Here is a 144,179-nt window from a genome sequence, read left to right as displayed (position 1 = left end):
ATCAGTGTTGAATCGTCACTGTGAACGTCCAAGGGTTACAGTGAACCTGCAGTGGTTCATCAGAAACTATTACTGAACTCATAGGATCGGTTCCAAACGCAGACCGCTTGAAGTATTACTCACTTGGACAAAAGTCGGCATCGTGACTGTTGTATTCAATTCCGATACAATATCAGTGTTGCATCGTCACTGTGAACGTCCAAGGGTTACAGTGAACCTGCAGTGGTTCATCAGAAACTATTACTGAACTCATAGGATCGGTTCCAAACACAGACCGCTTGAAGTATTACTCACTTGGACAGAAATCGGCATCGTGCCTGTTGTATTCAATTCCGATACAATATCAGTGTTGCATCGTCAATGTGAAGGTCCAAGGGTTACAGTGAACCTGCAGTGGTTCATCAGAAACTATTACTGAACTCATAGGATCGGTTCCAAACACAGACCGCTTGAAGTATTACTCACTTGGACAGAAGTCGGCATCGTGCCTGTTGTATTCAATTCTGATACAATATCAGTGTCGCATCGTCACTGTGAACGTCCAAGAGTTACAGTGAACCTGCAGTGGTTCATCGGAAACTATTACTAAACTCATAGGATCGGTTCCAAACACAGACCGCTTGAAGTATTACTCACGTGGACAGAAGTCGGCATCGTGCCTGTTGTATTCAATTCCGATACAATATCAGTGTTGCATCGTCACTGTGAACGTCCAAGGGTTACAGTGAACCTGCAGTGGTTCATCGGAAACTATTACTGAACTCATAAGATCGGTTCCAAACACAGACCGCTTGAAGTATTACTCACTTGGACAGAAGTCGGCATCGTGCCTGTTGTATTCAATTCTGATACAATATCAGTGTTGCATCGTCACTGTGAACGCCCAAGGGTTACAGTGAACCTGCAGTGGTTCATCGGAAACTATTACTGAACTCATAGGATCGGTTCCAAACACAGACCGCTTGAAGTATTACTCACGTGGACACAAGTCGGCATCGTGACTGTTGTATTCAATTCCGATACAATATCAGTGTTGCATCGTCACTGTGAACGTCCAAGGGTTACAGTGAACCTGCAGTGGTTCATAGGAAACTATTACTGAACTCATAGGATCGGTTCCAAACACAGACCGCTTGAAGTATTACTCACTTGGACAGAAGTCGGCATCGTGCCAGTTGTATTCAATTCTGATACAATATCAGTGTTGCATCGTCACTGTGAACGTCCAAGGGTTACAGTGAACCTGCAGTGGTTCATCGGAAACTATTACTGAACTCATAGGATCGGTTCCAAACACAGACCGCTTGAAGTATTACTCACTTGGACAGAAGTCGGCATCGTGCCTGTTGTATTTAATTCTGATACAATATCAGTATTGCATCGTCACTGTGAACGTCCAAGAGTTACAGTGAACATGCAGTGGTTCATCGGAAACTATTACTGAACTCATAGGATCGGTTCAAAACACAGGCCGCTTGAAGTATTACTCACTTGGACAGAAGTCGGCATCGTGCCAGTTGTATTCAATTCTGATACAATATCAGTGTTGCATCGTCACTGTGAACGTCCAAGGGTTACAGTGAATCTGCAGTGGTTCAGCGGAAACTATTACTGAACTCATAGGATCGGTTCCAAACACAGACCGCTTGAAGTATTACTCACTTGGACAGAAGTCGGCATCGTGCCTGTTGTATTCAATTCCGATACAATATCAGTGTTGCATCGTCACTGTGAACGTCCAAGGGTTACAGTGAACCTGCAGTGGTTCATCGGAAACTATTACTGAACTCATAGGATCAGTTCCAAACACAGACCGCTTGAAGTATTACTCACTTGGACAGAAGTCGGCATCGTGCCTGTTGTATTCAATTCCGATACAATTTCAGTGTTGCATCGTCACTGTGAACGTCCAAGGGTTACAGTGAACCTTCAGTGGTTCATCGGAAACTATTACTGAACTCATAGGATCGGTTCCAAACACAGACCATTTGAAGTATTACTCACTTGGACAGATAGTCGGCATCGTGCCTGTTGTATTCAATTCTGATACAATATCAGTGTTGCATCGTCACTGTGAACGCCCAAGGGTTACAGTGAACCTGCAGTGGTTCATCGGAAACTATTACTGAACTCATAGGATCGGTTCAAAACACAGACCGCTTGAAGTATTACTCACTTGGACAGAAGTCGGCATCGTGCCAGTTGTTTTCAATTCTGATACAATATCAGTGTTGCATCGTCACTGTGAACGTCCAAGGGTTACAGTGAACCTGCAGTGGTTCATCGGAAACTATTACTGAACTCATAGGATCGGTTCCAAACACAGACCGCTTGAAGTATTACTCACTTGGACAGAAGTCGGCATCGTGCCTGTTGTATTCAATTCTGATACAATATCAGTGTTGCATCGTCACTGTGAACGTCCAAGTGTTACAGTGAACATGCAGTGGTTCATCGGAAACTATTACTGAACTCATAGGATCGGTTCAAAACACAGGCCGCTTGAAGTATTACTCCTTTGGACAGAAGTCGGCATCGTGCCAGTTGTATTCAATTCTGGTACAATATCAGTGTTGCATCGTCACTGTGAACGTCCAAGGGTTACAGTGAATCTGCAGTGGTTCAGCGGAAACTATTACTGAACTCATAGGATCGGTTCCAAACACAGACCGCTTGAAGTATTACTCACTTGGACAGAAGTCGGCATCGTGCCTGTTGTATTCAATTCTGATACAATATCAGTATTGCATCGTCACTGTGAACGTCCAAGAGTTACAGTGAACCTGCAGTGGTTCATCGGAAACTATTACTGAACTCATAGGATCGGTTCAAAACATAGGCCGCTTGAAGTATTACTGACTTGGACAGAAGTCGGCATCGTGCCAGTTGTATTCAATTTTGATACAGTATCAGTGTTGCATCGTCACTGTGAACGTCCAACGGTTACAGTGCATCTGCAGTGGTTCAGCGGAAACTATTACTGAACTCATAGGGTCGGTTCCAAACACAGACCGCTTGAGGTATTACTCACTTGGACAGAAGTCGGCATCGTGCCTGTTGTATTCAATTCCGATACAATATCAGTGTTGCATCGTCACTGTGAACGTCCAAGGGTTACAGTGAACCTGCAGTGGTTCATAGGAAACTATTACTGAACTCATAGGATCGGTTCCAAACACAGACCGCTTGAAGTATTACTCACTTGGACAGAAGTCGGCATCGTGCCTGTTGTATTCAATTCCGATACAATATCAGTGTTGCATCGTCACTGTGAACGTCCAAGAGTTACAGTGAACCTGCAGTGGTTCATTGGAAACTATTACTAAACTCATAGGATCGGTTCCAAACACAGACCGCTTGAAGTATTACTCACGTGGACACAAGTCGGCATCGTGCCAATTGTATTCAATTCCGATACAATATCAGTGATGCATCGTCACTGTGAACGTCCAAGGGTTACAGTGAACCTGCAGTGGTTCATCGGAAACTATTACTGAACTCATAGGATCAGTTCCAAACACAGACCGCTTGAAGTATTACTCACTTGGACAGAAGTCGGCATCGTGCCTGTTGTATTCAATTCCGAAACAATTTCAGTGTTGCATCGTCACTGTGAACGTCCAAGGGTTACAGTGAACCTGCAGTGGTTCATCGGAAACTATTACTGAACTCATAGGATCGGTTCCAAACACAGACCATTTGAAGTATTACTCACTTGGACAGATAGTCGGCATCGTGCCTGTTGTATTCAATTCTGATACAATATCAGTGTTGCATCGTCACTGTGAACGTCTAAGGGTTACAGTGAACCTGCAGTGGTTCATCGGAAACTATTACTGAACTCATAGGATCGGTTCCAAACACAGACCGCTTGAAGTATTACTCACGTGGACACAAGTCGGCATCGTGCCTGTTGTATTCAATTCCGATACAATATCAGTGTTGCATCGTCACTGTGAACGTCCAAGGGTTACAGTGAACCTGCAGTGGTTCATAGGAAACTATTACTGAACTCATAGGATCGGTTCAAAACGCAGACCGCTTGAAGTATTACTCACTTGGACAGAAGTCGGCATCGTGCCAGTTGTATTCAATTCTGATACAATATCAGTGTTGCATCGTCACTGTGAACGTCCAAGGGTTACAGTGAACCTGCAGTGGTTCATCGGAAACTATTACTGAACTCATAGGATCGGTTCCAAACACAGACCGCTTGAAGTATTACTCACTTGGACAGAAGTCGGCATCGTGCCTGTTGTATTCAATTCTGATACAATATCAGTGTTGCATCGTCACTGTGAACGTCCAAGTGTTACAGTGAACATGCAGTGGTTCATCGGAAACTATTACTGAACTCATAGGATCGCTTCAAAACACAGACCGCTTGAAATATTACTCACTTGGACAGAAGTCGGCATCGTGCCAGTTGTATTCAATTCTGATACAATATCAGTGTTGCATCGTCACTGTGAACGTCCAAGGGTTACAGTGAATCTGCAGTGGTTCAGCGGAAACTATTACTGAACTCATAGGATAGGTTCCAAACACAGACCGCTTGAAGTATTACTCACTTGGACAGAAGTCGGCATCGTGCCTGTTGTATTCAATTCCGATACAATATCAGTGTTGCATCGTCACTGTGAACGTCCAAGGGTTACAGTGAACCTGCAGTGGTTCATCGGAAACTATTACTGAACTCATAGGATCAGTTCCAAACACAGACCGCTTGAAGTATTACTCACTTGGACAGAAATCGGCATCGTGCCTGTTGTATTCAATTCCGATACTATTTCAGTGTTGCATCGTCACTGTGAACGTCCAAGGGTTACAGTGAACCTGCAGTGGTTCATCGGAAACTATTACTGAACTCATAGGATCGGTTCCAAACGCAGACCGCTTGAAGTATTACTCACTTGGACAAAAGTCGGCATCGTGACTGTTGTATTCAATTCCGATACAATATCAGTGTTGCATCGTCACTGTGAACGTCCAAGGGTTACAGTGAACCTGCAGTGGTTCATCAGAAACTATTACTGAACTCATAGGATCGGTTCCAAACACAGACCGCTTGAAGTATTACTCACTTGGACAGAAGTCGGCATCGTGCCTGTTGTATTCAATTCCGATACAATATCAGTGTTGCATCGTCAATGTGAAGGTCCAAGGGTTACAGTGAACCTGCAGTGGTTCATCAGAAACTATTACTGAACTCATAGGATCGGTTCCAAACACAGACCGCTTGAAATATTACTCACTTGGACAGAAGTCGGCATCGTGCCTGTTGTATTCAATTCTGATACAATATCAGTGTTGCATCGTCACTGTGAACGTCCAAGAGTTACAGTGAACCTGCAGTGGTTCATCGGAAACTATTACTAAACTCATAGGATCGGTTCCAAACACAGACCGCTTGAAGTATTACTCACGTGGACAGAAGTCGGCATCGTGCCTGTTGTATTCAATTCCGATACAATATCAGTGTTGCATCGTCACTGTGAACGTCCAAGGGTTACAGTGAACCTGCAGTGGTTCATCGGAAACTATTACTGAACTCATAGGATCGGTTCAAAACACAGACCGCTTGAAGTATTACTCACTTGGACAGAAGTCGGCATCGTGCCAGTTGTATTCAATTCTGATACAATATCAGTGTTACATCGTCACTGTGAACGTCCAAGGGTTACAGTGAACCTGCAGTGGTTCATCGGAAACTATTACTGAACTCATAGGATCGGTTCAAAACACAGACCGCTTGAAGTGTTACTCACTTGGACAGAAGTCGGCATCGTGCCTGTTGTATTCAATTCTGATACAATATCAGTGTTGCATCGTCACTGTGAACGCCCAAGGGTTACAGTGAACCTGCAGTGGTTCATCGGAAACTATTACTGAACTCATAGGATCGGTTCCAAACACAGACCGCTCGAAGTATTACTCACGTGGACACAAGTCGGCATCGTGCCTGTTGTATTCAATTCCGATACAATATCAGTGTTGCATCGTCACTGTGAACGCCCAAGGGTTACAGTGAACCTGCAGTGGTTCATAGGAAACTATTACTGAACTCACAGGATCGGTTCAAAACACAGACCGCTTGAAGTATTACTCACTTGGACAGAAGTCGGCATCGTGCCAGTTGTATTCAATTCTGATACAATATCAGTGTTGCATCGTCACTGTGAACGTCCAAGGGTTACAGTGAACCTGCAGTGGTTCATCGGAAACTATTACTGAACTCATAGGATCGGTTCCAAACACAGACCGCTTGAAGTATTACTCACTTGGACAGAAGTCGGCATCGTGCCTGTTGTATTCAATTCTGATACAATATCAGTGTTGCATCGTCACTGTGAACGTCCAAGAGTTACAGTGAACCTGCAGTGGTACATCAGAAACTATTACTGAACTCATAGGATCGGTTCAAAACATAGGCCGCTTGAAGTATTACTCACTTGGACAGAAGTCGGCATCGTGCCAGTTGTATTCAATTTTGATACAGTAGCAGTGTTGCATCGTCACTGTGAACGTCCAACGGTTACAGTGAATCTGCAGTGGTTCAGCGGAAACTGTTACTGAACTCATAGGGTCGGTTCCAAACACAGACCGCTTGAGGTATTACTCACTTGGACAGAAGTCGGCATCGTGCCTGTTGTATTCAATTCCGATACAATATCAGTGTTGCATCGTCACTGTGAACGTCCAAGGGTTACAGTGAACCTGCAGTGGTTCATAGGAAACTATTACTGAACTCATAGGATCGGTTCCAAACACAGACCGCTTGAAGTATTACTCACTTGGACAGAAGTCGGCATCGTGCCTGTTGTATTCAATTCCGATACAATATCAGTGTTGCATCGTCACTGTGAACGTCGAAGGCTTACAGTGAACCTGCAGTGGTTCATCGGAAACTATTACTGAACTCATAGGATCGGTTCCAAACAGAGACCGCTTGAAGTATTACTCACTTGGACAGAAGTCGGCATCGTGCCTGTTGTATTTAATTCTGATACAATATCAGTGTTGAATCGTCACTGTGAACGTCCAAGGGTTACAGTGAACCTGCAGTGGTTCATCAGAAACTATTACTGAACTCATAGGATCGGTTCCAAACACAGACCGCTTGAAGTATTACTCACTTGGACAGAAATCGGCATCGTGCCTGTTGTATTCAATTCCGATACAATATCAGTGTTGCATCGTCAATGTGAAGGTCCAAGGGTTACAGTGAACCTGCAGTGGTTCATCAGAAACTATTACTGAACTCATAGGATCGGTTCCAAACACAGACCGCTTGAAGTATTACTCACTTGGACAGAAGTCGGCATCGTGCCTGTTGTATTCAATTCTGATACAATATCAGTGTCGCATCGTCACTGTGAACGTCCAAGAGTTACAGTGAACCTGCAGTGGTTCATCGGAAACTATTACTAAACTCATAGGATCGGTTCCAAACACAGACCGCTTGAAGTATTACTCACGTGGACAGAAGTCGGCATCGTGCCTGTTGTATTCAATTCCGATACAATATCAGTGTTGCATCGTCACTGTGAACGTCCAAGGGTTACAGTGAACCTGCAGTGGTTCATCGGAAACTATTACTGAACTCATAAGATCGGTTCCAAACACAGACCGCTTGAAGTAATACTCACTTGGACAGAAGTCGGCATCGTGCCAGTTGTATTCAATTCTGATACAATATCAGTGTTGCATCGTCACTGTGAACGTCCAAGGGTTACAGTGAACCTGCAGTGGTTCATCGGAAACTATTACTGAACTCATAGGATCGGTTCCAAACGCAGACCGCTTGAAGTATTACTCACTTGGACAAAAGTCGGCATCGTGACTGTTGTATTCAATTCCGATACAATATCAGTGTTGCATCGTCACTGTGAACGTCCAAGGGTTACAGTGAACCTGCAGTGGTTCATCAGAAACTATTACTGAACTCATAGGATCGGTTCCAAACACAGACCGCTTGAAGTATTACTCACTTGGACAGAAGTCGGCATCGTGCCTGTTGTATTCAATTCCGATACAATATCAGTGTTGCATCGTCAATGTGAAGGTCCAAGGGTTACAGTGAACCTGCAGTGGTTCATCAGAAACTATTACTGAACTCATAGGATCGGTTCCAAACACAGACCGCTTGAAGTATTACTCACTTGGACAGAAGTCGGCATCGTGCCTGTTGTATTCAATTCTGATACAATATCAGTGTTGCATCGTCACTGTGAACGTCCAAGAGTTACAGTGAACCTGCAGTGGTTCATCGGAAACTATTACTAAACTCATAGGATCGGTTCCAAACACAGACCGCTTGAAGTATTACTCACGTGGACAGAAGTCGGCATCGTGCCTGTTGTATTCAATTCCGATACAATATCAGTGTTGCATCGTCACTGTGAACGTCCAAGGGTTACAGTGAACCTGCAGTGGTTCATCGGAAACTATTACTGAACTCATAGGATCGGTTCAAAACACAGACCGCTTGAAGTATTACTCACTTGGACAGAAGTCGGCATCGTGCCAGTTGTATTCAATTCTGATACAATATCAGTGTTACATCGTCACTGTGAACGTCCAAGGGTTACAGTGAACCTGCAGTGGTTCATCGGAAACTATTACTGAACTCATAGGATCGGTTCAAAACACAGACCGCTTGAAGTGTTACTCACTTGGACAGAAGTCGGCATCGTGCCTGTTGTATTCAATTCTGATACAATATCAGTGTTGCATCGTCACTGTGAACGCCCAAGGGTTACAGTGAACCTGCAGTGGTTCATCGGAAACTATTACTGAACTCATAGGATCGGTTCCAAACACAGACCGCTCGAAGTATTACTCACGTGGACACAAGTCGGCATCGTGCCTGTTGTATTCAATTCCGATACAATATCAGTGTTGCATCGTCACTGTGAACGCCCAAGGGTTACAGTGAACCTGCAGTGGTTCATAGGAAACTATTACTGAACTCACAGGATCGGTTCAAAACACAGACCGCTTGAAGTATTACTCACTTGGACAGAAGTCGGCATCGTGCCAGTTGTATTCAATTCTGATACAATATCAGTGTTGCATCGTCACTGTGAACGTCCAAGGGTTACAGTGAACCTGCAGTGGTTCATCGGAAACTATTACTGAACTCATAGGATCGGTTCCAAACACAGACCGCTTGAAGTATTACTCACTTGGACAGAAGTCGGCATCGTGCCTGTTGTATTCAATTCTGATACAATATCAGTGTTGCATCGTCACTGTGAACGTCCAAGAGTTACAGTGAACCTGCAGTGGTTCATCAGAAACTATTACTGAACTCATAGGATCGGTTCAAAACATAGGCCGCTTGAAGTATTACTCACTTGGACAGAAGTCGGCATCGTGCCAGTTGTATTCAATTTTGATACAGTAGCAGTGTTGCATCGTCACTGTGAACGTCCAACGGTTACAGTGAATCTGCAGTGGTTCAGCGGAAACTGTTACTGAACTCATAGGGTCGGTTCCAAACACAGACGGCTTGAGGTATTACTCACTTGGACAGAAGTCGGCATCGTGCCTGTTGTATTCAATTCCGATACAATATCAGTGTTGCATCGTCACTGTGAACGTCCAAGGGTTACAGTGAACCTGCAGTGGTTCATAGGAAACTATTACTGAACTCATAGGATCGGTTCCAAACACAGACCGCTTGAAGTATTACTCACTTGGACAGAAGTCGGCATCGTGCCTGTTGTATTCAATTCCGATACAATATCAGTGTTGCATCGTCACTGTGAACGTCGAAGGCTTACAGTGAACCTGCAGTGGTTCATCGGAAACTATTACTGAACTCATAGGATCGGTTCCAAACAGAGACCGCTTGAAGTATTACTCACTTGGACAGAAGTCGGCATCGTGCCTGTTGTATTTAATTCTGATACAATATCAGTGTTGAATCGTCACTGTGAACGTCCAAGGGTTACAGTGAACCTGCAGTGGTTCATCAGAAACTATTACTGAACTCATAGGATCGGTTCCAAACACAGACCGCTTGAAGTATTACTCACTTGGACAGAAATCGGCATCGTGCCTGTTGTATTCAATTCCGATACAATATCAGTGTTGCATCGTCAATGTGAAGGTCCAAGGGTTACAGTGAACCTGCAGTGGTTCATCAGAAACTATTACTGAACTCATAGGATCGGTTCCAAACACAGACCGCTTGAAGTATTACTCACTTGGACAGAAGTCGGCATCGTGCCTGTTGTATTCAATTCTGATACAATATCAGTGTCGCATCGTCACTGTGAACGTCCAAGAGTTACAGTGAACCTGCAGTGGTTCATCGGAAACTATTACTAAACTCATAGGATCGGTTCCAAACACAGACCGCTTGAAGTATTACTCACGTGGACAGAAGTCGGCATCGTGCCTGTTGTATTCAATTCCGATACAATATCAGTGTTGCATCGTCACTGTGAACGTCCAAGGGTTACAGTGAACCTGCAGTGGTTCATCGGAAACTATTACTGAACTCATAAGATCGGTTCCAAACACAGACCGCTTGAAGGAATACTCACTTGGACAGAAGTCGGCATCGTGCCAGTTGTATTCAATTCTGATACAATATCAGTGTTGCATCGTCACTGTGAACGTCCAAGGGTTACAGTGAACCTGCAGTGGTTCATCGGAAACTATTACTGAACTCATAGGATCGGTTCCAAACAGAGACCGCTTGAAGTATTACTCACTTGGACAGAAGTCGGCATCGTGCCTGTTGTATTTAATTCTGATACAATATCAGTGTTGAATCGTCACTGTGAACGTCCAAGGGTTACAGTGAACCTGCAGTGGTTCATCAGAAACTATTACTGAACTCATAGGATCGGTTCCAAACACAGACCGCTTGAAGTATTACTCACTTGGACAGAAATCGGCATCGTGCCTGTTGTATTCAATTCCGATACAATATCAGTGTTGCATCGTCAATGTGAAGGTCCAAGGGTTACAGTGAACCTGCAGTGGTTCATCAGAAACTATTACTGAACTCATAGGATCGGTTCCAAACACAGACCGCTTGAAGTATTACTCACTTGGACAGAAGTCGGCATCGTGCCTGTTGTATTCAATTCTGATACAATATCAGTGTCGCATCGTCACTGTGAACGTCCAAGAGTTACAGTGAACCTGCAGTGGTTCATCGGAAACTATTACTAAACTCATAGGATCGGTTCCAAACACAGACCGCTTGAAGTATTACTCACGTGGACAGAAGTCGGCATCGTGCCTGTTGTATTCAATTCCGATACAATATCAGTGTTGCATCGTCACTGTGAACGTCCAAGGGTTACAGTGAACCTGCAGTGGTTCATCGGAAACTATTACTGAACTCATAAGATCGGTTCCAAACACAGACCGCTTGAAGTAATACTCACTTGGACAGAAGTCGGCATCGTGCCAGTTGTATTCAATTCTGATACAATATCAGTGTTGCATCGTCACTGTGAACGTCCAAGGGTTACAGTGAACCTGCAGTGGTTCATCGGAAACTATTACTGAACTCATAGGATCGGTTCCAAACACAGACCGCTTGAAGTATTACTCACTTGGACAGAAGTCGGCATCGTGCCTGTTGTATTTAATTCTGATACAATATCAGTGTTGCATCGTCACTGTGAACGTCCAAGAGTTACAGTGAACCTGCAGTGGTTCATCGGAAACTATTACTGAACTCATAGGATCGGTTCAAAACACAGGCCGCTTGAAGTATTACTCACTTGGACAGAAGTCGGCATCGTGCCAGTTGTATTCAATTCTGATACAATATCAGTGTTGCATCGTCACTGTGAACGTCCAAGGGTTACAGTGAATCTGCAGTGGTTCATCGGAAACTATTACTGAACTCATAGGATCGGTTCCAAACACAGACCGCTTGAAGTATTACTCACTTGGACAGAAGTCGGCATCGTGCCTGTTGTATTCAATTCCGATACAATATCAGTGTTGCATCGTCACTGTGAACGTCCAAGGGTTACAGTGAACCTGCAGTGGTTCATCGGAAACTATTACTGAACTCATAGGATCAGTTCCAAACACAGACCGCTTGAAGTATTACTCACTTGGACAGAAGTCGGCATCGTGCCTGTTGTATTCAATTCCGATACAATTTCAGTGTTGCATCGTCACTGTGAACGTCCAAGGGTTACAGTGAACCTTCAGTGGTTCATCGGAAACTATTACTGAACTCATAGGATCGGTTCCAAACACAGACCATTTGAAGTATTACTCACTTGGACAGATAGTCGGCATCGTGCCTGTTGTATTCAATTCTGATACAATATCAGTGTTGCATCGTCACTGTGAACGCCCAAGGGTTACAGTGAACCTGCAGTGGTTCATCGGAAACTATTACCGAACTCAAAGGATCGGTTCCAAACACAGACCGCTTGAAGTATTACTCACGTGGACACAAGTCGGCATCGTGCCTGTTGTATTCAATTCCTATACAATATCAGTGTTGCATCGTCACTGTGAACGTCCAAGGGTTACAGTGAACCTGCAGTGGTTCATAGGAAACTATTACTGAACTCATAGGATCGGTTCAAAACACAGACCGCTTGAAGCATTACTCACTTGGACAGAAGTCGGCATCGTGCCAGTTGTTTTCAATTCTGATACAATATCAGTGTTGCATCGTCACTGTGAACGTCCAAGGGTTACAGTGAACCTGCAGTGGTTCATCGGAAACTATTACTGAACTCATAGGATCGGTTCCAAACACAGACCGCTTGAAGTATTACTCACTTGGACAGAAGTCGGCATCGTCCCTGTTGTATTCAATTCTGATACAATATCAGTGTTGCATCGTCACTGTGAACGTCCAAGTGTTACAGTGAACATGCAGTGGTTCATCGGAAACTATTACTGAACTCATAGGATCGGTTCAAAACACAGGCCGCTTGAAGTATTACTCACTTGGACAGAAGTCGGCATCGTGCCAGTTGTATTCAATTCTGGTACAATATCAGTGTTGCATCGTCACTGTGAACGTCCAAGGGTTACAGTGAATCTGCAGTGGTTCAGCGGAAACTATTACTGAACTCATAGGATCGGTTCCAAACACAGACCGCTTGAAGTATTACTCACTTTGACAGAAGTCGGCATCGTGCCTGTTGTATTCAATTCTGATACAATATCAGTGTTGCATCGTCACTGTGAACGTCCAAGAGTTACAGTGAACCTGTAGTGGTTCATCGGAAACTATTACTGAACTCATAGGATCGGTTCAAAACATAGGCCGCTTGAAGTATTACTCACTTGGACAGAAGTCGGCATCGTGCCAGTTGTATTCAATTTTGATACAGTATCAGTGTTGCATCGTCACTGTGAACGTCCAACGGTTACAGTGCATCTGCAGTGGTTCAGCGGAAACTATTACTGAACTCATAGGGTCGGTTCCAAACACAGACCGCTTGAGGTATTACTCACTTGGACAGAAGTCGGCATCGTGCCTGTTGTATTCAATTCCGATACAATATCAGTGTTGCATCGTCACTGTGAACGTCCAAGAGTTACAGTGAACCTGCAGTGGTTCATTGGAAACTATTACTAAACTCATAGGATCGGTTCCAAACACAGACCGCTTGAAGTATTACTCACGTGGACAAAGTCGGCATCGTGCCAGTTGTATTCAATTCCGATACAATATCAGTGTTGCATCGTCACTGTGAACGTCCAAGGGTTACAGTGAACCTGCAGTGGTTCATCGGAAACTATTACTGAACTCATAGGATCGGTTCAAAACACAGACCGCTTGAAGTATTACTCACTTGGACAGAAGTCGGCATCGTGCCTGTTGTATTCAATTCCGATACAATTTCAGTGTTGCATCGTCACTGTGAACGTCCAAGGGTTACAGTGAACCTGCAGTGGTTCATCAGAAACTTTTACTGAACTCATAGGATCGGTTCCAAACACAGACCGCTTGAAGTATTACTCACTTGGACAGAAGTCGGCATCGTGCCTGTTGTATTCAATTCTGATACAATATCAGTGTTGCATCGTCACTGTGAACGTCCAAGAGTTACAGTGAACCTGCAGTGGTTCATTGGAAACTATTACTAAACTCATAGGATCGGTTCCAAACACAGACCGCTTGAAGTATTACTCACTTGGACAGAAGTCGGCATCGTGCCTGTTGTATTTAATTCTGATACAATATCAGTGTTGCATCGTCACTGTGAACGTCCAAGAGTTACAGTGAACCTGCAGTGGTTCATCGGAAACTATTACTGAACTCATAGGATCGGTTCAAAACACAGGCCGCTTGAAGTATTACTCACTTGGACAGAAGTCGGCATCGTGCCAGTTGTATTCAATTCTGATACAATATCAGTGTTGCATCGTCACTGTGAACGTCCAAGGGTTACAGTGAACCTGCAGTGGTTCATCGGAAACTATTACTGAACTCATAGGATCGGTTCCAAACACAGACCGCTTTAAGTATTACTCACTTGGACAGAAGTCGGCATCGTGCCTGTTGTATTCAATTCCGATACAATATCAGTGTTGCATCGTCACTGTGAACGTCCAAGGGTTACAGTGAACCTGCAGTGGTTCATCGGAAACTATTACTGAACTCATAGGATCAGTTCCAAACACAGACCGCTTGAAGTATTACTCACTTGGACAGAAGTCGGCATCGTGCCTGTTGTATTCAATTCCGATACAATTTCAGTGTTGCATCGTCACTGTGAACGTCCAAGGGTTACAGTGAACCTTCAGTGGTTCATCGGAAACTATTACTGAACTCATAGGATCGGTTCCAAACACAGACCATTTGAAGTATTACTCACTTGGACAGATAGTCGGCATCGTGCCTGTTGTATTCAATTCTGATACAATATCAGTGTTGCATCGTCACTGTGAACGCCCAAGGGTTACAGTGAACCTGCAGTGGTTCATCGGAAACTATTACCGAACTCAAAGGATCGGTTCCAAACACAGACCGCTTGAAGTATTACTCACGTGGACACAAGTCGGCATCGTGCCTGTTGTATTCAATTCCTATACAATATCAGTGTTGCATCGTCACTGTGAACGTCCAAGGGTTACAGTGAACCTGCAGTGGTTCATAGGAAACTATTACTGAACTCATAGGATCGGTTCAAAACACAGACCGCTTGAAGTATTACTCACTTGGATAGATAGTCGGCATCGTGCCTGTTGTATTCAATTCTGATACAATATCAGTGTTGCATCGTCACTGTGAACGTCTAAGGGTTACAGTGAACCTGCAGTGGTTCATCGGAAACTATTACTGAACTCATAGGATCGGTTCCAAACACAGACCGCTTGAAGTATTACTCACGTGGACACAAGTCGGCATCGTGCCTGTTGTATTCAATTCCGATACAATATCAGTGTTGCATCGTCACTGTGAACGTCCAAGGGTTACAGTGAACCTGCAGTGGATCATCGGAAACTATTACTGAACTCATAGGATCGGTTCCAAACACAGACCGCTTGAAGTATTACTCACTTGGACAGAAGTCGGCATCGTGCCTGTTGTATTCAATTCTGATACAATATCAGTGTTGCATCGTCACTGTGAACGTCCAAGGGTTACAGTGAACCTGCAGTGGTTCTTCGGAAGCTATTACTGAACTCATAGGATCGGTTCCAAACACAGACCGCTTGAAGTATTACTCACTTGGACAGAAGTCGGCATCGTGCCAGTTGTATTTAATTCTGATACAATATCAGCGTTGAATCGTCACTGTGAACGTCCAAGGGTTACAGTGATCCTGCAGTGGTTCATCGGAAAGTATTACTGAACTCATAGGATCGGTTCCAAACGCAGACCGCTTTGAGTATTACTCACTTGGACAAAAGTCGGCATCGTGCCTGTTGTATTCAATTCCGATACAATATCAGTGTTGCATCGTCACTGTGAACGTCCAAGGGTTACAGTGAACCTGCAGTGGATCATCGGAAACTATTACTGAACTCATAGGATCGGTTCCAAACACAGACCGCTTGAAATATTACTCACTTGGACAGAAGTCGGCATCGTGCCTGTTGTATTCAATTCTGATACAATATCAGTGTTGCATCGTCACTGTGAACGTCCAAGGGTTACAGTGAACCTGCAGTGGTTCATCGGAAACTATTACTGAACTCATAGGATCGGTTCCAAACACAGACCGCTTGAAGTATTACTCACTTGGACAGAAGTCGGCATCGTGTCAGTTGTATTTAACTCCGATACAATATCAGTGTTGCATCGTCACTGTGAACGTCCAAGGGTTACAGTGAACCTGCAGTGGTTCATCGGAAACTATTACTGAACTCATAGGATCGGTTCAAAGCACAGACCGCTTGAAGTATTACTCACTTGGACAGAAGTCGGCATCGTGCCAGTTGTATTCAATTCTGATACAATATCAGTGTTGCATCGTCACTGTGAACGTCCAAGGGTTACAGTGAACCTGCAGTGGTTCATCGGAAACTATTACTGAACTCATAGGATCGGTTCCAAACACAGACCTCTTGAAGTATTACACACTTGGACAGAAGTCGGCATCGTGCCAGTTGTATTCAATTCTGATACAATATCAGTGTTGCATCGTCACTGTGAACGTCCAAGGCCTACGGTGAGTCTGCAGTGGTTCATCGGAAACTATTACTGAACTCATAGGATCGGTTCCAAACACAGACCGCTTGAAGTATTACTCACGTGGACAGAAGTCGGCATCGTGCCTGTTGTATTCAATTCCGATACAATTTCAGTGTTGCATCGTCACTGTGAACGTCCAAGGGTTACAGTGAACCTGCAGTGGTTCATCGGAAACTATTACTGAACTCATAGGATCGGTTCCAAACACAGACCATTTGAAGTATTACTCACTTGGACAGAAGTCGACATCGTGCCTGTTGTATTCAATTCCGATACAATATCAGTGTTGCATCGTCACTGTGAACGTCCAAGGGTTACAGTGAACCTGCAGTGGATCATCGGAAACTATTACTGAACTCATAGGATCGGTTCCAAACACAGACCGCTTGAGGTATTACTCACTTGGACAGAAGTCGGCATGGTGCCTGTTGTATTTAATTCTGATACAATATCAGTGTTGCATCGTCACTGTGAACGTCCAAGGGTTACAGTGATCCTGCAGTGGTTCATCGGAAAGTATTACTGAACTCATAGGATCGGTTCCAAACGCAGACCGCTTTAAGTATTACTCACTTGGACAAAAGTCGGCATCGTGCCTGTTGTATTCAATTCCGATACAATATCAGTGTTGCATCGTCACTGTGAACGTCCAAGGGTTACAGTGAACCTGCAGTGGTTCATCGGAAACTATAACTGAACTCATAGGATCTGTTCCAAACACAGACCGCTTGAAGTATTACTCACTTGGACAGAAGTCGGCATCGTGCCAGTTGTATTCAATTCCGATACAATATCAGTGTTGCATCGTCAATGTAAAGGTCCAACGGTTACAGTGAACCTGCAGTGGTTCATCAAAAACTATTACTGAACTCATAGGATCTGGTCCAAACACAGACCGCTTGAAGTATTACTCACTTGGACAGAAGTCGGCATCGTGCCTGTTGTATTCAATTCCGATACAATATCAATGTTGCATCGTCACTGTGAACGTCCAAGGGTTACAGTGAACCTGCAGTGGTTCATCGGAAACTATTACTGTACTCATAGGATCGGTTCCAAACACAGACCGCTTGAAGTATTACTCACTTGGACAGAAGTCGGCATCGTGCCTGTTGTATTCAATTCCGATACAATATCAGTGTTGCATCGTCACTGTGAACGTCCAAGGGTTACTGTGGACCTGCAGTGGTTCATTGGAAACTATTACTGAACTCATAGGATCGGTTCCAAACACAGACCGCTTGAAGTATTACTCACTTGGACAGAAGTCGGCATCGTGCCTGTTGTATTTAATTCTGATACAATATCAGTGTTGCATCGTCACTGTGAACGTCCAAGAGTTACAGTGAACCTGCAGTGGTTCATCGGAAACTATTACTGAACTCATAGGATCGGTTCAAAACACAGGCCGCTTGAAGTATTACTCACTTGGACAGAAGTCGGCATCGTGCCAGTTGTATTCAATTCTGATACAATATCAGTGTTGCATCGTCACTGTGAACGTCCAAGGGTTACAGTGAATCTGCAGTGGTTCATCGGAAACTATTACTGAACTCATAGGATCGGTTCCAAACACAGACCGCTTGAAGTATTACTCACTTGGACAGAAGTCGGCATCGTGCCTGTTGTATTCAATTCCGATACAATATCAGTGTTGCATCGTCACTGTGAACGTCCAAGGGTTACAGTGAACCTGCAGTGGTTCATCGGAAACTATTACTGAACTCATAGGATCAGTTCCAAACACAGACCGCTTGAAGTATTACTCACTTGGACAGAAGTCGGCATCGTGCCTGTTGTATTCAATTCCGATACAATTTCAGTGTTGCATCGTCACTGTGAACGTCCAAGGGTTACAGTGAACCTTCAGTGGTTCATCGGAAACTATTACTGAACTCATAGGATCGGTTCCAAACACAGACCATTTGAAGTATTACTCACTTGGACAGATAGTCGGCATCGTGCCTGTTGTATTCAATTCTGATACAATATCAGTGTTGCATCGTCACTGTGAACGCCCAAGGGTTACAGTGAACCTGCAGTGGTTCATCGGAAACTATTACCGAACTCAAAGGATCGGTTCCAAACACAGACCGCTTGAAGTATTACTCACGTGGACACAAGTCGGCATCGTGCCTGTTGTATTCAATTCCTATACAATATCAGTGTTGCATCGTCACTGTGAACGTCCAAGGGTTACAGTGAACCTGCAGTGGTTCATAGGAAACTATTACTGAACTCATAGGATCGGTTCAAAACACAGACCGCTTGAAGTATTACTCACTTGGATAGATAGTCGGCATCGTGCCTTTTGTATTCAATTCTGATACAATATCAGTGTTGCATCGTCACTGTGAACGTCTAAGGGTTACAGTGAACCTGCAGTGGTTCATCGGAAACTATTACTGAACTCATAGGATCGGTTCCAAACACAGACCGCTTGAAGTATTACTCACGTGGACACAAGTCGGCATCGTGCCTGTTGTATTCAATTCCGATACAATATCAGTGTTGCATCGTCACTGTGAACGTCCAAGGGTTACAGTGAACCTGCAGTGGATCATCGGAAACTATTACTGAACTCATAGGATCGGTTCCAAACACAGACCGCTTGAAGTATTACTCACTTGGACAGAAGTCGGCATCGTGCCTGTTGTATTCAATTCTGATACAATATCAGTGTTGCATCGTCACTGTGAACGTCCAAGGGTTACAGTGAACCTGCAGTGGTTCTTCGGAAGCTATTACTGAACTCATAGGATCGGTTCCAAACACAGACCGCTTGAAGTATTACTCACTTGGACAGAAGTCGGCATCGTGCCAGTTGTATTTAATTCTGATACAATATCAGCGTTGAATCGTCACTGTGAACGTCCAAGGGTTACAGTGATCCTGCAGTGGTTCATCGGAAAGTATTACTGAACTCATAGGATCGGTTCCAAACGCAGACCGCTTTGAGTATTACTCACTTGGACAAAAGTCGGCATCGTGCCTGTTGTATTCAATTCCGATACAATATCAGTGTTGCATCGTCACTGTGAACGTCCAAGGGTTACAGTGAACCTGCAGTGGATCATCGGAAACTATTACTGAACTCATAGGATCGGTTCCAAACACAGACCGCTTGAAATATTACTCACTTGGACAGAAGTCGGCATCGTGCCTGTTGTATTCAATTCTGATACAATATCAGTGTTGCATCGTCACTGTGAACGTCCAAGGGTTACAGTGAACCTGCAGTGGTTCATCGGAAACTATTACTGAACTCATAGGATCGGTTCCAAACACAGACCGCTTGAAGTATTACTCACTTGGACAGAAGTCGGCATCGTGTCAGTTGTATTTAACTCCGATACAATATCAGTGTTGCATCGTCACTGTGAACGTCCAAGGGTTACAGTGAACCTGCAGTGGTTCATCGGAAACTATTACTGAACTCATAGGATCGGTTCAAAGCACAGACCGCTTGAAGTATTACTCACTTGGACAGAAGTCGGCATCGTGCCAGTTGTATTCAATTCTGATACAATATCAGTGTTGCATCGTCACTGTGAACGTCCAAGGGTTACAGTGAACCTGCAGTGGTTCATCGGAAACTATTACTGAACTCATAGGATCGGTTCCAAACACAGACCTCTTGAAGTATTACACACTTGGACAGAAGTCGGCATCGTGCCAGTTGTATTCAATTCTGATACAATATCAGTGTTGCATCGTCACTGTGAACGTCCAAGGCCTACGGTGAGTCTGCAGTGGTTCATCGGAAACTATTACTGAACTCATAGGATCGGTTCCAAACACAGACCGCTTGAAGTATTACTCACGTGGACAGAAGTCGGCATCGTGCCTGTTGTATTCAATTCCGATACAATTTCAGTGTTGCATCGTCACTGTGAACGTCCAAGGGTTACAGTGAACCTGCAGTGGTTCATCGGAAACTATTACTGAACTCATAGGATCGGTTCCAAACACAGACCATTTGAAGTATTACTCACTTGGACAGAAGTCGACATCGTGCCTGTTGTATTCAATTCCGATACAATATCAGTGTTGCATCGTCACTGTGAACGTCCAAGGGTTACAGTGAACCTGCAGTGGATCATCGGAAACTATTACTGAACTCATAGGATCGGTTCCAAACACAGACCGCTTGAGGTATTACTCACTTGGACAGAAGTCGGCATGGTGCCTGTTGTATTTAATTCTGATACAATATCAGTGTTGCATCGTCACTGTGAACGTCCAAGGGTTACAGTGATCCTGCAGTGGTTCATCGGAAAGTATTACTGAACTCATAGGATCGGTTCCAAACGCAGACCGCTTTAAGTATTACTCACTTGGACAAAAGTCGGCATCGTGCCTGTTGTATTCAATTCCGATACAATATCAGTGTTGCATCGTCACTGTGAACGTCCAAGGGTTACAGTGAACCTGCAGTGGTTCATCGGAAACTATAACTGAACTCATAGGATCTGTTCCAAACACAGACCGCTTGAAGTATTACTCACTTGGACAGAAGTCGGCATCGTGCCAGTTGTATTCAATTCCGATACAATATCAGTGTTGCATCGTCAATGTAAAGGTCCAACGGTTACAGTGAACCTGCAGTGGTTCATCAAAAACTATTACTGAACTCATAGGATCTGGTCCAAACACAGACCGCTTGAAGTATTACTCACTTGGACAGAAGTCGGCATCGTGCCTGTTGTATTCAATTCCGATACAATATCAATGTTGCATCGTCACTGTGAACGTCCAAGGGTTACAGTGAACCTGCAGTGGTTCATCGGAAACTATTACTGTACTCATAGGATCGGTTCCAAACACAGACCGCTTGAAGTATTACTCACTTGGACAGAAGTCGGCATCGTGCCTGTTGTATTCAATTCCGATACAATATCAGTGTTGCATCGTCACTGTGAACGTCCAAGGGTTACTGTGGACCTGCAGTGGTTCATTGGAAACTATTACTGAACTCATAGGATCGGTTCCAAACACAGACGGGTGAAGTATTACTCACTTGGACAGAAGTCAGCATCATGCCTGTTGTATTCAATTCCGATACAATATCAGTGTTGCATCGTCACTGTGAACGTCCAAGGGTTACAGTGAACCTGCAGTGGTTCATCGGAAACTATTACTGAACTCATAGGATCGGTTCCAAACACAGACCATTTGAAGTATTACTCACTTGAACAGAAGTCGGCATCGTGCCTGTTGTATTCAATTCCGATACAATATCAGTGTTGCATCGTCACTGTGAACGTCCCAGGGTTACAGTGAACCTGCAGTGGTTCATAGGAAACTATTACTGAACTCATAGTATCGGTTCAAAACACAGACCGCTTGAAGTATTACTCACGTGGACAGAAGTCGGCATCGTGCCTGTTGTATTCAATTCCGATACAATTTCAGTGTTGCATCGTCACTGTGAACGTCCAAGGGTTACAGTGAACCTGCAGTGGTTCATCGGAAACTATTACTGAACTCATAGGATCGGTTCCAAACACAGACCATTTGAAGTATTACTCACTTGGACAGAAGTCGACATCGTGCCTGTTGTATTCAATTCCGATACAATATCAGTGTAGCATCGTCACTGTGAACGTCCAAGGGTTACAGTGAACCTGCAGTGGATCATCGGAAACTATTACTGAACTCATAGGATCGGTTCCAAACACAGACCGCTTGAAGTATTACTCACTTGGACAGAAGTCGGCATCGTGCCTGTTGTATTCAATTCTGATACAATATCAGTGTTGCATCGTCACTGTGAACGTCCAAGGGTTACAGTGAACCTGCAGTGGTTCATCGAAACCTATTACTGAACTTATAGGATCGGTTCCAAACACAGACCGCTTGAAGTATTACTCACTTGGACAGAAATCGGCATCGTGCCAGTTGTATTTAACTCCGATACAATATCAGTGTTGAATCGTGAGTGTGAACGTCCAAGGGTTACAGTGAATCTGCAGTGGTTCATCGGAAACTATTACTGAACTCATAGGATCGGTTCAAAACACAGACCGCTTGAAGTATTACTCACTTGGACAGAAGTCGGCATCGTGCCAGTTGTATTCAATTCTGATACAATATCAGTGTTGCATCGTCATTGTGAATCTCCAAGGGTTACAGTGATCCTGCAGTGGTTCATCGGAAAGTATTACTGAACTCATAGGATCGGTTCCAAACGCAGACCGCTTTAAGTATTACTCACTGGGACAAAAGTCGGCATCGTGCCTGTTGTATTCAATTCCGATACAATATCAGTGTTGCATCGTCACTGTGAACGTCCAAGGGTTACAGTGAACCTGCAGTGGTTCATCGGAAACTATAACTGACCTCATAGGATCTGTTCCAAACACAGACCGCTTGAAGTATTACTCACTTGGACAGAAGTCAGCATCGTGCCAGTTGTATTCAATTCCGATACAATATCAGTGTTGCATCGTCAATGTAAAGGTCCAACGGTTACAGTGAACCTGCAGTGGTTCATCAAAACTATTACTGAACTCATAGGATCTGTTCCAAACACAGACAGCTTGAAGTATTACTCACTTGGACAGAAGTCGGCATCGTGCCTTTTGTATTCAATTCCGATACAATATCAATGTTGCATCGTCACTGTGAACGTCCAAGGGTTACAGTGAACCTGCAGTGGTTCATCGGAAACTATTACTGAACTCATAGGATCGGTTCCAAACACAGACCGCTTGAAGTATAACTCACGTGGACAGAATTCGGCATCGTGCCTGTTGTATTCAATTCTGATACAATATCAGTATTGCATCGTCACTGTGAACGTCCAAGAGTTACAGTGAACCTGCAGTGGTTCATTGGAAACTATTACTAAACTCATAGGATTGGTTCCAAACACAGACTGCTTGAAGTATTACTCACTTGGACAGAAGTCGGCATCGTGCCTGTTGTATTCAATTCCGATACAATATCAATGTTGCATCGTCACTGTGAACGTCCAAGGGTTACAGTGAACCTGCAGTGGTTCATCAGAAACTATTACTGAACTCATAGGATCAGTTCCAAACACAGACCGCTTGAAGTATTACTCACTTGGACAGAAGTCGGCATCGTGCCTGTTGTATTCAATTCCGATACAATATCAATGTTGGATCGTCACTGTGAACGTCTAAGGGTTACAGTGAACCTGCAGTGGTTCATCGGAAACTATTACTGAACTCATAGGGTCGGTTCCAAACACAGACCGTTTGAAGTATTACTCACTTGGACAGAAGTCGGCATCGTGCCTGTTGTATTCAATTCCGATACAATATCAGTGTTGCATCGTCACTGTGAACGTCCAAGGGTTACAGTGAACCTGCAGTGGTTCATCGGAAACTATTACTGAACTCATAGGATCGTTTCAAAACACAGACCGCTTGAAGTATTACTCACTTGGACAGAAGTCGGCTTCGTGCCAGTTGTATTCAATTCTGATACAATATCAGTGTTGCATCGTCACTGTGAACGTCCAAGGGTTACAGTGAACCTGCAGTGGTTCATCGGAAACTATTACTGAACTCATAGGATCGGTTCCAAACACAGACCGCTTGAAGTATTACTCACTTGGGCAGAAATCGGCATCGTGCCTGTTGTATTCAATTCCGATACAATATCAGTGTTGCATCGTCACTGTGAACGTCCAAGGGTTACAGTGAACCTGCAGTGGTTCATCGGAAACTATTACTGATCTCATAGGATCGGTTCCAAACACAGACCGCTCGAAGTATTACTCACTTGGACAGAAGTCGGCATCGTGCCTGTTGTATTCAATTCCTATACAATATCAATGTTGCATCGTCACTGTGAACGTCTAAGGGTTACAGTGAACCTGCAGTGGTTCATCGGAAACTATTACTGAACTCATAGGGTCGGTTCCAAACACAGACCGTTTGAAGTATTACTCACTTGGACAGAAGTCGGCATCGTGCCTGTTGTATTCAATTCCGATACAATATCAGTGTTGCATCGTCACTGTGAACGTCCAAGGGTTACAGTGAACCTGCAGTGGTTCATCGGAAACTATTACTGAACTCATGGGATCGGTTCCAAACACAGACCGCTTGAAGTATTACTCACTTGGACAGAAGTCGGCATCTTGCCTGTTGTATTCAATTCCGATACAATATCAGTGTTGCATCGTCACTGTGAACGTCCAAGGGTTACACTGAACATGCAGTGGTTCATCGGAAACTATTACTGAACTAATAGGATCGGTTCCAAACACAGACCATTTGAAGTATTACTCACTTGAACAGAATTCGGCATCGTGCCTGTTGTATTCAATTCCGATACAATATCAGTGTTGCATCGTCACTGTGAACGTCCAAGGGTTACAGTGAACCTGCAGTGGATCATCAGAAACTATTACTGAACTCATAGGATCGGTTCCAAACACAGACCGCTTGAAGTATTACTCACTTGGACAGAAGTCGGCATCGTGCCTGTTGTATTCAATTCTGATACAATATCAGTGTTGCATCGTCACTGTGAACGTCCAAGGGTTACAGTGAACCTGCAGCGGTTCATCGGAAACTATTACTGAACTCATAGGATCGGTTCCAAACACAGACCGCTTGAAGTATTACTCACTTGGACAGAAGTCGGCATCGTGTCAGTTGTATTTAACTCCGATACAATATCAGTGTTGAATCGTCACTGTGAACGTCCAAGGGTTACAGTGAACCTGCAGTGGTTCATCGGAAACAATTACTGAACTCATAGGATCGGTTCCAAACGCAGACCACTTTAAGTATTACTCACTTGGACAGAAGTCGGCATCGTGCCAGTTGTATTCAATTCCGATACAATATCAGTGTTGCATCGTCACTGTGAACGTCCAAGGGTTACAGTGAACCTTCAGTGGTTCATCAGAAACTATTACTGAACTCATAGGATCTGTTCCAAACACAGACCGCTTGAAGTATTACTCACTTGGACAGAAGTCGGCATCGTGCCTGTTGTATTCAATTCCGATACAATATCAATGTTGCATCGTCACTGTGAACGTCCAAGGCTTACAGTGAACCTGCAGTGGTTCATCGGAAACTATTACTGAACTCATAGGATCGGTTCCAAACACAGACCGCTTGAAGTATAACTCACGTGGACAGAAGTCTGCATCGTGCCTGTTGTATTCAATTCCAATACAATATCAGTGTTGCATCGTCACTGTGAACTTCCAAGGGTTACAGGAACCTGCAGTGGTTCATCGGAAACTATTACTGAACTCATAGGATCGGTTCCAAACACAGACCGCTTGAAGTATTACTCACTTGGACAGAAGTCTGCATCGTGCCTGTTGTATTCAATTCCGATACAATATCAGTGTTGCATCGTCACTGTGAGCGTCCAAGGGTTACAGTGAACCTGCAGTGGTTCATCGGAAACTATTACTGAACTCATAGGATCGGTTCCAAACACAGACCATTTGAAGTATTACTCACTTGAACAGAATTCGGCATCGTGCCTGTTGTATTCAATTCCGATACAATATCAGTGTTGCATCGTCACTGTGAACGTCCAAGGGTTACAGTGAACCTGCAGTGGATCATCAGAAACTATTACTGAACTCATAGGATCGGTTCCAAACACAGACCGCTTGAAGTATTACTCACTTGGACAGAAGTCGGCATCGTGCCTGTTGTATTCAATTCTGATACAATATCAGTGTTGCATCGTCACTGTGAACGTCCAACGGTTACAGTGAACCTGCAGTGGTTCATCGGAAACTATTACTGAAATCATAGGATCGGTTCCAAACACAGACCGCTTGAAGTATTACTCACTTGGACAGAAGTCGTCATCGTGTCAGTTGTATTTAACTCCGATACAATATCAGTGTTGAATCGTCACTGTGAACGTCCAAGGGTTACAGTGAACCTGCAGTGGTTCATCGGAAACTATTACTGAACTCATAGGATCGGTTCCAAACGCAGACCACTTTAAGTATTACTCACTTGGACAGAAGTCGGCATCGTGCCAGTTGTATTCAATTCCGGTACAATATCAGTGTTGCATCGTCAATGTAAGGGTCCAAGGGTTACAGTGAACCTTCAGTGGTTCATCAGAAACTATTACTGAACTCATAGGATCTGTTCCAAACACAGACCGCTTGAAGTATTACTCACTTGGACAGAAGTCGGCATCGTGCCTGTTGTATTCAATTCCGATACAATATCAATGTTGCATCGTCACTGTGAACGTCCAAGGGTTACAGTGAACCTGCAGTGGTTCATCGGAAACTATTACTGAACTCATAGGATCGGTTCAAAACACAGACCGCTTGAAGTATAACTCACGTGGACAGAAGTCGGCATCGTGCCTGTTGTATTCAATTCTGATACAATATCAGTATTGCATCGTCACTGTGAACGTCCAAGAGTTACAGTGAACCTGCAGTGGTTCATTGGAAACTATTACTAAACTCATAGGATCGGTTCCAAACACTGACTGCTTGAAGTATTACTCACTTGGACAGAAGTCGGCATCGTGCCTGTTGTATTCAATTCCGATACAATATCAATGTTGCATCGTCACTGTGAACGTCCAAGGGTTACAGTGAACCTGCAGTGGTTCATCGGAAACTATTACTGAACTCATAGGATCGGTTCCAAACACAGACCGCTTGAAGTATTACTCACTTGGACAGAAGTCGGCATCGTGCCTGTTGTATTCAATTCCGATACAATATCAATGTTGCATCGTCACTGTGAACGTCTAAGGGTTACAGTGAACCTGCAGTGGTTCATCGGAAACTATTACTGAACTCATAGGGTCGGTTCCAAACACAGACCGTTTGAAGTATTACTCACTTGGACAGAAGTCGGCATCGTGCCTGTTGTATTCAATTCCGATACAATATCAGTGTTGCATCGTCACTGTGAACGTCCAAGGGTTACAGTGAACCTGCAGTGGTTCATCGGAAACTATTACTGAACTCATAGGATCGGTTCAAAACACAGACCGCTTGAAGTACTACTCACTTGGACAGAAGTCGGCATCTTGCCTGTTGTATTCAATTCCGATACAATATCAGTGTCGCATCGTCACTGTGAACGTCCAAGGGTTACAGTGAACCTGCAGTGGTTCATCGGAAACTATGACTGAACTCATAGGATCGGTTCCAAACACAGACCGCTTGAAGTATTACTCACTTGGACAGAAGTCGGCTTCGTGCCAGTTGTATTCAATTCTGATACAATATCAGTGTTGCATCGACACTGTGAACGTCCAAGGGTTACAGTGAACCTGTAGTGGTTCATCGGAAACTATTACTGAACTCATAGGATCGGTTCCAAACACAGACCGCTTGAAGTATTACTCACTTGGACAGAAATCGGCATCGTGCCTGTTGTATTCAATTCCGATACAATATCAGTGATGCATCCTCACTGTGAACGTCCAAGGGTTACAGTGAACCTGCAGTGGTTCATCGGAAACTATTACTGAACTCATAGGATCGGTTCCAAACACAGACTGCTTGAAGTATTACTCACTTGGACAGAAGTCGGCATCGTGCCTGTTGTATTCAATTCCGATACAATATCAATGTTGCATCGTCACTGTGAACGTCTAAGGGTTACAGTGAACCTGCAGTGGTTCATCGGAAACTATTACTGAACTCATAGGATCGGTTCCAAACACAGACCGCTTGAAGTATTACTCACTTGGACAGAAGTCGGCATCGTGCCTGTTGTATTCAATTCCGATACAATATCAGTGTTGCATCGTCACTGTGAACGTCCAAGGGTTACAGTGAACCTGCAGTGGTTCATCGGAAACTATTACTGAACTCATAGGATCGGTTCCAAACACAGACCGCTTTCAGTATTACTCACTTGGACAGAAGTCGGCATCGTGTCAGTTGTATTTAACTCCGATACAATATCAGTGTTGAATCGTCACTGTGAACGTCCAAGGGTTACAGTGAACCTGCAGTGGTTCATCTGAAACTATTACTGAACTCATAGGATCGTTTCAAAACACAGACCGCTTGAAGTATTACTCACTTGGACAGAAGTCGGCATCGTGCCAGTTGTATTCAATTCTGATACAATATCAGTGTTGCATCGTCACTGTGAACGTCCAAGGGTTACAGTGAACCTGCAGTGGTTCATCGGAAACTATTACTGAACTCATAGAATCCGTTCCAAACACAGACCGCTTGAAGTATTACTCACTTGGACAGAAATCGGCATCGTGCCTGTTGTATTCAACTGCGATACAATATCAGTGTTGCATCGTCACTGTGAACGTCCAAGGGTTACAGTGAACCTGCAGTGGTTCATCGGAAACTATTACTGAACTCATAGGATCGGTTCCAAACACAGACCATTTGAAGTATTACTCACTTGAACAGAAGTCTGCATCGTGCCTGTTGTATTCAATTCCGATACAATATCAGTGTTGCATCGTCACTGTGAACGTCCAAGGGTTACAGTGAACCTGCAGTGGATCATCAGAAACTATTACTGAACTCATAGGACCGGCACCAAACACAGACCGCTTGAAGTATTACTCACTTGGACAGAAGTCGGCATCGTGCCTGTTGTATTCAATTCTGATACAATATCAGTGTTGCATCGTCACTGTGAACGTCCAAGGGTTACAGTGAACCTGCAGTGGTTCATCGGAAACTATTACTGAACTCATAGGATCGGTTCCAAACACAGACCGCTTGAAGTATTACTCACTTGGACAGAAGTCGTCATCGTGTCAGTTGTATTTAACTCCGATACAATATCAGTGTTGAATCGTCACTGTGAACGTCCAAGGGTTACAGTGAACCTGCAGTGGTTCATCGGAAACTATTACTGAACTCATAGGATCGGTTCCAAACGCAGACCGCTTTAAGTATTACTCACTTGGACAGAAGTCGGCATTGTGCCAGTTGTATTCAATTCCGATACAATATCAGTGTTGCATCGTCAATGTGAAGGTCCAAGGGTTACAGTGAACCTGCAGTGGTTCATCAGAAACTATTACTGAACTCAAAGTATCTGTTCCAAACACAGACCGCTTGAAGTATTACTCACTTGGACAGAAGTCGGCATCGTGCCTGTTGTATTCAATTCCGATACAATATCAGTGTTGCATCATCACTGTGAACGTCCAAGGGTTACAGTGAACCGGCAGTGGTTCATCGGAAACTATTACTGAACTCATAGGATCGGTTCAAAGCACAGACCGCTTGAAGTATTACTCACTTGGACATAAGTCGGCATCGTGACTGTTGTATTCAATTCCAATACAATATCAGTGTTGCATCGTCACTGTGAACGTCCAAGGGTTACAGTGAACCTGCAGTGGTTCATCGGAAACTATTACTGAACTCATAGGATCGGTTCCAAACACAGACCGCTTGAAGTATTACTCACTTGGACAGAAGTCGGCATCGTGCCTGTTGTATTCAATTCCGATACAATATCAGTGTTGCATCGTCACTGTGAACGTCCAAGGGTTACAGTGAACCTGCAGTGGTTCATCGGAAACTATTACTGAACTCATAGGATCGGTTCCAAACACAGACCATTTGAAGTATTACTCTCTTGAACAGAAGTCGGCATCGTGCCTGTTGTATTCAATTCCGATACAATATCAGTGTTGCATCGTCACTGTGAACGTCCAAGGGTTACAGTGAACCTGCAGTGGATCATCGGAAACTATTACTGAACTCATAGGATCGGTTCCAAACACAGACCGCTTGAAGTATTACTCACTTGGACAGAAGTCGGCATCGTGCCTGTTGTATTCAAATCTGATACAATATCAGTGTTGCATCGTCACTGTGAACGTCCAAGGGTTACAGTGAACCTGCAGTGGTTCATCGGAAACTATTACTGAACTCATAGGATCGGTTCCAAACACAGACCGCTTGAAGTATTATTCACTTGGACAGAAGTCGGCATCGTGTCAGTTGTATTTAACTCCGATACAATATCAGTGTTGAATCGTCACTGTGAACGTCCAAGGGTTACAGTGAACCTGCAGTGGTTCATCGGAAACTATTACTGAACTCATAGGATCGTTTCAAAACACAGACCGCTTGAAGTATTACTCACTTGGACAGAAGTCGGCATCGTGCCACTTGTATTCAATTCTGATACAATATCAGTGTTGCATCGTCACTGTGAACGTCCAAGGGTTACAGTGAACCTGCAGTGGTTCATCGGAAACTATTACTGAACTCATAGGATCGGTTCCAAACACAGACCGCTTGAAGTATTACTCACTTGGACAGAAATCGGCATCGTGCCTGTTGTATTCAATTCCGATACAATATCAGTGTTGCATCGTCACTGTGAGCGTCCAAGGGTTACAGTGAACCGGCAGTGGTTCATCGGAAACTATTACTGAACTCATAGGATCATTTCCAAACACAGACCGCTTGAAGTATTACTCACTAGGACAGAAGTCGGCATCGTGCCTGTTGTATTCAATTCCAATACAATGTCAGTGTTGCATCGTCACTGTGAACGTCCAAGGGTTACAGTGAACCTGCAGTGGTTCATCGGAAACTATTACTGAACTCATAGGATCGGTTCCAAACACAGACAGCTTGAAGTATTACTCACTTGGACAGAAGTCTGCATCGTGCCTGTTGTATTCAAATCCGATACAATATCAGTGTTGCATCGTCACTGTGAACGTCCAAGGGTTACAGTGAACCTGCAGTGGTTCATCGGAAACTATTACTGAACTCATAGGATCGGTTCCAAATACAGACCATTTGAAGTATTTCTCACTTGAACAGAAGTCGGCATCGTGCCTGTTGTATTCAATTCCGATACAATATCAGTGTTGCATCGTCACTGTGAACGTCCAAGGGTTACAGTGAACCTGCAGTGGATCATCAGAAACTATTACTGACCTCATAGGATCGGTTCCAAACACAGACCGCTAGAAGTATTACTCACTTGGACAGAAGTCGGCATCGTGCCTGTTGTATTCAATTCTGATACAATATCAGTGTTGCATCGTCACTGTGAACGTCCAAGGGTTACAGTGAACCTGCAGTGGTTCATCGGAAACTATTACTGAACTCATAGGATCGGTTCAAAACACAGACCGCTTGAAGTATAACTCACGTGGACAGAAGTCGGCATCGTGCCTGTTGTATTCAATTCTGATACAATATCAGTATTGCATCGTCACTGTGAACGTCCAAGAGTTACAGTGAACCTGCAGTGGTTCATTGGAAACTATTACTAAACTCATAGGATCGGTTCCAAACACTGACTGCTTGAAGTATTACTCACTTGGACAGAAGTCGGCATCGTGCCTGTTGTATTCAATTCCGATACAATATCAATGTTGCATCGTCACTGTGAACGTCCAAGGGTTACAGTGAACCTGCAGTGGTTCATCGGAAACTATTACTGAACTCATAGGATCGGTTCCAAACACAGACCGCTTGAAGTATTACTCACTTGGACAGAAGTCGGCATCGTGCCTGTTGTATTCAATTCCGATACAATATCAATGTTGCATCGTCACTGTGAACGTCTAAGGGTTACAGTGAACCTGCAGTGGTTCATCGGAAACTATTACTGAACTCATAGGGTCGGTTCCAAACACAGACCGTTTGAAGTATTACTCACTTGGACAGAAGTCGGCATCGTGCCTGTTGTATTCAATTCCGATACAATATCAGTGTTGCATCGTCACTGTGAACGTCCAAGGGTTACAGTGAACCTGCAGTGATTCATCGGAAACTATTACTGAACTCATAGGATCGGTTCAAAACACAGACCGCTTGAAGTACTACTCACTTGGACAGAAGTCGGCATCTTGCCTGTTGTATTCAATTCCGATACAATATCAGTGTCGCATCGTCACTGTGAACGTCCAAGGGTTACAGTGAACCTGCAGTGGTTCATCGGAAACTATGACTGAACTCATAGGATCGGTTCCAAACACAGACCGCTTGAAGTATTACTCACTTGGACAGAAGTCGGCTTCGTGCCAGTTGTATTCAATTCTGATACAATATCAGTGTTGCATCGACACTGTGAACGTCCAAGGGTTACAGTGAACCTGCAGTGGTTCATCGGAAACTATTACTGAACTCATAGGATCGGTTCCAAACACAGACCGCTTGAAGTATTACTCACTTGGACAGAAATCGGCATCGTGCCTGTTGTATTCAATTCCGATACAATATCAGTGATGCATCGTCACTGTGAACGTCCAAGGGTTACAGTGAACCTGCAGTGGTTCATCGGAAACTATTACTGAACTCATAGGATCGGTTCCAAACACAGACCGCTTGAAGTATTACTCACTTGGACAGAAGTCGGCATCGTGCCTGTTGTATTCAATTCCGATACAATATCAATGTTGCATCGTCACTGTGAACGTCTAAGGGTTACAGTGAACCTGCAGTGGTTCATCGGAAACTATTACTGAACTCATAGGATCGGTTCCAAACACAGACCGCTTGAAGTATTACTCACTTGGACAGAAGTCGGCATCGTGCCTGTTGTATTCAATTCCGATACAATATCAGTGTTGCATCGTCACTGTGAACGTCCAAGGGTTACAGTGAACCTGCAGTGGTTCATCGGAAACTATTACTGAACTCATAGGATCGGTTCCAAACACAGACCGCTTGAAGTATTACTCACTTGGACAGAAGTCGGCATCGTGTCAGTTGTATTTAACTCCGATACAATATCAGTGTTGAATCGTCACTGTGAACGTCCAAGGGTTACAGTGAACCTGCAGTGGTTCATCTGAAACTATTACTGAACTCATAGGATCGTTTCAAAACACAGACCGCTTGAAGTATTACTCACTTGGACAGAAATCGGCATCGTGCCAGTTGTATTCAATTCTGATACAATATCAGTGTTGCATCGTCACTGTGAACGTCCAAGGGTTACAGTGAACCTGCAGTGGTTCATCGGAAACTATTACTGAACTCATAGAATCCGTTCCAAACACAGACCGCTTGAAGTATTACTCACTTGGACAGAAATCGGCATCGTGCCTGTTGTATTCAATTGCGATACAATATCAGTGTTGCATCGTCACTGTGAACGTCCAAGGGTTACAGTGAACCTGCAGTGGTTCATCGGAAACTATTACTGAACTCATAGGATCGGTTCCAAACACAGACCATTTGAAGTATTACTCACTTGAACAGAAGTCTGCATCGTGCCTGTTGTATTCAATTCCGATACAATATCAGTGTTGCATCGTCACTGTGAACGTCCAAGGGTTACAGTGAACCTGCAGTGGATCATCAGAAACTATTACTGAACTCATAGGACCGGCTCCAAACACAGACCGCTTGAAGTATTACTCACTTGGACAGAAGTCGGCATCGTGCCTGTTGTATTCAATTCTGATACAATATCAGTGTTGCATCGTCACTGTGAACGTCCAAGGGTTACAGTGAACCTGCAGTGTTTCATCGGAAACTATTACTGAACTCATAGGATCGGTTCCAAACACAGACCGCTTGAAGTATTACTCACTTGGACAGAAGTCGTCATCGTGTCAGTTGTATTTAACTCCGATACAATATCAGTGTTGAATCGTCACTGTGAACGTCCAAGGGTTACAGTGAACCTGCAGTGGTTCATCGGAAACTATTACTGAACTCATAGGATCGGTTCCAAACGCAGACCGCTTTAAGTATTACTCACTTGGACAGAAGTCGGCATTGTGCCAGTTGTATTCAATTCCGATACAATATCAGAATTGCATCGTCAATGTAAAGGTCCAAGGGTTACAGTGAACCTGCAGTGGTTCATCAGAAACTATTACTGAACTCAAAGGATCTGTTCCAAACACAGACCGCTTGAAGTATTACTCACTTGGACAGAAGTCGGCATCGTGCCTGTTGTATTCAATTCCGATACAATATCAGTGTTGCATCATCACTGTGAACGTCCAAGGGTTACAGTGAACCGGCAGTGGTTCATCGGAAACTATTACTGAACTCATAGGATCGGTTCAAAGCACAGACCGCTTGAAGTATTACTCACTTGGACATAAGTCGGCATCGTGACTGTTGTATTCAATTCCAATACAATATCAGTGTTGCATCGTCACTGTGAACGTCCAAGGGTTACAGTGAACCTGCAGTGGTTCATCGGAAACTATTACTGAACTCATAGGATCGGTTCCAAACACAGACCGCTTGAAGTATTACTCACTTGGACAGAAGTCGGCATCGTGCCTGTTGTATTCAATTCCGATACAATATCAGTGTTGCATCGTCACTGTGAACGTCCAAGGGTTACAGTGAACCTGCAGTGGTTCATCGGAAACTATTACTGAACTCATAGGATCGGTTCCAAACACAGACCATTTGAAGTATTACTCTCTTGAACAGAAGTCGGCATCGTGCCTGTTGTATTCAATTCCGATACAATATCAGTGTTGCATCGTCACTGTGAACGTCCAAGGGTTACAGTGAACCTGCAGTGGATCATCGGAAACTATTACTGAACTCATAGGATCGGTTCCAAACACAGACCGCTTGAAGTATTACTCACTTGGACAGAAGTCGGCATCGTGCCTGTTGTATTCAAATCTGATACAATATCAGTGTTGCATCGTCACTGTGAACGTCCAAGGGTTACAGTGAACCTGCAGTGGTTCATCGGAAACTATTACTGAACTCATAGGATCGGTTCCAAACACAGACCGCTTGAAGTATTATTCACTTGGACAGAAGTCGGCATCGTGTCAGTTGTATTTAACTCCGATACAATATCAGTGTTGAATCGTCACTGTGAACGTCCAAGGGTTACAGTGAACCTGCAGTGGTTCATCGGAAACTATTACTGAACTCATAGGATCGTTTCAAAACACAGACCGCTTGAAGTATTACTCACTTGGACAGAAGTCGGCATCGTGCCACTTGTATTCAATTCTGATACAATATCAGTGTTGCATCGTCACTGTGAACGTCCAAGGGTTACAGTGAACCTGCAGTGGTTCATCGGAAACTATTACTGAACTCATAGGATCGGTTCCAAACACAGACCGCTTGAAGTATTACTCACTTGGACAGAAATCGGCATCGTGCCTGTTGTATTCAATTCCGATACAATATCAGTGTTGCATCGTCACTGTGAGCGTCCAAGGGTTACAGTGAACCGGCAGTGGTTCATCGGAAACTATTACTGAACTCATAGGATCATTTCCAAACACAGACCGCTTGAAGTATTACTCACTAGGACAGAAGTCGGCATCGTGCCTGTTGTATTCAATTCCAATACAATGTCAGTGTTGCATCGTCACTGTGAACGTCCAAGGGTTACAGTGAACCTGCAGTGGTTCATCGGAAACTATTACTGAACTCATAGGATCGGTTCCAAACACAGACAGCTTGAAGTATTACTCACTTGGACAGAAGTCTGCATCGTGCCTGTTGTATTCAAATCCGATACAATATCAGTGTTGCATCGTCACTGTGAACGTCCAAGGGTTACAGTGAACCTGCAGTGGTTCATCGGAAACTATTACTGAACTCATAGGATCGGTTCCAAACACAGACCATTTGAAGTATTTCTCACTTGAACAGAAGTCGGCATCGTGCCTGTTGTATTCAATTCCGATACAATATCAGTGTTGCATCGTCACTGTGAACGTCCAAGGGTTACAGTGAACCTGCAGTGGATCATCAGAAACTATTACTGACCTCATAGGATCGGTTCCAAACACAGACCGCTAGAAGTATTACTCACTTGGACAGAAGTCGGCATCGTGCCTGTTGTATTCAATTCTGATACAATATCAGTGTTGCATCGTCACTGTGAACGTCCAAGGGTTACAGTGAACCTGCAGTGGTTCATCGGAAACTATTACTGAACTCATAGGATCGGTTCCAAACACAGACCGCTTGAAGTATTACTCACTTGGACAGAAGTCGTCAACGTGTCAGTTGTATTTAACTCCGATACAATATCAGTGTTGAATCGTCACTGTGAACGTCCAAGGGTTACAGTGAACCTGCAGTGGTTCATCGGAAACTATTACTGAACTCATAGGATCGGTTCCAAACGGAGACCGCTTTAAGTATTACTCACTTGGACAGAAGTCGGCATCGTGCCAGTTGTATTCAATTCCGATACAATATCAGTGTTGCATCGTCAATGTAAGGGTCCAAGGGTTACAGTGAACCTTCAGTGGTTGATCATTAACTATTACTGAACTCATAGGATCTGTTCCAAACACAGACCGCTTGAAGTATTACTCACTTGGACAGAAGTCGGCATCGTGCCTGTTGTATTCAATTCCGATACAATATCAATGTTGCATCGTCACTGTGAACGTCCAAGGGTTATAGTGAACCTGCAGTGGTTCATCGGAAACTATTACTGAACTCATAGGATCGGTTCCATACACAGACCGCTTGAAGTATAACTCAGGTGGACAGAAGTCGGCATCGTGCCTGTTGTATTCAATTCTGATACAATATCAGTATTGCATCGTCACTGTGAACGTCCAAGAGTTACAGGGAACCTGCAGTGGTTCATTGGAAACTATTACTAAACTCATAGGATCGGTTCCAAACACAGACTGCTTGAAGTATTACTCACTTGGACAGAAGTCGGCATCGTGCCTGTTGTATTCAATTCCGATACAATATCAATGTTGCATCGTCACTGTGAACGTCCAAGGGTTACAGTGAACCTGCAGTGGTTCATCGGAAACTATTACTGAACTCATAGGATCAGTTCCAAACACAGACCGCTTGAAGTATTACTCACTTTGACAGAAGTCGGCATCGTGCCTGTTGTATTCAATTCCGATACAATATCAATGTTGCATCGTCACTGTGAACCTCTAAGGGTTACAGTGAACCTGCAGTGGTTCATCGGTAACTATTACTGAACTCATAGGGTCGGTTCCAAACACAGACCGTTTGAAGTATTACTCACTTGGACAGAAGTCGGCATCGTGCCTGTTGTATTCAATTCCGATACAATATCAGTGTTGCATCGTCACTGTGAACGTCCAAGGGTTACAGTGAACCTGCAGTGGTTCATCGGAAACTATTACTGAACTCATAGGATCGGTTCCAAACACAGACCGCTTGAAGTATTACTCACTTGGACAGAAGTCGGCATCTTGCCTGTTGTATTCAATTCCGATACAATATCAGTGTCGCATCGTCACTGTGAACGTCCTAGGGTTACAGTGAACCTGCAGTGGTTCATCGGAAACTATTACTGATCTCATAGGATCGGTTCCAAACACAGACCGCTTGAAGTATTACTCACTTGGACAGAAGTCGGCATCGTGTCAGTTGTATTTAACTCCGATACAATATCAGTGTTGAATCGTCACTGTGAACGTCCAAGGGTTACAGTGAACCTGCAGTGGTTCATCGGAAACTATTACTGAACTCATAGGATCGTTTCAAAACACAGACCGCTTGAAGTATTACTCACTTGCACAGAAGTCGGTTTCGTGCCAGTTGTATTCAATTCTGATACAATATCAGTGTTGCATCGTCACTGTGAACGTCCAAGGGTTACAGTGGACCTGCAGTGGTTCATCGGAAACTATTACTGAACTCATAGGATCGGTTCCAAACACAGACCGCTTGAAGTATTACTCACTTGGACAGATGTCGGCATCGTGCCTGTTGTATTCAATTCCGATACAATATCAATGTTGCATCGTCACTGTGAACGTCTAAGGGTTACAGTGAACCTGCAGTGGTTCATCGGAAACTATTACTGAACTCATAGGGTCGGTTCCAAACACAGACCGTTTGAAGTATTACTCACTTGGACAGAAGTCGGCATCGTGCCTGTTGTATTCAATTCCGATACAATATCAGTGTTGCATCGTCACTGTGAACGTCCAAGGGTTACAGTGAACCGGCAGTGGTTCATCGGAAACTATTACTGAACTCATAGGATCGGTTCCAAACACAGACCGCTTGAAGTATTACTCACTTTGACAGAAGTCGGCATCGTGCCTGTTGTATTCAATTCCGATACAATATCAATGTTGCATCGTCACTGTGAACCTCTAAGGGTTACAGTGAACCTGCAGTGGTTCATCGGTAACTATTACTGAACTCATAGGGTCGGTTCCAAACACAGACCGTTTGAAGTATTACTCACTTGGACAGAAGTCGGCATCGTGCCTGTTGTATTCAATTCCGATACAATATCAGTGTTGCATCGTCACTGTGAACGTCCAAGGGTTACAGTGAACCTGCAGTGGTTCATCGGAAACTATTACTGAACTCATAGGATCGGTTCCAAACACAGACCGCTTGAAGTATTACTCACTTGGACAGAAGTCGGCATCTTGCCTGTTGTATTCAATTCCGATACAATATCAGTGTCGCATCGTCACTGTGAACGTCCTAGGGTTACAGTGAACCTGCAGTGGTTCATCGGAAACTATTACTGATCTCATAGGATCGGTTCCAAACACAGACCGCTTGAAGTATTACTCACTTGGACAGAAGTCGGCATCGTGTCAGTTGTATTTAACTCCGATACAATATCAGTGTTGAATCGTCACTGTGAACGTCCAAGGGTTACAGTGAACCTGCAGTGGTTCATCGGAAACTATTACTGAACTCATAGGATCGTTTCAAAACACAGACCGCTTGAAGTATTACTCACTTGGACAGAAGTCGGTTTCGTGCCAGTTGTATTCAATTCTGATACAATATCAGTGTTGCATCGTCACTGTGAACGTCCAAGGGTTACAGTGAACCTGCAGTGGTTCATCGGAAACTATTACTGAACTCATAGGATCGGTTCCAAACACAGACCGCTTGAAGTATTACTCACTTGGACAGATGTCGGCATCGTGCCTGTTGTATTCAATTCCGATACAATATCAATGTTGCATCGTCACTGTGAACGTCCAAGGGTTACAGTGAACCTGCAGTGGTTCATCGGAAACTATTACTGAACTCATAGGGTCGGTTCCAAACACAGACCGTTTGAAGTATTACTCACTTGGACAGAAGTCGGCATCGTGCCTGTTGTATTCAATTCCGATACAATATCAGTGTTGCATCGTCACTGTGAACGTCCAAGGGTTACAGTGAACCTGCAGTGGTTCATCGGAAACTATTACTGAACTCATAGGATCGGTTCCAAACACAGACCGCTTGAAGTATTACTCACTTGGACAGAAGTCGGCATCGTGTCAGTTGTATTTAACTCCGATACAATATCAGTGTTGAATCGTCAAAGTGAACGTCCAAGGGTTACAGTGAACCTGCAGTGGTTCATCTGAAACTATTACGGAACTCATAGGATCGTTTCAAAACACAGACCGCTTGAAGTATTACTCACTTGGACAGAAGTCGGCATCGTGCCAGTTGTATTCAATTCTGATACAATATCAGTATTGCATCGTCACTGTGAACGTCCAAGGGTTACAGTGAACCTGCAGTGGTTCATGGGAAACTATTACTGAACTCATAGGATCCGTTCCAAACACAGACCGCTTGAAGTACTACTCACTTGGACAGAAATCGGCATCGTGCCTGTTGTATTCAATTGCGATACAATATCAGTGTTGCATCGTCACTGTGAACGTCCAAGGGTTACAGTGAACCTGCAGTGGTTCATCGGAAACTATTACTGAACTCATAGGATCGGTTCCAAACACAGACCATTTGAAGTATTACTCACTTGAACAGAAGTCGGCATCGTGCCTGTTGTATTCAATTCCGATACAATATCAGTGTTGCATCGTCACTGTGAACGTCCAAGGGTTACAGTGAACCTGCAGTGGATCATCAGAAACTATTACTGAACTCATAGGATCGGTTCCAAACACAGACCGCTTGAAGTATTACTCACTTGGACAGAAGTCGGCATCGTGCCTGTTGTATTCAATTCTGATACAATATCAGTGTTGCATCGTCACTGTAAACGTCCAAGGGTTACAGTGAACCTGCAGTGGTTCATCGGAAACTATTACTGAACTCATAGGATCGGTTCCAAACACAGACCGCTTGAAGTATTACTCACTTGGACAGAAGTCGTCATCGTGTCAGTTGTATTTAACTCCGATACAATATCAGTGTTGAATCGTCACTGTGAACGTCCAAGGGTTACAGTGAACCTGCAGTGGTTCATCGGAAACTATTACTGAACTCATAGGATCGGTTCCAAACGCAGACCGCTTTAAGTATTACTCACTTGGACAGAAGTCGGCATCGTGCCAGTTGTATTCAATTCCGATACAATATCAGTGTTGCATCGTCAATGTAAAGGTCCAAGGGTTACAGTGAACCTGCAGTGGTTCATCAGAAACTATTACTGAACTCATAGGATCTGTTCCAAACACAGACCGCTTGAAGTATTACTCACATGGACAGAAGTCGGCATCGTGCCTGTTGTATTCAATTCCGATACAATATCAATGTTGCATCGTCACTGTGAACGTCCAAGGGTTACAGTGAACCTGCAGTGGTTCATCGGAAACTATTACTGAACTCATAGGATCGGTTCCAAACACAGACCGCTTGAAGTATAACTCACGTGGACAGAAGTCGGCATCGTGCCTGTTGTATTCGATTCTGATACAATATCAGTATTGCATCGTCACTGTGAACGTCCAAGAGTTACAGTGAACCTGCAGTGGTTCATTGGAAACTATTACTGAACTCATAGGATCGGTTCCAACACAGACTGCTTGAAGTATTACTCACTTGGACAGAAGTCGGCATCGTGCCTGTTGTATTCAATTCCGATACAATATCAATGTTGCATCGTCACTGTGAACGTCCAAGGGTTACAGTGAACCTGCAGTGGTTCATCGGAAACTATTACTGAACTCATAGGATCGGTTCCAAAGACAGACCGCTTGAAGTATTACTCACCTGGACAGAAGTCGGCATCGTGCCAGTTGTATTCAATTCTGATACAATATCAGTGTTGTATCGTCACTGTGAACGTCCAAGGGTTACAGTGAACCTGCAGTGGTTCATCGGAAACTATTACTGAACTCATAGGATCGGTTCCAAACACAGACCGCTTGAAGTATTACTCACTTGGACAGAAATCGGCATCGTGCCTGTTGTATTTAATTGCGATACAATATCAGTGTTGCATCGTCACTGTGAACGTCCAAGGGTTACAGTGAACCTGCAGTGGTTCATCGGAAACTATTACTGAACTCATAGGATCGGTTCCAAACACAGACCGCTTGAAGTATAACACACTTGGACAGAAGTCGGCATCGTGCCTGTTGTATTCAATTCCGATACAATATCAGTGTTGCATCGTCACTGTGAACGTCCAAGGGTTACAGTGAACCTGCAGTGGTTCATCGGAAACTATTACTGAACTCATAGGATCGGTTCCAAACACAGACCATTTGAAGTATTACTCACTTGGACAGAAGTCGGCATCGTGCCTGTTGTATTCAATTCCGATACAATATCAGTGTTGCATCGTCACTGTGAACGTCCAAGGGTTACAGTGTACCTGCAGTGGATCATCGGAAACTATTACTGAACTCATAGGATCGGTTCCAAACACAGACCGCTTGAAGTATTACTCACTTGGACAGAAGTCGGCATCGTGCCTGTTGTATTCAGTTCTGATACAATATCAGTGTTGCATCGGCACTGTGAAAGTCCAAGGGTTACAGTGAACCTGCAGTGGTTCATCGGAAACTATTACTGAACTCATAGGATCGGTTCCAAACACAGACCGCTTGAAATATTACTCACTTGGACAGAAGTCGGAATCGTGCCAGTTGTATTCATTTCCGATACAATATCAGTGTTCAAACGTCACTGTGAACGTCAAAGGGTTACAGTGAACCTGCAGTGGTTCATCGGAAACTATTACTGAACTCATAGGATCGGTTCCAAACACAGACCGCTTGAAGTATTACTCACTTGGACAGAAGTCGGCATCGTGTCTGTTGTATTCAATTCCGATACAATATCAGTGTTGCATCGTCACTGAGAACGTCGAAGGGTTACAGTGAACCTGCAGTGGTTCATCGGAAACTATTACTGAACTCATAGGATCGGTTCCAAACATAGACCGCTAGAAGTATTACTCACTTGGACAGAAGTCGGCATCGGGCCTGTTGTATTCAATTCCGATACAATATCAGTGTTGCATCGTCACTGTGAACGTCCAAGGGTTACAGTGAACCTGCAGTGGTTCATCGGCAATTGTTACTGAACTCATAGGATCGGTTCCAAACACAGACCGCTTGAAGTATTACTCACTTGGACAGAAGTCGGCATCGTGCCTGTTGTATTCAATTCCGATACAATATCAGTGTTGCATCGTCAATGTGAAGGTCCAAGGGTCACAGTGAACCTGCAGTGGTTCATCAGAAACTATTACTGAACTCATAGGATCGGTTCCAAACACAGACCGCTTGAAGTATTACTAACTTGGACAGAAGTCGGCATCGTGCCTGTTGTATTCAATTCTGATACAATATCATTGTTGCATCGTCACTGTGAACGTCCAAGGGTTACAGTGAACCTCCAGTGGTTCATCGGAAACTATTACTGAACTCATAGGATCGGTTCAAAACACAGACCGCTTGAAGTATTACTCACTTGGACAGAAGTCGGCATCGTGCCAGTTGTATTCAATTCTGATACAATATCTGTGTTGCATCGTCACTGTGAACGTCCAAGGGTTACAGTGAACCTGCAGTGGTTCATCGGAAACTATTACTGAACTCATAGGATCGGTTCCAAACACAGACCGCTTGAAGTATTACTCACTTGGACAGAAGTCGGCATCGTGCCTGTTGTATTCAATTCCGATACAATATCTGTGTTGCATCGTCACTGTGAACGCCCAAGGGTTACAGTGAACCTGCAGTGGTTCATCGGAACCTATTACTGAACTCATAGGATCGGTTCCAAACACAGACCATTTGAAGTAATACTCACTTGGACAGAAGTCGGCATCGTGCCTGTTGTATTCAATTCCGATACAATATCAGTGTTGCATCGTCAATGTAAAGGTCCAAGGGTTACAGTGAACCTGCAGTGGTTCATCAGAAACTATTACTGAACTCATAGGATCGGTTGCAAACACAGACCGCTTGAAGTATTACTCACTTGGACAGAAGTCGGCATCGTGCCTGTTGTATTCAATTCTGATACAATATCAGTGTTGCATCGTCACTGTGAACGTCCAAGGGTTACAGTGAACCTGCAGTGGTTCATCAGAAACTATTACTGAACTCATGGGATCGGTTCCAAACACAGACCGCTTGAAGTATTACTCACTTGGACAGAAGTCGGCATCGTGCCAGTTGTATTGAATTCCGATACAATATCAGTGTTGCATCGTCAATGTAAAGGTCCAAGGGTTACAGTGAACCTGCAGTGGTTAATCAGAAACTATTACTGAACTCATAGTGTCGGTTCCAAACACAGACCGCTTGAAGTATTACTCACTTGGACAGAAGTCGGCATCGTGCAAGTTGTATGCAATTCCGATACAATATCAATGTTGCATCGTCACTGTGAACGTCCAAGGGTTACAGTGAACCTGCAGTGGTTCATCGGAAACTATTACTGAACTCATAGGATCGGTTCCAAACACAGACCGCTTGAAGTATTACTCACTTGTACAGAAGTCGGCATCGTGCCTGTTGTATTCAATTCTGATACAATATCAGTGTTGCATCGTCACTGTGAACGTCCAAGGGTTACAGTGAACCTGCAGTGGTTCATCGGAAACTATTACTGAACTCATAGGATCGGTTCCAAACACAGACCGCTTGAAGTATAACTCACGTGGACAGAAGTCGGCATCGTGCCTGTTGTATTCAATTCTCATACAATATCAGTATTGCATCGTCACTGTGAACGTCCAAGAGTTACAGTGAACCTGCAGTGGTTCATTGGAAACTATTACTGAACTCATAGGATCGGTTCCAACACAGACTGCTTGAAGTATTACTCACTTGGACAGAAGTCGGCATCGTGCCTGTTGTATTCAATTCCGATACAATATCAATGTTGCATCGTCACTGTGAACGTCCAAGGGTTACAGTGAACCTGCAGTGGTTCATCGGAAACTATTACTGAACTCATAGGATCGGTTCCAAAGACAGACCGCTTGAAGTATTACTCACCTGGACAGAAGTCGGCATCGTGCCAGTTGTATTCAATTCTGATACAATATCAGTGTTGTATCGTCACTGTGAACGTCCAAGGGTTACAGTGAACCTGCAGTGGTTCATCGGAAACTATTACTGAACTCATAGGATCGGTTCCAAACACAGACCGCTTGAAGTATTACTCACTTGGACAGAAATCGGCATCGTGCCTGTTGTATTTAATTGCGATACAATATCAGTGTTGCATCGTCACTGTGAACGTCCAAGGGTTACAGTGAACCTGCAGTGGTTCATCGGAAACTATTACTGAACTCATAGGATCGGTTCCAAACACAGACCACTTGAAATATTACTCACTTTGACAGAAGTCGGCATCGTGCCAGTTGTATTCAATTCCGATACAATATCAGTGTTCAAACGTCACTGTGAACGTCAAAGGGTTACAGTGAACCTGCAGTGGTTCATCGGAAACTATTACTGAACTCATAGGATCGGTTCCAAACACAGACCGCTTGAAGTATTACTCACTTGGACAGAAGTCGGCATCGTGTCTGTTGTATTCAATTCCGATACAATATCAGTGTTGCATCGTCACTGAGAACGTCGAAGGGTTACAGTGAACCTGCAGTGGTTCATCGGAAACTATTACTGAACTCATAGGATCGTTTCCAAACATAGACCGCTAGAAGTATTACTCACTTGGACAGAAGTCGGCATCGGACCTGTTGTATTCAATTCCGATACAATATCAGTGTTGCATCGTCACTGTGAACGTCCAAGGGTTACAGTGAACCTGCAGTGGTTCATCGGCAATTGTTACTGAACTCATAGGATCGGTTCCAAACACAGACCGCTTGAAGTATTACTCACTTGGACAGAAGTCGGCATCGTGCCTGTTGTATTCAATTCCGATACAATATCAGTGTTGCATCGTCACTGTGAACGTCCAAGGGTTACAGTGAACCTGCAGTGGTTCATCAGAAACTATTACTGAACTCATAGGATCGGTTCCAAACACAGACCCCTTGAAGTATTACTAACTTGGACAGAAGTCGGCATCGTGCCTGTTGTATTCAATTCTGATACAATATCATTGTTGCATCGTCACTGTGAACGTCCAAGGGTTACAGTGAACCTCCAGTGGTTCATCGGAAACTATTACTGAACTCATAGGATCGGTTCAAAACACAGACCGCTTGAAGTATTACTCACTTGGACAGAAGTCGGCATCGTGCCAGTTGTATTCAATTCTGATACAATATCTGTGTTGCATCGTCACTGTGAACGTCCAAGGGTTACAGTGAACCTGCAGTGGTTCATCGGAAACTATTACTGAACTCATAGGATCGGTTCCAAACACAGACCGCTTGAAGTATTACTCACTTGGACAGAAGTCGGCATCGTGCCTGTTGTATTCAATTCCGATACAATATCTGTGTTGCATCGTCACTGTGAACGCCCAAGGGTTACAGTGAACCTGCAGTGGTTCATCGGAACCTATTACTGAACTCATAGGATCGGTTCCAAACACAGACCATTTGAAGTATTACTCACTTGGACAGAAGTCGGCATCGTGCCTGTTGTATTCAATTCCGATACAATATCAGTGTTGCATCGTCAATGTAAAGGTCCAAGGGTTACAGTGAACCTGCAGTGGTTCATCAGAAACTATTACTGAACTCATAGGATCGGTTGCAAACACAGACCGCTTGAAGTATTACTCACTTGGACAGAAGTCAGCATCGTGCCTGTTGTATTCAATTCTGATACAATATCAGTGTTGCATCGTCACTGTGAACGTCCAAGGGTTACAGTGAACCTGCAGTGGTTCATCAGAAACTATTACTGAACTCATGGGATCGGTTCAAAACACAGACCGCTTGAAGTATTACTCACTTGGACAGAAGTCGGCATCGTGCCAGTTGTATTGAATTCCGATACAATATCAGTGTTGCATCGTCAATGTAAAGGTCCAATGGTTACAGTGAACCTGCAGTGGTTAATCAGAAACTATTACTAAACTCATAGTGTCGGTTCCAAACACAGACCGCTTGAAGTATTACTCACTTGGACAGAAGTCGGCATCGTGCAAGTTGTATGCAATTCCGATACAATATCAGTGTTGCATCGTCAATGTAAAGGTCCAAGGGTTACAGTGAACCTGCAGTGGTTCATCGGAAACTATTACTGAACTCATAGGATCGGTTCCAAACACAGACCGCTTGAAGTATTACTCACTTGGACAGAAGTCGGTTTCGTGCCAGTTGTATTCAATTCTGATACAATATCAGTGTTGCATCGTCACTGTGAACGTCCAAGGGTTACAGTGAACCTGCAGTGGTTCATCGGAAACTATTACTGAACTCATAGGATCGGTTCCAAACACAGACCGCTTGAAGTATTACTCACTTGGACAGATGTCGGCATCGTGCCTGTTGTATTCAATTCCGATACAATATCAATGTTGCATCGTCACTGTGAACGTCTAAGGGTTACAGTGAACCTGCAGTGGTTCATCGGAAACTATTACTGAACTCATAGGGTCGGTTCCAAACACAGACCGTTTGAAGTATTACTCACTTGGACAGAAGTCGGCATCGTGCCTGTTGTATTCAATTCCGATACAATATCAGTGTTGCATCGTCACTGTGAACGTCCAAGGGTTACAGTGAACCGGCAGTGGTTCATCGGAAACTATTACTGAACTCATAGGATCGGTTCCAAACACAGACCGCTTGAAGTATTACTCACTTTGACAGAAGTCGGCATCGTGCCTGTTGTATTCAATTCCGATACAATATCAGTGTTGCATCGTCACTGTGAACGTCCAAGGGTTACAGTGAACCTGCAGTGGTTCATCGGAAACTATTACTGAACTCATAGGATCGGTTCAAAACACAGACCGCTTGAAGTATTACTCACTTGGACAGAAGTCGGCATCGTGTCAGTTGTATTTAACTCTGATACAATATCAGTGTTGAATCGTCACTGTGAACGTCCAAGGGTTACAGTGAACCTGCAGTGGTTCATCGGAAACTATTACTGAACTCATAGGATCGTTTCAAAACACAGACCGCTTGAAGTATTACTCACTTGGACAGAAGTCGGTATCGTGCCAGTTGTATTCAATTCTGATACAATATCAGTGTTGCATCGTCACTGTGAACGTCCAAGGGTTACAGTGTACCTGCAGTGGATCATCGGAAACTATTACTGAACTCATAGGATCGGTTCCAAACACGGACCGCTTGAAGTATTACTCACTTGGACAGAAGTCGGCATCGTTCCTGTTGTATTCTATCTGATACAATATCAGTGTTGCATCGTCACTGTGAACGTCCAAAGGTCACAGTGAACCTGCAGTGGTTCATCGGAAACTATTACTGAACTCATAGGATCGGTTCCAAACACAGACCGCTTGAAGTATTACTCACTTTGACAGAAGTCGGCATCGTGCCAGTTGTATTCAATTCCGATACAATATCAGTGTTGAAACGTCACTGTGAACGTCAAAGGGTTACAGTGAACCTGCAGTGGTTCATCGGAAACTATTACTTTACTCATAGGATCGGTTCCAAACACAGACCGCTTGAAGTATTACTCACTTGGACAGAAGTCGGCATCGTGCCTGTTGTATTCAATTCCGATACAATATCAGTGTTGCATCGTCACTGAGAACGTCCAAGGGTTACAGTGAACCTGCAGTGGTTCATCGGAAACTATTACTGAACTCATAGGATCGGTTCCAAACATAGACCGCTAGAAGTATTACTCACTTGGACAGAAGTCGGCATCGGGCCTGTTGTATTCAATTCCGATACAATATCAGTGTTGCATCGTCACTGTGAACGTCCAAGGGTTACAGTGAACCTGCAGTGGTTCATCGGAAACTATTACTGAACTCATAGGATCGGTTCCAAACACAGACCATTTGAAGTATTACTCACTTGAACAGAAGTCGGCATCGTGCCTGTTGTATTCAATTCCGATACAATATCAGTGTTGCATCGTCACTGTGAACGTCCAAGGGTTACAGTGAACCTGCAGTGGTTCATTGGAAACTATTACTGAACTCATAGGATCGTTTCAAAACACAGACCGCTTGAAGTATTACTCACTTGGACAGAAGTCGGCATCGTGCCAGTTGTATTCAATTCTGATACAATATCAGTGTTGGATCGTCACTGTGAACGTCCAAGGGTTACAGTGAACCAGCAGTGGTTCATCGGAAACTATTACTGAACTCATGGGATCGGTTCCAAAGACAGACCGCTTGAAGTATTACTCACTTGGACAGAAGTCGGCATCGTGCCAGTTGTATTTAATTCTGATACAATATCAGTGTTGTATCGTCACTGTGAACGTCCAAGGGTTACAGTGAACCTGCAGTGGTTCATCGGAAACTATTACTGAACTCATAGGATCGGTTCCAAACACAGACCGCTTGAAGTATTACTCACTTGGACAGAAATCGGCATCGTGCCTGTTGTATTTAATTGCGATACAATATCAGTGTTGCATCGTCACTGTGAACGTCCAAGGGTTACAGTGTACCTGCAGTGGTTCATCGGAAACTATTACTGAACTCATAGGATCGGTTCCAAACACAGACCGCTTGAAGTATTACTCACTTGGACAGAAGTCGGCATCGTGTCAGTTGTATTTAACTCCGATACAATATCAGTGTTGAATCGTCACTGTGAACCTCCAAGGGTTACAGTGAACCTGCAGTGGTTCATCGGAAACTATTACTGAACTCATAGGGTCGTTTCAAAACACAGACCGCTTGAAGTAATACTCACTTGGACAGAAGTCGGCATCGTGCCAGTTGTATTCAATTCTGATACAATATCAGTGTTGCATCGTCACTGTGAACGTCCAAGGGTTACAGTGTACCTGCAGTGGATCATCGGAAACTATTACTGAACTCATAGGATCGGTTCCAAACACGGACCGCTTGAAGTATTACTCACTTGGACAGAAGTCGGCATCGTTCCTGTTGTATTCAATTCTGATACAATATCAGTGTTGCATCGTCACTGTGAACGTCCAAGGGTTACAGTGAACCTGCAGTGGTTCATCGGAAACCATTACTGAACTCATAGGATCGGTTCCAAACACAGACCGCTTGAAGTATTACTCACTTGGACAGAAGTCGTCATCGTGTCAGTTGTATTTAACTCCGATACAATATCAGTGTTGAATCGTCACTGTGAACGTCCAAGGGTTACAGTGAACCTGCAGTGGTTCATTGGAAACTATTACTGAACTCATAGGATCGTTTCAAAACACAGACCGCTTGAAGTATTACTCACTTGGACAGAAGTCGGCATCGTGCCAGTTGTATTCAATTCTGATACAATATCAGTGTTGCATCGTCACTGTGAACGTCCAAGGGTTACAGTGAATCTGCAGTGGTTCATCGGAAACTATTACCGAACTCATAGGATCGGTTCCAAACACAGACCGCTTGAAGTATTACTCACTTGGACAGAAATCGGCATCGTGCCTGTTGTATTCAATTCTGATACAATATCAGTGTTGCATCGTCACTGTGAAGGTCCAAGGGTTACAGTGAACCTGCAGTGGTTCATCGGAAACTATTACTGAACTCATAGGATCGGTTCCAAACACAGACCGCTTGAAGTATTACTCACTTGGACAGAAGTCGGCATCGTGCCTGTTGTATTCAATTCCGATACAATATCAGTGTTGCATCGTCGCTGTGAACGTCCAAGGGTTACAGTGAACCTGCAGTGGTTCATTGGAAACTATTACTGAACTCATAGGATCGGTTCCAAACACAGACCATTTGAAGTATTACTCACTTGGACAGAAGTCGGCATCGTGCCTGTTGTATTCAATTCCGATACAATATCAGTGTTGCATCGTCACTGTGAACGTCCAAGGGTTACAGTGTACCTGCAGTGGATCATCGGAAACTATTACTGAACTCATAGGATCGGTTCCAAACACAGACCGCTTGAAGTATTACTCACTTGGACAGAAGTCGGCATCATGCCTGTTGTATTCAATTCTGATACAATATCAGTGTTGCATCGTCACTGTGAACGTCCAAGGTTTACAGTGAACCTGCAGTGGTTCATCGGAAACTATTACTGAACTCATAGGATCGGTTCCAAACACAGACCGCTTGAAGTATTACTCACTTGGACAGAAGTCGGCATCGTGCCTGTTGTATTCAATTCCGATACAATATCTGTGTTGCATCGTCACTGTGAACGCCCAAGGGTTACAGTGAACCTGCAGTGGTTCATCGGAACCTATTACTGAACTCATAGGATCTGTTCCAAACACAGACCATTTGAAGTATTACTCACTTGGACAGAAGTCGGCATCGTGCCTGTTGTATTCAATTCCGATACAATATCAGTGTTGCATCGTCAATGTGAAGGTCCAAGGGTTACAGTGAACCTGCAGTGGTTCATCAGTAACTATTACTGAACTCATAGGATCGGTTCCAAACACAGACCGCTTGAAGTATTACTCACTTGGACAGAAGTCGGCATCGTGCCTGTTGTATTCAATTCTGATACAATATCTGTGTTGCATCGTCACTGTGAACGTCCAAGGGTTACAGTGAACCTGCAGTGGTTCATCAGAAACTATTACTGAACTCATGGGATCGGTTCCAAACACAGACCGCTTGAAGTATTACTCACTTGGACAGAAGTCGGCATCGTGCCAGTTGTATTCAATTCCGATACAATATCAGTGTTGCATCGTCAATGTAAAGGTCCAAGGGTTACAGTGAACCTGCAGTGGTTAATCAGAAACTATTACTAAACTCATAGTGTCGGTTCCAAACACAGACCGCTTGAAGTATTACTCACTTGGACAGAAGTCGGCATCGTGCCAGTTGTTTGCAATTCCGATACAATATCAGTGTTGCATCGTCAATGTAAAGGTCCAAGGGTTACAGTGAACCTGCAGTGGTTCATCGGAAACTATTACTGAACTCATAGGATCGTTTCAAAACACAGACCGCATGAAGTATTACTCACTTGGACAGAAGTCGGCATCGTGCCAGTTGTATTCAATTCTGATACAATATCTGTGTTGCATCGTCACTGAGAACGTCCAAGGGTTACAGTGTACCTGCAGTGGTTCATCGGAAACTATTACTGAACTCATAGGATCGTTTCACAACACAGACCGCTTGAAGTATTACTCACTTGGACAGAAGTCGGCATCGTGCCAGTTGTATTCAATTCTGATACAATATCAGTGTTGCATCGTCACTGTGAACGTCCAAGGGTTACAGTGTACCTGCAGTGGATCATCGGAAACTATTACTGAACTCATAGGATCGGTTCCAAACACGGACCGCTTGAAGTATTACTCACTTGGACAGAAGTCGGCATCGTTCCTGTTGTATTCAATTCTGATACAATATCAGTGTTGCATCGTCACTGTGAACGTCCAAGGGTTACAGTGAACCTGCAGTGGTTCATCGGAAACTATTACTGAACTCATAGGATCGGTTCCAAACACAGACCGCTTGAAGTATTACTCACTTTGACAGAAGTCGGCATCGTGCCAGTTGTATTCAATTCCGATACAATATCAGTGTTGAAACGTCACTGTGAACGTCAAAGGGTTACAGTGAACCTGCAGTGGTTCATCGGAAACTATTACTGAACTCATAGGATCGGTTCCAAACACAGACCGCTTGAAGTATTACTCACTTGGACAGAAGTCGGCATCATGCCTGTTGTATTCAATTCCGATACAATATCAGTGTTGCATCGTCACTGTAAACGTCCAAGGGTTACAGTGAACCTGCAGTGGATCATCAGAAACTATTACTGAACTCATAGGATCGGTTCCAAACACAGACCGCTTGAAGTATTACTCACTTGGACAGAAGTCGGCATCGTGCCTGTTGTATTCAATTCTGATACAATATCAGTGTTGCATCGTCACTGTGAACGTCCAAGGGTTACAGTGAACCTGCAGTGGTTCATCGGAAACTATTACTGAACTCATAGGATCGGTTCCAAACACAGACCGCTTGAAGTATTACTCACTTTGACAGAAGTCGGCATCGTGTCAGTTGTATTTAACTCCGATACAATATCAGTGTTGAATCGTCACTGTGAACGTCCAAGGGTTACAGTGAACCTGCAGTGGTTCATCGGAAACTATTAGTGAACTCATAGGATCTTTTCAAAACACAGACCGCTTGAAGTATTACTCACTTGGACAGAAGTCGGCATCGTGCCTGTTGTATTCAATTCTGATACAATATCAGTGTTGCATCGTCACTGTGAACGTCCAAGGGTTACAGTGAACCTGCAGTGGTTCATCGGAAACTATTACTGAACTCATAGGATCGGTTCCAAACACAGACCGCTTGAAGTATTACTCACTTGGACAGAAATCGGCATCGTGCCTGTTGTATTCAATTGCGATACAATATCAGTGTTGCATCGTCACTGTGAACGTCCAAGGGTTACAGTGAACCTGCAGTGGTTCATCGGAAACTATTACTGAACTCATAGGATCGGTTCCAAACACAGACCTCTTGAAGTATTACTCACTTGGACAGAAGTCGGCATCGTGCCTGTTGTATTCAATTCCGATACAATATCAGTGTTGCATCGTCACTGTGAACGTCCAAGGGTTACAGTGAAACTGCAGTGGTTCATCGGAAACTATTACTGAACTCATAGGATCGGTTCCAAACACAGACCATTTGAAGTATTACTCACTTGGACAGAAGTCGGCATCGTGCCTGTTGTATTCAATTCCGATACAATATCAGTGTTGCATCGTCACTGTGAACGTCCAAGGGTTACAGTGTACCTGCAGTGGATCATCGGAAACTATTACTGAACTCATAGGATCGGTTCCAAACACAGACCGCTTGAAGTATTACTCACTTGGACAGAAGTCGGCATCGTGCCTGTTGTATTCAATTCTGATACATTATCAGTGTTGCATCGTCACTGTGAACGTCCAAGGGTTACAGTGAACCTGCAGTGGTTCATCGGAAACTATTACTGAACTCATAGGATCGGTTCCAAACACAGACCGCTTGAAATATTACTCACTTTGACAGAAGTCGGCATCGTGCCAGTTGTATTCAATTCCGATACAATATCAGTGTTGAAACGTCACTGTGAACGTCAAAGGGTTACAGTGAACCTGCAGTGGTTCATCGGAAACTATTACTGAACTCATAGGATCGGTTCCAAACATAGACCGCTAGAAGTATTACTCACTTGGACAGAAGTAGGCATCGGGCCTGTTGTATTCAATTCCGATACAATATCAGTGTTGCATCGTCAATGTGAAGGTCCAAGGGTTACAGTGAACCTGCAGTGGTTCATCAGAAACTATTACTGAACTCATAGGATCGGTTCCAAACACAGACCGCTTGAAGTATTACTAACTTGGACAGAAGTCGGCATCGTGCCTGTTGTATTCAATTCTGATACAATATCAGTGTTGCATCGTCACTGTGAACGTCCAAGGGTTACAGTGAATCTGCAGTGGTTCATCGGAAACTATTACTGAACTCATAGGATCGGTTCCAAACACAGACCGCTTGAAGTATTACTCACTTGGACAGAAATCGGCATCGTGCCTGTTGTATTCAATTCTGATACAATATCAGTGTTGCATCGTCACTGTGAACGTCCAAGGGTTACAGTGAACCTGCAGTGGTTCATCGGAAACTATTACTGAACTCAGAGGATCGGTTCCAAACACAGACCGCTTGAAGTATTACTCACTTGGACAGAAGTCGGCATCGTGCCTGTTGTATTCAATTCCGATACAATATCAGTGTTGCATCGTCGCTGTGAACGTCCAAGGGTTACAGTGAACCTGCAGTGGTTCATCGGAAACTATTACTGAACTCATAGGATCGGGTCCAAACACAGACCATTTGAAGTATTACTCACTTGGACAGAAGTCGGCATCGTGCCTGTTGTATTCAATTCCGATACAATATCAGTGTTGCATCGTCACTGTGAACGTCCAAGGGTTACAGTGTACCTGCAGTGGATCATCGGAAACTATTACTGAACTCATAGGATCGGTTCCAAACACAGACCGCTTGAAGTATTACTCACTTGGACAGAAGTCGGCATCATGCCTGTTGTATTCAATTCTGATACAATATCAGTGTTGCATCGTCACTGTGAACGTCCAAGGGTTACAGTGAACCTGCAGTGGTTCATCGGAAACTATTACTGAACTCATAGGATCGGTTCCAAACACAGACCGCTTGAAGTATTACTCACTTGGACAGAAGTCGGCATCGTGCCTGTTGTATTCAATTCCGACACAATATCTGTGTTGCATCGTCACTGTGAACGCCCAAGGGTTACAGTGAACCTGCAGTGGTTCATCGGAACCTATTACTGAACTCATAGGATCTGTTCCAAACACAGACCATTTGAAGTATTACTCACTTGGACAGAAGTCGGCATCGTGCCTGTTGTATTCAATTCCGATACAATATCAGTGTTGCATCGTCAATGTGAAGGTCCAAGGGTTACAGTGAACCTGCAGTGGTTCATCAGTAACTATTACTGAACTCATAGGATCGGTTCCAAACACAGACCGCTTGAAGTATTACTCACTTGGACAGAAGTCGGCATCGTGCCTGTTGTATTCAATTCTGATACAATATCAGTGTTGCATCGTCACTGTGAACGTCCAAGGGTTACAGTGAACCTGCAGTGGTTCATCAGAAACTATTACTGAACTCATGGGATCGGTTCCAAACACAGACCGCTTGAAGTATTACTCACTTGGACAGAAGTCGGCATCGTGCCAGTTGTATTCAATTCCGATACAATATCAGTGTTGCATCGTCAATGTAAAGGTCCAAGGGTTACAGTGAACCTGCAGTGGTTAATCAGAAACGATTACTAAACTCATAGTGTCGGTTCCAAACACAGACCGCTTGAAGTATTACTCACTTGGACAGAAGTCGGCATCGTGCCAGTTGTATTCAATTCCGATACAATATCAGTGTTGCATCGTCAATGTAAAGGTCCAAGGGTTACAGTGAACCTGCAGTGGTTCATCGGAAACTATTACTGAACTCATAGGATCGTTTCAAAACACAGACCGCATGAAGTATTACTCACTTGGACAGAAGTCGGCATCGTGCCAGTTGTATTCAATTCTGATACAATATCAGTGTTGCATCGTCACTGAGAACGTCCAAGGGTTACAGTGTACCTGCAGTGGTTCATCGGAAACTATTACTGAACTCATAGGATCGTTTCAAAACACAGACCGCTTGAAGTATTACTCACTTGGACAGAAGTCGGCATCGTGCCAGTTGTATTCAATTCTGATACAATATCAGTGTTGCATCGTCACTGTGAACGTCCAAGGGTTACAGTGTACCTGCAGTGGATCATCGGAAACTATTACTGAACTCATAGGATCGGTTCCAAACACGGACCGCTTGAAGTATTACTCACTTGGACAGAAGTCGGCATCGTTCCTGTTGTATTCAATTCTGATACAATATCAGTGTTGCATCGTCACTGTGAACGTCCAAGGGTTACAGTGAACCTGCAGTGGTTCATCGGAAACTATTACTGAACTCATAGGATCGGTTCCAAACACAGACCGCTTGAAGTATTACTCACTTGGACAGAAGTCGGCATCGTGCCAGTTGTATTCAATTCCAATACAATATCAGTGTTGAAACGTCACTGTGAACGTCAAAGGGTTACAGTGAACCTGCAGTGGTTCATCGGAAACTATTACTGAACTCATAGGATCGGTTCCAAACACAGACCGCTTGAAGTATTACTCACTTGGACAGAAGTCGGCATCGTGCCTGTTGTATTCAATTCCGATACAATATCAGTGTTGCATCGTCACTGAGAACGTCCAAGGGTTACAGTGAACCTGCAGTGGTTCATCGGAAACTATTACTGAACTCATAGGATCGGTTCCAAACACAGACCGCTTGAAGTATTACTCACTTGGACAGAAGTCGGCATCGTGCCTGTTGTATTCAATTCCGATACAATATCTGTGTTGCATCGTCACTGTGAACGCCCAAGGGTTACAGTGAACCTGCAGTGGTTCATCGGAACCTATTACTGAACTCATAGGATCTGTTCCAAACACAGACCATTTGAAGTATTACTCACTTGGACAGAAGTCGGCATCGTGCCTGTTGTATTCAATTCCGATACAATATCAGTGTTGCATCGTCAATGTGAAGGCCCAAGGGTTACAGTGAACCTGCAGTGGTTCATCAGTAACTATTACTGAACTCATAGGATCGGTTCCAAACACAGACCGCTTGAAGTATTACTCACTTGGACAGAAGTCGGCATCGTGCCTGTTGTATTCAATTCTGATACAATATCAGTGTTGCATCGTCACTGTGAACGTCCAAGGGTTACAGTGAACCTGCAGTGGTTCATCAGAAACTATTACTGAACTCATGGGATCGGTTCCAAACACAGACCGCTTGAAGTATTACTCACTTGGACAGAAGTCGGCATCGTGCCAGTTGTATTCAATTCCGATACAATATCAGTGTTGCATCGTCAATGTAAAGGTCCAAGGGTTACAGTGAACCTGCAGTGGTTAATCAGAAACTATTACTAAACTCATAGTGTCGGTTCCAAACACAGACCGCTTGAAGTATTACTCACTTGGACAGAAGTCGGCATCGTGTCAGTTGTATGCAATTCCGATACAATATCAGTGTTGCATCGTCAATGTAAAGGTCCAAGGGTTACAGTGAACCTGCAGTGGTTCATCGGAAACTATTACTGAACTCATAGGATCGTTTCAAAACACAGACCGCATGAAGTATTACTCACTTGGACAGAAGTCGGCATCGTGCCAGTTGTATTCAATTCTGATACAATATCAGTGTTGCATCGTCACTGAGAACGTCCAAGGGTTACAGTGTACCTGCAGTGGTTCATCGGAAACTATTACTGAACTCATAGGATCGTTTCAAAACACAGACCGCTTGAAGTATTACTCACTTGGACAGAAGTCGGCATCGTGCCAGTTGTATTCAATTCTGATACAATATCAGTGTTGCATCGTCACTGTGAACGTCCAAGGGTTACAGTGTACCTGCAGTGGATCATCGGAAACTATTACTGAACTCATAGGATCGGTTCCAAACACAGACCGCTTGAAGTATTACTCACTTGGACAGAAGTCGGCATCATGCCTGTTGTATTCAATTCCGATACAATATCAGTGTTGCATCGTCACTGTGAACGTCCAAGGGTTACAGTGTACCTGCAATGGATCATCAGAAACTATTACTGAACTCATAGGATCGGTTCCAAACACAGACCGCTTGAAGTATTACTCACTTGGACAGAAGTCGGCATCGTGCCTGTTGTATTCAATTCTGATACAATATCAGTGTTGCATCGTCACTGTGAACGTCCAAGGGTTACAGTGAACCTGCAGTGGTTCATCGGAAACTATTACTGAACTCATAGGATCGGTTCCAAACACAGACCGCTTGAAGTATTACTCACTTTGACAGAAGTCGGCATCGTGTCAGTTGTATTTAACTCCGATACAATATCAGTGTTGAATCGTCACTGTGAACGTCCAAGGGTTACAGTGAACCTGCAGTGGTTCATCGGAAACTATTACTTAACTCATAGGATCTTTTCAAAACACAGACCGCTTGAAGTATTACTCACTTGGACAGAAGTCGGCATCGTGCCAGTTGTATTCAATTCTGATACAATATCAGTGTTGCATCGTCACTGTGAACGTCCAAGGGTTACAGTGAACCTGCAGTGGTTCATCGGAAACTATTACTGAACTCATAGGATCGGTTCCAAACACAGACCGCTTGAAGTATTACTCACTTGGACAGAAATCGGCATCGTGCCTGTTGTATTCAATTGCGATACAATATCAGTGTTGCATCGTCACTGTGAACGTCCAAGGGTTACAGTGAACCTGCAGTGGTTCATCGGAAACTATTACTGAACTCATAGGATCGGTTCCAAACACAGACCTCTTGAAGTATTACTCACTTGGACAGAAGTCGGCATCGTGCCTGTTGTATTCAATTCCGTTACAATATCAGTGTTGCATCGTCACTGTGAACGTCCAAGGGTTACAGTGAAACTGCAGTGGTTCATCGGAAACTATTACTGAACTCATAGGATCGGTTCCAAACACAGACCATTTGAAGTATTACTCACTTGGACAGAAGTCGGCATCGTGCCTGTTGTATTCAATTCTGATACAATATCAGTGTTGCATCGTCACTGTGAACGTCCAAGGGTTACAGTGTACCTGCAGTGGATCATCGGAAACTATTACTGAACTCATAGGATCGGTTCCAAACACAGACCGCTTGAAGTATTACTCACTTGGACAGAAGTCGGCATCGTGCCTGTTGTATTCAATTCTGATACAATATCAGTGTTGCATCGTCACTGTGAACGTCCAAGGGTTACAGTGAACCTGCAGTGGATCATCGGAAACTATTACTGAACTCATAGGATCGGTTCCAAACACAGACCGCTTGAAGTATTACTAACTTGGACAGAAGTCGGCATCGTGCCTGTTGTATTCAATTCTGATACAATATCAGTGTTGCATCGTCACTGTGAACGTCCAAGGGTTACAGTGTACCTGCAGTGGATCATCGGAAACTATTACTGAACTCATAGGATCGGTTCCAAACACAGACCGCTTGAAGTATTACTCACTTGGACAGAAGTCGGCATCATGCCTGTTGTATTCAATTCTGATACAATATCAGTGTTGCATCGTCACTGCGAACGTCCAAGGGTTACAGTGAACCTGCAGTGGTTCATCGGAAACTATTACTGAACTCATAGGATCGGTTCCAAACACAGACCGCTTGAAGTATTACTCACTTGGACAGAAGTCGGCATCGTGCCTGTTGTATTCAATTCCGATACAATATCTGTGTTGCATCGTCACTGTGAACGCCCAAGGGTTACAGTGAACCTGCAGTGGTTCATCGGAACCTATTACTGAACTCATAGGATCTGTTCCAAACACAGACCATTTGAAGTATTACTCACTTGGACAGAAGTCGGCATCGTGCCTGTTGTATTCAATTCCGATACAATATCAGTGTTGCATCGTCAATGTGAAGGTCCAAGGGTTACAGTGAACCTGCAGTGGTTCATCAGTAACTATTACTGAACTCATAGGATCGGTTCCAAACACAGACCGCTTGAAGTATTACTCACTTGGACAGAAGTCGGCATCGTGCATGTTGTATTCAATTCTGATACAATATCAGTGTTGCATCGTCACTGTGAACGTCCAAGGGTTACAGTGAACCTGCAGTGGTTCATCAGAAACTATTACTGAACTCATGGGATCGGTTCCAAACACAGACCGCTTGAAGTATTACTCACTTGGACAGAAGTCGGCATCGTGCCAGTTGTATTCAATTCCGATACAATATCAGTGTTGCATCGTGAATGTAAAGGTCCAAGGGTTACAGTGAACCTGCAGTGGTTAATCAGAAACTATTACTGAACTCATAGGATCGGTTCCAAACACAGACCGCTTGAAGTATTACTCACTTTGACAGAAGTCGGCATCGTGTCAGTTGTATTTAACTCCGATACTATATCAGTGTTGAATCGTCACTGTGAACGTCCAAGGGTTACAGTGAACCTGCAGTGGTTCATCGGAAACTATTACTGAACTCATAGGATCTTTTCAAAACACAGACCGCTTGAAGTATTACTCACTTGGACAGAAGTCGGCATCGTGCCTGTTGTATTCAATTCCGATACAATATCAGTGTTGCATCGTCAATGTGAAGGTCCAAGGGTTACAGTGAACCTGCAGTGGTTCATCAGTAACTATTACTGAACTCATAGGATCGGTTCCAAACACAGACCGCTTGAAGTATTACTCACTTGGACAGAAGTCGGCATCGTGCATGTTGTATTCAATTCTGATACAATATCAGTGTTGCATCGTCACTGTGAACGTCCAAGGGTTACAGTGAACCTGCAGTGGTTCATCAGAAACTATTACTGAACTCATGGGATCGGTTCCAAACACAGACCGCTTGAAGTATTACTCACTTGGACAGAAGTCGGCATCGTGCCAGTTGTATTCAATTCCGATACAATATCAGTGTTGCATCGTGAATGTAAAGGTCCAAGGGTTACAGTGAACCTGCAGTGGTTCATCGGAAACTATTACAGAACTCATAGGATCGGTTCCAAACACAGACCGCTTGAAGTATTACTCACTTTGACAGAAGTCGGCATCGTGTCAGTTGTATTTAACTCCGATACAATATCAGTGTTGAATCGTCACTGTGAACGTCCAAGGGTTACAGTGAACCTGCAGTGGTTCATCGGAAACTATTACTGAACTCATAGGATCTTTTCAAAACACAGACCGCTTGAAGTATTACTCACTTGGACAGAAGTCGGCATCGTGCCAGTTGTATTCAATTCTGATACAATATCAGTGTTGCATCGTCACTGTGAACGTCCAAGGGTTACAGTGAACCTGCAGTGGTTCATCGGAAACTATTACTGAACTCATAGGATCGGTTCCAAACACAGACCGCTTGAAGTATTACTCACTTGGACAGAAATCGGCATCGTGCCTGTTGTATTCAATTGCGATACAATATCAGTGTTGCATCGTCACTGTGAACGTCCAAGGGTTACAGTGAACCTGCAGTGGTTCATCGGAAACTATTACTGAACTCATAGGATCGGTTCCAAACACAGACCTCTTGAAGTATTACTCACTTGGACAGAAGTCGGCATCGTGCCTGTTGTATTCAATTCCGTTACAATATCAGTGTTGCATCGTCACTGTGAACGTCCAAGGGTTACAGTGAAACTGCAGTGGTTCATCGGAAACTATTACTGAACTCATAGGATCGGTTCCAAACACAGACCATTTGAAGTATTACTCACTTGGACAGAAGTCGGCATCGTGCCTGTTGTATTCAATTCTGATACAATATCAGTGTTGCATCGTCACTGTGAACGTCCAAGGGTTACAGTGTACCTGCAGTGGATCATCGGAAACTATTACTGAACTCATAGGATCGGTTCCAAACACAGACCGCTTGAAGTATTACTCACTTGGACAGAAGTCGGCATCGTGCCTGTTGTATTCAATTCTGATACAATAACAGTGTTGCATCGTCACTGTGAACGTCCAAGGGTTACAGTGAACCTGCAGTGGATCATCGGAAACTATTACTGAACTCATAGGATCGGTTCCAAACACAGACCGCTTGAAGTATTACTAACTTGGACAGAAGTCGGCATCGTGCCTGTTGTATTCAATTCTGATACAATATCAGTGTTGCATCGTCACTGTGAACGTCCAAGGGTTACAGTGTACCTGCAGTGGATCATCGGAAACTATTACTGAACTCATAGGATCGGTTCCAAACACAGACCGCTTGAAGTATTACTCACTTGGACAGAAGTCGGCATCATGCCTGTTGTATTCAATTCTGATACAATATCAGTGTTGCATCGTCACTGTGAACGTCCAAGGGTTACAGTGAACCTGCAGTGGTTCATCGGAAACTATTACTGAACTCATAGGATCGGTTCCAAACACAGACCGCTTGAAGTATTACTCACTTGGACAGAAGTCGGCATCGTGCCTGTTGTATTCAATTCCGATACAATATCTGTGTTGCATCGTCACTGTGAACGCCCAAGGGTTACAGTGAACCTGCAGTGGTTCATCGGAACCTATTACTGAACTCATAGGATCTGTTCCAAACACAGACCATTTGAAGTATTACTCACTTGGACAGAAGTCGGCATCGTGCCTGTTGTATTCAATTCCGATACAATATCAGTGTTGCATCGTCAATGTGAAGGTCCAAGGGTTACAGTGAACCTGCAGTGGTTCATCAGTAACTATTACTGAACTCATAGGATCGGTTCCAAACACAGACCGCTTGAAGTATTACTCACTTGGACAGAAGTCGGCATCGTGCATGTTGTATTCAATTCTGATACAATATCAGTGTTGCATCGTCACTGTGAACGTCCAAGGGTTACAGTGAACCTGCAGTGGTTCATCAGAAACTATTACTGAACTCATGGGATCGGTTCCAAACACAGACCGCTTGAAGTATTACTCACTTGGACAGAAGTCGGCATCGTGCCAGTTGTATTCAATTCCGATACAATATCAGTGTTGCATCGTGAATGTAAAGGTCCAAGGGTTACAGTGAACCTGCAGTGGTTAATCAGAAACTATTACTAAACTCATAGTGTCGGTTCCAAACACAGACCGCTTGAAGTATTACTCACTTGGACAGAAGTCGGCATCGTGCCAGTTGTATTCAATTCCGATACAATATCAGTGTTGCATCGTCAATGTAAAGGTCCGAGGGTTACAGTGAACCTGCAGTGGTTCATCGGAAACTATTACTGAACTCATAGGATCGTTTCAAAACACAGACCGCATGAAGTATTACTCACTTGGACAGAAGTCGGCATCGTGCCAGTTGTATTCAATTCTGATACAATATCAGTGTTGCATCGTCACTGAGAACGTCCAAGGGTTACAGTGTACCTGCAGTGGTTCATCGGAAACTATTACTGAACTCATAGGATCGTTTCAAAACACAGACCGCTTGAAGTATTACTCACTTGGACAGAAGTCGGCATCGTGCCAGTTGTATTCAATTCTGATACAATATCAGTGTTGCATCGTCACTGTGAACGTCCAAGGGTTACAGTGTACCTGCAGTGGATCATCGGAAACTATTACTGAACTCATAGGATCGGTTCCAAACACGGACCGCTTGAAGTATTACTCACTTGGACAGAAGTCGGCATCGTTCCTGTTGTATTCAATTCTGATACAATATCAGTGTTGCATCGTCACTGTGAACGTCCAAGGGTTACAGTGAACCTGCAGTGGTTCATCGGAAACTATTACTGAACTCATAGGATCGGTTCCAAACACAGACCGCTTGAAGTATTACTCACTTGGACAGAAGTCGGAATCGTGCCAGTTGTATTCAATTCCGATACAATATCAGTGTTGAAACGTCACTGTGAACGTCAAAGGGTTACAGTGAACCTGCAGTGGTTCATCGGAAACTATTACTGAACTCATAGGATCGGTTCCAAACACAGACCGCTTGAAGTATTACTCACTTGGACAGAAGTCGGCATCGTGCCTGTTGTATTCAATTCCGATACAATATCAGTGTTGCATCGTCACTGAGAACGTCCAAGGGTTACAGTGAACCTGCAGTGGTTCATCGGAAACTATTACTGAACTCATAGGATCGGTTCCAAACATAGACCACTAGAAGTATAACTCACTTGGACAGAAGTCGGCATCGTGCCTGTTGTATTCAATTCCGATACAATATCAGTGTTGCATCGTCACTGTGAGCGTCCAAGGGTTACAGTGAACCTGCAGTGGTTCATCGGAAACTATTACTGAACTCATAGGATCGGTTCCAAACACAGACCATTTGAAGTATTACTCACTTGAACAGAAGTCGGCATCGTGCCTGTTGTATTCAATTCCGATACAATATCAGTGTTGCATCGTCACTGTGAACGTCCAAGGGTTACAGTGAACCTGCAGTGGATCATCAGAAACTATTACTGAACTCATAGGATCGGTTCCAAACACAGACCGCTTGAAGTATTACTCACTTGGACAGAAGTCGGCATCGTGCCTGTTGTATTCAATTCTGATACAATATCAGTGTTGCATCGTCACTGTGAACGTCCAAGGGTTACAGTGAACCTGCAGTGGTTCATCGGAAACTATTACTGAACTCATAGGATCGGTTCCAAACACAGACCGCTTGAAGTATTACTCACTTGGACAGAAGTCGGCATCGTGTCAGTTGTATTTAACTCCGATACAATATCAGTGTTGAATCGTCACTGTGAACGTCCAAGGGTTACAGTGAACCTGCAGTGGTTCATCGGAAACTATTACTGAACTCATAGGATCTTTTCAAAACACAGACCACTTGAAGTATTACTCACTTGGACAGAAGTCGGCATCGTGCCTGTTGTATTCAATTCTGATACAATATCAGTGTTGCATCGTCACTGTGAACGTCCAAGGGTTACAGTGAACCTGCAGTGGTTCATCGGAAGCTATTACTGAACTCATAGGATCGGTTCCAAACACAGACCTCTTGAAGTATTACTCACTTGGACAGAAGTCGGCATCGTGCCTGTTGTACTCAATTCCGATACAATATCAGTGTTGCATCGTCACTGTGAACGTCCAAGGGTTACAGTGAACCTGCAGTGGTTCATCGGAAACTATTACTGAACTCATAGGATCGGTTCCAAACACAGACCATTTGAAGTATTACTCACTTGGACAGAAGTCGGCATCGTGCCTGTTGTATTCAATTCCGATACAATATCAGTGTTGCATCGTCACTGTGAACGTCCAAGGGTTACAGTGTACCTGCAGTGGATCATCGGAAACTATTACTGAACTCATAGGATCGGTTCCAAACACAGACCGCTTGAAGTATTACTCACTTGGACAGAAGTCGGTATCGTGCCTGTTGTATTCAATTCTGATACAATATCAGTGTTGCATCGTCACTGTGAACGTCCAAGGGTTACAGTGAACCTGCAGTGGTTCATCGGAAACTATTACTGAACTCATAGGATCGGTTCCAAACACAGACCGCTTGAAATATTACTCACTTTGACAGAAGTCGGCATCGTGCCAGTTGTATTCAATTCCGATACAATATCAGTGTTGAAACGTCACTGTGAACGTCAAAGGGTTACAGTGAACCTGCAGTGGTTCATCGGAAACTATTACTGAACTCATAGGATCGGCTCCAAACATAGACCGCTAGAAGTATTACTCACTTGGACAGAAGTAGGCATCGGGCCTGTTGTATTCAATTCCGATACAATATCAGTGTTGCATCGTCAATGTGAAGGTCCAAGGGTTACAGTGAACCTGCAGTGGTTCATCAGAAACTATTACTGAACTCATAGGATCGGTTCCAAACACAGACCTCTTGAAGTATTACTAACTTGGACAGAAGTCGGCATCGTGCCTGTTGTATTCAATTCTGATACAATATCAGTGTTGCATCGTCACTGTGAACGTCCAAGAGTTACAGTGAACCTGCAGTGGTTCATCGGAAACTATTACTAAACTCATGGGATCAGTTCCAAACACAGACCGCTGAAGTATTACTCACGTAGACAGAAGTCGGCATCGTGCCTGTTGTATTCAATTCCGATACAATATCAGTGTTGCATCGTCACTGTGAACGTCCAAGGGTTACAGTGAACCTGCAGTGGTTCATCGGAAACTATTACTGAACTCATAGGATCGGTTCCAAACACAGACCGCTTGAAGTATTACTCACTTGGACAGAAGTCGGCATCGTGCCAGTTGTATTCAATTCTGATACAATATCAGTGTTGCATCGTCACTGTGAACGTTCAAGGGTTACAGTGAACCTGCAGTGGTTCATCGGAAACTATTACTGAACTCATAGGATCGGTTCCAAACACAGACCGCTTGAAGTATTACTCACTTGGACAGAAGTCGGTATCGTGACCGTTGTATTCAATTCCGATACAATATCTGTGTTGCATCGTCACTGTGAACGCCCAAGGGTTACAGTGAACCTGCAGTGGTTCATCGGAACCTATTACTGAACTCATAGGATCGGTTCCAAACACAGACCATTTGAAGTATTACTCACTTGGACAGAAGTCGGCATCGTGCCTGTTGTATTCAATTCCGATACAATATCAGTGTTGCATCGTCAATGTGAAGGTCCAAGGGTTACAGTGAACCTGCAGTGGTTCATCAGTAACTATTACTGAACTCCTAGGATCGGTTCCAAACACAGACCGCTTGAAGTATTACTCACTTGGACAGAAGTCGGCATCGTGCCTGTTGTATTCAATTCTGATACAATATCAGTGTTGCATCGTCACTGTGAACGTCCAAGGGTTACAGTGAACCTGCAGTGGTTCATCAGAAACTATTACTGAACTCATGGGATCGGTTCCAAACACAGACCGCTTGAAGTATTACTCACTTGGACAGAAGTCGGCATCGTGCCAGTTGTATTGAATTCCGATACAATATCAGTGTTGCATCGTCACTGTGAACGTCCAAGGGTTACAGTGAACCTGCAGTGGTTCATCAGAAACTATTACTGAACTCATAGAATCGTTTCAAAGCACAGACCGCTTGAAGTATTACTCACTTGGACAGAAGTCGGCATCGTGCCAGTTGTATTCAATTCTGTTACAATATCAGTGTTGCATCGTCACTGTGAACGTCCAAGGGTTACAGTGTACCTGCAGTGGTTCATCGGAAACTATTACTGAACTCATGGGATCGGTTCCAAACACAGACCATTTGAAGTATTACTCACTTGGACAGAAGTCGGCATCGTGCTAGTTGTATGCAATTCCGATACAATATCAGTGTTGCATCGTCAATGTAAAGGTCCAAGGGTTACAGTGAACCTGCAGTGGTTCATCGGAAACTATTACTGAACTCATAGGATCGTTTCAAAACACAGACCGCATGAAGTATTACTCACTTGGACAGAAGTCGGCATCGTGCCAGTTGTATTCAATTCTGATACAATATCAGTGTTGCATCGTCACTGAGAACGTCCAAGGGTTACAGTGTACCTGCAGTGGTTCATCGGAAACTATTACTGAACTCATAGGATCGTTTCAAAACACAGACCGCTTGAAGTATTACTCACTTGGACAGAAGTCGGCATCGTCCCAGTTGTATTCAATTCTGATACAATATCAGTGTTGCATCGTCACTGTGAACGTCCAAGGGTTACAGTGTACCTGCAGTGGATCATCGGAAACTATTACTGAACTCATAGGATCGGTTCCAAACACGGACCGCTTGAAGTATTACTCACTTGGACAGAAGTCGGCATCGTTCCTGTTGTATTCAATTCTGATACAATATCACTGTTGCATCGTCACTGTGAACGTCCAAGGGTTACAGTGAACCTGCAGTGGTTCATCGGAAACTATTACTGAACTCATAGGATCGGTTCCAAACACAGACCGCTTGAAGTATAACTCACTTTGACAGAAGTCGGCATCGTGCCAGTTGTATTCAATTCCGATACAATATCAGTGTTGAAACGTCACTGTGAACGTCAAAGGGTTACAGTGAACCTGCAGTGGTTCATCGGAAACTATTACTGAACTCATAGGATCGGTTCCAAACACAGACCGCTTGAAGTATTACTCACTTGGACAGAAGTCGGCATCGTGCCTGTTGTATTCAATTCCGATACAATATCAGTGTTGCATCGTCACTGAGAACGTCCAAGGGTTACAGTGAACCTGCAGTGGTTCATCGGGAACTATTACTGAACTCATAGGATCGGTTCCAAACATAGACCACTAGAAGTATAACTCACTTGGACAGAAGTCGGCATCGTGCCTGTTGTATTCAATTCCGATACAATATCAGTGTTGCATCGTCACTGTGAACGTCCAAGGGTTACAGTGAACCTGCAGTGGTTCATCGGAAACAATTACTGAACTCATAGGATCGGTTCCAAACACAGACCATTTGAAGTATTACTCACTTGAACAGAAGTCGCCATCGTGCCTGTTGTATTCAATTCCGATACAATATCAGTGTTGCATCGTCACTGTGAACGTCCAAGGGTTACAGTGAACCTGCAGTGGATCATCAGAAACTATTACTGAACTCATAGGATCGGTTCCAAACACAGACCGCTTGAAGTATTACTCACTTGGACAGAAGTCGGCATCGTGCCTGTTGTATTCAATTCTGATACAATATCAGTGTTGCATCGTCACTGTGAACGTCCAAGGGTTACAGTGAACCTGCAGTGGTTCATCGGAAACTATTACTGAACTCATAGGATCGGTTCCAAACACAGACCGCTTGAAGTATTACTCACTTGGACAGAAGTCGGCATCGTGTCAGTTGTATTTAACTACTATACAATATCAGTGTTGAATCGTCACTGTGAAGGTCCAAGGGTTACAGTGAACTTGCAGTGGTTCATCGGAAACTATTACTGAACTCATAGGATCTTTTCAAAACACAGACCGCTTGAAGTATTACTCACTTGGACAGAAGTCGGCATCGTGCCTGTTGTATTCAATTCTGATACAATATCAGTGTTGCATCGTCACTGTGAACGTCCAAGGGTTACAGTGAACCTGCAGTGGTTCATCAGAAACTATTACTGAACTCATAGGATCGGTTCCAATCACAGACCGCTTGAAGTATTACTCACTTGGACAGAATTCGGCATCGTGCCTGTTAAATTCAATTGCGATACAATATCAGTGTTGCATCGTCACTGTGAACGTCCAAGGGTTACAGTGAACCTGCAGTGGTTCATCGGAAACTATTACTGAACTCATAGGATCGGTTCCAAACACAGACCTCTTGAAGTATTACTCACTTGGACAGAAGTCGGCATCGTGCCTGTTGTATTCAATTCCGATACAATATCAGTGTTGCATCGTCACTGTGAACGTCCAAGGGTTACAGTGAACCTGCAGTGGTTCATCGGAAACTATTACTGAACTCATAGGATCGGTTCCAAACACAGACCATTTGAAGTATTACTCACTTGGACAGAAGTCGGCATCGTGCCTGTTGTATTCAATTCCGATACAATATCAGTGTTGCATCGTCACTGTGAACGTCCAAGGGTTACAGTGTACCTGCAGTGGATCATCGGAAACTATTACTGAACTCATAGGATCGGTTCCAAACACAGACCGCTTGAAGTATTACTCACTTGGACAGAAGTCGGCATCGTGCCTGTTGTATTCAATTCTGATACAATATCAGTGTTGCATCGTCACTGTGAACGTCCAAGGGTTACAGTGAACCTGCAGTGGTTCATCGGAAACTATTACTGAACTCATAGGATCGGTTCCAAACACAGACCGCTTGAAGTATTACTCACTTGGACAGAAGTCGGCATCGTGCCTGTTGTATTCAATTCCGATACAATATCAGTGTTGCATCGTCACTGAGAACGTCCAAGGGTTACAGTGAACCTGCAGTGGTTCATCGGGAACTATTACTGAACTCATAGGATCGGTTCGAAACATAGACCACTAGAAGTATAACTCACTTGGACAGAAGTCGGCATCGTGCCTGTTGTATTCAATTCCGATACAATATCAGTGTTGCATCGTCACTGTGAACGTCCAAGGGTTACAGTGAACCTGCAGTGGTTCATCGGAAACTATTACTGAACTCATAGGATCGGTTCCAAACACAGACCATTTGAAGTATTACTCACTTGAACAGAAGTCGCCATCGTGCCTGTTGTATTCAATTCCGATACAATATCAGTGTTGCATCGTCACTGTGAACGTCCAAGGGTTACAGTGAACCTGCAGTGGATCATCAGAAACTATTACTGAACTCATAGGATCGGTTCCAAACACAGACCGCTTGAAGTATTACTCACTTGGACAGAAGTCGGCATCGTGCCTGTTGTATTCAATTCTGATACAATATCAGTGTTGCATCGTCACTGTGAACGTCCAAGGGTTACAGTGAACCTGCAGTGGTTCATCGGAAACTATTACTGAACTCATAGGATCGGTTCCAAACACAGACCGCTTGAAGTATTACTCACTTGGACAGAAGTCGGCATCGTGTCAGTTGTATTTAACTACTATACAATATCAGTGTTGAATCGTCACTGTGAAGGTCCAAGGGTTACAGTGAACCTGCAGTGGTTCATCGGAAACTATTACTGAACTCATAGGATCTTTTCAAAACACAGACCGCTTGAAGTATTACTCACTTGGACAGAAGTCGGCATCGTGCCTGTTGTATTCAATTCTGATACAATATCAGTGTTGCATCGTCACTGTGAACGTCCAAGGGTTACAGTGAACCTGCAGTGGTTCATCGGAAACTATTACTGAACTCATAGGATCGGTTCCAAACACAGACCGCTTGAAGTATTACTCACTTGGACAGAATTCGGCATCGTGCCTGTTAAATTCAATTGCGATACAATATCAGTGTTGCATCGTCACTGTGAACGTCCAAGGGTTACAGTGAACCTGCAGTGGTTCATCGGAAACTATTACTGAACTCATAGGATCGGTTCCAAACACAGACCTCTTGAAGTATTACTCACTTGGACAGAAGTCGGCATCGTGCCTGTTGTATTCAATTCCGATACAATATCAGTGTTGCATCGTCACTGTGAACGTCCAAGGGTTACAGTGAACCTGCAGTGGTTCATCGGAAACTATTACTGAACTCATAGGATCGGTTCCAAACACAGACCATTTGAAGTATTACTCACTTGGACAGAAGTCGGCATCGTGCCTGTTGTATTCAATTCCGATACAATATCAGTGTTGCATCGTCACTGTGAACGTCCAAGGGTTACAGTGTACCTGCAGTGGATCATCGGAAACTATTACTGAACTCATAGGATCGGTTCCAAACACAGACCGCTTGAAGTATTACTCACTTGGACAGAAGTCGGCATCGTGTCTGTTGTATTCAATTCTGATACAATATCAGTGTTGCATCGTCACTGTGAACGTCCAAGGGTTACAGTGAACCTGCAGTGGTTCATCGGAAACTATTACTGAACTCATAGGATCGGTTCCAAACACAGACCGCTTGAAATATTACTCACTTTGACAGAAGTCGGCATCGTGCCAGTTGTATTCAATTCCGATACAATATCAGTGTTGAAACGTCACTGTGAACGTCAAAGGGTTACAGTGAACCTGCAGTGGTTCATCGGAAACTATTACTGAACTCATAGGATCGGTTCCAAACATAGACCGCTAGAAGTATTACTCACTTGGACAGAAGTAGGCATCGGGCCTGTTGTATTCAATTCCGATACAATATCAGTGTTGCATCGTCAATGTGAAGGTCCAAGGGTTACAGTGAACCTGCAGTGGTTCATCAGAAACTATTACTGAACTCATAGGATCGGTTCCAAACACAGACCGCTTGAAGTATTACTAACTTGGACAGAAGTCGGCATCGTGCCTGTTGTATTCAATTCTGATACAATATCAGTGTTGCATCGTCACTGTGAACGTCCAAGAGTTACAGTGAACCTGCAGTGGTTCATCGGAAACTATTACTAAACTCATGGGATCAGTTCCAAACACAGACCGCTGAAGTATTACTCACGTAGACAGAAGTCGGCATCGTGCCTGTTGTATTCAATTCCGATACAATATCAGTGTTGCATCGTCACTGTGAACGTCCAAGGGTTACAGTGAACCTGCAGTGGTTCATCGGAAACTATTACTGAACTCATAGGATCGGTTCAAAACAAAGACCGCTTGAAGTATTACTCACTTGGACAGAAGTCGGCATCGTGCCAGCTGTATTCAATTCTGATACAATATCAGTGTTGCATCGTCACTGTGAACGTCCAAGGGTTACAGTGAACCTGCAGTGGTTCATCGGAAACTATTACTGAACTCATAGGATCGGTTCCAAACACAGACCGCTTGAAGTATTACTCACTTGGACAGAAGTCGGCATCGTGCCTGTTGTATTCAATTCCGATACAATATCTGTGTTGCATCGTCACTGTGAACGCCCAAGGGTTACAGTGAACCTGCAGTGGTTCATCGGAACCTATTACTGAACTCATAGGATCGGTTCCAAACACAGACCATTTGAAGTATTACTCACTTGGACAGAAGTCGGCATCGTGCCTGTTGTATTCAATTCCGATACAATATCAGTGTTGCATCGTAAATGTGAAGGTCCAAGGGTTACAGTGTCCCTGCAGTGGTTCATCAGTAACTATTACTGAACTCATAGGATCGGTTCCAAACACAGACCGCTTGAAGTATTACTCACTTGGACAGAAGTCGGCATCGTGCCTGTTGTATTCAATTCTGATACAATATCAGTGTTGCATCGTCACTGTGAACGTCCAAGGGTTACAGTGAACCTGCAGTGGTTCATCAGAAACTATTACTGAACTCATGGGATCGGTTCCAAACACAGACCGCTTGAAGTATTACTCACTTGGACAGAAGTCGGCATCGTGCCAGTTGTATTGAATTCCGATACAATATGAGTGTTGCATCGTCAATGTAAAGGTCTAAGGGTTACAGAGATCCTGCAGTGGTTAATCAGAAACTATTACTAAACTCATAGTGTCGGTTCCAAACACAGACCGATTGAAGTATTACTCACTTGGACAGAAGTCGGCATCGTGCCAGTTGTATGCAATTCCGATACAATATCAGTGTTGCATCGTCAATGTAAATGTCCAAGGGTTACAGTGAACCTGCAGTGGTTCATCGGAAACTATTACTGAACTCATAGGATCGGTTCCAAACACAGACCGCTTGAAGTATTACTCACTTGTACTGAGGTCGGCATCGTGGCTGTTGTATTCAATTCTGATACAATATCAGTGTTGCATAGTCACTGTGAACGTCCAAGGGTTACAGTGAACCTGCAGTGGTTCATCGGAAACTATTACTGAACTCATAGGATCGGTTCCAAACACAGACCGCTTGAAGTATTACTCACTTGGACAGAAGTCGGCATCGTGTCAGTTGTATTTAACTCCGATACAATATCAGTGTTGAATCGTCACTGTGAACGTCCAAGGGTTACAGTGAACCTGCAGTGGTTCATCGGAAACTATTACTGAACTCATAGGATCGTTTCAAAGCACAGACCGCTTGAAGTATTACTCACTTGGACAGAAGTCGGCATCGTGCCAGTTGTATTCAATTCTGATACAATATCAGTGTTGCATCGTCACTGTGAACGTCCAAGGGTTACAGTGTACCTGCAGTGGTTCATCGGAAACTATTACTGAACTCATAGGATCGGTTCCAAACACAGACCATTTGAAGTATTACTCACTTGAACAGAAGTCGGCATCGTGCCTGTTGTATTCAATTCCGATACAATATCAGTGTTGCATCGTCACTGTGAACGTCCAAGGGTTACAGTGAACCTGCAGTGGATCATCAGAAACTATTACTGAACTCATAGGATCGGTTCCAAACAAAGACCGCTTGAAGTATTACTAACTTGGACAGAAGTCGGCATCGTGCCTGTTGTATTCAATTCTGATACAATATCAGTGTTGCATCGTCACTGTGAACGTCCAAGAGTTACAGTGAACCTGCAGTGGTTCATCGGAAACTATTACTAAACTCATGGGATCAGTTCCAAACACAGACCGCTGAAGTATTACTCACGTAGACAGAAGTCGGCATCGTGCCTGTTGTATTCAATTCCGATACAATATCAGAGTTGCATCGTCACTGTGAACGTCCAAGGGTTACAGTGAACCTGCAGTGGTTCATCGGAAACTATTACTGAACTCATAGGATCGGTTCAAAACAAAGACCGCTTGAAGTATTACTCACTTGGACAGAAGTCGGCATCGTGCCAGTTGTATTCAATTCTGATACAATATCAGTGTTGCATCGTCACTGTGAACGTCCAAGGGTTACAGTGAACCTGCAGTGGTTCATCGGAAACTATTACTGAACTCATAGGATCGGTTCCAAACACAGACCGCTTGAAGTATTACTCACTTGGACAGAAGTCGGCATCGTGCCTGTTGTATTCAATTCCGATACAATATCTGTGTTGCATCGTCACTGTGAACGCCCAAGGGTTACAGTGAACCTGCATTGGTTCATCGGAACCTATTACTGAACTCATAGGATCGGTTCCAAACACAGACCATTTGAAGTATTACTCACTTGGACAGAAGTCGGCATCGTGCCTGTTGTATTCAATTCCGATACAATATCAGTGTTGCATCGTAAATGTGAAGGTCCAAGGGTTACAGTGTACCTGCAGTGGTTCATCAGTAACTATTACTGAACTCATAGGATCGGTTCCAAACACAGACCGCTTGAAGTATTACTCACTTGGACAGAAGTCGGCATCGTGCCTGTTGTATTCAATTCTGATACAATATCAGTGTTGCATCGTCACTGTGAACGTCCAAGGGTTACAGTGAACCTGCAGTGGTTCATCAGAAACTATTACTGAACTCATGGGATCGGTTCCAAACACAGACCGCTTGAAGTATTACTCACTTGGACAGAAGTCGGCATCGTGCCAGTTGTATTGAATTCCGATACAATATGAGTGTTGCATCGTCAATGTAAAGGTCTAAGGGTTACAGAGATCCTGCAGTGGTTAATCAGAAACTATTACTAAACTCATAGTGTCGGTTCCAAACACAGACCGATTGAAGTATTACTCACTTGGACAGAAGTCGGCATCGTGCCAGTTGTATGCAATTCCGATAGAATATCAGTGTTGCATCGTCAATGTAAAGGTCCAAGGGTTACAGTGAACCTGCAGTGGTTCATCGGAAACTATTACTGAACTCATAGGATCGGTTCCAAACACAGACCGCTTGAAGTATTACTCACTTGTACTGAGGTCGGCATCGTGGCTGTTGTATTCAATTCTGATACAATATCAGTGTTGCATAGTCACTGTGAACGTCCAAGGGTTACAGTGAACCTGCAGTGGTTCATCGGAAACTATTACTGAACTCATAGGATCGGTTCCAAACACAGACCGCTTGAAGTATTACTCACTTGGACAGAAGTCGGCATCGTGTCAGTTGTATTTAACTCCGATACAATATCAGTGTTGAATCGTCACTGTGAACGTCCAAGGGTTACAGTGAACCTGCAGTGGTTCATCGGAAACTATTACTGAACTCATAGGATCGTTTCAAAGCACAGACCGCTTGAAGTATTACTCACTTGGACAGAAGTCGGCATCGTGCCAGTTGTATTCAATTCTGATACAATATCAGTGTTGCATCGTCACTGTGAACGTCCAAGGGTTACAGTGTACCTGCAGTGGTTCATCGGAAACTATTACTGAACTCATAGGATCGGTTCCAAACACAGACCATTTGAAGTATTACTCACTTGAACAGAAGTCGGCATCGTGCCTGTTGTATTCAATTCCGATACAATATCAGTGTTGCATCGTCACTGTGAACGTCCAAGGGTTACAGTGAACCTGCAGTGGATCATCAGAAACTATTGCTGAACTCATAGGATCGGTTCCAAACACAGACCGCTTGAAGTATTACTCACTTGGACAGAAGTCGGCATCGTGCCTGTTGTATTCAATTCTGATACAATATCAGTGTTGCATCGTCACTGTGAACGTCCAAGGGTTACAGTGAACCTGCAGTGGTTCATCGGAAACTATTACTGAACTCATAGGATCGGTTCCAAACACAGACCGCTTGAAGTATTACTCACTTGGACAGAAGTCGGCATCGTGCCTGTTGTATTCAATTCTGATACAATATCAGTGTTGCATCGTCACTGTGAACGTCCAAGGGTTACAGTGAACCTGCAGTGGTTCATCGGAAACTATTACTGAACTCATAGGATCGGTTCCAAACACAGACCGCTTGAAATATTACTCACTTTGACAGAAGTCGGCATCGTGCCAGTTGTATTCAATTCCGATACAATATCAGTGTTGAAACGTCACTGTGAACGTCAAAGGGTTACAGTGAACCTGCAGTGGTTCATCGGAAACTATTACTGAACTCATAGGATCGGTTCCAAACATAGACCGCTAGAAGTATTACTCACTTGGACAGAAGTAGGCATCGGGCCTGTTGTATTCAATTCCGATACAATATCAGTGTTGCATCGTCAATGTGAAGGTCCAAGGGTTACAGTGAACCTGCAGTGGTTCATCAGAAACTATTACTGAACTCATAGGATCGGTTCCAAACACAGACCGCTTGAAGTATTACTAACTTGGACAGAAGTCGGCATCGTGCCTGTTGTATTCAATTCTGATACAATATCAGTGTTGCATCGTCACTGTGAACGTCCAAGAGTTACAGTGAACCTGCAGTGGTTCATCGGAAACTATTACTAAACTCATGGGATCAGTTCCAAACACAGACCGCTGAGGTATTACTCACGTAGACAGAAGTCGGCATCGTGCCTGTTGTATTCAATTCCGATACAATATCAGTGTTGCATCGTCACTGTGAACGTCCAAGGGTTACAGTGAACCTGCAGTGGTTCATCGGAAACTATTACTGAACTCATAGGATCGGTTCAAAACAAAGACCGCTTGAAGTATTACTCACTTGGACAGAAGTCGGCATCGTGCCAGTTGTATTCAATTCTGATACAATATCAGTGTTGCATCGTCACTGTGAACGTCCAAGGGTTACAGTGAACCTGCAGTGGTTCATCGGAAACTATTACTGAACTCATAGGATCGGTTCCAAACACAGACCGCTTGAAGTATTACTCACTTGGACAGAAGTCGGCATCGTGCCTGTTGTATTCAATTCCGATACAATATCTGTGTTGCATCGTCACTGTGAACGCCCAAGGGTTACAGTGAACCTGCAGTGGTTCATCGGAACCTATTACTGAACTCATAGGATCGGTTCCAAACACAGACCATTTGAAGTATTACTCACTTGGACAGAAGTCGGCATCGTGCCTGTTGTATTCAATTCCGATACAATATCAGTGTTGCATCGTAAATGTGAAGGTCCAAGGGTTACAGTGTCCCTGCAGTGGTTCATCAGTAACTATTACTGAACTCATAGGATCGGTTCCAAACACAGACCGCTTGAAGTATTACTCACTTGGACAGAAGTCGGCATCGTGCCTGTTGTATTCAATTCTGATACAATATCAGTGTTGCATCGTCACTGTGAACGTCCAAGGGTTACAGTGAACATGCAGTGGTTCATCAGAAACTATTACTGAACTCATGGGATCGGTTCCAAACACAGACCGCTTGAAGTATTGCTCACTTGGACAGAAGTCGGCATCGTGCCAGTTGTATTGAATTCCGATACAATATGAGTGTTGCATCGTCAATGTAAAGGTCTAAGGGTTACAGAGATCCTGCAGTGGTTAATCAGAAACTATTACTAAACTCATAGTGTCGGTTCCAAACACAGACCGATTGAAGTATTACTCACTTGGACAGAAGTCGGCATCGTGCCAGTTGTATGCAATTCCGATACAATATCAGTGTTGCATCGTCAATGTAAATGTCCAAGGGTTACAGTGAACCTGCAGTGGTTCATCGGAAACTATTACTGAACTCATAGGATCGGTTCCAAACACAGACCGCTTGAAGTATTACTCACTTGTACTGAGGTCGGCATCGTGGCTGTTGTATTCAATTCTGATACAATATCAGTGTTGCATAGTCACTGTGAACGTCCAAGGGTTACAGTGAACCTGCAGTGGTTCATCGGAAACTATTACTGAACTCATAGGATCGGTTCCAAACACAGACCGCTTGAAGTATTACTCACTTGGACAGAAGTCGGCATCGTGTCAGTTGTATTAAACTCCGATACAATATCAGTGTTGAATCGTCACTGTGAACGTCCAAGGGTTACAGTGAACCTGCAGTGGTTCATCGGAAACTATTACTGAACTCATAGGATCGTTTCAAAGCACAGACCGCTTGAAGTATTACTCACTTGGACAGAAGTCGGCATCGTGCCAGTTGTATTCAATTCTGATACAATATCAGTGTTGCATCGTCACTGTGAACGTCCAAGGGTTACAGTGTACCTGCAGTGGTTCATCGGAAACTATTACTGAACTCATAGGATCGGTTCCAAACACAGACCATTTGAAGTATTACTCACTTGAACAGAAGTCGGCATCGTGCCTGTTGTATTCAATTCCGATACAATATCAGTGTTGCATCGTCACTGTGAACGTCCAAGGGTTACAGTGAACCTGCAGTGGATCATCAGAAACTATTACTGAACTCATAGGATCGGTTCCAAACACAGACCGCTTGAAGTATTACTAACTTGGACAGAAGTCGGCATCGTGCCTGTTGTATTCAATTCTGATACAATATCAGTGTTGCATCGTCACTGTGAACGTCGAAGAGTTACAGTGAACCTGCAGTGGTTCATCGGAAACTATTACTAAACTCATGGGATCAGTTCCAAACACAGACCGCTGAAGTATTACTCACGTAGACAGAAGTCGGCATCGTGCCTGTTGTATTCAATTCCGATACAATATCAGTGTTGCATCGTCACTGTGAACGTCCAAGGGTTACAGTGAACCTGCAGTGGTTCATCGGAAACTATTACTGAACTCATAGGATCGGTTCAAAACAAAGACCGCTTGAAGTATTACTCACTTGGACAGAAGTCGGCATCGTGCCAGTTGTATTCAATTCTGATACAATATCAGTGTTGCATCGTCACTGTGAACGTCCAAGGGTTACAGTGAACCTGCAGTGGTTCATCGGAAACTATTACTGAACTCATAGGATCGGTTCCAAACACAGACCGCTTGAAGTATTACTCACTTGGACAGAAGTCGGCATCGTGCCTGTTGTATTCAATTCCGATACAATATCTGTGTTGCATCGTCACTGTGAACGCCCAAGGGTTACAGTGAACCTGCATTGGTTCATCGGAACCTATTACTGAACTCATAGGATCGGTTCCAAACACAGACCATTTGAAGTATTACTCACTTGGACAGAAGTCGGCATCGTGCCTGTTGTATTCAATTCCGATACAATATCAGTGTTGCATCGTAAATGTGAAGGTCCAAGGGTTACAGTGTACCTGCAGTGGTTCATCAGTAACTATTACTGAACTCATAGGATCGGTTCCAAACACAGACCGCTTGAAGTATTACTCACTTGGACAGAAGTCGGCATCGTGCCTGTTGTATTCAATTCTGATACAATATCAGTGTTGCATCGTCACTGTGAACGTCCAAGGGTTACAGTGAACCTGCAGTGGTTCATCAGAAATTATTACTGAACTCATGGGATCGGTTCCAAACACAGACCGCTTGAAGTATTACTCACTTGGACAGAAGTCGGCATCGTGCCAGTTGTATTGAATTCCGATACAATATGAGTGTTGCATCGTCAATGTAAAGGTCTAAGGGTTACAGAGATCCTGCAGTGGTTAATCAGAAACTATTACTAAACTCATAGTGTCGGTTCCAAACACAGACTGATTGAAGTATTACTCACTTGGACAGAAGTCGGCATCGTGCCAGTTGTATGCAATTCCGATAGAATATCAGTGTTGCATCGTCAATGTAAAGGTCCAAGGGTTACAGTGAACCTGCAGTGGTTCATCGGAAACTATTACTGAACTCATAGGATCGGTTCCAAACACAGACCGCTTGAAGTATTACTCACTTGTACTGAGGTCGGCATCGTGGCTGTTGTATTCAATTCTGATACAATATCAGTGTTGCATAGTCACTGTGAACGTCCAAGGGTTACAGTGAACCTGCAGTGGTTCATCGGAAACTATTACTGAACTCATAGGATCGGTTCCAAACACAGACCGCTTGAAGTATTACTCACTTGGACAGAAGTCGGCATCGTGTCAGTTGTATTTAACTCCGATACAATATCAGTGTTGAATCGTCACTGTGAACGTCCAAGGGTTACAGTGAACCTGCAGTGGTTCATCGGAAACTATTACTGAACTCATAGGATCGTTTCAAAGCACAGACCGCTTGAAGTATTACTCACTTGGACAGAAGTCGGCATCGTGCCAGTTGTATTCAATTCTGATACAATATCAGTGTTGCATCGTCACTGTGAACGTCCAAGGGTTACAGTGTACCTGCAGTGGTTCATCGGAAACTATTACTGAACTCATAGGATCGGTTCCAAACACAGACCATTTGAAGTATTACTCACTTGAACAGAAGTCGGCATCGTGCCTGTTGTATTCAATTCCGATACAATATCAGTGTTGCATCGTCACTGTGAACGTCCAAGGGTTACAGTGAACCTGCAGTGGATCATCAGAAACTATTGCTGAACTCATAGGATCGGTTCCAAACACAGACCGCTTGAAGTATTACTCACTTGGACAGAAGTCGGCATCGTGCCTGTTGTATTCAATTCTGATACAATATCAGTGTTGCATCGTCACTGTGAACGTCCAAGGGTTACAGTGAACCTGCAGTGGTTCATCGGAAACTATTACTGAACTCATAGGATCGGTTCCAAACACAGACTGCTTGAAGTATTACTCACTTGGACAGAAGTCGGCATCGTGTCAGTTGTATTTAACTCCGATACAATATCAGTGTTGAATCGTCACTGTGAACGTCCAAGGGTTACAGTGAAACTGCAGTGGTTCATCGGAAACTATTACTGAACTCATAGGATCTTTTCAAAACACAGACCGCTTGAAGTATTACTCACTTGGACAGAAGTCGGCATCGTGCCTGTTGTATTCAATTCTGATACAATATCAGTGTTGCATCGTCACTGTGAACGTCCAAGGGTTACAGTGAACCTGCAGTGGTTCATCGGAAACTATTACTGAACTCATAGGATCGGTTCCAAACACAGAGCGCTTGAAGTATTACTCACTTGGACAGAAATCGGCATCGTGCCTGTTGTATTCAATTGCGATACAATATCAGTGTTGCATCGTCACTGTGAACGTCCAAGGGTTACAGTGAACCTGCAGTGGTTCATCGGAAACTATTACTGAACTCATAGGATCGGTTCCAAACACAGACCTCTTGAAGTATTACTCACTTGGACAGAAGTCGGCATCGTGCCTGTTGTATTCAATTCCGATACAATATCAGTGTTGCATCGTCACTGTGAACGTCCAAGGGTTACAGTGAACCTGCAGTGGTTCTTCGGAAACTATTACTGAACTCATAGGATCGGTTCCAAACACAGACCATTTGAAGTATTACTCACTTGGACAGAAGTCGGCATCGTGCCTGTTGTATTCAATTCCGATACAATATCAGTGTTGCATCGTCACTGTGAACGTCCAAGGGTTACAGTGTACCTGCAGTGGATCATCGGAAACTATTACTGAACCCATAGGATCGGTTCCAACCACAGACCGCTTGAAGTATTACTCACTTGGACAGAAGTCGGCATCGTGCCTGTTGTATTCAATTCTGATACAATATCAGTGTTGCATCGTCACTGTGAACGTCCAAGGGTTACAGTGAACCTGCAGTGGTTCATCGGAAACTATTACTGAACTCATAGGATCGGTTCCAAACACAGACCGCTTGAAATATTACACACTTTGACAGAAGTCGGCATCGTGCCAGTTGTATTCAATTCCGATACAATATCAGTGTTGAAACGTCACTGTGAACGTCAAAGGGTTACAGTGAACCTGCAGTGGTTCATCGGAAACTATTACTGAACTCATAGGATCGGTTGAAAACATAGAACGCTAGAAGTATTACTCACTTGGACACAAGTAGGCATCGGGCCTGTTGTATTCAATTCCGATACAATGTCAGTGTTGCATCGTCACTGTGAACATCCAAGGGTTACAGTGAACCTGCAGTGCTTCATCGGCAATTGTTACTGAACTCATAGGATCGGTTCCAAACACAGACCGCTTGAAGTATTACTCACTTGGACAGAAGTCGGCATCGTGCCTGTTGTATTCAATTCCGATACAATATCAGTGTTGCATCGTCAATGTGAAGGTCCAAGGGTTACAGTGAACCTGCAGTGGTTCATCAGAAACTATTACTGAACTCATAGGATCGGTTCCAAACACAGACCGCTGAAGTATTACTCACGTAGACAGAAGTCGGCATCGTGCCTGTTGTATTCAATTCCGATACAATATCAGTGTTGCATCGTCACTGTGAACGTCCAAGGGTTACAGTGAACCTGCAGTGGTTCATCGGAAACTATTACTGAACTCATAGGATCGGTTCAAAACACAGACCGCTTGAAGTATTACTCACTTGGACAGAAGTCGGCATCGTGCCAGTTGTATTCAGTTCTGATACAATATCAGAGTTGCATCGTCACTGTGAACGTCCAAGGGTTACAGTGAACCTGCAGTGGTTCATCGGAAACTATTACTGAACTCATAGGATCGGTTCCAAACACAGACCGCTTGAAGTATTACTCACTTGGACAGAAGTCGGTATCGTGCCTGTTGTATTCAGTTCCGATACAATATCTGTGTTGCATCGTCACTGTGAACGCCCAAGGGTTACAGTGAACCTGCAGTGGTTCATCGGAACCTATTACTGAACTCATAGGATCGGTTCCAAACACAGACCATTTGAAGTATTACTCACTTGGACAGAAGTCGGCATCGTGCCTGTTGTATTCAATTCCGATACAATATCAGTGTTGCATCGTCAATGTGAAGGTCCAAGGGTTACAGTGAACCTGCAGTGGTTCATCAGTAACTATTACTGAACTCATAGGATCGGTTCCAAACACAGACCGCTTGAAGTATTACTCACTTGGACAGAAGTCGGCATCGTGCCTGTTGTATTCAATTCTGATACAATATCAGTGTTGCATCGTCACTGTGAACGTCCAAGGGTTACAGTGAACCTGCAGTGGTTCATCAGAAACTATTACTGAACTCATGGGATCGGTTCCAAACACAGACCGCTTGAAGTATTACTCACTTGGACAGAAGTCGGCATCGTGCCAGTTGTATTGAATTCCGATACAATATCAGTGTTGCATCGTCAATGTAATGGTCTAAGGGTTACAGAGATCCTGCAGTGGTTAATCAGAAACTATTACTAAACTCATAGTGTCGGTTCCAAACACAGACCGCTTGAAGTATTACTCACTTTGACAGAAGTCGGCATCGTGCCAGTTGTATTCAATTCCGATACAATATCAGTGTTGAAACGTCACTGTGAACGTCAAAGGGTTACAGTGAACCTAAAGTGGTTCATCGGAAACTACTACTGAACTCATATGATCGGTTCCAAACACAGTCCGTTTGAAGTATTACTCACTTGGACAGAAGTCGGCATCGTGCCTGTTGTATTCAATTCCGATACAATATCAGTGTTGCATCGTCACTGAGAACGTCCAAGGGTTACAGTGAACCTGCAGTGGTTCATCGGAAACTATTACTGAACTCATAGGATCGGTTCCAAACATAGACCGCTAGAAGTATTACTCACTTGGACAGAAGTCGGCATCGGGCCTGTTGTATTCAATTCCGATACAATATCAGTGTTGCATCGTCACTGTGAACGTCCAAGGGTTACAGTGAACCTGCAGTGGTTCATCGGCAATTGTTACTGAACTCATAGGATCGGTTCCAAACACAGACCGCTAGAAGTATTACTCACTTGGACAGAAGTCGGCATCGTGCCAGTTGTATTCAATTCCGATACAGTATCAGTGTTGCATCGTCACTGTGAACGTCTAAGGGTTACAGTGAACCGGCAGTGGTTCATCGGAAACTATTACTGAACTCATAGGATCGGTTCAAAACGCAGACCGCTTGAAGTATTACTCACTTGGACAGAAGTCGGCATCGTGCCAGTTGTATTCAATTCTGATACAATATCAGTGTTGCATCGTCAATGTGAACGTCCAAGGGTTACAGTGAACCTGCAGTGGTTCATCAGAAACTATTACTGAACTCATAGGATCGGTTCCAAACACAGACCGCTTGAAGTATTACTCACTTGGACAGAAGTCGGCATCGTGCCTGTTGTATTCAATTCTGATACAATATCAGTGTTGCATCGTCACTGTGACCGTCCAAGGGTTACAGTGAACCTGCAGTGGTTCATCGGAAACTATTACTGAACGCATAGGATCGGTTCCAAACACAGACCGCTTGAAGTATTACTCACTTTGACAGAAGTCGGCATCGTGCCAGTTGTATTCAATTCCGATACAATATCAGTGTTGAAACGTCACTGTGAACGTCAAAGGGTTACAGTGAACCTGCAGTGGTTCATTGGAAACTATTACTGAACTCATAGGATCGGTTCCAAACACAGACCGCTTGAAGTATTACTCACTTGGACAGAAGTCGGCATCGTGGCTGTTGTATTCAATTCCGATACAATATCAGTGTTGCATCGTCACTGAGAACGTCCTAGGTTTACAGTGAACCTGCAGTGGTTCATCGGAAACTATTACTGAACTCATAGGATCGGTTCCAAACATAGACCGCTAGAAGTATTACTCACTTGCACAGAAGTCGGCATCGGGCCTGTTGTATTCAATTCCGATACAATATCAGTGTTGCATCGTCACTGTGAACGTCCAAGGCTTACAGTGAACCTGCAGTGGTTCATCGGCAATTGTTACTGAACTCATAGGATCGGTTCCAAACACAGACCGCTTGAAGTATTACTCACTTGGACAGAAGTCGGCATCGTGCCAGTTGTATTCAATTCCGATACAGTATCAGTGTTGCATCGTCACTGTGAACGTCCAAGGGTTACAGTGAACCTGCAGTGGTTCATCGGAAACTATTACTGAACTCATAGGATCGGTTCAAAACACAGACCGCTTGAAGTATTACTCACTTGGACAGAAGTCGGCATCGTGCCAGTTGTATTCTATTCTGATACAATATCAGTGTTGCATCGTCAATGTGAACGTCCAAGAGTTACAGTGAACCTGCAGTGGTTCATCGGAAACTATAACTAAACTCATAGGATCAGTTCCAAACACAGACCGCTTGAAGTATTACTCACGTGGACAGAAGTCGGCATCGTGCCTGTTGTATTCAATTCCGATACAGTATCAGTGTTGCATAGTCACTGTGAACGTCCAAGGGTTACAGTGAACCTGCAGTGGTTCATCGGAAACTATTACTGAACTCATGGGATCAGTTCCAAACACAGACCGCTTGAAGTATTACTCACTTGGACAGAAGTCGGCATCGTGCCAGTTGTATTCAATTCCGATACAATATCAGTGTTGCATCGTCAATGTAAAGGTTACAGTGAACCTGCAGTGGTTCATCAGAAACTATTACTAAACTCATAGTGTCGGTTCCAAACACAGACCGCTTGAAGTATTACTCACTTGGACAGAAGTCGGCATCGTGCCAGTTGTATGCAATTCCGATACAATATCAGTGTTGCATCGTCAATGTAAAGGTCCAAGGGTTACAGTGAACCTGCAGTGGTTCATCAGAAACTATTACTGAACTCATAGGATCGGTTCCAAACACAGATCGCTTGAAGTATTACTCACTTGGACAGAAGTCGGCATCGTGCCTGTTGTATTCAATTCCGATATAATATGAGTGTTGCATCGTCACTGTGAACGACCAAGGGCTACAGTGAACCTGCAGTGGTTCATCGGAAACTATTACTGAACTCATAGGATCGGTTCCAAACACAGACCGCTTGAAGTATTACGCACTTGGACAGAAGTCGGCATCGTGCCTGTTGTATTCAATTCCGATACAATATCAGTGTTGCATCGTCACTGTGAACGTCCAAGGGTTACAGTGAACCTGCAGTGGTTCATCGGAAACTATTACTGAACTCATAGGATCGGTTCCAAACACAGACCATTTGAAGTATTACTCACTTGGACAGAAGTCGGCAATGTGCCTGTTGTATTCAATTCCGATACAATATCAGTGTTGCATCGTCACTGTGAACGTCCAAGGTTTACAGTGAACCTGCAGTGGATCATCGGAAACTATTACTGAACTCATAGGATCGGTTCCAAACACAGACCGCTTGAAGTATTACTCACTTGGACAGAAGTCGGCATCGTGCCTGTTGTATTCAATTCTGATACAATATCAGTGTTGCATCGTCACTGTGAACGTCCAAGGGTTACAGTGAACCTTCAGTGGTTCATCGGAAACTATTACTGAACTCATAGGATCGGTTCCAAACACAGACCGCTTGAAGTATTACTCACTTGGACAGAAGTCGGCAGCGTGTCAGTTGTATTTAAGTCCGATACAATATCAGTGTTGAATCGTCACTGTGAACGTCCAAGGGTTACAGTGAACCTGCAGTGGTTCATCGGAAACTATTACTGAACTCATAGGATCGGTTCGAAACACAGACCGCTTGAAGTATTACTCACTTAGACAGAAGTCGGCATCGTGCCAGTTGTATTCAATTCTGATACAATATCAGTGTTGCATCGTCACTGTGAACGTCCAAGGGTTACAGTGAACCTGCAGTGGTTCATCAGAAACTATTACTGAACTCATAGGATCGGTTCCAAACACAGACCGCTTGAAGTATTACTCAATTGGACAGAAGTCGGCATCGTGCCTGTTGTATTCAATTCCGATACAATATCAGTGTTGCACGTCACTGTGAACGTCCAAGGGTTACAGTGAACCTTCAGTGGTTCATCAGAAACTATTACTGAACTCATAGGATCGGTTCCAAACACAGACCGCTTGAAGTATTACTCACTTGGACAGAAGTCGGCATCGTGCCTGTTGTATTCAATTCCGATACAATATCAGTGTTGCATCGTCAATGTGAAGGTCCAAGGGTTACAGTGAACCTGCAGTGGTTCATCAGTAACTATTACTGAACTCATAGGATCGGTTCCAAACACAGACCGCTTGAAGTATTACTCACTTGGACAGAAGTCGGCATCGTGCCTGTTGTATTCAATTCTGATACAATATCAGTGTTGCATCGTCACTGTGAACGTCCAAGGGTTACAGTGAACCTGCAGTGGTTCATCAGAAACTATTACTGAACTCATGGGATCGGTTCCAAACACAGACCGCTTGAAGTATTACTCACTTGGACAGAAGTCGGCATCGTGCCAGTTGTATTGAATTCCGATACAATATCAGTGTTGCATCGTCAATGTAATGGTCTAAGGGTTACAGAGATCCTGCAGTGGTTAATCAGAAACTATTACTAAACTCATAGTGTCGGTTCCAAACACAGAGCGATTGAAGTATTACTGACTTGGACAGAAGTCGGCATCGTGCCAGTTGTTTGCAATTCCGATACAATATCAGTGTTGCATAGTCACTGTGAACGTCCAAGGGATACAGTGAACCTGCAGTGGTTCATTGGAAACTATTACTGAACTCATAGGATCGGTTCCAAACACAGACCGCTTGAAGTATTACTCACTTGGACAGAAGTCGGCATCGTGTCAGTTGTATTTAACTCCGATACAATATCAGTGTTGAATCGTCACTGTGAACGTCCAAGGGTTACAGTGAACCTGCAGTGGTTCATCGGAAACTATTACTGAACTCATAGGATCGTTTCAAAGCACAGACCGCTTGAAGTATTACTCACTTGGACAGAAGTCGGCATCGTGCCAGTTGTATTCAATTCTGATACAATATCAGTGTTGCATCGTCACTGTGAACGACCAAGGGTTACAGTGTACCTGCAGTGGATCATCGGAAACTATTACTGAACTCATAGGATCGGTTCCAAACACAGACCGCTTGAAGTATTACTCACTTGGACAGAAGTCGGCATCGTTCCTGTTGTATTCAATTCTGATACAATATCAGTGTTGCATCGTCACTGTGAACGTCCAAGGGTTACAGTGAACCTGCAGTGATTCATCAGAAACTGTTACTAAACTCATAGGATCGGTTCCAAACGCAGACCGCTTGAAGTATTACTCACTTTGACAGAAGTCGGCATCGTGCCAGTTGTATTCAATTCCGATACAATATCAGTGTTGAAACGTCACTGTGAACGTCAAAGGGTTACAGTGAACCTGCAGTGGTTCATCGGAAACTACTACTGAACTCATAGGATCGGTTCCAAACACAGTCCGCTTGAAGTATTACTCACTTGGACAGAAGTCGGCATTGTGCCTGTTGTATTCAATTCCGATACAATATCAGTGTTGCATCGTCACTGAGAACGTCCAAGGGTTACAGTGAACCTGCAGTGGTTCATCGGAAACTATTACTGAACTCATAGGATCGGTTCCAAACATAGACCGCTAGAAGTATTACTCACTTGGACAGAAGTCGGCATCGGGCCTGTTGTATTCAATTCCGATACAATATCAGTGTTGCATCGTCACTGTGAACGTCCAAGGGTTACAGTGAACCTGCAGTGGTTCATCGGCAATTGTTACTGAACTCATAGGATCGGTTCCAAAAACAGACCGCTTGAAGTATTACTCACTTGGACAGAAGTCGGCATCGTGCCAGTTGTATTCAATTCCGATACAGTATCAGTGTTGCATCGTCACTGTGAACGTCTAAGGGTTACAGTGAACCGGCAGTGGTTCATCGGAAACTATTACTGAACTCATAGGATCGGTTCAAAACACAGACCGCTTGAAGTATTACTCACTTAGACAGAAGTCGGCATCGTGCCAGTTGTATTCAATTCTGATACAATATCAGTGTTGCATCGTCAATGTGAACGTCCAAGGGTTACAGTGAACCTGCAGTGGTTCATCAGAAACTATTACTGAACTCATAGGATCGGTTCCAAACACAGACCGCTTGAAGTATTACTCACTTGGACAGAAGTCGGCATCGTGCCTGTTGTATTCAATTCTGATACAATATCAGTGTTGCATCGTCACTGTGACCGTCCAAGGGTTACAGTGAACCTGCAGTGGTTCATCGGAAACTATTACTGAACGCATAGGATCGGTTCCAAACACAGACCGCTTGAAGTATTACTCACTTTGACAGAAGTCGGCATCGTGCCAGTTGTATTCAATTCCGATACAATATCAGTGTTGAAACGTCACTGTGAACGTCAAAGGGTTACAGTGAACCTGCAGTGGTTCATTGGAAACTATTACTGAACTCATAGGATCGGTTCCAAACACAGACCGCTTGAAGTATTACTCACTTGGACAGAAGTCGGCATCGTGGCTGTTGTATTCAATTCCGATACAATATCAGTGTTGCATCGTCACTGAGAACGTCCTAGGTTTACAGTGAACCTGCAGTGGTTCATCGGAAACTATTACTGAACTCATAGGATCGGTTCCAAACATAGACCGCTAGAAGTATTACTCACTTGCACAGAAGTCGGCATCGGGCCTGTTGTATTCAATTCCGATACAATATCAGTGTTGCATCGTCACTGTGAACGTCCAAGGCTTACAGTGAACCTGCAGTGGTTCATCGGCAATTGTTACTGAACTCATAGGATCGGTTCCAAACACAGACCGCTTGAAGTATTACTCACTTGGACAGAAGTCGGCATCGTGCCAGTTGTATTCAATTCCGATACAGTATCAGTGTTGCATCGTCACTGTGAACGTCCAAGGGTTACAGTGAACCTGCAGTGGTTCATCGGAAACTATTACTGAACTCATAGGATCGGTTCAAAACACAGACCGCTTGAAGTATTACTCACTTGGACAGAAGTCGGCATCGTGCCAGTTGTATTCTATTCTGATACAATATCAGTGTTGCATCGTCAATGTGAACGTCCAAGAGTTACAGTGAACCTGCAGTGGTTCATCGGAAACTATAACTAAACTCATAGGATCAGTTCCAAACACAGACCGCTTGAAGTATTACTCACGTGGACAGAAGTCGGCATCGTGCCTGTTGTATTCAATTCCGATACAATATCAGTGTTGCATCGTCACTGTGAACGTCCAAGGGTTACAGTGAACCTGCAGTGGTTCATCGGAAACTATTACTGAACTCATAGGATCGGTTCCAAACACAGACCGCTTGAGGTATTACTCACTTGGACAGTAGTCGGCATCGTGCCAGTTGTATTCAATTCTGATACAATATCAGTGTTGCATCGTCACTGTGAACGTCCAAGGGTTACAGTGAACCTGCAGTGGTTCATCGGAAACTATTACTGAACTCATAGGATCGGTTCCAAACACAGACCGCTTGAAGTATTACTCACTTGGACAGAAGTCGGCATCGTGCCTGTTGTATTCGATTCCGATACAATATCTGTGTTGCATCGTCACTGTGAACGCCCAAGGGTTACAGTGAACCTGCAGTGGCTCATCAGTAACTATTACTGAACTCATAGGATCGGTTCCAAACACAGACCGCTTGAAGTATTACTCACTTGGACAGAAGTCGGCATCGTGCCTGTTGTATTCAATTCTGATACAGTATCAGTGTTGCATCGTCACTGTGAACGTCCAAGGGTTACAGTGAACCTGCAGTGGTTCATCGGAAACTATTACTGAACTCATGGGATTGGTTCCAAACACAGACCGCTTGAAGTATTACTCACTTGGACAGAAGTCGGCATCGTGCCAGTTGTATTCAATTCCGATACAATATCAGTGTTGCATCGTCAATGTAAAGGTCCAAGGGTTACAGTGAACCTGCAGTGGTTCATCAGAAACTATTACTAAACTCATAGTATCGGTTCCAAACACAGACCGCTTGAAGTATTACTCACTTGGACAGAAGTCGGCATCGTGCCAGTTGTATGCAATTCCGATACAATATCAGTGTTGCATCGTCAATGTAAAGGTCCAAGGGTTACAGTGAACCTGCAGTGGTTCATCAGAAACTATTACTGAACTCATAGGATCGGTTCCAAACACAGATCGCTTGAAGTATTACTCACTTGGACAGAAGTCGGCATCGTGCCTGTTGTATTCAATTCCGATATAATATGAGTGTTGAAACGTCACTGTGAACGACCAAGGGCTACAGTGAACCTGCAGTGGTTCATCGGAAACTATTACTGAACTCATAGGATCGGTTCCAAACACAGACCGCTTGAAGTATTACGCACTTGGACAGAAGTCGGCATCGTGCCTGTTGTATTCAATTCCGATACAATATCAGTGTTGCATCGTCACTGTGAACGTCCAAGGGTTACAGTGAACCTGCAGTGGTTCATCGGAAACTATTACTGAACTCATAGGATCGGTTCCAAACACAGACCATTTGAAGTATTACTCACTTGGACAGAAGTCGGCATCGTGCCTGTTGTATTCATTTCCGATACAATATCAGTGTTGCATCGTCACTGTGAACGTCCAAGGGTTACAGTGAACCTGCAGTGGATCATCGGAAACTATTACTGAACTCATAGGATCGGTTCCAAACACAGACCGCTTGAAGTATTACTCACTTGGACAGAAGTCGGCATCGTGCCTGTTGTATTCAATTCTGATACAATATCAGTGTTGCATCGTCACTGTGAACGTCCAAGGGTTACAGTGAACCTTCAGTGGTTCATCGGAAACTATTACTGAACTCATAGGATCGGTTCCAAACACAGACCGCTTGAAGTATTACTCACTTGGACAGAAGTCGGCAGCGTGTCAGTTGTATTTAAGTCCGATACAATATCAGTGTTGAATCGTCACTGTGAACGTCCAAGGGTTACAGTGAACCTGCAGTGGTTCATCGGAAACTATTACTGAACTCATAGGATCGGTTCGAAACACAGACCGCTTGAAGTATTACTCACTTAGACAGAAGTCGGCATCGTGCCAGTTGTATTCAATTCTGATACAATATCAGTGTTGCATCGTCACTGTGAACGTCCAAGGGTTACAGTGAACCTGCAGTGGTTCATCAGAAACTATTACTGAACTCATAGGATCGGTTCCAAACACAGACCGCTTGAAGTATTACTCAATTGGACAGAAGTCGGCATCGTGCCTGTTGTATTCAATTCCGATACAATATCAGTGTTGCACGTCACTGTGAACGTCCAAGGGTTACAGTGAACCTGCAGTGGTTCATCGGAAACTATTACTGAACTCATAGGATCGGTTCCAAACACAGACCGCTTGAAGTATTACTCACTTGGACAGAAGTCGGCATCGTGCCTGTTGTATTCAATTCCGATACAATATCAGTGTTGCATCGTCAATGTAAAGGTCCAAGGGTTACAGTGAACCAACAGTGGTTCATCAGAAACTATTACTGAACTCATAGGATCGGTTCCAAACACAGACCGCTTGAAGTATTACTCAATTGGACAGAAGTCGGCATCGTGCCTGTTGTATTCAATTCCGATACAATATCAGTGTTGCATCGTCACTGTGAACGTCCAAGGGTTACAGTGAACCTGCAGTGGTTCATCGGAAACTATTACTGAACTCATAGGATCGGTTCCATACACAGACCATTTGAAGTATTACTCACTTGAACAGAAGTCGGCATCGTGCCTGTTGTATTCAATTCCGATACAATATCAGTGTTGCATCGTCACTGTGAACGTCCAAGGGTTACAGTGAACCTGCAGTGGATCATCGGAAACTATTACTGAACTCATAGGATCGGTTCCAAACACAGACCGCTTGAAGTATTACTCACTTGGACAGAAGTCGGCATCGTGCCTGTTGTATTCAATTCCGATACAATATCAGTGTTGCATCGTCAATGTAAAGGTCCAAGGGTTACAGTGAACCAACAGTGGTTCATCAGAAACTATTACTGAACTCATAGGATCGGTTCCAAACACAGACCGCTTGAAGTATTACTCAATTGGACAGAAGTCGGCATCGTGCCTGTTGTATTCAATTCCGATACAATATCAGTGTTGCATCGTCACTGTGAACGTCCAAGGGTTACAGTGAACCTGCAGTGGTTCATCGGAAACTATTACTGAACTCATAGGATCGGTTCCAAACACAGACCGCTTGAAGTATTACTCACTTGGACAGAAGTTGGCATCGTGCCTGTTGTATTCAATTCCGATACAATATCAGTGTTGCATCGTCACTGTGAACGTCCAAGGGTTACAGTGAACCTGCAGTGGTTCATCGGAAACTATTACTGAACTCATAGGATCGGTTCCAAACACAGACCATTTGAAGTATTACTCTCTTGAACAGAAGTCGGCATCGTGCCTGCTGTATTCAATTCCGATACAATATCAGTGTTGCATCGTCACTGTGAACGTCCAAGGGTTACAATGAACCTGCAGTGGATCATCGGAAACTATTACTGAACTCATAGGATCGGTTCCAAACACAGACCGCTTGAAGTATTACTCACTTGGACAGAAGTCGGCATCGTGCCAGTTGTATTCAAATCCGATACAATATCAGTGTTGCATCGTCACTGTGAACGTCCAAGGGTTACAGTGAACCTGCAGTGGTTCATCGGAAACTATTACTGAACTCATAGGATCGGTTCCAAACACAGACCATTTGAAGTATTACTCACTTGGACAGAAGTCGGCATCGTGCCTGTTGTATTCATTTCCGATACAATATCAGTGTTGCATCGTCACTGTGAACGTCCAAGGGTTACAGTGAACCTGCAGTGGATCATCGGAAACTATTACTGAACTCATGGGATCGGTTCCAAACACAGACCGCTTGAAGTATTACTCACTTGGACAGAAGTCGGCATCGTGCTTGTTGTATTCAATTCTGATACAATATCAGTGTTGCATCGTCACTGTGAACGTCCAAGGGTTACAGTGAACCTTCAGTGGTTCATCGGAAACTATTACTGAACTCATAGGATCGGTTCCAAACACAGACCGCTTGAAGTATTACTCACTTGGACAGAAGTCGGCAGCGTGTCAGTTGTATTTAAGTCCGATACAATATCAGTGTTGAATCGTCACTGTGAACGTCCAAGGGTTACAGTGAACCTGCAGTGGTTCATCGGAAACTATTACTGAACTCATAGGATCAGTTCGAAACACAGACCGCTTGAAGTATTACTCACTTAGACAGAAGTCGGCATCGTGCCAGTTGTATTCAATTCTGATACAATATCAGTGTTGCATCGTCACTGTGAACGTCCAAGGGTTACAGTGAACCTGCAGTGGTTCATCAGAAACTATTACTGAACTCATAGGATCGGTTCCAAACACAGACCGCTTGAAGTATTACTCAATTGGACAGAAGTCGGCATCGTGCCTGTTGTATTCAATTCCGATACAATATCAGTGTTGCACGTCACTGTGAACGTCCAAGGGTTACAGTGAACCTGCAGTGGTTCATCGGAAACTATTACTGAACTCATAGGATCGGTTCCAAACACAGACCGCTTGAAGTATTACTCACTTGGACAGAAGTCGGCATCGTGCCAGTTGTATTCAATTCCGATACAATATCAGTGTTGCATCGACAATGTAAAGGTCCAAGGGTTACAGTGAACCTTCAGTGGTTCATCAGAAACTATTACTGAACTCATAGGATCGGTTCCAAACACAGACCGCTTGAAGTATTACTCACTTGGACAGAAGTCGGCATCTTGCCTGTTGTATTCAATTCCGATACAATATCAGTGTTGCATCGTCACTGTGAACGACCAAGGGTTACAGTGAACCTGCAGTGGTTCATCGGAAACTATTACTGAACTCATAGGATCGGTTCCAAACACAGACCGCTTGAAGTATTACTCACTTGGACAGAAGTCGGCATCGTGCCTGTTGTATTCAATTCCGATACAATATCAGTGTTGCATCGTCACTGTGAACGTCCAAGGGTTACAGTGAACCTGCAGTGGTTCATCGGAAACTATTACTGAACTCATAGGATCGGTTCCATACACAGACCATTTGAAGTATTACTCACTTGAACAGAAGTCGGCATCGTGCTTGTTGTATTCAATTCCGATACAATATCAGTGTTGCATCGTCACTGTGAACGTCCAAGGGTTACAGTGAACCTGCAGTGGATCATCGGAAACTATTACTGAACTCATAGGATCGGTTCCAAACACAGACCGCTTGAAGTATTACTCACTTGGACAGAAGTCGGCATCGTGCCTGTTGTATTCAATTCCGATACAATATCAGTGTTGCATCGTCAATGTAAAGGTCCAAGGGTTACAGTGAACCAACAGTGGTTCATCAGAAACTATTACTGAACTCATAGGATCGGTTCCAAACACAGACCGCTTGAAGTATTACTCAATTGGACAGAAGTCGGCATCGTGCCTGTTGTATTCAATTCCGATACAATATCAGTGTTGCATCGTCACTGTGAACGTCCAAGGGTTACAGTGAACCTGCAGTGGTTCATCGGAAACTATTACTGAACTCATTGGATCGGTTCCATACACAGACCATTTAAAGTATTACTCACTTGAACAGAAGTCGGCATCGTGCCTGTTGTATTCAATTCCGATAATATATCAGTGTTGCATCGTCACTGTGAACGTCCAAGGGTTACAGTGAACCTGCAGTGGATCATCGGAAACTATTACTGAACTCATAGGATCGGTTCCAAACACAGACCGCTTGAAGTATTACTCACTTGGACAGAAGTCGGCATCGTGCCTGTTGTATTCAATTCCGATACAATATCAGTGTTGCATCGTCAATGTAAAGGTCCAAGGGTTACAGTGAACCAACAGTGGTTCATCAGAAACTATTACTGAACTCATAGGATCGGTTCCAAACACAGACCGCTTGAAGTATTACTCAATTGGACAGAAGTCGGCATCGTGCCTGTTGTATTCAATTCCGATACAATATCAGTGTTGCATCGTCACTGTGAACGTCCAAGGGTTACAGTGAACCTGCAGTGGTTCATCGGAAACTATTACTGAACTCATTGGATCGGTTCCATACACAGACCATTTGAAGTATTACTCACTTGAACAGAAGTCGGCATCGTGCCTGTTGTATTCAATTCCGATACAATATCAGTGTTGCATCGTCACTGTGAACGTCCAAGGGTTACAGTGAACCTGCAGTGGATCATCGGAAACTATTACTGAACTCATAGGATCGGTTCCAAACACAGACCGCTTGAAGTATTACTCACTTGGACAGAAGTCGGCATCGTGCCTGTTGTATTCAATTCCGATACAATATCAGTGTTGAAACGTCACTGTGAACGTCCAAGGGTTACAGTGAACCGGCAGTGGTTCATCAGAAACTATTACTGAACTCATAGGATCGGTTTCAAACACAGACCGCTTGAAGTATTACTCACTTGGACAGATGTCGGCATCGTGTCAGTTGTATTTAACTCCGATACAATATCAGTGTTGAATCGTCACTGTGAACGTCCAAGGGTTACAGTGAACATGCAGTGGTTCATCGGAAACTATTACTGAACTCATAGGATCGTTTCAAAACACAGACCGCTTGAAGTATTACTCACTTGGACAGAAGTCGGCATCGTGCCAGTTGTATTCAATTCTGATAAAATATCAGTGTTGCATCGTCACTGTGAACGTCCAAGGGTTACAGTGAACCTGCAGTGGTTCATCGGAAACTATTACTGAACTCATAGGATCGGTTCCAAACACAGACCGCTTGAAGTATTACTCACTTGGACAGAAATCGGCATCGTGCTTGTTGTATTCAATTCCGATACAATATCAGTGTTGCATCGTCACTGTGAACGTCCAAGGGTTACAGTGAACCTGCAGTGGTTCATCGGAAACTATTACTGAACTCATAGGATCGGTTCCAAACACAGACCGCTTGAAGTATTACTCACTTGGACAGAAGTCGGCATCGTGCCTGTTGTATTCATATCCGATACAATATCAGTGTTGCATCGTCACTGTGAACGTCCAAGGGTTACAGTGAACCTGCAGTGGTTCATCGGAAACTATTACTGAACTCATAGGATCGGTTCCAAACACAGACCGCTTGAAGTATTACTCACTTGGACAGAAGTTGGCATCGTGCCTGTTGTATTCAATTCCGATACAATATCAGTGTTGCATCGTCACTGTGAACGTCCAAGGGTTACAGTGAACCTGCAGTGGTTCATCGGAAACTATTACTGAACTCATAGGATCGGTTCCAAACACAGACCATTTGAAGTATTACTCTCTTGAACAGAAGTCGGCATCGTGCCTGCTGTATTCAATTCCGATACAATATCAGTGTTGCATCGTCACTGTGAACGTCCAAGGGTTACAATGAACCTGCAGTGGATCATCGGAAACTATTACTGAACTCATAGGATCGGTTCCAAACACAGACCGCTTGAAGTATTACTCACTTGGACAGAAGTCGGCATCGTGCCAGTTGTATTCAAATCCGATACAATATCAGTGTTGCATCGTCAATGTAAAGGTCCAAGGGTTACAGTGAACCTGCAGTGGTTCATCAGAAACTATTACTGAACTCATAGGATCGGTTCCAAACACAGACCGCTTGAAGTATTACTCACTTGGACAGAAGTCGGCTTCGTGCCTGTTGTATTCAATTCCGATACAATATCAGTGTTGCATCGTCACTGTGAACGACCAAGGGTTACAGTGAACCTGCAGTGGTTCATCGGAAACTATTACTGAACTCATAGGATCGGTTCCAAACACAGACCGCTTGAAGTATTACTCACTTGGACAGAAGTCGGCATCGTGCCTGTTGTATTCAATTCTGATACAATATCAGTGTTGCATCGTCACTGTGAACGTCCAAGGGTTACAGTGAACCTGCAGTGGTTCATCGGAAACTATTACTGAACTCATAGGATCGGTTCCAAACACAGACAATTTGAAGTATTACTCACTTGAACAGAAGTCGGCATCGTGCCTGTTGTATTCAATTCCGATACAATATCAGTGTTGCATCGTCACTGTGAACATCCAAGGGTTACAGTGAACCTGCAGTGGATCATCGGAAGCTATTACTGAACTCATAGGATCGGTTCCAAACACAGACCGCTTGAAGTATTACTCACTTGGACAGAAGTCGGCTTCGTGCCTGTTGTATTCAATTCCGATACAATATCAGTGTTGCATCGTCACTGTGAACGTCCAAGGGTTACAGTGAACCTGCAGTGGTTCATCGGAAACTATTACTGAACTCATAGGATCGGTTCCAAACACAGACCGCTTGAAGTATTACTCACTTGGACAGAAGTCGGCATCGTGTCAGTTGTATTTAACTCCGATACAATATCAGTGTTGAATCGTCACTGTGAACGTCCAAGGGTTACAGTGAACCTGCAGTGGTTCATCGGAAACTATTAGTGAACTCATAGGATCGTTTCAAAACACAGACCGCTTGAAGTATTACTCACTTGGACAGAAGTCGGCATCGTGCCAGTTGTATTCAATTCTGATACAATATCAGTGTTGCATCGTCACTGTGAACGTCCAAGGGTTACAGTGAACCTGCAGTGGTTCATCGGAAACTATTACTGAACTCATAGGATCGTTTCAAAACACAGACCGCTTGAAGTATTACTCACTTGGACAGAAGTCGGCATCGTGCCAGTTGTATTCAATTCTGATACAATATCAGTGTTGCATCGTCACTGTGAACGTCCAAGGGTTACAGTGAACCTGCAGTGGTTCATCGGAAACTATTACTGAACTCATAGGATCGGTTCCAAACACAGACCGCTTGAAGTATTACTCTCTTGGACAGAAGTCGGCATCGTGCCTGTTGTATTCAATTCCGATACAATATCAGTGTTGCATCGTCACTGTGAACGTCCAAGGGTTACAGTGAACCTGCAGTGGTTCATCGGAAACTATTACTGAACTCATAGGATCGTTTCAAAACACAGACCGCTTGAAGTATTACTCACTTGGACAGAAGTCGGCATCGTGCCAGTTGTATTCAATTCTGATACAATATCAGTGTTGCATCGTCACTGTGAACGTCCAAGGGTTACAGTGAACCTGCAGTGGTTCATCGGAAACTATTACTGAACTCATAGGATCGGTTCCATACACAGACCATTTGAAGTATTACTCACTTGAACAGAAGTCGGCATCGTGCTTGTTGTATTCAATTCCGATACAATATCAGTGTTGCATCGTCACTGTGAACGTCCAAGGGTTACAGTGAACCTGCAGTGGATCATCGGAAACTATTACTGAACTCATAGGATCGGTTCCAAACACAGACCGCTTGAAGTATTACTCACTTGGACAGAAGTCGGCATCGTGCCTGTTGTATTCAATTCCGATACAATATCAGTGTTGCATCGTCAATGTAAAGGTCCAAGGGTTACAGTGAACCAACAGTGGTTCATCAGAAACTATTACTGAACTCATAGGATCGGTTCCAAACACAGACCGCTTGAAGTATTACTCAATTGGACAGAAGTCGGCATCGTGCCTGTTGTATTCAATTCCGATACAATATCAGTGTTGCATCGTCACTGTGAACGTCCAAGGGTTACAGTGAACCTGCAGTGGTTCATCGGAAACTATTACTGAACTCATTGGATCGGTTCCATACACAGACCATTTAAAGTATTACTCACTTGAACAGAAGTCGGCATCGTGCCTGTTGTATTCAATTCCGATACAATATCAGTGTTGCATCGTCACTGTGAACGTCCAAGGGTTACAGTGAACCTGCAGTGGATCATCGGAAACTATTACTGAACTCATAGGATCGGTTCCAAACACAGACCGCTTGAAGTATTACTCACTTGGACAGAAGTCGGCATCGTGCCTGTTGTATTCAATTCTGATACAATATCAGTGTTGCATCGTCACTGTGAACGTCCAAGGGTTACAGTGAACCAACAGTGGTTCATCAGAAACTATTACTGAACTCATAGGATCGGTTCCAAACACAGACCGCTTGAAGTATTACTCAATTGGACAGAAGTCGGCATCGTGCCTGTTGTATTCAATTCCGATACAATATCAGTGTTGCATCGTCACTGTGAACGTCCAAGGGTTACAGTGAACCTGCAGTGGTTCATCGGAAACTATTACTGAACTCATTGGATCGGTTCCATACACAGACCATTTGAAGTATTACTCACTTGAACAGAAGTCGGCATCGTGCCTGTTGTATTCAATTCCGATACAATATCAGTGTTGCATCGTCACTGTGAACGTCCAAGGGTTACAGTGAACCTGCAGTGGATCATCGGAAACTATTACTGAACTCATAGGATCGGTTCCAAACACAGACCGCTTGAAGTATTACTCACTTGGACAGAAGTCGGCATCGTGCCTGTTGTATTCAATTCCGATACAATATCAGTGTTGAAACGTCACTGTGAACGTCCAAGGGTTACAGTGAACCGGCAGTGGTTCATCAGAAACTATTACTGAACTCATAGGATCGGTTTCAAACACAGACCGCTTGAAGTATTACTCACTTGGACAGATGTCGGCATCGTGTCAGTTGTATTTAACTCCGATACAATATCAGTGTTGAATCGTCACTGTGAACGTCCAAGGGTTACAGTGAACATGCAGTGGTTCATCGGAAACTATTACTGAACTCATAGGATCGTTTCAAAACACAGACCGCTTGAAGTATTACTCACTTGGACAGAAGTCGGCATCGTGCCAGTTGTATTCAATTCTGATAAAATATCAGTGTTGCATCGTCACTGTGAACGTCCAAGGGTTACAGTGAACCTGCAGTGGTTCATCGGAAACTATTACTGAACTCATAGGATCGGTTCCAAACACAGACCGCTTGAAGTATTACTCACTTGGACAGAAATCGGCATCGTGCTTGTTGTATTCAATTCCGATACAATATCAGTGTTGCATCGTCACTGTGAACGTCCAAGGGTTACAGTGAACCTGCAGTGGTTCATCGGAAACTATTACTGAACTCATAGGATCGGTTCCAAACACAGACCGCTTGAAGTATTACTCACTTGGACAGAAGTCGGCATCGTGCCTGTTGTATTCATATCCGATACAATATCAGTGTTGCATCGTCACTGTGAACGTCCAAGGGTTACAGTGAACCTGCAGTGGTTCATCGGAAACTATTACTGAACTCATAGGATCGGTTCCAAACACAGACCGCTTGAAGTATTACTCACTTGGACAGAAGTTGGCATCGTGCCTGTTGTATTCAATTCCGATACAATATCAGTGTTGCATCGTCACTGTGAACGTCCAAGGGTTACAGTGAACCTGCAGTGGTTCATCGGAAACTATTACTGAACTCATAGGATCGGTTCCAAACACAGACCATTTGAAGTATTACTCTCTTGAACAGAAGTCGGCATCGTGCCTGCTGTATTCAATTCCGATACAATATCAGTGTTGCATCGTCACTGTGAACGTCCAAGGGTTACAATGAACCTGCAGTGGATCATCGGAAACTATTACTGAACTCATAGGATCGGTTCCAAACACAGACCGCTTGAAGTATTACTCACTTGGACAGAAGTCGGCATCGTGCCAGTTGTATTCAAATCCGATACAATATCAGTGTTGCATCGTCAATGTAAAGGTCCAAGGGTTACAGTGAACCTGCAGTGGTTCATCAGAAACTATTACTGAACTCATAGGATCGGTTCCAAACACAGACCGCTTGAAGTATTACTCACTTGGACAGAAGTCGGCTTCGTGCCTGTTGTATTCAATTCCGATACAATATCAGTGTTGCATCGTCACTGTGAACGACCAAGGGTTACAGTGAACCTGCAGTGGTTCATCGGAAACTATTACTGAACTCATAGGATCGGTTCCAAACACAGACCGCTTGAAGTATTACTCACTTGGACAGAAGTCGGCATCGTGCCTGTTGTATTCAATTCTGATACAATATCAGTGTTGCATCGTCACTGTGAACGTCCAAGGGTTACAGTGAACCTGCAGTGGTTCATCGGAAACTATTACTGAACTCATAGGATCGGTTCCAAACACAGACAATTTGAAGTATTACTCACTTGAACAGAAGTCGGCATCGTGCCTGTTGTATTCAATTCCGATACAATATCAGTGTTGCATCGTCACTGTGAACATCCAAGGGTTACAGTGAACCTGCAGTGGATCATCGGAAGCTATTACTGAACTCATAGGATCGGTTCCAAACACAGACCGCTTGAAGTATTACTCACTTGGACAGAAGTCGGCTTCGTGCCTGTTGTATTCAATTCCGATACAATATCAGTGTTGCATCGTCACTGTGAACGTCCAAGGGTTACAGTGAACCTGCAGTGGTTCATCGGAAACTATTACTGAACTCATAGGATCGGTTCCAAACACAGACCGCTTGAAGTATTACTCACTTGGACAGAAGTCGGCATCGTGTCAGTTGTATTTAACTCCGATACAATATCAGTGTTGAATCGTCACTGCGAACGTCCAAGGGTTACAGTGAACCTGCAGTGGTTCATCGGAAACTATTAGTGAACTCATAGGATCGTTTCAAAACACAGACCGCTTGAAGTATTACTCACTTGGACAGAAGTCGGCATCGTGCCAGTTGTATTCAATTCTGATACAATATCAGTGTTGCATCGTCACTGTGAACGTCCAAGGGTTACAGTGAACCTGCAGTGGTTCATCGGAAACTATTACTGAACTCATAGGATCGTTTCAAAACACAGACCGCTTGAAGTATTACTCACTTGGACAGAAGTCGGCATCGTGCCAGTTGTATTCAATTCTGATACAATATCAGTGTTGCATCGTCACTGTGAACGTCCAAGGGTTACAGTGAACCTGCAGTGGTTCATCGGAAACTATTACTGAACTCATAGGATCGGTTCCAAACACAGACCGCTTGAAGTATTACTCTCTTGGACAGAAGTCGGCATCGTGCCTGTTGTATTCAATTCCGATACAATATCAGTGTTGCATCGTCACTGTGAACGTCCAAGGGTTACAGTGAACCTGCAGTGGTTCATCGGAAACTATTACTGAACTCATAGGATCGTTTCAAAACACAGACCGCTTGAAGTATTACTCACTTGGACAGAAGTCGGCATCGTGCCAGTTGTATTCAATTCTGATACAATATCAGTGTTGCATCGTCACTGTGAACGTCCAAGGGTTACAGTGAACCTGCAGTGGTTCATCGGAAACTATTACTGAACTCATAGGATCGGTTCCAAACACAGACCGCTTGAAGTATTACTCACTTGGACAGAAATCGGCATCGTGCTTGTTGTATTCAATTCCGATACAATATCAGTGTTGCATCGTCACTGTGAACGTCCAAGGGTTACAGTGAACCTGCAGTGGTTCATCGGAAACTATTACTGAACTCATAGGATCGGTTCCAAACACAGACCGCTTGAAGTATTACTCACTTGGACAGAAGTCGGCATCGTGCCTGTTGTATTCATATCCGATACAATATCAGTGTTGCATCGTCACTGTGAACGTCCAAGGGTTACAGTGAACCTGCAGTGGTTCATCGGAAACTATTACTGAACTGATAGGATCGGTTCCAAACACAGACCGCTTGAAGTATTACTCACTTGGACAGAAGTCGGCATCGTGCCTGTTGTATTCAATTCCGATACAATATCAGTGTTGCATCGTCACTGTGAACGTCCAAGGGTTACAGTGAACCTGCAGTGGTTCATCGGAAACTATTACTGAACTCATAGGATCGGTTCCAAACACAGACCATTTGAAGTATTACTCTCTTGAACAGAAGTCGGCATCGTGCCTGTTGTATTCAATTCCGATACAATATCAGTGTTGCATCGTCACTGTGAACGTCCAAGGGTTACAATGAACCTGCAGTGGATCATCGGAAACTATTACTGAACTCATAGGATCGGTTCCAAACACAGACCGCTTGAAGTATTACTCACTTGGACAGAAGTCGGCATCGTGCCAGTTGTATTCAATTCCGATACAATATCAGTGTTGCATCGTCAATGTAAAGGTCCAAGGGTTACAGTGAACCTGCAGTGGTTCATCAGAAACTATTACTGAACTCATAGGATCGGTTCCAAACACAGACCGCTTGAAGTATTACTCACTTGGACAGAAGTCGCTTCGTGCCTGTTGTATTCAATTCCGATACAATATCAGTGTTGCATCGTCACTGTGAACGACCAAGGGTTACAGTGAACCTGCAGTGGTTCATCGGAAACTATTACTGAACTCATAGGATCGGTTCCAAACACAGACCGCTTGAAGTATTACTCACTTGGACAGAAGTCGGCTTCGTGCCTGTTGTATTCAATTCCGATACAATATCAGTGTTGCATCGTCACTGTGAACGTCCAAGGGTTACAGTGAACCTGCAGTGGTTCATCGGAAACTATTACTGAACTCATAGGATCGGTTCAAAACGCAGACCGCTTGAAGTATTACTCACTTGGACAGAAGTCGGCATCGTGCCAGTTGTATTCAATTCCGATACAATATCAGTGTTGCATCGTCACTGTGAACGTCCAAGGGTTACAGTGAACCTGCAGTGGTTCATCGGAAACTATTACTGAACTCATAGGATCGGTTCGAAACACAGACCGCTTGAAGTATTACTCACTTGGACAGAAATCGGCATCGTGCCTGTTGTATTCAATTCCGATACAATATCAGTGTTGCATCGTCACTGTGAACATCCAAGGGTTACAGTGAACCTGCAGTGGATCATCGGAAACTATTACTGAACTCATAGGATCGGTTCCAAGCACAGACCGCTTGAAGTATTACTCACTTGGACAGAAGTCGGCATCGTGCCTGTTGTATTCAATTCTGAAACAATATCTGTGTTGCATCGTCACTGTGAACGTCCAAGGGTTACAGTGAACCTGCAGTGGTTCATCGGAAACTATTACTGAACTCATAGGATCGGTTCCAAACACAGACCGCTAGAAGTATTACTCACTTGGACAGAAGTCGGCATCGTGTCAGTTGTATTTAACTCCGATACAATATCAGTGTTGAATCGTCACTGTGAACGTCCAAGGGTTACAGTGAACCTGCAGTGGTTCATCGGAAACTATTACTGAACTCATAGGATCGTTTCAAAACACAGACCGCTTGAAGTATTACTCACTTGGACAGAAGTCGGCATCGTGCCTGTTGTATTCAATTCCGATACAATATCAGTGTTGCATCGTCACTGTGAACGTCCAAGGGTTACAGTGAACCTGCAGTGGTTCATCGGAAACTATTACTGAACTCATAGGATCGGTTCCAAACACAGAACGCTTGAAGTATTACTCACTTGGACAGAAGTCGGCATCGTGCCTGTTGTATTCAATTCCGATACAATATCAGTGTTGCATCGTCACTGTGAACGTCCAAGGGTTACAGTGAACCTGCAGTGGTTCATCGGAAACTATTACTGAACTCATAGGATTGGTTCCAAACACAGACCATTTGAAGTATTACTCACTTGAACAGAAGTCGGCATCGTGCCTGTTGTATTCAATTCCGACACAATATCAGTGTTGCATCGTCACTGTGAACGTCCAAGGGTTACAGTGAACCTGGAGTGGATCATCGGAAACTATTACTGAACTCATAGGATCGGTTCGAAACACAGACCGCTTGAAGTATTACTCACTTGGACAGAAGTCGGCATCGTGCCAGTTGTATTCAATTCTGATACAATATCAGTGTTGCATCGTCACTGTGAACGTCCAAGGGTTACAGTGAACCTGCAGTGGTTCATCGGAAACTATTACTGAACTCATAGGATCGGTTCCAAACACAGACCGCTTGAAGTATTACTCACTTGGACAGAAGTCGGCATCGTGTCAGTTGTATTTAATTCCGATACAATATCAGTGTTGAATCGTCACTGTGAACGTCCAAGGGTTACAGTGAACCTGCAGTGGTTCATCGGAAACTATTACTGAACTCATAGGATCGTTTCAAAGCACAGACCGCTTGAAGTATTACTCACATGGACAGAAGTCGGCATCGTGCCAGTTGTATTCAATTCTGATACAATATCAGTGTTGCATCGTCACTGTGAACGTCCAAGGGTTACAGTGAACCTGCAGTGGTTCATCGGAAACTATTACTGAACTCATAGAATCGATTCCAAACACAGACCGCTTGAAGTATTACTCACTTGGACAGAAATCGGCATCGTGCCTGTTGTATTCAATTCCGATACAATATCAGTGTTGCATCGTCACTGTGAACGTCAAAGGGTTACAGTGAACCTGCTGTGGTTCATCGGAAACTATTACTGAACTCATAGGATCGGTTCCAAACACAGACCGCTTGAAGTATTACTCACTTGGACAGAAGTCGGCATCGTGCCTGTTGTATTCAATTCCGATACAATATCAGTGTTGCATCGTCACTGTGAACGTCCAAGGGTTACAGTGAACCTGCAGTGGTTCATCGGAATCTATTACTGTACTCATAGGATCGGTTCCAAACACAGACCATTTGAAGAATTACTCACTTGGACAGAAGTCGGCATCGTGCCTGTTGTATTCAATTCCGATACAATATCAGTGTTGCATCGTCACTGTGAACGTCCAAGGGTTACAGTGTACCTGCAGTGGATCATCGGAAACTATTACTGAACTCATAGGATCGGTTCCAAACACAGACCGCTTGAAGTATTACTCACTTGGACAGAAGTCGGCATCGTGCCTGTTGTATTCAATTATGATACAATATCAGTGTTGCATCGTCACTGTGAACGTCCAAGGGTTACAGTGAACCTGCAGTGGTTCATCGGCAATTGTTACTGAAGTCATAGGATCGGTTCCAAACACAGACCGCTTGAAGTATTACTCACTTGGACAGAAGTCGGCATCGTGCCAGTTGTATTAAATTCCGATACAGTATCAGTATTGCATCGTCACTGTGAACGTCCAAGGGTTACAGTGAACCCGCAGTGGTTTCTTCGGAAACTATTACTGAACTCATAGGATCGGTTCCAAACACAGACCGCTTGAAGTATTACTCACTTGGACAGAAGTCAGCATCGTGCCAGTTGTATTCAATTCTGATACAATGTCAGTGTTGCATCGTCAATGTGAAGGTCCAAGGGTTACAGTGAACCTGCAGTGGTTCATCAGAAACTATTACTGAACTCATAGGATCGGTTCCAAACACAGACCGCTTGAAGTATTACTCGCTTGGACAGAAGTCGGCATCGTGCCTGTTGTATTCAATTCTGATACAATATCAGTGTTGCATCGTCACTGTGAACGTCCAAGAGTTACAGTGAACCTGCAGTGGTTCATCGGAAACTATTACTAAACTCATAGGATCGGTTCAAAACACAGACCGCTTGAAGTATTACTCACTTGGACAGAAGTCAGCATCGTGCCAGTTGTATTCAATTCTGATACAATATCAGTGTTGCATCGTCACTGTGAACGTCCAAGGGTTACAGTGAACCTGCAGTGGTTTCTTCGGAAACTATTACTGAACTCATAGGATCGGTTCCAAACACAGACCGCTTGAAGTATTACTCACTTGGACAGAAGTCGGCATCGTGCCTGTTGTATTCAATTCCGATACAATATCTGTGTTGCATCGTCACTGTGAACGCCCAAGGGTTACAGTGAACCTGCAGTGGTTCATCGGAACCTATTACTGAACTCATAGGATCGGTTCCAAACACAGACCATTTGAAGTATTACTCACTTGGACAGAAGTCGGCATCGTGCCTGTTGTATTCAATTCTGATACAGTATCAGTGTTGCATCGTCACTGTGAACGTCCAAGGGTTACAGTGAACCTGCAGTGGTTCATCGGAAACTATTACTGAACTCATGGGATCGGTTCCAAACACAGACCGCTTAAAGTATTACTCACTTGGACAGAAGTCGGCATCGTGCCTGTTGTATTCAATTCCGATACAATATCAGTGTTGCATCGTCAATGTAAAGGTCAAAGGGTTACAGTGAACCTGCAGTGGTTCATCAGAAACTATTACTAAACTCATAGGGTCCGTTCCAAACACAGACCGCTTGAAGTATTACTCACTTGGACAGAAGTTGGCATCGTGCCTGTTGTATTCAATTCCGATACAATATCAGTGTTGCATCGTCAATGTAAAGGTCCAAGGGTTACAGTGAACCTGCAGTGGTTCATCAGAAACTATTACTGAACTCATAGGATTGGTTCCAAACACAGATCGCTTGAAGTATTACTCACTTGGACAGAAGTCTGCATCGTGCCTGTTGTATTCAATTCCGATACAATATCAGTGTTGCATCGTCACTGTGAACGACCAAGGGTTACAGTGAACCTGCAGTGGTTCATCGGAAACTATTACTGAACTCATAGGATCGGTTCCAAACACAGACCGCTTGAAGTATTACTCACTTGGACAGAAGTCGGCATCGTGCCTGTTGTATTCAATTCCGATACAATATCAGTGTTGCATCGTCACTGTGAACGTCCATGGGTTACAGTGAACCTGCAGTGGTTCATCGGAAACTATTACTGAACTCATAGGATCGGTTCCAAACACAGACCGTTTGAAGTATTACTCACTTGGACAGAAGTCGGCATCGTGCCTGTTGTATTCAATTCCGATACAATATCAGTGTTGCATCGTCACTGTGAACGTCCAAGGGTTACAGTGAACCTGCAGTGGATCATCGGAAACTATTACTGAACTCATAGGATCGGTTCCAAACACAGACCGCTTGAAGTATTACTCACTTGGACAGAAGTCGGCATCGTGCCTGTTGTATTCAATTCTGATACAATATCAGTGTTGCATCGTCACTGTGAACGTCCAAGGGTTACAGTGAACCTGCAGTGGTTCATCGGAAACTATTACTGAACTCATAGGATCGGTTCCAAACACAGACCGCTTGAAGTATTACTCACTTGGACAGAAGTCGGCAGCGTGTCAGTTGTATTTAACTCCGATACAATATCAGTGTTGAATCGTCACTGTGAACGTCCAAGGGTTACAGTGAACCTGCAGTGGTTCATCGGAAACTATTACTGAACTCATAGGATCGGTTCAAAACACAGACCGCTTGAAGTATTACTCACTTGGACAGAAGTCGGCATCGTGCCAGTTGTATTCAATTCTGATACAATATCAGTGTTGCATCGTCACTGTGAACGTCCAAGGGTTACAGTGAACCTGCAGTGGTTCATCGGAAACTATTACTGAACTCATAGGATCGGTTCCAAACACAGACCGCTTGAAGTATTACTCACTTGGACAGAAGTCGGCATCGTGCCTGTTGTATTCAATTCCGATACAATATCAGTGTTGCACGTCACTGTGAACGTCCAAGGATTACAGTGAACCTGCAGTGGTTTATCAGAAACTATTACTGAACTCATAGGATCGGTTCCAAACACAGACCGCTTGAAGTATTACTCACTTGGACAGAAGTCGGCATCGTGCCTGTTGTATTCAATTCCGATACAATATCAGTGTTGCATCGTCACTATGAACGTCCAAGGGTTACAGTGAACCTGCAGTGGTTCAGCGGAAACTATTACTGAACTCATAGGATAGGTTCCAAACACAGACCATTTGAAGTATTACTCACTTGAACAGAAGTCGGCATCGTGCCTGTTGTATTCAATTCCGATACAATATCAGTGTTGAAACGTCACTGTGAACGTCCAAGGGTTACAGTGAAGCTGCAGTGGTTCATCGGAAACTATTACTGAACTCATAGGATCGGTTCCAAACACAGACCGCTTGAAGTATTACTCACTTGGACAGAAGTCGGCATCGTGCCTGTTGTATTCAATTCCGATACAATATCAGTGTTGCATCGTCACTGTGAACGTCCAAGGGTTACAGTGAACCTGCAGTGGTTCATTGGAAACTATTACTGAACTCATAGGATCGGTTCCAAACACAGACCGCTTGAAGTATTACTCAATTGGACAGAAGTCGGCATCGTGCCTGTTGTATTCAATTCCGATACAATATCAGTGTTGAAACGTCACTGTGAACGTCCAAGGGTTACAGTGAACCTGCAGTGGTTCATCGGAAACTATTACTGAACTCATAGGATCGGTTCCAAACACAGACCATTTGAAGTATTACTCACTTGGACAGAAGTCGGCATCGTGCCTGTTGTATTCAATTCCGATACAATATCAGTGTTGCATCGTCACTGTGAACGTCCAAGGGTTACAGTGTACCTGCAGTGGATCATCGGAAACTGTTACTGAACTCATAGGATCGGTTCCAAACACAGACCGCTTGAAGTATTACTCACTTGGACAGAAGTCGGCATCGTGCCTGTTGTATTCAATTCTGATACAATATCAGTGTTGCATCGTCACTGTGAACGTCCAAGGGTTACAGTGAACCTGCAGTGGTTCATTGGAAACTATTACTGAACTCATAGGATTGGTTCCAAACACAGACCGCTTGAAATATTACTCACTTTGACGGAAGTCGGCATCGTGCCAGTTGTATTCAATTCCGATACAATATCAGTGTTGAAACGTCACTGTGAACGTCAAAGGGTTACAGTGAACCTGCAGTGGTTCATCGGAAAGTATTACTGAACTCATAGGATCGGTTCCAAACACAGACCGCTTGAAGTATTACTCACTTGGACAGAAGTCGGCATCGTGCCTGTTGTATTCAATTCCGATACAATATCAGTGTTGCATCGTCACTGAGAACGTCCAAGGGTTACAGTGAACCTGCAGTGGTTCATCGGAAACTATTACTGAACTCATAGGATCGGTTCCAAACATAAACCGCTAGAAGTATTACTCACTTGGACAGAAGTCGGCATCGTGCCTGTTGTATTCAATTCCGATACAATATCAGTGTTGCACGTCACTGTGAACGTCCAAGGATTACAGTGAACCTGCAGTGGTTTATCAGAAACTATTACTGAACTCATAGGATCGGTTCCAAACACAGACCGCTTGAAGTATTACTCACTTGGACAGAAGTCGGCATCGTGCCTGTTGTATTCAATTCCGATACAATATCAGTGTTGCATCGTCACTATGAACGTCCAAGGGTTACAGTGAACCTGCAGTGGTTCAGCGGAAACTATTACTGAACTCATAGGATAGGTTCCAAACACAGACCATTTGAAGTATTACTCACTTGAACAGAAGTCGGCATCGTGCCTGTTGTATTCAATTCCGATACAATATCAGTGTTGAAACGTCACTGTGAACGTCCAAGGGTTACAGTGAAGCTGCAGTGGTTCATCGGAAACTATTACTGAACTCATAGGATCGGTTCCAAACACAGACCGCTTGAAGTATTACTCACTTGGACAGAAGTCGGCATCGTGCCTGTTGTATTCAATTCCGATACAATATCAGTGTTGCATCGTCACTGTGAACGTCCAAGGGTTACAGTGAACCTGCAGTGGTTCATTGGAAACTATTACTGAACTCATAGGATCGGTTCCAAACACAGACCGCTTGAAGTATTACTCAATTGGACAGAAGTCGGCATCGTGCCTGTTGTATTCAATTCCGATACAATATCAGTGTTGAAACGTCACTGTGAACGTCCAAGGGTTACAGTGAACCTGCAGTGGTTCATCGGAAACTATTACTGAACTCATAGGATCGGTTCCAAACACAGACCATTTGAAGTATTACTCACTTGGACAGAAGTCGGCATCGTGCCTGTTGTATTCAATTCCGATACAATATCAGTGTTGCATCGTCACTGTGAACGTCCAAGGGTTACAGTGTACCTGCAGTGGATCATCGGAAACTGTTACTGAACTCATAGGATCGGTTCCAAACACAGACCGCTTGAAGTATTACTCACTTGGACAGAAGTCGGCATCGTGCCTGTTGTATTCAATTCTGATACAATATCAGTGTTGCATCGTCACTGTGAACGTCCAAGGGTTACAGTGAACCTGCAGTGGTTCATTGGAAACTATTACTGAACTCATAGGATTGGTTCCAAACACAGACCGCTTGAAATATTACTCACTTTGACGGAAGTCGGCATCGTGCCAGTTGTATTCAATTCCGATACAATATCAGTGTTGAAACGTCACTGTGAACGTCAAAGGGTTACAGTGAACCTGCAGTGGTTCATCGGAAAGTATTACTGAACTCATAGGATCGGTTCCAAACACAGACCGCTTGAAGTATTACTCACTTGGACAGAAGTCGGCATCGTGCCTGTTGTATTCAATTCCGATACAATATCAGTGTTGCATCGTCACTGAGAACGTCCAAGGGTTACAGTGAACCTGCAGTGGTTCATCGGAAACTATTACTGAACTCATAGGATCGGTTCCAAACATAAACCGCTAGAAGTATTACTCACTTGGACAGAAGTCGGCATCGGGCCTGTTGTATTCAATTCCGATACAATATCAGTGTTGCATCGTCACTGTGAACGTCCAAGGGTTACAGTGAACCTGCAGTGGTTCATCGGCAATTTTACTGAACTCATATGATCGGTTCCAAACACAGACCGCTTGAAGGATTACTCACTTGGACAGAAGTCGAAATCGTGCCAGTTGTATTCAATTCCGATACAGTATCAGTGTTGCATCGTCACTGTGAACGTCCAAGGGTTTCAGTGAACCTGCAGTGGTTCATCGGAAACTATTACTGAACTCATAGGATCGGTTCAAAACACAGACCGCTTGAAGTATTACTCACTTGGACAGAAGTCGGCATCGTGCCAGTTGTATTCAATTCTGATACAATATCAGTGTTGCATCGGCAATGTGAAGGTCCAAGGGTTACAGTGAACCTGCAGTGGTTCATCAGAAACTATTACTGAACTCATAGGATCGGTTCCAAACACAGACCGCTTGAAGTATTACTCACTTGGACAGAAGTCGGCATCGTGCCTGTTGTATTCAATTCTGATACAATATCAGTGTTGCATCGTCACTGTGAACGTCCAAGAGTTACAGTGAACCTGCAGTGGTTCAACGGAAACTATTACTAAACTCATAGGATCGGTTCCAAACACAGACCGCTTGAAGTATTACTCACTTGAACAGAAGTCGGCATCGTGCCTGTTGTATTCAATTCCGATACAATATCAGTGTTGCATCGTCACTGTGAACGCCCAAGGGTTACAGTGAACCTGCAGTGGTTCATCGGAACCTATTACTGAACTCATAGGATCGGTTCCAAACACAGACCATTTGAAGTATTACTCACTTGGACAGAAGTCGGCATCGTGCCTGTTGTATTCAATTCCGATACAATATCAGTGTTGCATCGTCAATGTGAAGGTCCAAGGGTTACAGTGAACCTGCAGTGGTTCATCAGTAACTATTACTGAACTCATAGGATCGGTTCCAAACACAGCCCGCTTGAAGTATTACTCACTTGGACAGAAGTCGGCATCGTGCCAGTTGTATTCAATTCCGATACAATATCAGTGTTGCATCGTCAATGTAAAGGTCTAAGGGTTACAGTGAACCTGCAGTGGTTCATCAGAAACTATTACTGAACTCATAGGATCGGTTCCAAACACAGATCGCTTGAAGTATTACTCACTTGGACAGAAGTCGGCATCGTGCCTGTTGTATTCAATTCCGATACAATATCAGTGTTGCATCGTCACTGTGAACGACCAAGGGTTACAGTGAACCTGCAGTGGTTCATCGGAAACTATTACTGAACTCATAGGATCGGTTCCAAACACAGACCGCTTGAAGTATTACTCACTTGGACAAAAGTCGGCATCGTGCCTGTTGTATTCCATTCCGATACAATATCAGTGTTGTATCGTCACTGTGAACGTCCAAGGGTTACAGTGAACCTGCAGTGGTTCATCGGAAACTATTACTGAACTCATAGGATCGGTTCCAAACACAGACCATTTGAAGTATTACTCACTCGGACAGAAGTCGGCATCGTGCCTGTTGTATTCAATTACGATACAATATCAGTGTTGCATCGTCACTGTGAACGTCCAAGGGTTACAGTGAACCTGCAGTTGATCATCGGAAACTATTACTGAACTCATAGGATCGGTTCCAAACACAGACCGCTTGAAGTATTACTCACTTGGACAGAAGTCGGCATTGTGCCTGTTGTATTCAATTCCGATACAATATCAGTGTTGCACGTCACTGTGAACGTCCAAGGGTTACAGTGAACCTGCAGTGGTTCATCGGAAACTATTACTGAACTCATAGGATCGGTTCCAAACACAGACCGCTTGAAGTATTACTCACTTGGACAGAAGTCGGCATCGTGCCTGTTGTATTCAATTCCGATACAATATCAGTGTTGAAACGTCACTGTGAACGTCCAAGGGTTACAGTGAACCTGCAGTGGTTCATCGGAAACTATTACTGAACTCATAGGATCGGTTCCAAACACAGACCGCATGAAATATTACTCACTTGGACAGAAGTCGGCATCGTGCCTGTTGTATTCAATTCCGATACAATATCACTGTTGTATCGTCACTGAGAACGTCCAAGGGTTACAGTGAACCTGCAGTGGTTCATCGGAAACTATTACTGAACTCATAGGATCGGTTCCAAACATAGACCGCTAGAAGTATTACTCACTTGGACCGAAGTCGGCATCGGGCCTGTTGTATTCAATTCCGATACAATATCAGTGTTGCATCGTCACTGTGAACGTCCAAGGGTTACAGTCAACCTGCAGTGGTTCATCGGAAACTATTACTGAACTCATAGGATCGGTTCCAAACACAGACCATTTGAAGTATTACTCACTTGGACAGAAGTCGGCATCGTGCCTGTTGTATTCAATTCCGATACAATATCAGTGTTGCATCGTCACTGTGAACGTCCAAGAGTTACAGTGTACCTGCAGTGGATCATCGGAAACTGTTACTGATCTCATAGGATCGGTTCCAAACACAGACCGCTTGAAGTATTACTCACTTGGACAGAAGTCGGCATCGTGCCTGTTGTATTCAATTCCGATACAATATCAGTGTTGCATCGTCACTGTGAACGTCCAAGAGTTACAGTGAACCTGCAGTGGTTCATCGGAAACTATTACTAAACTCATAGTATCAGTTCCAAACACAGACCGCTTGAAGTATTACACACGTGGACAGAAGTCGGCATCGTGCCTGTTGTATTCAATTCCGATACAATATCAGTGTTGCATCGTCACTGTGAACGTCCAAGGGTTACAGTGAACCTGCAGTGGTTCATCGGAAACTATTACTGAACTCATAGGATCGGTTCAAAGCACAGACCGCTTGAAGTATTACTCACTTGGACAGAAGTCGGCATCGTGCCAGTTGTATTCAATTCTGATACAATATCAGTGTTGCATCGTCACTGTGAACGTCCAAGGGTTACAGTGAACCTGCAGTGGTTCATCGGAAACTATTACTGAACTCATAGGATCGGTTCCAAACACAGACCGCTTGAAGTATTACTCACTTGGACAGAAGTCGGCATCGTGCCTGTTGTATTCAATTCCGATACAATATCTGTGTTGCATCGTCACTGTGAACGCCCAAGGGTTACAGTGAACCTGCAGTGGTTCATCGGAAACTATTACTGAGCTCATAGGATCGGTTCCAAACACAGACCATTTGAAGTATTACTCACTTGGACAGAAATCGGCATCGTGCCTGTTGTATTCAATTCCGATACAATATCAGTGTTGCATCGTCAATGTGAAGGTCCAAGGGTTACAGTGAACCTGGAGTGGTTCATCGGAAACTATTACTGAACTCATAGGATCGGTTCCAAACACAGACCGCTTGAAGTATTACTCACTTGGACAGAAGTCGGCATCGTTCCTGTTGTATTCAATTCCGATACAATATCAGTGTTGCATCGTCAATGCAAAGGTCTAAGGGTTACAGTGAACCTGCAGTGGTTCATCAGAAACTATTACTGAACTCATAGGATCGGTTCCAAACACAGATCGCTTGAAGTATTACTCACTTGGACAGAAGTCGGCATCGTGCCTGTTGTATTCAATTCCGATACAATATCAGTGTTGCATCGTCACTGTGAACGCCCAAGGGTTACAGTGAACCTGCAGTGGTTCATCGGAAACTATTACTGAACTCATAGGATCGGTTCCAAACACAGACCGCTTGAAGTATTACTCACTTGGACAGAAGTCGGCATCGTGCCTGTTGTATTCAATTCCGATACAATATCAGTGTTGCATCGTCACTGTGAACGTCCAAGGGTTACAGTGAACCTGCAGTGCTTCATCGGAAACTATTACTGAACTCATAGGATCGGTTCCAAACACAGACCATTTGAAGTATTACTCACTTGGACAGAAGTCGGCATCGTGCCTGTTGTATTCAATTCCGATACATTATCAGTGTTGCATCGACACTGTGAACGTCCAAGGGTTACAGTGAACCTGCAGTGGATCATCGTAAACTATTACTGAACTCATAGGATCGGTTCCAAACACAGACAACTTGAAGTATTACTCACTTGGACAGAAGTCGGCATCGTGCCTGTTGTATTCAATTCCGATACAATATCAGTGTTGCACGTCACTGTGAACGTCCAAGGGTTACAGTGAACCTGCAGTGGTTCATCGGAAACTATTACTGAACTCATAGGATCGGTTCCAAACACAGACCGCTTGAAGTATTACTCACTTGGACAGAAGTCGGCATCGTGCCTGTTGTATTCAATTCCGATACAATATCAGTGTTGCATCGTCACTGTGAACGTCGAAGGGTTACAGTGAACCTGCAGTGGTTCATCGGAAACTATTACTGAACTCATAGGATCGGTTCCAAACACAGACCATTTGAAGTATTACTCACTTGGACAAAAGTCGGCATCGTGCCTGTTGTATTCAATTCCGATACAATATCAGTGTTGAAACGTCACTGTGAACGTCCAAGGGTTACAGTGAACCTGCAGTGGTTCATCGTAAACTATTACTGTACTCATAGGATCGGTTCCAAACACAGACCGCTTGAAGTATTACTCACTTGGACAGAAGTCGGCATCGTGCCTGTTGTATTCAATTCCGATACAATATCTGTGTTGCATCGTCACTGTGAACGCCCAAGGGTTACAGTGAACCTGCAGTGGTTCATCGGAACCTATTACTGAACTCATAGGATCTGTTCCAAACACAGACCATTTGAAGTATTACTCACTTGGACAGAAGTCGGCATCGTGCCTGTTGTATTCAATTCCGATACAATATCAGTGTTGCATCGTCAATGTGAAGGTCCAAGGGTTACAGTGAACCTGCAGTGGTTCATCAGTAACTATTACTGAACTCATAGGATCGGTTCCAAACACAGACCGCTTGAAGTATTACTCACTTGGACAGAAGTCGGCATCGTGCCTGTTGTATTCAATTCTGATACAATATCAGTGTTGCATCGTCACTGTGAACGTCCAAGAGTTACAGTGAACCTGCAGTGGTTCAACGGAAACTATTACTAAACTCATAGGATCGGTTCCAAACACAGACCGCTTGAAGTATTACTCACTTGGACAGAAGACGGCATCGTGCCTGTTGTATTCAATTCCGATACAATATCAGTGTTGCATCGTCACTGTGAACGCCCAAGGGTTACAGTGAACCTGCAGTGGTTCATCGGAACCTATTACTGAACTCATAGGATCGGTTCCAAACACAGACCATTTGAAGTATTACTCACTTGGACAGAAGTCGGCATCGTGCCTGTTGTATTCAATTCCGATACAATATCAGTGTTGCATCGTCACTGTGAACGTCCAAGAGTTACAGTGTACCTGCAGTGGATCATCGGAAACTGTTACTGATCTCATAGGATCGGTTCCAAACACAGACCGCTTGAAGTATTACTCACTTGGACAGAAGTCGGCATCGTGCCTGTTGTATTCAATTCCGATACAATATCAGTGTTGCATCGTCACTGTGAACGTCCAAGAGTTACAGTGAACCTGCAGTGGTTCATCGGAAACTATTACTAAACTCATAGTATCAGTTCCAAACACAGACCGCTTGAAGTATTACTCACGTGGACAGAAGTCGGCATCGTGCCTGTTGTATTCAATTCCGATACAATATCAGTGTTGCATCGTCACTGTGAACGTCCAAGGGTTACAGTGAACCTGCAGTGGTTCATCGGAAACTATTACTGAACTCATAGGATCGGTTCCAAACACAGACCATTTGAAGTATTACTCACTTGGACAGAAATCGGCATCGTGCCTGTTGTATTCAATTCCGATACAATATCAGTGTTGCATCGTCAATGTGAAGGTCCAAGGGTTACAGTGAACCTGGAGTGGTTCATCGGAAACTATTACTGAACTCATAGGATCGGTTCCAAACACAGACCGCTTGAAGTATTACTCACTTGGACAGAAGTCGGCATCGTGCCTGTTGTATTCAATTCCGATACAATATCAGTGTTGCATCGTCAATGCAAAGGTCTAAGGGTTACAGTGAACCTGCAGTGGTTCATCAGAAACTATTACTGAACTCATAGGATCGGTTCCAAACACAGATCGCTTGAAGTATTACTCACTTGGACAGAAGTCGGCATCGTGCCTGTTGTATTCAATTCCGATACAATATCAGTGTTGCATCGTCACTGTGAACGCCCAAGGGTTACAGTGAACCTGCAGTGGTTCATCGGAAACTATTACTGAACTCATAGGATCGGTTCCAAACACAGACCGCTTGAAGTATTACTCACTTGGACAGAAGTCGGCATCGTGCCTGTTGTATTCAATTCCGATACAATATCAGTGTTGCATCTTCACTGTGAACGTCCAAGGGTTACAGTGAACCTGCAGTGCTTCATCGGAAACTATTACTGAACTCATAGGATCGGTTCCAAACACAGACCATTTGAAGTATTACTCACTTGGACAGAAGTCGGCATCGTGCCTGTTGTATTCAATTCCGATACATTATCAGTGTTGCATCGACACTGTGAACGTCCAAGGGTTACAGTGAACCTGCAGTGGATCATCGTAAACTATTACTGAACTCATAGGATCGGTTCCAAACACAGACAACTTGAAGTATTACTCACTTGGACAGAAGTCGGCATCGTGCCTGTTGTATTCAATTCCGATACAATATCAGTGTTGCACGTCACTGTGAACGTCCAAGGGTTACAGTGAACCTGCAGTGGTTCATCGGAAACTATTACTGAACTCATAGGATCGGTTCCAAACACAGACCGCTTGAAGTATTACTCACTTGGACAGAAGTCGGCATCGTGCCTGTTGTATTCAATTCCGATACAATATCAGTGTTGCATCGTCACTGTGAACGTCGAAGGGTTACAGTGAACCTGCAGTGGTTCATCGGAAACTATTACTGAACTCATAGGATCGGTTCCAAACACAGACCATTTGAAGTATTACTCACTTGGACAAAAGTCGGCATCGTGCCTGTTGTATTCAATTCCGATACAATATCAGTGTTGAAACGTCACTGTGAACGTCCAAGGGTTACAGTGAACCTGCAGTGGTTCATCGTAAACTATTACTGTACTCATAGGATCGGTTCCAAACACAGACCGCTTGAAGTATTACTCACTTGGACAGAAGTCGGCATCGTGCCTGTTGTATTCAATTCCGATACAATATCTGTGTTGCATCGTCACTGTGAACGCCCAAGGGTTACAGTGAACCTGCAGTGGTTCATCGGAACCTATTACTGAACTCATAGGATCTGTTCCAAACACAGACCATTTGAAGTATTACTCACTTGGACAGAAGTCGGCATCGTGCCTGTTGTATTCAATTCCGATACAATATCAGTGTTGCATCGTCAATGTGAAGGTCCAAGGGTTACAGTGAACCTGCAGTGGTTCATCAGTAACTATTACTGAACTCATAGGATCGGTTCCAAACACAGACCGCTTGAAGTATTACTCACTTGGACAGAAGTCGGCATCGTGCCTGTTGTATTCAATTCTGATACAATATCAGTGTTGCATCGTCACTGTGAACGTCCAAGAGTTACAGTGAACCTGCAGTGGTTCAACGGAAACTATTACTAAACTCATAGGATCGGTTCCAAACACAGACCGCTTGAAGTATTACTCACTTGGACAGAAGACGGCATCGTGCCTGTTGTATTCAATTCCGATACAATATCAGTGTTGCATCGTCACTGTGAACGCCCAAGGGTTACAGTGAACCTGCAGTGGTTCATCGGAACCTATTACTGAACTCATAGGATCGGTTCCAAACACAGACCATTTGAAGTATTACTCACTTGGACAGAAGTCGGCATCGTGCCTGTTGTATTCAATTCCGATACAATATCAGTGTTGCATCGTCACTGTGAACGTCCAAGAGTTACAGTGTACCTGCAGTGGATCATCGGAAACTGTTACTGATCTCATAGGATCGGTTCCAAACACAGACCGCTTGAAGTATTACTCACTTGGACAGAAGTCGGCATCGTGCCTGTTGTATTCAATTCCGATACAATATCAGTGTTGCATCGTCACTGTGAACGTCCAAGAGTTACAGTGAACCTGCAGTGGTTCATCGGAAACTATTACTAAACTCATAGTATCAGTTCCAAACACAGACCGCTTGAAGTATTACTCACGTGGACAGAAGTCGGCATCGTGCCTGTTGTATTCAATTCCGATACAATATCAGTGTTGCATCGTCACTGTGAACGTCCAAGGGTTACAGTGAACCTGCAGTGGTTCATCGGAAACTATTACTGAACTCATAGGATCGGTTCAAAGCACAGACCGCTTGAAGTATTACTCACTTGGACAGAAGTCGGCATCGTGCCAGTTGTATTCAATTCTGATACAATATCAGTGTTGCATCCTCACTGTGAACGTCCTAGGGTTACAGTGAACCTGCAGTGGTTCATCGGAAACTATTACTGAACTCATAGGATCGGTTCCAAACACAGACCGCTTGAAGTATTACTCACTTGGACGGAAGTCGGCATCGTGCCTGTTGTATTCAATTCCGATACAATATCTGTGTTGCATCGTCACTGTGAACGCCCAAGGGTTACAGTGAACCTGCAGTGGTTCATCGGAAACTATTACTGAGCTCATAGGATCGGTTCCAAACACAGACCATTTGAAGTATTACTCACTTGGACAGAAATCGGCATCGTGCCTGTTGTATTCAATTCCGATACAATATCAGTGTTGCATCGTCAATGTGAAGGTCCAAGGGTTACAGTGAACCTGGAGTGGTTCATCGGAAACTATTACTGAACGCATAGGATCGGTTCAAAGCACAGACCGCTTGAAGTATTACTCACTTGGACAGAAGTCGGCATCGTGCCTGTTGTATTCAATTCCGATACAATATCAGTGTTGCATCGTCAATGCAAAGGTCTAAGGGTTACAGTGAACCTGCAGTGGTTCATCAGAAACTATTACTGAACTCATAGGATCGGTTCCAAACACAGATCGCTTGAAGTATTACTCACTTGGACAGAAGTCGGCATCGTGCCTGTTGTATTCAATTCCGATACAATATTAGTGTTGCATCGTCACTGTGAACGACCAAGGGTTAAAGTGAACCTGCAGTGGTTCATCAGAAACTATTACTGAACTCATAGGATCGGTTCCAAACACAGACCGCTTGAAGTATTACTCACTTGGACAGAAGTCGGCATCGTGCCTGTTGTATTCAATTCCGATACAATATCAGTGTTGCATCGTCACTGTGAACGTCCAAGGGTTACAGTGAACCTGCAGTGCTTCATCGGAAACTATTACTGAACTCATAGGATCGGTTCCAAACACAGACCATTTGAAGTATTACTCACTTGGACAGAAGTCGGCATCGTGCCTGTTGTATTCAATTCCGATACATTATCAGTGTTGCATCGACACTGTGAACGTCCAAGGGTTACAGTGAACCTGCAGTGGATCATCGGAAACTATTACTGAACTCATAGGATCGGTTCCAAACACAGACCACTTGAAGTATTACTCATTTGGACAGAAGTCGGCATCGTGCCTGTTGTATTCAATTCCGATACAATATCAGTGTTGCACGTCACTGTGAACGTCCAAGGGTTACAGTGAACCTGCAGTGGTTCATCGGAAACTATTACTGAACTCATAGGATCGGTTCCAAACACAGACCGCTTGAAGTATTACTCACTTGGACAGAAGTCGGCATCGTGCCTGTTGTATTCAATTCCGATACAATATCAGTGTTGCATCGTCACTGTGAACGTCGAAGGGTTACAGTGAACCTGCAGTGCTTCATCGGAAACTATTACTGAACTCATAGGATCGGTTCCAAACACAGACCATTTGAAGTATTACTCACTTGGACAAAAGTCGGCATCGTGCCTGTTGTATTCAATTCCGATACAATATCAGTGTTGAAACGTCACTGTGAACGTCCAAGGGTTACAGTGAACCTGCAGTGGTTCATCGGAAACTATTACTGAACTCATAGGATCGGTTCCAAACACAGACCGCTTGAAGTATTACTCACTTGGACAGAAGTCGGCATCGTGCCTGTTGTATTCAATTCCGATACAATATCTGTGTTGCATCGTCACTGTGAACGCCCAAGGGTTACAGTGAACCTGCAGTGGTTCATCGGAACCTATTACTGAACTCATAGGATCGGTTCCAAACACAGACCATTTGAAGTATTACTCACTTGGACAGAAGTCGGCATCGTGCCTGTTGTATTCAATTCCGATACAATATCAGTGTTGCATCGTCAATGTGAAGGTCCAAGGGTTACAGTGAACCTGCAGTGGTTCATCAGTAACTATTACTGAACTCATAGGATCGGTTCCAAACACAGACCGCTTGAAGTGTTACTCACATGGACAGAAGTCGGCATCGTGCCTGTTGTATTCAATTCCGATACAATATCAGTGTTGCATCGTCACTGTGAACGTCCAAGGGTTACAGTGAACCTGCAGTGGTTCATCGGAAACTATTACTGAACTCATGGGATCGGTTCCAAACACAGACCGCTTGAAGTATTACTCACTTGGACAGAAGTAGGCATCGTGCCACTTGTATTCAATTCCGATACAATATCAGTGTTGCATCGTCAATGTAAAGGTCCAAGGGTTACAGTGAACCTGCAGTGGTTCATCAGAAACTATTACTAAACTCATAGGGTCGGTTCCAAACACAGCCCGCTTGAAGTATTACTCACTTGGACAGAAGTCGGCATCGTGCCAGTTGTATTCAATTCCGATACAATATCAGTGTTGCATCGTCAATGTAAAGGTCTAAGGGTTACAGTGGACCTGCAGTGGTTCATCAGAAACTATTACTGAACTAGTAGGATCGGTTCCAAACACAGATCGCTTGAAGTATTACTCACTTGGACAGAAGTCGGCATCGTGCCTGTTGTATTCAATTCCGATACAATATCAGTGTTGCATCGTCACTGTGAACGACCAAGGGTTACAGTGAACCTGCAGTGGTTCATCGGAAACTATTACTGAACTCATAGGATCGGTTCCAAACACAGACCGCTTGAAGTATTACTCACTTGGACAGAAGTCGGCATCGTGCCTGTTGTATTCAATTCCGATACAATATCAGTGTTGTATCGTCACTGTGAACGTCCAAGGGTTACAGTGAACCTGCAGTGGTTCATCGGAAACTATTACTGAACTCATAGGATTGGTTCCAAACACAGACCATTTGAAGTATTACTCACTTGGACAGAAGTCGGCATCGTGCCTGTTGTATTCAATTCCGATACAATATCAGTGTTGCATCGTCACTGTGAACGTCCAAGGGTTACAGTGAACCTGCAGTTGATCATCGGAAACTATTACTGAACTCATAGGATCGGTTCCAAACACAGACCGCTTGAAGTATTACTCACTTGGACAGAAGTCGGCATTGTGCCTGTTGTATTCAATTCCGATACAATATCAGTGTTGCACGTCACTGTGAACGTCCAAGGGTTACAGTGAACCTGCAGTGGTTCATCGGAAACTATTACTGAACTCATAGGATCGGTTCCAAACACAGACCGCTTGAAGTATTACTCACTTGGACAGAAGTCGGCATCGTGCCTGTTGTATTCAATTCCGATACAATATCAGTGTTGAAACGTCACTGTGAACGTCCAAGGGTTACAGTGAACCTGCAGTGGTTCATCGGAAACTATTACTGAACTCATAGGATCGGTTCCAAACACAGACCGCTTGAAATATTACTCACTTGGACAGAAGTCGGCATCGTGCCTGTTGTATTCAATTCCGATACAATATCAGTGTTGTATCGTCACTGAGAACGTCCAAGGGTTACAGTGAACCTGCAGTGGTTCATCGGAAACTATTACTGAACTCATAGGATCGGTTCCAAACATAGACCGCTAGAAGTATTACTCATTTGGACCGAAGTCGGCATCGGGCCTGTTGTATTCAATTCCGATACAACATCAGTGTTGCATCGTCACTGTCAACGTACAAGGGTTACAGTCAACCTGCAGTGGTTCATCGGAAACTATTACTGAACTCATAGGATCGGTTCCAAACACAGACCATTTGAAGTATTACTCACTTGGACAGAAGTCGGCATCGTGCCTGTTGTATTCAATTCCGATACAATATCAGTGTTGCATCGTCACTGTGAACGTCCAAGGGTTACAGTGAACCTGCAGTGGTTCATCGGAAACTATTACTGAACTCATAGGATCGGTTCAAAGCACAGACCGCTTGAAGTATTACTCACTTGGACAGAAGTCGGCATCGTGCCAGTTGTATTCAATTCTGATACAATATCAGTGTTGCATCGTCACTGTGAACGTCCAAGGGTTACAGTGAACCTGCAGTGGTTCATCGGAAACTATTACTGAACTCATAGGATCGGTTCCAAACACAGACCGCTTGAAGTATTACTCACTTGGACAGAAGTCGGCATCGTGCCTGTTGTATTCAATTCCGATACAATATCTGTGTTGCATCGTCACTGTGAACGCCCAAGGGTTACAGTGAACCTGCAGTGGTTCATCGGTAACTATTACTGAGCTCATAGGATCAGTTCCAAACACAGACCATTTGAAGTATTACTCACTTGGACAGAAATCGGCATCGTGCCTGTTGTATTCAATTCCGATACAATATCAGTGTTGCATCGTCAATGTGAAGGTCCAAGGGTTACAGTGAACCTGGAGTGGTTCATCGGAAACTATTACTGAACTCATAGGATCGGTTCCAAACCCAGACCGCTTGAAGTATTACTCACTTGGACAGAAGTCGGCATCGTGCCAGTTGTATTCAATTCCGATACAATATCAGTGTTGCATCGTCAATGCAAAGGTCTAAGGGTTACAGTGAACCTGCAGTGGTTCATCAGAAACTATTACTGAACTCATAATATCGGTTCCAAACACAGATCGCTTGAAGTATTACTCACTTGGACAGAAGTCGGCATCGTGCCTGTTGTATTCAATTCCGATACAATATCAGTGTTGCATCGTCACTGTGAACGACCAAGGGTTACAGTGAACCTGCAGTGGTTCATCGGAAACTATTACTGAACTCATAGGATCGGTTCCAAACACAGACCGCTTGAAGTATTACTCACTTGGACAGAAGTCGGCATCGTGCCTGTTGTATTCAATTCCGATACAATATCAGTGTTGCATCGTCACTGTGAACGTCCAAGGGTTACAGTGAACCTGCAGTGCTTCATCGGAAACTATTACTGAACTCATAGGATCGGTTCCAAACACAGACCATTTGAAGTATTACTCACTTGGACAGAAGTCGGCATCGTGCCTGTTGTATTCAATTCCGATACATTATCAGTGTTGCATCGACACTGTGAACGTCCAAGGGTTACAGTGAACCTGCAGTGGATCATCGTAAACTATTACTGAACTCATAGGATCGGTTCCAAACACAGACCACTTGAGGTATTACTCACTTGGACAGAAGTCGGCATCGTGCCTGTTGTATTCAATTCCGATACAATATCAGTGTTGCACGTCACTGTGAACGTCCAAGGGTTACAGTGAACCTGCAGTGGTTCATCGGAAACTATTACTGAACTCATAGGATCGGTTCCAAACACAGACCGCTTGAAGTATTACTCACTTGGACAGAAGTCGGCATCGTGCCTGTTGTATTCAATTCCGATACAATATCAGTGTTGCATCGTCACTGTGAACGTCGAAGGGTTACAGTGAACCTGCAGTGGTTCATCGGAAACTATTACTGAACTCATAGGATCGGTTCCAAACACAGACCATTTGAAGTATTACTCACTTGGACAAAAGTCGGCATCGTGCCTGTTGTATTCAATTCCGATACAATATCAGTGTTGAAACGTCACTGTGAACGTCCAAGGGTTACAGTGAACCTGCAGTGGTTCATCGGAAACTATTACTGAACTAATCGGATCGGTTCCAAACACAGACCGCTTGAAGTATTACTCACTTGGACAGAAGTCGGCATCGTGCCTGTTGTATTCAGTTCCGATACAATATCAGTGTTGTATCGTCACTGAGAACGTCCAAGGGTTACAGTGAACCTGCAGTGGTTCATCGGAAACTATTACTGACTCATAGGATCGGTTCCAAACATAGACCGCTAGAAGTATTACTCACTTGGACCGAAGTCGGCATCGGGCCTGTTGTATTCAATTCCGATACAACATCAGTGTTGCATCGTCACTGTGAACGACCAAGGGTTACAGTGAACCTGCAGTGGTTCATCGGCAATTGTTACTGAACTCATAGGACCGGTTCCAAACACAGACCGCTTGAAGTATTTCTCACTTGGACAGAAGTCGGCATCGTGCCAGTTCTATTCAACTCCGATACAATATCAGTGTTACATCGTCAATGTGAAGGTCCAAGGGTTACAGTGAACCAGCAGTGGTTCATCAGAAACTATTACCGAACTCATAGGATCGGTTCCAAACGCAGACCGCTTGAAGTATTACTCACTTGGACAGAAGTCGGCATCGTGCCTGTTGTATTCAATTCTGATACAATATCAGTGTTGCATCGTCACTGTGAACGTCCAAGAGTTACAGTGAACCTGCAGTGGTTCATCGGAAACTATTACTGAACTCATAGGATCGGTTCCAAACACAGACCGCTTGAAGTATTACTCACTTGGACAGAAGTCGGCATCGTGCCTGTTGTATTCAATTCCGATACAATATCAGTGTTGCATCGTCACTGTGAACGACCAAGGGTTACAGTGAACCTGCAGTGGTTCATCGGAAACTATTACTGAACTCATGGGATCGGTTCCAAACACAGACCGCTTGAAGTATTACTCACTTGGACAGAAGTAGGCATCGTGCCACTTGTATTCAATTCCGATACAATATCAGTGTTGCATCGTCAATGTAAAGGTCCAAGGGTTACAGTGAACCTGCAGTGGTTCATCAGAAACTATTACTAAACTCATAGGGTCGGTTCCAAACACAGCCCGCTTGAAGTATTACTCACTTGGACAGAAGTCGGCATCGTGCCAGTTGTATTCAATTCCGATACAATATCAGTGTTGCATCGTCAATGTAAAGGTCTAAGGGTTACAGTGGACCTGCAGTGGTTCATCAGAAACTATTACTGAACTAGTAGGATCGGTTCCAAACACAGATCGCTTGAAGTATTACTCACTTGGACAGAAGTCGGCATCGTGCCTGTTGTATTCAATTCCGATACAATATCAGTGTTGCATCGTCACTGTGAACGACCAAGGGTTACAGTGAACCTGCAGTGGTTCATCGGAAACTATTACTGAACTCATAGGATCGGTTCCAAACACAGACCGCTTGAAGTATTACTCACTTGGACAGAAGTCGGCATCGTGCCTGTTGTATTCAATTCCGATACAATATCAGTGTTGTATCGTCACTGTGAACGTCCAAGGGTTACAGTGAACCTGCAGTGGTTCATCGGAAACTATTACTGAACTCATAGGATTGGTTCCAAACACAGACCATTTGAAGTATTACTCACTTGGACAGAAGTCGGCATCGTGCCTGTTGTATTCAATTCCGATACAATATCAGTGTTGCATCGTCACTGTGAACGTCCAAGGGTTACAGTGAACCTGCAGTTGATCATCGGAAACTATTACTGAACTCATAGGATCGGTTCCAAACACAGACCGCTTGAAGTATTACTCACTTGGACAGAAGTCGGCATTGTGCCTGTTGTATTCAATTCCGATACAATATCAGTGTTGCACGTCACTGTGAACGTCCAAGGGTTACAGTGAACCTGCAGTGGTTCATCGGAAACTATTACTGAACTCATAGGATCGGTTCCAAACACAGACCGCTTGAAGTATTACTCACTTGGACAGAAGTCGGCATCGTGCCTGTTGTATTCAATTCCGATACAATATCAGTGTTGAAACGTCACTGTGAACGTCCAAGGGTTACAGTGAACCTGCAGTGGTTCATCGGAAACTATTACTGAACTCATAGGATCGGTTCCAAACACAGACCGCTTGAAATATTACTCACTTGGACAGAAGTCGGCATCGTGCCTGTTGTATTCAATTCCGATACAATATCAGTGTTGTATCGTCACTGAGAACGTCCAAGGGTTACAGTGAACCTGCAGTGGTTCATCGGAAAATATTACTGAACTCATAGGATCGGTTCCAAACATAGACCGCTAGAAGTATTACTCATTTGGACCGAAGTCGGCATCGGGCCTGTTGTATTCAATTCCGATACAACATCAGTGTTGCATCGTCACTGTCAACGTACAAGGGTTACAGTCAACCTGCAGTGGTTCATCGGAAACTATTACTGAACTCATAGGATCGGTTCCAAACACAGACCATTTGAAGTATTACTCACTTGGACAGAAGTCGGCATCGTGCCTGTTGTATTCAATTCCGATACAATATCAGTGTTGCATCGTCACTGTGAACGTCCAAGGGTTACAGTGAACCTGCAGTGGTTCATCGGAAACTATTACTGAACTCATAGGATCGGTTCAAAGCACAGACCGCTTGAAGTATTACTCACTTGGACAGAAGTCGGCATCGTGCCAGTTGTATTCAATTCTGATACAATATCAGTGTTGCATCGTCACTGTGAACGTCCAAGGGTTACAGTGAACCTGCAGTGGTTCATCGGAAACTATTACTGAACTCATAGGATCGGTTCCAAACACAGACCGCTTGAAGTATTACTCACTTGGACAGAAGTCGGCATCGTGCCTGTTGTATTCAATTCCGATACAATATCTGTGTTGCATCGTCACTGTGAACGCCCAAGGGTTACAGTGAACCTGCAGTGGTTCATCGGTAACTATTACTGAGCTCATAGGATCAGTTCCAAACACAGACCATTTGAAGTATTACTCACTTGGACAGAAATCGGCATCGTGCCTGTTGTATTCAATTCCGATACAATATCAGTGTTGCATCGTCAATGTGAAGGTCCAAGGGTTACAGTGAACCTGGAGTGGTTCATCGGAAACTATTACTGAACTCATAGGATCGGTTCCAAACCCAGACCGCTTGAAGTATTACTCACTTGGACAGAAGTCGGCATCGTGCCAGTTGTATTCAATTCCGATACAATATCAGTGTTGCATCGTCAATGCAAAGGTCTAAGGGTTACAGTGAACCTGCAGTGGTTCATCAGAAACTATTACTGAACTCATAATATCGGTTCCAAACACAGATCGCTTGAAGTATTACTCACTTGGACAGAAGTCGGCATCGTGCCTGTTGTATTCAATTCCGATACAATATCAGTGTTGCATCGTCACTGTGAACGACCAAGGGTTACAGTGAACCTGCAGTGGTTCATCGGAAACTATTACTGAACTCATAGGATCGGTTCCAAACACAGACCGCTTGAAGTATTACTCACTTGGACAGAAGTCGGCATCGTGCCTGTTGTATTCAATTCCGATACAATATCAGTGTTGCATCGTCACTGTGAACGTCCAAGGGTTACAGTGAACCTGCAGTGCTTCATCGGAAACTATTACTGAACTCATAGGATCGGTTCCAAACACAGACCATTTGAAGTATTACTCACTTGGACAGAAGTCGGCATCGTGCCTGTTGTATTCAATTCCGATACATTATCAGTGTTGCATCGACACTGTGAACGTCCAAGGGTTACAGTGAACCTGCAGTGGATCATCGTAAACTATTACTGAACTCATAGGATCGGTTCCAAACACAGACCACTTGAGGTATTACTCACTTGGACAGAAGTCGGCATCGTGCCTGTTGTATTCAATTCCGATACAATATCAGTGTTGCACGTCACTGTGAACGTCCAAGGGTTACAGTGAACCTGCAGTGGTTCATCGGAAACTATTACTGAACTCATAGGATCGGTTCCAAACACAGACCGCTTGAAGTATTACTCACTTGGACAGAAGTCGGCATCGTGCCTGTTGTATTCAATTCCGATACAATATCAGTGTTGCATCGTCACTGTGAACGTCGAAGGGTTACAGTGAACCTGCAGTGGTTCATCGGAAACTATTACTGAACTCATAGGATCGGTTCCAAACACAGACCATTTGAAGTATTACTCACTTGGACAAAAGTCGGCATCGTGCCTGTTGTATTCAATTCCGATACAATATCAGTGTTGAAACGTCACTGTGAACGTCCAAGGGTTACAGTGAACCTGCAGTGGTTCATCGGAAACTATTACTGAACTAATCGGATCGGTTCCAAACACAGACCGCTTGAAGTATTACTCACTTGGACAGAAGTCGGCATCGTGCCTGTTGTATTCAGTTCCGATACAATATCAGTGTTGTATCGTCACTGAGAACGTCCAAGGGTTACAGTGAACCTGCAGTGGTTCATCGGAAACTATTACTGACTCATAGGATCGGTTCCAAACATAGACCGCTAGAAGTATTACTCACTTGGACCGAAGTCGGCATCGGGCCTGTTGTATTCAATTCCGATACAACATCAGTGTTGCATCGTCACTGTGAACGACCAAGGGTTACAGTGAACCTGCAGTGGTTCATCGGCAATTGTTACTGAACTCATAGGACCGGTTCCAAACACAGACCGCTTGAAGTATTTCTCACTTGGACAGAAGTCGGCATCGTGCCAGTTCTATTCAACTCCGATACAATATCAGTGTTACATCGTCAATGTGAAGGTCCAAGGGTTACAGTGAACCAGCAGTGGTTCATCAGAAACTATTACCGAACTCATAGGATCGGTTCCAAACGCAGACCGCTTGAAGTATTACTCACTTGGACAGAAGTCGGCATCGTGCCTGTTGTATTCAATTCTGATACAATATCAGTGTTGCATCGTCACTGTGAACGTCCAAGAGTTACAGTGAACCTGCAGTGGTTCATCGGAAACTATTACTGAACTCATAGGATCGGTTCCAAACACAGACCGCTTGAAGTATTACTCACTTGGACAGAAGTCGGCATCGTGCCTGTTGTATTCAATTCCGATACAATATCAGTGTTGCATCGTCACTGTGAACGTCCAAGGGTTACAGTGAACCTGCAGTGGTTCATCGGAAACTATTACTGAACTCATAGGATCGGTTCCAAACACAGACCGCTTGAAGTATTACTCACTTGGACAGAAGTCGGCATCGTGCCTGTTGTATTCAATTCCGATACAATATCAGTGTTGCATCGTCACTGTGAACGTCCAAGAGTTACAGTGAACCTGCAGTGGTTCATCGGAAACTATTACTAAACTCATAGTATCAGTTCCAAACACAGACCGCTTGAAGTATTACTCACGTGGACAGAAGTCGGCATCGTGCCTGTTGTATTCAATTCCGATACAATATCAGTGTTGCATCGTCACTGTGAACGTCCAAGGGTTACAATGAACCTGCAGTGGTTCATCGGAAACTATTACTGAACTCATAGGATCGGTTCAAAGCACAGACCGCTTGAAGTATTACTCACTTGGACAGAAGTCGGCATCGTGCCAGTTGTATTCAATTCTGATACAATATCAGTGTTGCATCCTCACTGTGAACGTCCAAGGGTTACAGTGAACCTGCAGTGGTTCATCGGAAACTATTACTGAACTCATAGGATCGGTTCCAAACACAGACCGCTTGAAGTATTACTCACTTGGACAGAAGTCGGCATCGTGCCTGTTGTATTCAATTCCGATACAATATCTGTGTTGCATCGTCACTGTGAACGCCCAAGGGTTACAGTGAACCTGCAGTGGTTCATCGGAAACTATTACTGAGCTCATAGGATCGGTTCCAAACACAGACCATTTGAAGTATTACTCACTTGGACAGAAATCGGCATCGTGCCTGTTGTATTCAATTCCGATACAATATCAGTGTTGCATCGTCAATGTGAAGGTCCAAGGGTTACAGTGAACCTGGAGTGGTTCATCGGAAACTATTACTGAACGCATAGGATCGGTTCAAAGCACAGACCGCTTGAAGTATTACTCACTTGGACAGAAGTCGGCATCGTGCCTGTTGTATTCAATTCCGATACAATATCAGTGTTGCATCGTCAATGCAAAGGTCTAAGGGTTACAGTGAACCTGCAGTGGTTCATCAGAAACTATTACTGAACTCATAGGATCGGTTCCAAACACAGATCGCTTGAAGTATTACTCACTTGGACAGAAGTCGGCATCGTGCCTGTTGTATTCAATTCCGATACAATATCAGTGTTGCATCGTCACTGTGAACGACCAAGGGTTACAGTGAACCTGCAGTGGTTCATCAGAAACTATTACTGAACTCATAGGATCGGTTCCAAACACAGACCGCTTGAAGTATTACTCACTTGGACAGAAGTCGGCATCGTGCCTGTTGTATTCAATTCCGATACAATATCAGTGTTGCATCGTCACTGTGAACGTCCAAGGGTTACAGTGAACCTGCAGTGCTTCATCGGAAACTATTACTGAACTCATAGGATCGGTTCCAAACACAGACCATTTGAAGTATTACTCACTTGGACAGAAGTCGGCATCGTGCCTGTTGTATTCAATTCCGATACATTATCAGTGTTGCATCGACACTGTGAACGTCCAAGGGTTACAGTGAACCTGCAGTGGATCATCGGAAACTATTACTGAACTCATAGGATCGGTTCCAAACACAGACCACTTGAAGTATTACTCACTTGGACAGAAGTCGGCATCGTGCCTGTTGTATTCAATTCCGATACAATATCAGTGTTGCACGTCACTGTGAACGTCCAAGGGTTACAGTGAACCTGCAGTGGTTCATCGGAAACTATTACTGAACTCATAGGATCGGTTCCAAACACAGACCGCTTGAAGTATTACTCACTTGGACAGAAGTCGGCATCGTGCCTGTTGTATTCAATTCCGATACAATATCAGTGTTGCATCGTCACTGTGAACGTCGAAGGGTTACAGTGAACCTGCAGTGCTTCATCGGAAACTATTACTGAACTCATAGGATCGGTTCCAAACACAGACCATTTGAAGTATTACTCACTTGGACAAAAGTCAGCATCGTGCCTGTTGTATTCAATTCCGATACAATATCAGTGTTGAAACGTCACTGTGAACGTCCAAGGGTTACAGTGAACCTGCAGTGGTTCATCGGAAACTATTACTGAACTCATAGGATCGGTTCCAAACACAGACCGCTTGAAGTATTACTCACTTGGACAGAAGTCGGCATCGTGCCTGTTGTATTCAATTCCGATACAATATCTGTGTTGCATCGTCACTGTGAACGCCCAAGGGTTACAGTGAACCTGCAGTGGTTCATCGGAACCTATTACTGAACTCATAGGATCTGTTCCAAACACAGACCATTTGAAGTATTACTCACTTGGACAGAAGTCGGCATCGTGCCTGTTGTATTCAATTCCGATACAATATCAGTGTTGCATCGTCAATGTGAAGGTCCAAGGGTTACAGTGAACCTGCAGTGGTTCATCAGTAACTATTACTGAACTCATAGGATCGGTTCCAAACACAGACCGCTTGAAGTATTACTCACTTGGACAGAAGTCGGCATCGTGCCTGTTGTATTCAATTCTGATACAATATCAGTGTTGCATCGTCACTGTGAACGTCCAAGAGTTACAGTGAACCTGCAGTGGTTCAACGGAAACTAATACTAAACTCATAGGATCGGTTCCAAACACAGACCGCTTGAAGTATTACTCACTTGGACAGAAGTCGGCATCGTGCCTGTTGTATTCAATTCCGATACAATATCATTGTTGCGTCGTCACTGTGAACGCCCAAGGGTTACAGTGAACCTGCAGTGGTTCATCGGAACCTATTACTGAACTCATAGGATCGGTTCAAAACACAGACCATTTGAAGTATTACTCACTTGGACAGAAGTCGGCATCGTGCCTGTTGTATTCAATTCCGATACAATATCAGTGTTGCATCGTCAATGTGAAGGTCCAAGGGTTACAGTGATCCTGCAGTGGTTCATCAGTAACTATTACTGAACTCATAGGATCGGTTCCAAACACAGACCGCTTGAAGTGTTACTCACATGGACAGAAGTCGGCATCGTGCCTGTTGTATTCAATTCCGATACAATATCAGTGTTGCATCGTCACTGTGAACGTCCAAGGGTTACAGTGAACCTGCAGTGGTTCATCGGAAACTATTACTGAACTCATGGGATCGGTTCCAAACACAGACCGCTTGAAGTATTACTCACTTGGACAGAAGTTGGCATCGTGCCACTTGTATTCAATTCCGATACAATATCAGTGTTGCATCGTCAATGTAAAGGTCCAAGGGTTACAGTGAACCTGCAGTGGTTCATCAGAAACTATTACTAAACTCATAGGGTCGGTTCCAAACACAGCCCGCTTGAAGTATTACTCACTTGGACAGAAGTCGGCATCGTGCCAGTTGTATTCAATTCCGATACAATATCATTGTTGCATCGTCAATGTAAAGGTCTAAGGGTTACAGTGGACCTGCAGTGGTTCATCAGAAACTATTACTGAACTCATAGGATCGGTTCCAAACACAGACCATTTGAAGTATTACTCACTTGGACAGAAGTCGGCATCGTGCCTGTTGTATTCAATTCCGATACAATATCAGTGTTGCATCGTCACTGTGAACGTCCAAGGGTTACAGTGAACCTGCAGTTGATCATCGGAAACTATTACTGAACTCATAGGATCGGTTCCAAACACAGACCGCTTGAAGTATTACTCACTTGGACAGAAGTCGGCATTGTGCCTGTTGTATTCAATTCCGATACAATATCAGTGTTGCACGTCACTGTGAACGTCCAAGGGTTACAGTGAACCCGCAGTGGTTCATCGGAAACTATTACTGAACTCATAGGATCGGTTCCAAACACAGACCGCTTGAAGTATTACTCACTTGGACAGAAGTCGGCATCGTGCCTGTTGTATTCAATTCCGATACAATATCAGTGTTGAAACGTCACTGTGAACGTCCAAGGGTTACAGTGAACCTGCAGTGGTTCATCGGAAACTATTACTGAACTCATAGGATCGGTTCCAAACACAGACCGCTTGAAATATTACTCACTTGGACAGAAGTCGGCATCGTGCCTGTTGTATTCAATTCCGATACAATATCAGTGTTGTATCGTCACTGAGAACGTCCAAGGGTTACAGTGAACCTGCAGTGGTTCATCGGAAACTATTACTGAACTCATAGGATCGGTTCCAAACATAGACCGCTAGAAGTATTACTCACTTGGACCGAAGTCGGCATCGGGCCTGTTGTATTCAATTCCGATACAACATCAGTGTTGCATCGTCACTGTCAACGTCCAAGGGTTACAGTCAACCTGCAGTGGTTCATCGGAAACTATTACTGAACTCATAGGATCGGTTCCAAACACAGACCATTTGAAGTATTACTCACTTGGACAGAAGTCGGCATCGTGCCTGTTGTATTCAATTCCGATACAATATCAGTGTTGCATCGTCACTGTGAACGTCCAAGGGTTACAGTGAACCTGCAGTGGTTCATCGGAAACTATTACTGAACTCATAGGATCGGTTCAAAGCACAGACCGCTTGAAGTATTACTCACTTGGACAGAAGTCGGCATCGTGCCAGTTGTATTCAATTCTGATACAATATCAGTGTTGCATCGTCACTGTGAACGTCCAAGGGTTACAGTGAACCTGCAGTGGTTCATCGGAAACTATTACTGAACTCATAGGATCGGTTCCAAACACAGACCGCTTGAAGTATTACTCACTTGGACAGAAGTCGGCATCGTGCCTGTTGTATTCAATTCCGATACAATATCTGTGTTGCATCGTCACTGTGAACGCCCAAGGGTTACAGTGAACCTGCAGTGGTTCATCGGAAACTATTACTGAGCTCATAGGATCGGTTCCAAACACAGACCATTTGAAGTATTACTCACTTGGACAGAAATCAGCATCGTGCCTGTTGTATTCAATTCCGATACAATATCAGTGTTGCATCGTCAATGTGAAGGTCCAAGGGTTACAGTGAACCTGGAGTGGTTCATCGGAAACTATTACTGAACTCATAGGATCGGTTCCAAACACAGACCGCTTGAAGTATTACTCACTTGGACAGAAGTCGGCATCGTGCCTGTTGTATTCAATTCCGATACAATATCAGTGTTGCATCGTCAATGCAAAGGTCTAAGGGTTACAGTGAACCTGCAGTGGTTCATCAGAAACTATTACTGAACTCATAGGATCGGTTCCAAACACAGATCGCTTGAAGTATTACTCACTTGGACAGAAGTCGGCATCGTGCCTGTTGTATTCAATTCCGATACAATATCAGTGTTGCACGTCACTGTGAACGTCCAAGGGTTACAGTGAACCTGCAGTGGTTCATCGGAAACTATTACTGAACTCATAGGATCGGTTCCAAACACAGACCTCTTGAAGTATTACTCACTTGGACAGAAGTCGGCATCGTGCCTGTTGTATTCAATTCCGATACAATATCAGTGTTGCATCGTCACTGTGAACGTCGAAGGGTTACAGTGAACCTGCAGTGGTTCATCGGAAACTATTACTGAACTCATAGGATCGGTTCCAAACACAGACCATTTGAAGTATTACTCACTTGGACAAAAGTCGGCATCGTGCCTGTTGTATTCAATTCCGATACAATATCAGTGTTGAAACGTCACTGTGAACGTCCAAGGGTTACAGTGAACCTGCAGTGGTTCATCGGAAACTATTACTGAACTCATAGGATCGGTTCCAAACACAGACCGCTTGAAGTATTACTCACTTGGACAGAAGTCGGCATCGTGCCTGTTGTATTCAATTCCGATACAATATCAGTGTTGCATCGTCACTGTGAACGTCGAAGGGTTACAGTGAACCTGCAGTGGTTCATCGGAAACTATTACTGAACTCATAGGATCGGTTCCAAACACAGACCATTTGAAGTATTACTCACTTGGACAAAAGTCGGCATCGTGCCTGTTGTATTCAATTCCGATACAATATCAGTGTTGAAACGTCACTGTGAACGTCCAAGGGTTACAGTGAACCTGCAGTGGTTCATCGGAAACTATTACTGAACTCATCGGATCGGTTCCAAACACAGACCGCTTGAAGTATTACTCACTTGGACAGAAGTCGGCATCGTGCCTGTTGTATTCAATTCCGATACAATATCAGTGTTGTATCGTCACTGAGAACGTCCAAGGGTTACAGTGAACCTGCAGTGGTTCATCGGAAACTATTACTGACTCATAGGATCGGTTCCAAACATAGACCGCTAGAAGTATTACTCACTTGGACCGAAGTCGGCATCGGGCCTGTTGTATTCAATTCCGATACAACATCAGTGTTGCATCGTCACTGTGAACGACCAAGGGTTACAGTGAACCTGCAGTGGTTCATCGGCAATTGTTACTGAACTCATAGGACCGGTTCCAAACACAGACCGCTTGAAGTATTTCTCACTTGGACAGAAGTCGGCATCGTGCCAGTTGTATTCAATTCCGATACAATATCAGTGTTACATCGTCAATGTGAAGGTCCAAGGGTTACAGTGAACCAGCAGTGGTTCATCAGAAACTATTACCGAACTCATAGGATCGGTTCCAAACGCAGACCGCTTGAAGTATTACTCACTTGGACAGAAGTCGGCATCGTGCCTGTTGTATTCAATTCTGATACAATATCAGTGTTGCATCGTCACTGTGAACGTCCAAGAGTTACAGTGAACCTGCAGTGGTTCATCGGAAACTATTACTGAACTCATAGGATCGGTTCCAAACACAGACCGCTTGAAGTATTACTCACTTGGACAGAAGTCGGCATCGTGCCTGTTGTATTCAATTCCGATACAATATCAGTGTTGCATCGTCACTGTGAACGTCCAAGGGTTACAGTGAACCTGCAGTGGTTCATCGGAAACTATTACTGAACTCATAGGATCGGTTCCAAACACAGACCGCTTGAAGTATTACTCACTTGGACAGAAGTCGGCATCGTGCCTGTTGTATTCAATTCCGATACAATATCAGTGTTGCATCGTCACTGTGAACGTCCAAGGGTTACAGTCAACCTGCAGTGGTTCATCGGAAACTATTACTGAACTCATAGGATCGGTTCCAAACACAGACCATTTGAAGTATTACTCACTTGGACAGAAGTCGGCATCGTGCCTGTTGTATTCAATTCCGATACAATATCAGGGATGCATCGTCACTGTGAACGTCCAAGGGTTACAGTGTACCTGCAGTGGATCATCGGAAACATTTACTGATCTCATAGGATCGGTTCCAAACACAGACCGCTTGAAGTATTACTCACTTGGACAGAAGTCGGCATCGTGCCTGTTGTATTCAATTCCGATACAATATCAGTGTTGTATCGCCACTGTGAACGTCCAAGGGTTACAGTGAACCTGCAGTGGTTCATCGGAAACTATTACTGAACTCATAGGATCGGTTCCAAACACAGACCGCTTGAAATATTACTCACTTTGACAGAAGTCGGCATCGTGCCAGTTGTATTCAATTCCGATACAATATCAGTGTTGAAACGTCACTGTGAACGTCAAAGGGTTACAGTGAACCTGCAGTGGTTCATCGGAAACTATTACTGAACTCATAGGATCGGTTCCAAAAACAGACCGCTTGAAGTATTACTCACTTGGACAGAAGTCGGCAGCGTGTCAGTTGTATTTAACTCCGATAAAATATCAGTGTTGAAACGTCACTGTGAACGTCCAAGGGTTACAGTGAACCTGCAGTGGTTCATCGGAAACTATTACTGAACTCATAGGATCGGTTCCAAACACAGACCGCTTGAAATATTACTCACTTGGACAGAAGTCGGCATCGTGCCTGTTGTATTCAATTCCGATACAATATCAGTGTTGTATCGTCACTGAGAACGTCCAAGGGTTACAGTGAACCTGCAGTGGTTCATCGGAAACTACACTCCTGGAAATGGAAAAAAGAACACATTGACACCGGTGTGTCAGACCCACCATACTTGCTCCGGACACTGCGAGAGGGCTGTACAAGCAATGATCACACGCACGGCACAGCGGACACACCAGGAACCGCGGTGTTGGCCGTCGAATGGCGCTAGCTGCGCAGCATTTGTGCACCCCCGCCGTCAGTGTCAGCCAGTTTGCCGTGGCATACGGAGCTCCATCGCAGTCTTTAACACTGGTAGCATGCCGCGACAGCGTGGACGTGAGCCGTATGTGCAGTTGACGGACTTTGAGCGAGGGCGTATAGTGGGCATGCGGGAGGCCGGGTGGACGTACCGCCGAATTGCTCAACACGTGGGGCGTGAGGTCTCCACAGTACATCGATGTTGTCGCCAGTGGTCGGCGGAAGGTGCACGTGCCCGTCGACCTGGGACCGGACCGCAGCGACGCACGGATGCACGCCAAGACCGTAGGATCCTACGCAGTGCCGTAGGGGACCGCACCGCCACTTCCCAGCAAATTAGGGACTCTGTTGCTCCTGGGGTATCGGCGAGGACCATTCGCAACCGTCTCCATGAAGCTGGGCTACGGTCCCGCACACCGTTAGGCCGTCTTCCGCTCACGCCCCAACATCGTGCAGCCCGCCTCCAGTGGTGTCGCGACAGGCGTGAATGGAGGGACGAATGGAGACGTGTCGTCTTCAGCGATGAGAGTCGCTTCTGCCTTGGTGCCAATGATGGTCGTATGCGTGTTTGGCGCCGTGCAGGTGAGCGCCACAATCAGGACTGCATACGACCGAGGCACACAGGGCCAACACCCGGCATCATGGTGTGGGGAGCGATCTCCTACACTGGCCGTACACCACTGGTGATCGTCGAGGGGACACTGAATAGTGCACGGTACATCCAAACCGTCATCGAACCCATCGTTCTACCATTCCTAGACCGGCAAGGGAACTTGCTGTTCCAACAGGACAATGCACGTCCGCATGTATCCCGTGCCACCCAACGTGCTCTAGAAGGTGTAAGTCAACTACCCTGGCCAGCAAGATCTCCGGATCTGTCCCCCATTGAGCATGTTTGGGACTGGATGAAGCGTCGTCTCACGCGGTCTGCACGTCCAGGACGAACGCTGGTCCAACTGAGGCGCCAGGTGGAAATGGCATGGCAAGCCGTTCCACAGGACTACATCCAGCATCTCTACGATCGTCTCCATTGGAGAATAGCAGCCTGCATTGCTGCGAAAGGTGGATATACACTGTACTAGTGCCGACATTGTGCATGCTCTGTTGCCTGTGTCTATGTGCCTGTGGTTCTGTCAGTGTGATCATGTGATGTATCTGACCCCAGGAATGTGTCAATAAAGTTTCCCCTTCCTGGGACAATGAATTCACGGTGTTCTTATTTCAATTTCCAGGAGTGTATTACTGAACTCATAGGATCGGTTCCAAACACAGACCATTTGAAGTATTACACACTTGGACAGAAGTCGGCATCGTGCCTGTTGTATTCAATTCCGATACAATATCAGTGTTGCATCGTCACTGTGAACGTCCAAGAGTTACAGTGTACCTGCAGTGGATCATCGGAAACTGTTACTGATCTCATAGGATCGGTTCCAAACACAGACCGCTTGAAGTATTACTCACTTGGACAGAAGTCGGCATCGTGCCTGTTGTATTCAATTCCGATACAATATCAGTGTTGCATCGTCACTGTGAACGTCCAAGAGTTACAGTGAACCTGCAGTCGTTCATCGGAAACTATTACTAAACTCATAGTATCAGTTCCAAACACAGACCGCTTGAAGTATTACTCACGTGGACAGAAGTCGGCATCGTGCCTGTTGTATTCAATTCCGATACAATATCAGTGTTGCATCGTCACTGTGAACGTCCAAGGGTTACAGTGAACCTGCAGTGGTTCATCGGAAACTATTACTGATCTCATAGGATCGGTTCAAAGCACAGACCGCTTGAAGTATTACTCACTTGGACAGAAGTCGGCATCGTGCCAGTTGTATTCAATTCTGATACAATATCAGTGTTGCATCGTCACTGTGAACGTCCAAGGGTTACAGTGAACCTGCAGTGGTTCATCGGAAACTATTACTGAACTCATAGGATCGGTTCCAAACACAGACCGCTTGAAGTATTACTCACTTGGACAGAAGTCGGCATCTTGCCTGTTGTATTCAATTCCGATACAATATCTGTGTTGCATCGTCACTGTGAACGCCCAAGGGTTACAGTGAACCTGCAGTGGTTCATCGGAAACTATTACTGAGCTCATAGGATCGGTTCCAAACACAGACCATTTGAAGTATTACTCACTTGGACAGAAATCGGCATCATGCCTGTTGTATTCAATTCCGATACAATATCAGTGTTGCATCGTCAATGTGAAGGTCCAAGGGTTACAGTGAACCTGGAGTGGTTCATCGGAAACTATTACTAAACTCATAGGATCGGTTCCAAACACAGACCGCTTGAAGTATTACTCACTTGGACAGAAGTCGGCATCGTGCCTGTTGTATTCAATTCCGATACAATATCAGTGTTGCATCGTCAATGCAAAGGTCTAAGGGTTACAGTGAACCTGCAGTGGTTCATCAGAAACTATTACTGAACTCATAGGATCGGTTCCAAACACAGATCGCTTGAAGTATTACTCACTTGGACAGAAGTCGGCATCGTGCCTGTTGTATTCAATTCCGATACAATATCAGTGTTGCATCGTCACTGTGAACGACCAAGGGTTACAGTGAACCTGCAGTGGTTCATCGGAAATTATTACTGAACTCATAGGATCGGTTCCAAACACAGACCGCTTGAAGTATTACTCACTTGGACAGAAGTCGGCATCGTGCCTGTTGTATTCAATTCCGATACAATATCAGTGTTGCACGTCACTGTGAACGTCCAAGGGTTACAGTGAACCTGCAGTGGTTCATCGGAAACTATTACTGAACTCATAGGATCGGTTCCAAACACAGACCGCTTGAAGTATTACTCACTTGGACAGAAGTCGGCATCGTGCCTGTTGTATTCAATTCCGATACAATATCAGTGTTAGATCGTCACTGTGAACGTCCAAGGGTTACAGTGAACCTGCAGTGGTTCATCGGAAACTATTACTGAACTCATATGATCGGTTCCAAACACAGACCATTTGAAGTATTACTCACTTGGACAAAAGTCGGCATCGTGCCTGTTGTATTCAATTCCGATACAATATCAGTGTTGAAACGTCACTGTGAACGTCCAAGGGTTACAGTGAACCTGCAGTGGTTCATCGGAAACTATTACTGAACTCATCGGATCGGTTCCAAACACAGACCGCTTGAAGTATTACTCACTTGGACAGAAGTCGGCATCGTGCCTGTTGTATTCAATTCCGATACAATATCAGTGTTGTATCGTCACTGAGAACGTCCAAGGGTTACAGTGAACCTGCAGTGGTTCATCGGAAACTATTACTGACTCATAGGATCGGTTCCAAACATAGACCGCTAGAAGTATTACTCACTTGGACCGAAGTCGGCATCGGGCCTGTTGTATTCAATTCCGATACAACATCAGTGTTGCATCGTCACTGTGAACGACCAAGGGTTACAGTGAACCTGCAGTGGTTCATCGGCAATTGTTACTGAACTCATAGGACCGGTTCCAAACACAGACCGCTTGAAGTATTACTCACTTGGACAGAAGTCGGCATCGTGCCAGTTGTATTCAATTCCGATACAATATCAGTGTTACATCGTCAATGTGAAGGTCCAAGGGTTACAGTGAACCAGCAGTGGTTCATCAGAAACTATTACCGAACTCATAGGATCGGTTCCAAACGCAGACCGCGTGAAGTATACTCACTTGGACAGAAGTCGGCATCGTGCCTGTTGTATTCAATTCTGATACAATATCAGTGTTGCATCGTCACTGTGAACGTCCAAGAGTTACAGTGAACCTGCAGTGGTTCATCGGAAACTATTACTGAACTCATAGGATCGGTTCCAAACACAGACCGCTTGAAGTATTACTCACTTGGACAGAAGTCGGCATCGTGCCTGTTGTATTCAATTCCGATACAATATCAGTGTTGCATCGTCACTGTGAACGTCCAAGGGTTACAGTGAACCTGCAGTGGTTCATCGGAAACTATTACTGAACTCATAGGATCGGTTCCAAACACAGACCGCTTGAAGTATTACTCACTTGGACAGAAGTCGGCATCGTGCCTGTTGTATTCAATTCCGATACAATATCAGTGTTGCATCGTCACTGTGAACGTCCAAGGGTTACAGTCAACCTGCAGTGGTTCATCGGAAACTATTACTGAACTCATAGGATCGGTTCCAAACACAGACCATTTGAAGTATTACTCACTTGGACAGAAGTCGGCATCGTGCCTGTTGTATTCAATTCCGATACAATATCAGTGATGCATCGTCACTGTGAACGTCCAAGGGTTACAGTGTACCTGCAGTGGATCATCGGAAACTGTTACTGATCTCATAGGATCGGTTCCAAACACAGACCGCTTGAAGTATTACTCACTTGGACAGAAGTCGGCATCGTGCCTGTTGTATTCAATTCCGATACAATATCAGTGTTGTATCGTCACTGTGAACGTCCAAGGGTTACAGTGAACCTGCAGTGGTTCATCGGAAACTATTACTGAACTCATAGGATCGGTTCCAAACACAGACCGCTTGAAATATTACTCACTTTGACAGAAGTCGGCATCGTGCCAGTTGTATTCAATTCCGATACAATATCAGTGTTGAAACGTCACTGTGAACGTCAAAGGGTTACAGTGAACCTGCAGTGGTTCATCGGAAAGTATTACTGAACTCATAGGATCGGTTCCAAACACAGACCGCTTGAAGTATTACTCACTTGGACAGAAGTCGGCATCGTGCCTGTTGTATTCAATTCCGATACAATATCAGT

Source organism: Schistocerca nitens, chromosome 10, assembly GCF_023898315.1.
Source record: "Schistocerca nitens isolate TAMUIC-IGC-003100 chromosome 10, iqSchNite1.1, whole genome shotgun sequence".
Lineage (NCBI taxonomy): Eukaryota > Metazoa > Arthropoda > Insecta > Orthoptera > Acrididae > Schistocerca > Schistocerca nitens.
Note: the sequence above shows the minus strand (reverse complement) of the source record.